The sequence below is a fragment of the Taurulus bubalis genome, assembly GCF_910589615.1.
Source record: "Taurulus bubalis genome assembly, chromosome: 6".
Classification (NCBI taxonomy): Eukaryota; Metazoa; Chordata; class Actinopteri; order Perciformes; family Cottidae; genus Taurulus; species Taurulus bubalis.
In genome coordinates this window covers 7874718-7984533 of record NC_136594.1, presented here as the reverse complement: position 1 = coordinate 7984533, position 109816 = coordinate 7874718, and the positions used below count along the sequence as shown (strand labels likewise).

At 43.4% G+C, this 109816-nt stretch overlaps 1 protein-coding gene across 1 annotated transcript; it reads left to right on the top strand.

Annotated features, from left to right (window-relative positions):
- The first annotated feature begins 31976 nt into the window (after window positions 1–31976).
- fat1a (FAT atypical cadherin 1a) lies at window positions 31977–103187 on the top strand. Its single transcript, XM_079219708.1, has 29 exons — window positions 31977–32003; window positions 33591–36880; window positions 48437–48751; window positions 60471–60532; window positions 65745–66074; window positions 67213–67429; window positions 68473–68541; window positions 69041–69180; window positions 75716–75991; window positions 76277–76487; window positions 77062–81129; window positions 81710–81906; window positions 81998–82151; window positions 83358–83591; window positions 87138–87524; window positions 88613–88827; window positions 90302–90439; window positions 90626–90769; window positions 91810–92007; window positions 92737–93333; window positions 93551–93773; window positions 93875–94006; window positions 94122–94279; window positions 95079–95547; window positions 96226–96379; window positions 96639–96749; window positions 96837–97477; window positions 98333–98470; window positions 101385–103187. The coding sequence occupies exons 2-29, from the start codon at window positions 33619–33621 to the stop codon at window positions 102044–102046; spliced, it is 13902 nt and encodes a 4633-aa protein (XP_079075834.1). The 5' UTR covers window positions 31977–32003; window positions 33591–33618; the 3' UTR covers window positions 102047–103187.
- The last annotated feature ends 6629 nt before the right edge of the window (window positions 103188–109816 follow it).

Here is a 109816-nt window from a genome sequence, read left to right as displayed (position 1 = left end):
AGATGCGGTTTCTGATTCTACCTTTTGCGGGTAATGATCATAATATAGATCAATATATAATATAGAAGCACGAGGCTTCCAATAATTGAAGAGTCCAGCATTAGCATTTCAGCAGCCCGATGTGTGCTTCACCGTCACCCTTAGAAAGTGCTGATTTTACATAGAACTGATTGGTTTCTCCCAATAAATTATGATTTTTAGACTATTTTGGTATAAATATCAACCGATAATACTATTTATACCAATACATTTGAAAACCACTCATGTGGTTTCAATCAATTTCCTGAACGTGCACGCATGAATCACCATGGAGGCTAAGTTGCACTCTCCAAACTTGCAGGACCATCTTGGTGATTAGCCTCAGAAAGGTCAAATAATAACAACAATAGGCTACTGTTTAAAAAATAAATCTCAAAATACCTTCATTAATCTCGGCACGCACATTAGAACATATCAGAGTGGTAAATATATTTTGAATTCATGAACGATTCTCTAAGATCAGCTGGGGGAAGCACACACAGAATCAGCTGTTTGTTGCTGATCTCTCTCGCTCTCGCTCTCTCTGACTGTTTGTTTGCTTCCCTGCTGTCTGTGGAATTCAACAATGAAGCAAAAATAGAAAGGGGACTGAAAGTTCTATTTACGAACACTAAAATCAAGTAGGCTGAAAGTTGTAGTACTATGACACCTACGCGCCCACACTACACACAACAAGCAGCGCTGGACATCATTTTTTAAGCAACAGCGAGGCAAAAGTCAAAATATATCTCGACCAACAATTGTTTAGTTTTTCTACAAATTTTCTGAAGATGCATAAAGTTTAAAAAGAGGGAGGGCCAATAACAAAACGATAGGCAAAACCTGACCAATCACATTTCATATGTAAAGTTGTAGTTTGGCGCACCCCTGCTTTTTGGGGGATTCTGTGATTAATTGATGTACAAATGTTGATTTTGTGGTTGAATCACTGTTTAAAAAGGGTTTCTGTTTGGGGAGTATTTTCTGTTTATCTGTGCGTCAAAAGGGACAAAGGTTGTTGTATGCTCGAAAGACTGTAAAGCCCCCTACGGCACATTTTTGATTCGTGATGGTGGTGCAACAAAAAAATAAAAAAGACTTGACTTCAGCAAGTGCCCCGAAGCAACATATGTTATGTTCAAGTAACAAAGCCATCTAGAGGTCGTGGTAATTATGACACAAGCAAAAGAGAAAGTCAGACTTTTTAATAGAGACAAAGTTTGTGTTGGCGGGAGGTCTGTGTGGATGGATGGATCTGCAAACATGTGGAGGCTGCTGTTTGTTCCTCATTTCCACTCACGAGTCAATGTTGTTTTTGTCTAGCATGACTGTGATCATCCATTGTCCTCTGCAAAAATCATTTATCCATCTGTAATGAGTCTTCAATGACTCAGGAGTAATGATCCCACTTTATCCCACTCGAGTCATTCTTTATCTGCTACAAGACTTGCAGCTCCTTCAGTTCAAATTAATTAGCAGCCCAGATTCTGCCCAGATGTTCTTTTACATTATTGAAGAAAACTGGGGGGAGGAATCACTGACTGAAGAACAACTAAGTGTAGGTCTCTAATGGTGCGTTCGCAGACCATATTCTGTTTGGCTACTCCGAATCAGACAGAAATTGATGCTGCTGTTTCTTTTTCTTCTTTTTAATGTGGTTCTGTTTCACAGAGCTCAAATTAAAGTGGACCAAATGGAAACACAATTGGTTGCGGAGGGGCGTGTCCAAAGAAGCAAGTAAGTAATTGTTGTTCTTCTGTGCAGGGAATTAGACTTTGAAATATTGCGGTTAACGTTTTTTTAACTTTGATTCGGCACTGGTCTAATGTGTGCACAAATCCCTTCTCCTTCCTTTATCTTCAATTACAATTTTTTTGTGGACTTTATTTCGCACATTCTGTATTTTCTCTTCAGCGACGTCAAGCAAACCTCAGACCTCTGCAGAAACAACTAGTTTACAAGCTGAGACCAGATATCTGTATGTCATAGATGTTCACAAGGTCTGTAGGGACCTTTTGAGATGACAACCACTCAGTCAAATATGTGCTCTGTATGTGAATACTGTTACACAGAATGTAACTGAATGTGAAACTTTCTAAATTTAGAAAAACATTTCATTCCATTAAAGTGAATATTTTAGATTTCACCAGAGCCATCGTTGCTTCACTGTCTTCAGGAATGTTTCAATTCAATCTGTCTGCCCGTCTGCTCCTCCCCAAATCATTTGCATGTGCTCACACCCACACACTTTTTTTTTTTTCCTCCATCGGCAACGAGAAAGAAAGATCACTTGTAAGAGGATCTCTGCGCCCCCTCATCCCTGATATCAGCCTGCTCTGTCTCCACTTGATTCGAGTAATCGGTGGCTGGCAGCGAGGATATTTTCTATGAGACTGGGCTGATGCCAGAGACGCTCTGCGATGGTTCAGATTTTTAAGTTTTACCACAGCAGCCCATTAGGTCATACATGTATTACTCCTGACAGGCCGGAGAGGAGAGGGAGGAAGAGAGCAGATACCCGAAAGTTAAAATAGAACATAAGAAAGGAAAAAGCAAGCGTGCTTTCTTTCTTGCCTGCATGATGTTTTCCATGTTTCCCTGCTGGTGCGGACCTGTGTGTGAGATTCATGATTAACACTCATCAGCCTCATATTCTCATGTCGAGCTGTTTTAACGAGACACAAAAAGGGTTGTGGTTCAGGTAAAGTAGAGCAACTAAAAGAGTTAATACGGTTAGGGAAAGATGGCAAAGTCATTGTTAACCTTACATTGATTAATGTGTTGACTACTTGGAGGCAGTGAGACATGTGAACTCTTGTATATGTTAAACGTGTTAGTAGCTAGTTTCTGTTTCAAAGTTTGTGTCTGTGTCTATTTTCTTTCCTTCTAGCTCTTCTTGGTTTTCACTTTTTGTATTTGTTTATTTGCACATAAATATAAAGAGTAAAACATTGTCCCCTGTTATATCATTAGGTACACTGCAACAGAAAAGGGATAATAGTATTTTTTTTATTGCATAGTTCAAAGTTTTGAAACTAAGCATTAATACAAAATGTATAATGTACAGTATACATAAAAATGTATGTAAGTTGAGATGCATTACAATGACATCCACCAAGTGTAATACATTGTTCCTAATTGTTTTTTGAATAACGATAATGTAGATGGTGTTGGAAGTGGGTTGCTCCAAAGAGATGGTCCTTGTATTTCAATAAATATTAAATAAAGGAAGTCTGACAACCTCCTTTTTGCAATATTTACCTTTTAAATATCTGTCCCATTAGCTGCTTAATGGTCCCATAGGTCCACTAGCTAGACGCTAACTTCGTCTTTGTGTCTTTTGATGCTGGACCGATTCGTTTAGCAGTTAGAATTTATAGCTTTTTAGCGAAACAAAAAAACAGCTACTTGCTGTTGAAGACGTCACTGAAGCGATGATTATGTTATTATAAAATATGTAGCTTGTTGCCTACATTTGCTGGTTTAACATTGCAAATGAGGACATGGATTAAACAAGACTGGTGAGTAAAATGATGATGTTATAGCACATATCTTTTGCACATTCGATTAGTTTGCATATAGTAAACCTCTTCCCAAACCGAACACTGTACATGAGTTGCAGGAGAGATTAAAGCACCACTCGGCAGACCCGATATGGAGGGATTCCCATAGGCTTTTTCCCCTTTCAGCAGCGATGTGCAGAGGCTCACAGGTCGACTGTGATAAATGTTCTGCATTAGAGATTATAGAGTAGTCAGTTTAATGATAAGTAGTGTTTTCACCCAAAATTACTTCGGCCTATTTCCTGAGGCTCGTCTTATTTATTACCAAGTACACGGGATGCATAAATCAGCCAGTTAATCGCTGGTTTCACATCAATCCCCTTTTTCATCGAGTGACCCGTATCAGACGCTGTTGGGCTCCCTTTTCTCAAGGTGGGTCATCCTCACCGGTTGCTGGACACGTGGCAACACTATTCCATTAATGGTCTACTCGTGTCTGCCGCGGGTCAAGGACTTTGTTGAAAAGGAAACTGCCACTATGGAGAATAGCCAATGGGAGTCTATGCAACACCGAGAGGATATAGTGTTTCATATTGATCTGCAAAGGACCATTAAAATGAGTCCACTTTTTTGGTAGGAAATTGAGGCTTGTGCAATTGACCCTTCGCTAAGTCCCGCTCCATGAACTTAAACTGGTCAATCATAGCATAGCGTCGGCCAGCTCCGACAACTACACGGCTCCGCTCTGTAAACTCTCATGCAATTGTTTCAGATGTTCTCCATTCTCAGTCTGGTTTTGAGGCTTTCGAGTTAGTCATGGTTAAACGCCGTGTGATAGTGATGTACTCATTACCCGGAGAGGTTGGAAGGACTTATAAGAAAACATTACGGTTCTAAAACCTTTGGAGCCAATATTGGCAGAGTGCTTTTGCAATAGCATTAGCATTTCATTGCTACGCTAGATACTGAAGGTATACTGAATGAATACACATGCTCCTTTTGATTTTGAATGATTACAATCGTGGATGAAGACCAACCCAGCTTTACAGCAACAGCATTGTTCCTTAATTAATTGTTTCGTGTCTCGATCGTCAGGTGATGTGGTGGTTCACTTATACACTAAGATCTGTAGGCTTTAGCTTCTGTCTTTATATTTTAGTCTTTTAGTTTTTCCAAAAAATGTAATCATATTTATGCAGGGAGTGCACTTAGTGACCGTGTGGGCTCCAAGTGTCTTTTTAAACAGCTAGTATGATGTCACACAGCAATATTTATATTCAGGATGAACCCAGTTTTGCATTTGTACGGTTTTGCCTCTGCCACTTTAAAAAAAAATAATAACGCTGAAGTATTTCCTTTTGTTTATGTGTTAGGACTTCAAATGACTTCCTGCAGTACCTTTGAGATCTGACATTCAGCAACACAACACATGGTGAATAATGGCATTTTGATGAGTGTTCTCCCTATTTGATTTTTTTTCTCCATCAGGACATGTGAAAATGCATTGTTGATGCTTGTTGTGCCAGTAAGGAGCCTGAATGTGATGGGAGGCAGTGGGAAAATGTAAAGGACTCATTAGGTTTAAATCCAGGGCGAGGAGCAAGGGAGGGAGGAAGGGGAGGGGAGGGGAGGGGTAGACTTTATAGGTTGCCTGTGACAGGAAAAAATATCCAAGAGAGAGCTAGAATAGAGGGAGACAGGCAAACGTCCTGGGGGGGAGAGAGAGAGAGAGATGATTATGGTAAATGATGGACAGCTGCAGGGGTTGGATGAGCTGAGATGATAAACGATACATAATCTGCGGCACATGGAAATCATGGGAAACCAATTGATTGACAGAGACTCCAATTGGTGGCAGACGAGTGGGAAAGGCAGGCTACAAGTCACGACTGAGTCAGAGTCCATCATTATAGTTCCCGATTTATTTGTCAGAGATAAATCTGTGTGCTCAGTATGACAGACGGAGCACTCAAAATGGATAGAGACGGACCGCACTAACTCTGTACTGTCCACACAGGAGTCTCGTTCAAAGGTCTGATGGATAAATTATAATGCTAAACATGAGTGTGTTTATTTATCCAGTGAAGGGAAACAATTATAATTATCTCACTCCACGCAAGTGCATTGGCCTTTAAGACACAACATACAGTTGTTTCAAATAAAACACTTGTTATTGCCATCTAGCGAATGTTATCCCAGCAACTGAATGACTCTAAACATTTCACAGCTGAGGGATTCATGGAAGCACTTTCGTGTTGATGTGCTGGATAAAGCCTTTATTAACAGAGTAGCTTTAAATGCTTTTCATATTAAACTGACCTACTTGACACTAAGTGTGTGACTGGAAGATGCACTTCACACGGGTGTCAGTTGTTTGAGCACTTCTTTTTAATATATTCACTGAATATTTGTACTTAAACACTTCATCCAATTTGTTCCGTGTACTTAATGAAGTAATCACACCGTACAGCAATAAGAGCTACACACGTAATATAAAGGGAAGGAACACAATGGCATAAGATACTGTGCCTAGTCGCATTATTGCAAGGCCATTATATATTTTTCCATTGTGACGATGGCCGGTTGCTTTTACTTTTCTGTAACTTCACAAAGTTGAATGTAAACAAAACTTTGTTTTTACAAGAAAACTCCATAGAGCACCTTTTAACTAACTGTATAGCACTGCTGGTCGAACTCATCAACTGATGGTGCGTAAAAAAGCTTGAATGTTCTATAAAATGCACAAAACTGTGCTTCCATAAACACACCAGAGGAGGGAAAATAAAAAAAATAGCATTTTTTTAAATAACCATAACCCTATAATATTCAACCACGAACTCTTGTGCTCACTTCAGACGAACAATTAATTACTATTTATGTGCCAAATCAACTATTTACCACTGCATTACTCACATGATGTTATAATTGCTCAATATTCAACACAAAATGAAACAAAAACAGTGACAACCCGTGAGACATTATCAGCGAGGTGCTAAACAAACACAAAACATGACATTTTTCCATTTGGAAGTCACTTTTACGGTGCATGCTGACCTTTTACTCAGAGTGTGAACTATACCATGACAATCAGTGGAGGTCAAGGTCATCTTGAGAGGTTTTTTTGAATAGTGCAACCTGGTGCATTCATGATTTATGACCCTGGCCAAGGCACCTATGTATGAATGAAAGGTATACAATGAAACATTTCACTTTGAAGAAGTGAAATGTTTTTCTTATTTTAACTATCCAAGAAATAATTCACTTCTGACAGTGACACTAATCTGGAGACAGAGCGCTTGCACCCGTAAAGCGCTTACTCTTGACAGTAAGAAAGTAAAGTGTATTAAATTATCGAGATGGAAGCGAGCTACCTACATCAGCGTTTCCACTGGCTTGCGCTATGCACTCGAGCACAGAAGGACACAAGCCACTGCAGCTCAGGCAGGCAGGCGAGACGTCCAACCAATGTCAAGGTTACGAAATGGTATGTTCTACTTTAGGGGTACATTAAATCATATTAAGTATATTAATACATATTAAGATGCTTTCAGGCATACATTTGGGAAATATATTTTAATATTTTATGATTAGAGGTTAGAGGGAAGTTGTGACCACGATGAAAATAAGTTTTCAATTTCTTTGGTGTTATCCCTGAACAATGTCTCATGTATCTCAAAGTCGCTTGGGTCTTTTTCTTTTTTTTTACAGCTGTATTTTAAATTGGGTCTAATAAAACTTAAGTCTTTTATGGGGGACCCTCAATTTTGGTTAGTTAGTTAGAAAGCTTTGTTAATCCTAATGGGGAAACTCATTTGCCACCAAACAGACAAACAATATACATAGTTTTCACAACACACAACGAACAGAAAACCCAGTACAACGACAAATGACACCATAAAAACACATGGGATCAAAAGTAACTTAGCCCTGAGAAAATACTGATGACATGAATGCACATGAATTTAAGCACTGGACCATACAACACTCGAAATGCACAACACCCAAAAACACATGGTCAAATGAGGTGAATCTAAATGGATTTGAATGGGCTTCTTGGGTGTCATGTGTTATGTATTTTTACATAAAATGTTGTAAATGTGTTGAGTGAAGCTTTAACCCGTCCCTTGGTGTGGAAGCAACCGCCGTACAAACAAAACACACAGCTCATTCCGAGTCATTAATCAAGTGACGCCTGCAGTAGCTGATTCATATGTCAGTCACCATAAACACACTTCCTGGGCAACTTTTAGAGGCCAGTGTTTAGAAACGTGTATGAACATCATCTGACATGCAAATTAAAAGGTATATGGTTCAATATATTTGTGCTGTCAGGACATTTAAGAGACATGTGGAATTCCTGGCAGAATAGATGTCCTGTGAGTAAGATATCAAACAGCAAAGGATTCCATTGTATGGCAGATAAAAGACTATTGGCTCAGTGAGTAATTGACTCACCTTCTCCAAACGTCCCTGCCCAAAAGGCTAGGCCCGATTCTTATCAGAGAAGAGAGGGAAGTCTGAAGCTTTTCTTTTGGGTGACTTGTACTGTTATTTGCTCCCTGTTAAAAGGAGTCAATGAGCTGTGAAGATGAGTCAAGAAAAGAGACGGATTGACACATTTCGGACCATGGAAATGTGTTTACACTAAACCCCCCTTACTTAAGTCAGCAGCTGGGTAGTCCACATAATATACACACACACACACACACACACACACACACACACACACACACACACACCTTTCAAGCAGATGGAGACTTCATTACTGGTGGAAGAAACGAGCCTTTGTTTAGAGCGCAAGCACGGCCAATGCATGCCATAGTGGAGGACTGCTAGTCTATTTCCTACAGTAAATGAAGTGTGTGAAGAGCGTTCACCATGAGACCTGTCTTTTGTGACTGTCTATTGTAGCATATGGATGTAAATATACTGAATCATTATTTCTTTTTTTTTTTGGAAGAAAACAAATATGTGGGCAACATTCTGTGCCCACAGTGATATTGTTTTTTTTGTGTTTTTTAAGCCCATATTCCTGTTTGAATATGAGTTTATGTGTTTTCCTGTTTCCCTGTCTCTCTGTGGTGTATGGCTGACAGTCCCTTAGCACGCGCGACAATATGCTGCTCTGGAATTCTGCTTAGATGTTTCTAACCACAAATCTGTCCCTACAAGCAAGAGACATGCAAGGAAATAGTTCTTCCTTCATCCTGCACACTGGTGGCTTCCAGCCTGCAACCGGAGAGGCCATATTTCATTTCAACATATAGACTTCTATTGCAAAACCTCGGTGGGGCCAAGAATAAATACAAATATATGGTGCAGTCCTTATGTACAGGAGATATACAGTATACCTTGAAAGAATTCTTAAAACCACATGAGCATTGCTTAGGTTTGCAATGTTTCAAGTGTAGGAGAGATCTTGTCAACTTCACTGTCAGGAATAAATTGGATAACATCTGAGAGGCTTGTAATCACACTATGCTACAAGGAAGCACTGGTGGGCTAGAACCTGTGATACATTAATAATATGTGTAAAATGTGATTATCCAAATAACAGATATGATCCGACAGAAAAAAAGATTCAAAATCTTCATATTTATCATGGATATCAATATTGTTTTACATATAAAGCACATTTCATAACTAGACCCTTTGAAAAGGAAATGAAGCATAAAAGGATATAACATTTCAAAAGACATTAAAAGATAAAAACAAATTAATCAAAGTTAGTTCGTGAGTATGGGGGGATGATGATACACTGTTAATTCACAGGCTGTGAAGACCATCAATATTTTTGAATTACTTTTATCAGATAGTAAAAGTTGGGGCTCATCCTTTACATCTTTTAAAAGTGTGTTCCAACTCCGTGGAACATCCCTCTCCATGTTAAGTTTGGACCCTGGAGACTGTTGTACTATTGGAGATACCAGGGCGTTGGAGATGTGTGCTAAACCATTGAGAGGTTTAGAGAGGGGAAGCCAATGCAGAGATATGAGAATAAGTGTGTTCAATTTTCTTAATCTTTGTTAGGAGACGAGCAGCAGCCTCCTAAAGTAACCTGTGAGTTTCTTTAGGGAGACATGAGAAAAGACTGTCACAGTAGTTCAGCTTGCTGGAAATAAAAACTTTCTCAAAGTCATTCCTGGATATCAGTCCTCTGAGTCTTAACATATATTGTATTTTATGGCGATAGAAATTAGGCTTGACTTTATTGTTGATTTGATAGGAGTATTTCTGACTTGTTATTTTGGTTTCAGAGAGGAATGAAAAAGAAGTGTTGGCAAATCCAACAAGGTATTTTTTCAGTTCACTCGTGGGAATCTATGGGGTTGTGATTGCATGGTGACAGAGATTTGCATAACATGGCACAATGGAAACATGTCAATGTTAAATAAAACCGCGCCACCTTGATTTACACCACAATAGAGCGTGTCATCTTATGTTGGTAAGAGGAAAGCTAGTTAGCTGTTAGCAGCCGGTGGGCAGCAGCCTACGGTGTGTTTGTCAAACATAGCTAACAGCTAACGGAGCTAAAAACACCATAGGACTGACAGTTTCATGAACTGCCGTTTAGCTGCACAGAGCCGGTACAGACAGCTGCATGGATACAAATGAAACCATATCTGCGTGAGACGTGCAAGCAAAAAAAACCTGTCTGATTGCGGTTAAATGGTGGGCAATAGAGTACGGATGAGTCCAAAAACCTGGAATTAGTTAGCATTGTTGCACTTCCAATTACCTCGCCTCTAATTAGTTTTTTGATGGGGTTTTGCTAAGATCTTTGAAATTAGGTCTGTGGTTGACACAAGCTAAAGAGGTTTTAATGTGTTGTTCTATCTACAGCATAAATTATGTCAATAAATACCCCTTTATGTGTCTTAAGAAAAGGCGGCTGCTAACAAGTGGCTAAATTAAACTACAAAATGGCAACACGTTGCCTTTAGCTTAATGGTTGAAACAAAGTCATGTAGTGTAGTTTGCTTATAGCCTAACTTTAGCTATTTACATCTGACAATTGTATTTCGGCTTCAAAAATCATGAAGGCGGAGTTAATTTAAGAAGATTATCTTGCTGAACAAAATGTGGAGGTATTATAAACGTTTGTTTGCCACGGAGATTATTTTCTGCAATGATCCAAAACAGGCAGAAACATCACAGAATCGGCGCAACGCTAACTTCCGGGTTGGCCGACAATCAAACATTATGGTTTGGTGGTCATTGCAGAAACCTGGTGGAGATCTGCACTCCACTGAGTGCACTTTCCTTGCTGAAACTAAATAATGTTGAAAACAACTACAATGAAGCGCCACTTGTGTGTATAGCTGCTGCCGCATAAGTACCATTGTATCCGAACAAACCTCCTTTCTCTTCTTCGGAGGAGGAAAGCAAATGATTATGCAGCTAACTCAGCTTACAGGCAAGATGAAGAAAAGTCTCTGAGGATATGTGTCTCACCACACAGCAAAGCTTTGTGGTGTCAACACAAACACCAAATAAATGTGAGAGGGCTTTCTGTATAATAAAAACAACCTACCGGCTCCGAGAAGACGGCCACACACATTTCTCTGATCTCATTATTTTTGAAAAGGTATGCAGGCACATTTCTGTACAATATTGAGAGGTTCCATGTCTGTAGTTATGATATCCACTCAAGCAAACGGTATTCATATTTTTAGTTAAGCATTTCATGGGTTGCTGGGTTCAAAAACCGACTGAGAAATCTCATGCAAATCTTTCCCGAATAGATTTATGCAGGATTTTGGAGTCAATGCTTTGAATTTCTTTTGGTAAAAGCAACTGTAAGTCTGTGTGTTTTGGTCTCATGCTTAATTATTGAAATTTGGATGCTGAGTGTTAAATGGTCCACTGGCAGTCCCGACGCAGAGAGGTCACCGGTGGTGCCCTGCGATTGTTTTTCGCAGTCTTTTGCTGCATACACATGCCGACAAGCCCTGCCAGCTGCTATCTGCCCGACAGCTCCTGTGTGTGTGCAGTGCATGCGTTATGAGATTGTATATTAAAAGGTAAACAACTATGTGGCAGATTCTTGCTCAATTTTATGAAATTTACATATATTACATATATTAAAGCATTTACATTCCAGAAAAGTGCTGTGTGTGTGTGTGTGTGTGTGTGTGTGTGTGTGTGTGTGTGTGTGTGTGTGTGTGTGTGTGTGTGACTGTGACTGACATTGTGGGGACTCGCTTTCCATTTAGTGGATTCAAGACCCCATAATGTACATAATTACAATTTGGGTGAAGACTTGGTTTAAGGTTCATGTTACGGTTAGGATTAGGGTCAAGATTTGGCAGGTTCAACAACTCTACTCCATGTAATTGTTTCAGATTTTTGTAAATTTTCAGTCTGGGTTGAACTAATGAAATGTTGTGTAACACTAACATTATCACTTCTACACTCGTTTTGAAGTTATATTGAATGTATACACATGCTACTTTTCAATGATGATGCAACAGTGAATAAAGACCTATCCGGCTTCTATAATTTTGTTTTCTTCTGTTGATCGCCAGGCAAAGTGGTTAATTTTTGCATTCAGATCTTTCGACTTCAGCTTCTTAAGGAAGTGGAAGTAACTCTGAGAGAGGCAGCTGACCAGTTGTGGGTCTGTATCAGACATCAAGCTACGCTTGTGTATCTCCAAACTGTCAACGTCAGCATGCATGTCAGGACTGTGCTTTGATGTTGTGCCTTACAGCTGTGACTCTATGATCTTCATGGCTCAACTAGCAGTGTGAGCCACTTGATGTTTATTAATTTCTCGTGAACCTCGCTGTTGGAATCACTAAAAATGATTTGTACCTTGGAAATCTTTAACTATTTAACATCTGTACCTCTGGACAAGATGAAGTGTTTCTGGGTTACTCTTTCCTAAATAAAACAACCCTGCTACATGTTTAGTGCTGCAAGCCCTCTCCAGCTTTTAAGACCAAGAATCATCTCATCTTTAAATCAAAGTCTGACAGTTACCTCAGTCAAGCGGCTCAAATGACTAGGCTGGCAATAATGTATATTTTTCCTATTTGCTATTAAAAGACCAGAGCCAACAATAAATTGATCCCGCCAACAAGTATTGTCTGTGTAGCCAAAGCTGTACACCTCAACAAAAAAACTTAAAAACACATCAGTAAACCGCAGCATTGACTGGGTGACAGGTTCCTAAATTACAATGAAAATAGGCACCGTGGTCAGTGGCATGATTTTGACTCTGCCTTAAAAGAACGTCTCGATGCCCTATATAATTACTGGATTGTATTCATCTTCAGCTGAAAATAGTCCCCAACAAACTTACTAGTTACTCCTTTTTGAGTAGAGTTTGCTAAATATGGTGCTCAACTGTTGAAGGAAATACAGAGCCTTTTTTACCAGTGAAAGTACATATTTGGAACAAGTTGTTTAAATTGTGCGTCTTCAATGTCAACCAAAAGGTTTGAGTCTGATTGCTATAGAAGATATGTGTGTATATATATATATATATATATATATATATATATATATATATATATATATATATATATATATATATGTCATTGTTGGTTTTGGTCTTTGAACAAGCATCCCATTTTGTCTATAACTATATTTAGTGTGCAAATCTAAACTAGATGCAGATTTATCTTATCACAATAATGAATTCAGGGGATGGTGCACCCTTGGCAGAGGTATGCAGTGTTTCCCGCTTCTGGTCTGTGTCCATGGTCACAATGGTGTTCATTTTAGCCCAAAAAATAAACAATGAAAAACTGGCAACGCTGAAGGTTGGTTGTGACTACTAATGCTCACAACATCCATTCGGCAGACAGTGAACACTGTGATTCTGACTGCAGATTCAGGAATTTGTTTTTCTCCCCATGATGCCCATCATCCTCTGCCGCCACCATTACAAACTTTTACTCCACAGCACTGGTATTCTGCCTTCTGGCACAAAGCACCATGGCTGATCTTCTGTGTCTGCACCCCCCTTTAAGTTCAAGCCTATCAGGCTACATTATAAAACATAATGGCCCAAAGCAAAGTCCAAGTCTGGCAGGAGGCAAGAAGTTCGAAAGTCTGTTGATGAGCGAATAACTGTGGGATATTCTGTGTAAGATTACAGTGATCACTTACACATGTAGGCGGCCATGAGCAGCACTTTTAAAGCTGTTATCAAGTGCAGTGGGGTGTAGCGTCACTGCCCTTACCAAACCATAGTGTAATGCAGTTATTTTTTATGTGGGAGTTACCAGCAGCCATTCATTTTCTTTCACAGAGCTTCCAGCAATTTGTGTCATATCACTGACCGGCCTATGACTTATCCACACACACAGACGCAACACACACACACACACACACACACACACACACACACATACAAATACAGACATCACACGTACATACAGAACAGCTGTCTTACAGTTTCACACTCCCTCCAGGCGTGCGGATGATGGATGTGAGCGGAATGTAACCTTATTTAGAAAGCAAATAACATTATCTTGATGGGAAAAGCTGACATTTCCACTATCTTAATTCAAATCGTTTAATGTCGTTGAATGTGATGTCGGCTTCGCTTTAAAACACACATTACAAACACTGTCAAAACAGAAATTTGAGTGTTTTTACATGCTTTGTGAGAAGCTCAACACTATCTTTCTGTTTGAGGAATGATCTAAAATTATTATGATATAAGATTATGGTCGTTTTCCATAACCAAGGAAAATCAAATGAAATCCTCCTACCACATAAAGAGGCGAACACATAATTCAGATATTTTCAGACTTGGGCACTATGGTGTTGACAGAGGAGAGCCCACATGTTTCTCCAAAAGATGAATAATGCTGGGATGTGTGTCTTTACACTTTAAAAAATATCAATTTTCTATAGATTACATACATAACTGACCCAAAAGCTGTTCATCATAAATCAGTCAGAAGGAAGACATCACGACAGCCGATATCTCCAAAAACTAGATCACTTGCACTAAAAACAATCTCAAGTGATAAATATCACTAAAAGGGTAAACTGTCCCCTTTTAAAGCAGAACAAAGTGTTAAATCCATTCCTTACTTCTGGGATTTTTAAGAACAAGATGACACCACCCTCTTAAATCTTCTTATACACAGTATTTTTCTTACTCCAGTTCCATGAACATGTGTAGAAATCTAAGCCTTTGACCAATCTACCATGCGTAGTTACGGTTGAAAAGCTATGATTGGACAATTGCTGTTCAGGGGAGGGGCATAGCAAGCTGTCAATTAATGACACATAAAACAACATCAGAGCCACATTGTATGCTTTTATTTTACTTTCTGTAATATTACATTCTGAAGCATATTATTATTTGCATCACAATTAATGAGATTCTATTAATATTATTATATATATAGCAATAGTAGTGGTGTTTGTAATCACAAGCAGTGCCTTTATAGATCTATGGCATATACTATTAGTATGTTGGCTTATGGTTCCGCTGTTAATGTAAACTAACAAGCCTATCCCATAGGATAGATTAAACCATCTGATCCGGGGATCCATAGAGCAGAGATCACTTTAGAATGAACTGTTAATGAATTAGGTCTATTGGTCATTGCCAGGATTGTGCCGTGGGACTGCACAGAATCTGTACTTGTTGATTGTGGTCTCTGCAGCTGTGGGGGTATCAGATTTCCCCGGAGTGTTCGTGAGGCTCAGGCGGGCTGAGAAAAGAGCGAGCGTCTGGTGGCTGAGGCTCAGACAGACACAGCCTGCTGACCTTTGAGCCAGTTGCTGATTCCGCTGGTGAAGGGTAAATAATGGTGACGTGCCTGTCACCTCGGGGTACAACTGCTCGGATGTTTTCGGGGGGGGAGCTGTCATAAATTCACCAAAGGGGGCAGATTGGGTGGTCTGCTGCCTCAACTGAAGGGCATTTCAATGTAGCTGTAGTGGATGCTTAATGAACTAAGAGCAATGACAGGGAGAGAGAGAAAAGAGCCATTGGAACACATCTTTCATCATTAAACATGCCGGCTGAGGCCTTAGCGGACAGTGTGGCGGCCACCAGGGATGCCAAATGACTCGAGCTGTTTTTATTTTGCTCAGGATTTAAAGCTCAATGAATCCATGTATTGGATATTAACATTGTCTCAAATGACTATTTGCAAAAATGAAAAGGGTCGCTCATAGTGATGAACCCACTGATATCAGCTGTGCAGCTTAATAATAGAGGTGTTTTTTTCAGCCACTTCAAGCTCATTGCTTTGTGTTTATTGTATGTTCGGTTCACGTTGTTCTCATCAAACCAATTTCCAGCAGCAGAAGACGGCTGTTTTTAACAAACACGCTGTGATAAACTGATTCCACTGTATCTGAACAAACTAAACCGACGAATAAAAAAGATATTTCCTCCATTTATAAGTGTTTCAAAACATACGTTGGCTAGTTTAAGACCACCACCGCTGATAAAGGTGACAACAAAGGAAGTCACTAAAAATTGCATCTATTACACTACGGCCTTGAAAGATAAATGCCTAAATCTAATTTACAAAATCAATTCCCTTCATTCGTCTCCTTCCGTTGTTAGAGTGGTCGCTGCACCAACATGCTGCTTCGCAACTTCAGTAATCAATAAAAAAATAAAAGCCTGACAAAGATTTATGGTGGAAGCACCAGCTTAAGAATAAATGAGTTGGCGAAGAAAAAAAAGGAACCGTGTTCCTTTTGTCCACAGAATGCGGTCAATACGTGGGAAATATATGAGTTGTTGGTGACAATATAATTGTGTGGTGGCAATTTTCTTCTGCAAGCAAACAGCCCCGTTTGTTCTTGTCCCAGTGTAAATAGAAAGTTGTAATTTGAGATTCTTATCGTTGATATGGTTGAATTGGAGACTAATTGTTTCATTTGTTTTTCACTCAGTAGATAAAGCTCCGACACCATTTGGCTGATAGACACTGACAGGGAAATCCACTTTTAAAGATAAATGTGTGGGGGAAAAAAAGTGTGTAACTGGTGTAAAGCACATCAAGATGTAGCATTGCTACTCGTTTAGTGGCCAATGGGCAACTGCAGTATATTACTGACTGAACCGCAGATGCACCCCCCTTTATGGCTTACTATTATTTCTAATAAGAAGGGCCATCTGACAGATAAATGGATCGAGGCCAATAGAAACGTGGTGTTAGGCCATGTTTTTGTACATTTGTTGCACATTAACACTAATAAAGGACTGGTTGCCTTTGGAATTTGTTGAATAAATAATCATCCTTAACATCCTCATTAAGTCAAACCATGGATTTAAATGCTATTCATGTCTGCATTTTTAGCCATTGAATGTATTTGCATTCTTCATTTTTTCTCTTTTTTTTCTCAGTGGTGGAGTCCGTCATTCCTGTGCTGGATTTGAATTACTTTTCTAATAAGAAGGGACTTACAGGAAACTGTGCACACTTGCAATCCAGCTGTTTGTCTACTGTATTCATCTCAATATAAGTGTTACTGTGTACTTTTTTATCACCGATGCAATATACTGCTAATGCAAACCAAACATTTCCCGCTGCTGCTAGTTCACATTAAAAGTATTGAATCATCAATAACCCGAGCACCGCTTTCACTGTATATACTTATAATTCACTGTATATACTTGCATTTTCTTTATTATTTAATTTTCGGCACAAACAGCTGATCCACTGCAGGCCCAGTTAGAAAATCCCCGGCCCGCCACTGGTACTACGTAATGTGCTTGCTGCTGCCACAAACAAATGTCTCCCTGGGGATGAATAAAGTATGCTATCTATCTATCTATCTATCTATCTATCTATCTATCAAAAGTGTTCAATTGGCAAAACAAGGGGTTGGTTAGTATGAAACGTATTCCAAAAAGGTGAAAGGTGGATTATTGACGGATATCTTAATTAATTAATTGAGTTACACAAGTTGCTCTTCTGTTTTGTATTGATGACAAAGTAGCTGCACAACAAGTGTTCGCTGTGGTATAACACCTCACTAACTGTCATCACCGGTAACCACGGGGATCACCAAACAACCAGGGCAACCTTAAAGGGGAACTCCACTGATTTTACACATCAAAGTCTTGAGGACTAGACCACACATATATAAAAGCCTTTTGAGGCTCCAGATGGAGTTTTGTGAAAATAAAATCTGGGGGTGTGGAGTTGGGAAAAAATAATTCTTACCAAACCTCTCTCTGTTCCTAATTTTAATAAATACACACTATTACAAAGCGTTAAAAATAGTCTCTAAAGCAGACTATGCCTTACATTTAAATGTGTTATTTCTGTAGATGGAACCTAAATAAAAGAATAACATATGGCCAAGCACAATGTCCAGATGTCACCGCGGAAGAGTTGCCGTCCTCTTAAGTTGTGGGTCGCAACATAAGCATCTGTGAAATGAATATGTTTAAAAATATATATGCAATTTGTTGTGTCCTACCATGAACTCGCAGCCGTGGTCATGTGTCCAGGATCCTTGAGTATAAGCCCGGGCCGGTCACACAAAGAAAAAAGACTAAGGGCATAAACATGCCAGCGATTTTAAAAGGCTGAAGATTGGACTGCATGTGTCACTAGCCAAGGGCAATTTCAGGGTGGAACTAAATGAAGGATGATGATAATAACATCCCGGGTCACCCCTGCAGTTCTGTGAAATACTTATCTGATGTATATTTGATTCTCCAGTATCAGATATTTCCAAAGGCACTGGCGCCCAGTTGGCCACGTGTTGTCAGCCTATGATGAAATGAAAGAATTAAATATGCACTTCAGTTTCTTTAACTTTGCAAAAGCACTGCAATTTTCATGATTCCTTTCCAGCATATGATAAAATAGTCATATTAGTCTTTATCAATATTTTAACTCCTATGCTGGTGATTTTCATGCATTTCACACACAAAAAAAGACACAGATTTGCATGCTGCACACATTATTGTAAGAGTCTTATTATTTTTTCGCTGAGCACATATTGTGGACTGATGACCATGTGGATGAAATGAAAGTAATTTGTTCATTGGGACACTTTGATAACTCATAACTGCAATAATTCAGTGCGGCGCTGCATTACATCGGCGCCGCACGACCTCGGTATAAAGACGACTTCTTGTCTCCCTCCTTAAGGTCCGGATCTCCTCAGTTTGTCTTCAATCCAAGGGGAGTTGGGAGATAATTCGGCCTGATCAAAGAATTCGAATCAGAGTCATTCTGTAGTCTGTGGGCCTTTAGCTCCACGGAGAGCCACAGCCTGATTGGATTTTCCACTTTCAGGAGCAATCCTCCGTAATGTCACTGACACCTCGCTAAAGCATCGCTGTCACAGCCTGTTATCCGGCTCAATATTCTTCTATTGGCATTTCCCTGTCGGTGTAGAGCCGGGTGCATGCCAGCAAAATGAGACAAGAGAGAGAATATTCCCCTTGTTATTTCCAGCCGGCAAGAAAGGGAGGAATAAAATTACATTGACAAAAATACGAAGCGGCCTTTTATCTGCAGGGAGTCGACTGTAACAGCATTTTGTTACAGGTAGCATTACAAAGAACCATATCAAACTGTTAGATCCACAAATACAACAGCCCTTCATCAATTATGCTCAGAGACTAACGCGCAGGCTTATTGACTCTCGTGGGAACACTCCGTCTGCTGAGTCAGCGTGTGTGTGTGTTTGTGTATTCCTATCAGCGCATAATGGAATACTGTGCATTTCAGATTTGTTTCAGCAAGAAACATAAATCACAAAATCTTTGACGAACCCAATCCATAAGGGAACTCTCTTCGGTGAAAAATGGACGGACTATGCTTTTCGTAACTCTAACCTGGCACACACAGGTACATAGAGGGAATAGAAATAGCCCAATTTCCCCCTCTTGCATTTATTCACCTGAAATATGCTGCAAGTTTAAAACATTCGATGAAAGCTTTCCTTTAGATTATTCACAGTCTGTCAATTGTACTTATTTTACCTTGTCATTTTCCATCTCAGTTGGTATTCTCCCTGATCATAATATATGGGTATCTGGATCCTTTGTGAAAATATAGAATTTTGCGATCTCGGAGGGCATTTTTCATTTATGTAGCTCCAAGACTTCTACTCTGATGAGGAAGTGCAAACGGTTTGACATGCCCCAAAGTTTTACCAGGAACCATAAAGCTCGTTTTCAATTTTCCACACATTAAAACCACTGCGAGTGTGTGGCTTGTGTCAAAGTAATGAAATGTAAAACTTTTAATAATGTATTGCATGCATGAAACTGCATGAAAGTGTCAAATTATAACTAAACCGGTGCACAATACATTTTCCGCGTGTGTAAGGAACTTAAGTCAAGTTGGTTTATTCTAACCTCACTTTATATATCGTAGAGAGACGGGAGAAGGAATTCATATAAAGTTTCTTAAATAGAAAAGTATATTTTTGTCTTTTGTATTACCTACAACCAATATCTGCAGCAGAAGAGAATGAACAAGGGAGCACAATTTCAGAAAAGTGATCTGAATGGATGCTGTGGAGATTTGTTCTCTCTCTTTTTGTTCCATAATGTATTCCATATTACAACATTCTCACTGCAAGATCACAGTGGGGCACCCTATGTAATAATATACAATATGTTGCCGGGCTCTTCAATTAAAAATGAGACAGCAGCCAGTCTGCACAATTCATCTCCTGCATGATGGATGTGATGCAGTTATTCAGATCAGGAAGGCGAGTGTATCTGATTTACCTCCCCTGCAGATCACTGCATCTATTCCACTGCTGGAATTGTTAAAGTAATGTGATTACTTATTTTTCAATAACAACTTTGCGGTTTGTGTCCTCTCAGCTGTAGCCCCTGGTGGCTCCGCCTACATTTGGCTGGTTACGGTTCCACGTCCACAAACTGCTGCGGATGTGGACAAGTTGTTATTTTAAAAGTTTGCCACAATACTTTTCTTTTCATTTCCTGAATCAAACCAATTTCAATTATCCAGATCCGCTTTGTTCAAAAACTAGTGCCAGTTGGAAAAGTGATGCCAAACATTTATTTTGAAGCGGTCAACAAAAAAATGCAGCGTAGAACATGCAGGTCGAAAACTGCAGACAGACACGCAAATACCATTACATTTGGTGATTGTGACTTGTTTAGGACTCGAGAGACCTGAGACTATAGCAAAATAATGACTTTGTCCCACCGGTAAATACCTCCTAACCTGGGGGTTTAAACTGGCACAACGTGTATTTCTACTTGTCACAGAAAGATAAAGATGTGACACGTGAGTGTGGAGGCTTTGCAGCTATTTAAAGTGTATGCAATGAGTACTGACACCTCCACGTTAAACGGTTCCAACAATAATGTGTACCTCGTGACATCACACAAAATGACCAGCCTGGTCTCTGGCAATTTCAGGAAATGAGCACAATATCGTAACCTCCCCTGAAAATAAAAAAAACAGAGAATTACAGTTTTCAATCCCAACGGGATTACAGGGCAGCTGTCCACCTAAAAAGAAAAACAAGGTAGCAGTTTGACACTGCAGCTTTACTTTCTACCGCTCTATTTCAGAGGTCTTTGTGTTCTTACCGCCAGTTCTCATTTGTACAGAAGCTTACCTTGACATACAGAGTGAGACAAATCTATGTCATGATTGGTCCATGGACGTTTTTTAAAGGGGTATCATCTTTACACATGTGCCCACAAGACTTGTTTTACATTTCAGGATTCGTGGTCATTTCTCTCACTCCTTTTTGTGTCTCTGTTGTTGCTCTTGGACTCTGGGAAACTGCCACTGCACAGAACAGCCTGTTCCCAGGTGCAGTCGTATCGAGGCTTGCACAGGACAGCGATGTTTGAACACCCTAATCCTCAGCCTTCGCTCTTCCCAAACTTCAATAGCCGCCGCTGTTGCCACTTCCCCCACAACTGCCTCTGTAATGTTTTGCACACAAACCCAAAGAGCTGCGAGAAACATTTGTTAGACCTTCAAAGGGGGAGCTGAACCTGCTTGATGATAAAACACTGTTTCGACCCATCGCTTTGAAGACCGTTACAATACATGAAGTGTACCAAAAGCCTGAGCACACGTACATACGCTGTTCAACACACACACACATTGGCATACAGTACATATGAAATGACACGGGGAAGAGATGGATCGCAGGAGCATGTACAGTCCATTTTGCAGCAACCTTCAGATCAATCCGAAAGCGAAAGGGCAGGGTTCTCGCCCCATCAGTATAAAAGAGTCTGTTGACCTTTTTAAATGAGTGAAAGATACGCTAAGGTAAAGTAAACAGTGGTTTGTTTGCAGCATCGTGGCAAGCTGTATTGATCCCTGTTCCCAGAAAAGGTCACGCACTTGAGAGGTGATTGTTATAAGATAAGCAAAAAACTGACCGTGAACTTTTCCGCTTTTTTCTCCCAGCGCAAAGGCAGACAATGACATTTAATATGATTAGCTCTGTATTACTTCACGCGGAGGTTTATTCTCATTTCATGGCACATTGTTGTGTTATGTACATTACTCTAGCCTGGCTTCGACCGGACATCTGTGCTGACTCAGCAGCAGAGTTGTGTGTGTGTGGCAGGTCATTTGCTAACAAGGCAGTGTAATGTCTGCTAAATAGCTAATAGCTTCAGTCTGAGGGAAGGCAGCCAGGAAGGGATGAGCGTACTCATCAGCAGTCCCCATTGCATTGCATGTCTATGATGCTGTCGTCTTTTTGGCAATCAAGTCATCTTTGGTTGGTATCGCATTCAGAAAGTTGATAACTCTGCAAAATGCATCATCTGTCTGTCTCCCTGTCTGCCTCTTAATTGATTTATATGCCTCCTTGCCAGCGGCAGCCCTGGCTGGAGGTAATATGTATTCGGATTGTTCATTCTTGTGATCGCGATACCTCAGGAACTCTCCGATTCTTCAGATTTGGCACAAACATCTACTTGGACTCAAGGATGAACTGATTAGAAGTTGGTGGTCATAGGTCACCGTCACCTCACGAAACACCTTTTTGACCTTAACTCAATACTTAAAATGCTAAATTTGACAAATTAAACAAATCTCTAATTGGATAAAATGATGGAGCAATGGGATTTTGTACAGACGTGGATGTACACTGCAGTATGATATGCATGAAGATGTTATGACTGGTTGGCGGAGGCATAGAACCGCGAGGCAGCAATTCTAGCTCGAATAGATCATCTCCCAACTGGTGCTTGTTGCTCGCTCACTGGTTTGTGAACTGCCATTTTGGCCGTCGCCATCTTGGTTATTGGCTGTTGCCATCTTGGATTTTTGGCAGTCGTCGCCTCGGCTTTTTGCAACCAGAAGAGACACAAGCGAGTGGAGATGAGTACAACAGAATGCTGAATAAGTAATTTTGAAGCAACCAAAATGTCCCAATAAACGTTCATGTACTGAACACATACTGGCCTGGTGAAAGCAACCTGTCTATCAGACTTAAAGCTAGCGATTGAGACCATAAACTCACGTTTACAATGTTTAGTAAATGGAATAAATCCCTCTCAGTCTCATGAACGAATACAATCATACTTTTTTTTTGCAACTACAGGAGTCGCCCCCTGCTGGCCATTAGAACTTCGTCACTGGCTTTATTTTTCATACACGGATGTGGCTGCCTGGTTGTTTGCTTGTACCTGTTTCCAAATTAAAATTTCCAGATGACAGCAAGCAAATCAAACTCAAAGTTTCAAAAGAAATCTTTTCAGAAAGTTGCACGTGTGAAAGTGCACAGATATAATATCCCTATTTTCCAAATATGTATGACATTTTTATGATGCCTCTAAACTGGATGTAAACATAAGCCAGCTACACGACTTAAGAGGCCCTCAGAAACCGTCATCTTTTATCTTAAGACTCCTGTTAAAAGGAACCTTTCAATATGATTATGCATAGCACCGATACGGTATTATTACATTTAGAAATCCATATACATTATGTAAAACATGGGCACCCCCTACAACCCTTTGCTGATGAAGTATGATAATTGCTTCACTGAATTGTCTGCTGTGTTCAACTGCCAGAACTTCGACATCCAAATAAGCTGAATATGACAGCAACTTTACCAGTTTCAAGATCTTTTTTTTCATACCCAAAAATCAAAAACTTTGGAATTGGATTAGTGCGTAAACCTGCTCCAAAGGCGACAAGGCTTCACTGTAACGAGTGTTAAAATGACAGCGAGTGTCGTGTGTGATGTCACCCTTTGAGAGGCAGAGGGTGGGTACTGATGTACTGAAAATAATCCTGAGCACTGCAAGCAGGCACAATTTGCCCAAATAAATAATAATTGAATGACAGACAGAGAAGAAAGGGCTGTCGCTCAGAGAGCGGCTGAAGAGCTCCCACGGAGACGAGGAAGTTGATGAAAATGGAAGGAGTGATTCTTTTCAAGGTCTTTTTTATTTTAGACAATATGTGACACGATAATGACCGCCTGCGCTGTGGCTTGGCTCTGTGCTTGCTTGCCTCTCGCTCGTCTCTTCGTGCCGTTCTGAGTTCACCAGGCTGCCACCGAGAAAGAAAGAAGCCCATCAAATATTGATGAATGCCACTCTCCACCTGCTGCTCTACTAATTTGAATCTCTGTCCTGGCACTGATTTCCAGCTCTGGGTCTCGCAGACGGGACTTCAACACGCAAATGCACGCCAATTAAAGTCGGTATCTTAGAGTCATTTATGTAAAGTGCTACATGTTTCAAAACACACAAATGACACACACACACACGCATAAACACACAGAAGAACATACTGCCTTATTACAATGACAACTCTGCAAGAGCCACCAGCACAGAGCCTCTGAACATGTCCTGAGGGGAGATTAGTTGCCATCGAAGCACTTTGCCATTTTCCTGCAGCGAGTCTTTGAAGAGAAGATACGAGGATGGCGTCCATCTCACAGTGTCAGTTTCATGCACATAATGCACCGTGATCATTATTATCTCTTATATTCCATGAATGTTAGCAACTTTGGGGAGCAAGAAGCAAACATGAAATTATATTTCTGGCTGGTAATCCGGCCAGTCGAACACATTTTTTCAAATCAATTCTGTGGGGTTTATATGCTATAAATGAAACGAAAAGAAGAAAAAAAATTAGGTATGTTTCTGCAAACCATGGGTACTTTGATTGTCAACGTTTCTAAACCCGAAATCCGTTTACTAAATACCTTTCATGTTGTGTTTGCTGTATATTACGCTTCGGAGATCCTTGTGTAATGTTACATCAGAAGCATAATGTTGCATACCAATGAATACATTTGGGTTTTTTAACGGGACACTAACAGTTTGTGTAACTTTCAATAACAATATGCTACGTTACTTGCTCCGTGCTAATTTAGAGCAGACAGAAACCGAGTGTTTAATACATTACGTTTTCAAAATGCAAAAAAAAATAAAAGCCGAGTTATGGTTGCTAAATTATGATTGGACAGCCGTTGTTTGGGCGATGGGACTAGCGAATGGTTAATTGAGTGTAAATGTGCTGATGTATAGTTTTGGGTTACCTGTGGTAAAGAACTGGTGATTCACAGACTTCAGCAACAAGACACCTACAACTCCACGTGTGTTGTCGTGTTTTATCATTTGTACCGTCTGAACATGGCGGCCCGTCTGTTTCTCTGCAGGCAAGGACCAAGCACCCACCCTCTGCTGTGATTGTGCCAAGGACGTACTCACATTCTTCTAGCACTTAGTCATACTAATGGTCTCTGTTTTGTACACAAACTGGAGAGAAAAAGAGAACGAGGCAAACAGTGGTCCTTTTTGGTCCAATTCTTTTCACTCAAGAGATATGACATCCCCCAAAATCTGGGGATTAGGAGGCAGAGTGAATACCTCAGGGCATTCCCTCAGATGTCTATATCTGAGACGAGATATGGCCCCTAGATAAACAAATGTGACTGTAAATACACACCACAAGATTGCCAGAGGACTATGATTTGCTTTTTTTTGTACAACAAATGCAATTGAAGAACGAGGCTCTGCCCGCATTAATTCACTATGAAGGTCTGAATGGTTTTCTTTTATTTGCAATTTTCTGTTTCCTGAGCGCTATTTTTTTCAAGGGGAAAATGTGGGCTGGGTGAGAGCGTTAGGCAACATCATCCTCAGGGGGTTCAAAGCACTCCCAATCCTCCGTATCACTGTCTTAAAGCCCTAAGCTGCAAATGAACATCCAGCATTTGGGTGTCTGCTGTTTTCTGTGGCTTGTGGACATGTGAAACCGTCCTTGCAAAGCGGGATGTTTCTTTCTTGGGCATCTGTTTCTCAGCTGATATGTACGAATTCACAACTTCCAGAGCAATGAGAAATTATCTGTGCTCCCAGGGTGGGAGATGAGTAGTGTTTGTTAACATGGAGTGGAGCGCAGCATCATTTTAATGTGCCACAACAAGAGGATGGAGGTTTCTCTACAAACACGAGCCTCCATTACAAGGCTTTACTAATCCATCCATGCAAATCCATATCCAAAATGCGCCTTTTGTGTATAATCCCGACACAATTTCAGTGGGATTAGGATTTAGTATGAAGACAAAAATGACTGGAGGAATACAATACATCAAAAATATCAGTCAGTGTTGTGTTCAATTTGTTGTTTCTCCCCCACCGCCTTTATATATTACATCACATCAAAGACCTGGCCTCTCTGGAGAGAGAGAAGGCTGAAGTAACCAGATTCTGTGTGTTGACATGTGCCGTGTGTGTGTGACAGGAAGAACATACACTGCAGAATCTGAGGGTTCGTCCGCACGCAAAAACAGATTACATTGCTTTATCCCATACCGTAGCAATTCCTTCTACTTCAGTCACACTTTTCAATTGCATTACGCTGCACAGACGGACAGCACTAAGCAGTCGTGATTAGCACACACTCCTCAGAGATATTATCTCCTCTTGAGCTAGCTACTCTACCCGAGAGTCAATCAGCACTCCAGAGTCCGCCGTCTCTGGAGGAGAGGAGGACAGGTGACTTTACAAGACGTGACAAAAAAATAAACATGTTTCAATGCATCTGAGCTACACAATTAAAAAAATCAAATGAATACTTCTCTGATAAACATTTGGGGATTTACGCTTATGTGCGTTGTGGTTGAGTAAGATGTGAATTTCAGTACCACTCTCATGTTTGTCTATTTGAATTTGAAGCTAGCAGCGGGTTAGCTTACCTTAGCATTAAGACTGGAAGGCTAAACAACGAGCCCGGCTTTACCCATAGGTAACAAAATATGACTACCAGCATCACTCAAATCCACCAATTAACCCAAATTAGCATTTTTACCTTTACGTTTTTATACAGATTAGACAAATAATATATGATGTCAGTTTGCTAAGCTTCACAGCTGCTCGTTTTTTAAAACCCTTGGAGGGAGACTAGCTGTTTGCCCCTGTTTCCAATCACTATGCTAATCTAAGCTAACCAGCTATGTATTTGTCGTACATTTGAGCAAGAGTTGTATCATTCTTTTCATCTAAACCAGAGCAAAAAGATACAATGTCATTAGTCATTAGTGATATTATTAGTTTTGAACAAAGCGACGAGCTGTTTCCCTGTCTCCAGTCTTTAAAGCTAAGCTAAGCTAACTGGCTATACACCCTTATCTGATAGTAGAGTAGCCTCAACCCTCTCATCTAAAGCTCAACAAAGGGAATAACCAAAATGTCAAAGTATTCCTTTTAATATTTTCATATTAATACAAATTTGCAAATGGTGATGTGACATAGTTTACAATTTAGTTGCATCAGCAGTTTTGTATTTTGATAGACAAAATAGTTTCACACTTCCGGGAAAAAAAAACTACAATACAGGAAGAAATTTCCAAAATGAAATCAACAGCAGTGCCCGTTCTCTTCTTGGGTGACAAGATGGACTTTGTTCTCAGGGTTTAATAAGGCAAACAGTCCGTTTACAGTACATTTGGAATGCACTACTGTGATCCATCTGGGGACATCTCCAGGGACGGCCATCTTATTTGGCTTATGAAACAGTGAATAACAAAGAGCCTCGATATGCAACCCAGTCTGAGTCGAATGCAGGGTTTATAAGGAGGAGGGGGTGAAAGGGGTTATTGATTTCCCAGAGGACACGGTACAGGTTTTCATGATAACCTGAGAAGCGCACTGATCTATTATACCCATTTTAATCTGCACGTGCATGTTCTCTTAAAGTAACACCACCGAATAAAACAATGCAGTCATGTTTTAACTCTCCAAACAGGTTGCCCCAGATATTGCACAATGTCTTCTTGTGTCTTTCTTTTTTTAGGTAATTACGGAAGCTTCTACAACCAAGGGGCTTTGCTAATATAATCTCCTGCTTTGCTTGAGGCAGCCTGGAGTCTGTATTTTCAGAGCACAGCAGTTTGTCTCCAGCTGCAGGGGCAATGTCAATTGTTTATTATTATTCCCCATAAATTTCTCATGTCATTTTCTCAAAAAACAACAACCTTCCCACACTTAAATAGTGTTTGGTACACTGTGCGATTTTGAGATAATATTCTCTTTCCGCATACAGAGGCTCGGTGGCACCCGCTCTGGGAGGGTCAGTGTCTTTACTCGAGGACACTACAGCGGGATGGATATTGAATTATTACAATCTCTCTTACAGTTAAGCTCAGCCTCAGGATTCAGATTCTACACAGATTGGAAGGTGGGAGAAACAGATATACCTGGGTGCTCCACTGCTGCGGGCGCACTACAAATCATCTGTATCTTTTACTGATCTCTCTCCAGTTTCAAGTTGCAGGGGAACCTACATTAGTCACGGTGGGTTGTGTGTGTGTGTGTGGGGGCGGGGGTGTAACTCACTCAGCACATCAGCCTGTTCCTTACATCTCTCAGGACAATCTGCAGCGTATTAGTATGAATTTAAGTGGAAATTGAGCCTGCCGTGTGTTACATGAGAGGGTGCAGCATGCTGCGGACTCTGTTACATTGAGGCTCTTTAGACTGAGGAGTGGAGCGCCTTTTGCACCACCAGCACAGCACAGAAGACATAACTGATGAGTCAGTCATCAAGCTGTCACACTATGCACAGTCGGAGTGATGTAAAAGAAAAAAATGATAAATCTCCAACAAATCTCCATAAAGTTGATTTAAGTAACCATTAAGAGGATTGCAGGTGTTCCCCCAAAGCAAACTGTTCCCATCCTCCCCATACACACAGGGCGTATAGGACCTGACCCCCAGCAGCCACAGGACTGCAAAACGCTCCATGAGATCAAAGCAGTGGAAGCAAGCAGCCCAGGGCATCACCTGACCTGAATTCAATTAAAGCTTTACAGGCAGATCAGAGGGAAGGCTAAGCGTAGAGAGGGAGAGAAAAGAAAATGAGGAAAAAAAGAAGCTGTTTTAGATACCTAACATTGTCTGGGACAAAAGTGTGAGAGAGATAGAGGGGAGACCACGAGATGAGAGAGAGAGATGAAACGGTACACACTTGCTCTCTGACACACAAGCTCAATCTTTCCTCTCTCCTTCCGTCTCTCTCACACTCCCACACACATGTACACACAAGCACACACACACATACATGCACACACACTAAACCCATAGGTCTCGTTCGTTTACTCAGCCTGTGGGCAAATGTGACTTTAATGAGCCGGTGCTGAATGGACATTAGGCAGAGATCCTCACGCCGGACCGCCGGCTCCAGCAGCCCCTCTCTGCTCTGGCATTCTTTGGCAGCCACTTCACAGCACGGTGTCGAGTTTAGTTGTTAACCACATGTTCGAGGAGCTCAATGGAGACATTTGCCCCACTGATGCTCAAGTGCGTCCGCTGATTAGTATTAAAACCACCCGGTGGTTTCTTAAAAGGGCACAAGAATACGACCCGTGAACGGAATGAATTGAGAAAGCCATAGCAAATTGGGGAAAAAATAAAGGGTTTCTTTGATTTTTGGACAGAAGACATACACAGGCAACCCACTGAGTTGTGCATGTGAGGAATGAGAGAGGCTTGTGACGTCAGAGCTGAAGGTGTAAGATCCTGTATGCCTTCAAGGAGATCTGATATGCTCACTTTCAAACTCTGTGGTTTTCTCAAATGACTTTGCTTCTGATAGAAGATCATTTAAAAAATAATCTACTTTTCTTTTTTTTTTTAAGAAGTGCCCCTGAAGCAAAATATGTTTTAATTGATTATGTTTTTTTGTTTTTTAAAAGGCATCAAATGATCCTGACGGATGAAATATGCATCAGGATTAGAATTTACGTTTATGTTATTTCTTCAGAATTCTTCTTCTTGTATTATTTTTCTGGTCAAAATGAATTAAGCTAATAATCAAAGTAATCACTTTCCCCATCAGCTGTTGATGTGACTTCATTTCTCCCCGCCCACCTCGTGCCTCTGTCACTTTTCCAAACGGGAGTACTGACAAGAAAATCACGTCTATGCCATTTCTTGAGGGGTTTTTTTAATCGTTGTTGTGTGTTTTAGTTGCTTTGTCTTCTTGCGCGCTCCTATTAGAGTTCCACTATTTCCGATACCACCTGAAGGCAGCAACAGCATGCAACTCCACCTGCTCCGTTTCTGGAGGAGAGGAGCAAGGACACCCGTAAGCCTCAGCTCTACTGTACCAAGACTCCGAAGTGTGATGACTGAGCGGATCGCAGCAGCATTGGCTCCGGAAACTGTGAAGAACTGAAGAAAGACGGGTTCTCTCCAACAGAAGCCAGCTCCCTCGTCTGAGCGATGCTCGTCAAAAAAAAAAAAGATTTGCACAAAAAAAACTGACAGGATTTATGTGAAGTGAAGTTTTGGAGAGCGGCATCCGGCGATCACCCAGGTGGTCTGGTGAGTATCGCTTTGAGTGAAATTTTATGACGTGGTTTTGTTTCCAAATGAGGTTCTTATGACTCTTTCAAACTTTGCGCTCGACTCGGAGCATATTGTAAAGGGCGTTGAAGAGGAGTGAGGGTTTTATGTCTGACTTGTGCCAAACGCACAAATACGCACGATTGGCGCACTCTAACGCACCTACACACACACACACACACACACGCACATATAGGCGCGCACACGCACTGGAGCAGCACAAGTTGACAAGTTGTCTATAGCTGCATGCAGCACAGGCTTTCTGCAGGCGCACCAGCTGGATCGCTGCAGTCCGGGCAAGAGCAGTGAGACAGCGCCATCAATCGCATAGCAGCCACACTCCTGAGCGCCTGTGGAGGGGGAGGGCAGTGCAGTTTTGGGGGTCTGGGAAGCGGTCCGGATGGTTGTGCGTGAGAGGAGGTGTGGGGGGGTTTGATGGGATCAGCGCGTCTTCTTGGCGCATGCACCTCCACCATCAGTCACCCTGGTCTACTGCCAACATGCAGACACTGGGACGCCACTGCTGGACTCTCCATCCTCAGCCTAACCCAGGCTATTAAAAGACAATAACATTAGTGAGAATAATGAGGAGATGATAATCCCCGGAATTGATGTTAAAGCACCTAAATTGCCGCCACACGCGCGAGGAACTTCGCATTTGCAAGTATTATTAGCATATTTGTCATCATCAGAAGTGCCCTGAACTGCGATTTCATTTGCAAATGAGAGTTTATCCACCTTTTTATGCTGACTGAAAATTATGATGTGAATTTACGGGTCATTTTTTCAGTAGCGAGCATACATTATTGTCTAATTGACACTATCTGTATAGTGTTTGTTTGCTCTCCACCAGCCTGGGGTCAAACCTTTTTTTTTTAATTTGATCACAAAACAGCCTCGTCACAGCACATACTTGGTTTGGGCTGCAGCTGAACAGGTGAATATCGGATTAACGTTAGTCCCATTTGGGCAGGACGAGGTTGTGCCCTTCCCGTGGACGTGTCACGTGCCGTGTCATAACGTGAAGAGGACTTTGTTATATGTTTATTTTATTTAGATCATTGTTATGATGAGTAAATATTGAGCTGGATAAAGTCACACCAGTCTCATATTCCTAGATTGCATCTCTCTATGGGCAGAATGAGCCATTTGAGCAAAAAGAATGACAGCAAATCGATTTAATTCATAATAGACATGCCCTCACAAGGGGATGTTTGTGGTTGAAGAACCTTATTTATTTATTTTTCCGTAAAAAAAGGATGCTCCAATAAAGGAAAGGCTCCCCTTTGGGGCCATATAGGTGAAGTGGTGACCGCCAGATTAAGATGAATCTGATTTAGTTGGATAGAGCCTCTTTGGCCTTTTCTTTTCATAATATAATTCTGTAGTGATATATAGGCTCACAATGCAGTGACAGTAAATCAAAGCGGGCTCCCCCTTGCCCCGGGTTCAGAGCGGAAAGGTTTCATCCCGCTGCCAGCCGCGGTAAGTAGATCCGGACGTGCGCAGCGCGGAGAGATACCGGGCAGATCCAGTGTGGGAGAGAGAGGGAAGCGGCGAGGGGAACGAGAGCGGCTGCCTAGTGGCGGTAGATGGAGCAGCGGAGAGGAGGCAAGTCCACGTATTACCATGCCGAGATTTGGACTACATAAACTACATGCAAAGCCTCCAAATATACGAGACTAATAATAGAAGAGGTACGTGAATCGTTTGTTTTTTGCACTCTGTGCTCTTTCGGCTTCTGTGGAACGAAGTATATATATAAAAAAAAAAGTTAGGTCGGCTATTGTGAGCCGCGGGTCCGTGAAAGAAACGAGCCGCCGCTGCTTTCTTTTACCCTCGAAAGGGGAAGTTTAGCCTCGGCGAAACTATCGGTTTAGTGCTTTTTTTCATAGTAGGGTTTTGATTAATGTTTATTATTCACACTGGAATAAGTTTATGCGTTGTTTTCCGCGGTGTTGGAAAAGTGTGGAGTGTTTTCTCGAGCAAATCTCTGTGCTCCGCGGCGCGGCGACCATCGCTCCGTGAGCTGAATGGCTCCAGTTGGGGGATGGGGGGGTTGGAAACGAAATAGTCTGCTGGCACCTAACTTACTTTCTTGAAATATTTTTTTTTATTTCGTCGTTTTTGAAAACAGATATAGAGGTTGCAGAGAAGCCACATTTAGCAGACGCTACACCTTTTATGTTGTCGTATGCGTAAAACAAAAATAAACCAGAAGTTTTAGTTTTTTTTTTTTTTTTTTTTTACAATGGTCGCCCACAAGCAGATGGTTCTTTTGTACCTGCAGGGGATAGTTTCATATGGAAGGTATTTCCTCGTTAGGCTCTGTCACTTATTAACCCCACACACACACGGAGCATTAATAACTAAACCTGGCTCGGGTCCTTCTGACACGCCAAAAGTAAATGATGTCGGTTTTTATACAGCGCTCTCCTGCGCGGACACGAGCACCGGCTCGCTTTTCATTTGTCTTTGTACGGACTCCCACGCAGCCAGAGACGTTGTAAAGCGGCTGTAAACGCATGAATGTGCAATTTTAAAGCCGTCTCACACTCATCTCCTCTGTCTGTGTGTGTGTTTTCTTGTTTTATTATTATCAGTGATTGGAGCTTGATGACAAAAGAAAGGAGCGCTCTTGCATTTGATTTATACAAATAAATAAATAGCTGTTCTTACCGGCAGAAAACGCCGGATTCAGGTTAAGTTATTGTATTACGACATAGTTACTGTTGCCTGTGTAATAACTCTGTTAAAAGTGAGTGACTGGATTTTTTTATTTTTTTTTATTGCATTTCCATACACGAGGTGGGGAAAAAACTCGGGGAGAATTAAATGTACATTGAAAATGTATTTTTTGTGAAATGTCATACAAGGAAAGTAGTCCTTTGATCTTATGTTGGGACACATTATGATCCTCTGTTATGAAGTGCACATATTTGGCATCTGGCATTGTGCAGACGTGGGAGCAGGTCAGTCTTAGATCTCACCCCCCTCCGACTGGATGCTTTGCTTTTATCTTATTTCCACATGGAACCTATTTAGCAATTTATCAGCCCGGCCGTCATTTGTCATGACATTTAAAGGAGTCTGGGAAAGCGCACAGTGAAGAAAGGAATATGGTTTTCCACGGGCGATGAGAGTAGAAAAGGGTCTGATTTCATGTGATTACCTGCTTTTTTTGTTTGTTTTTTTATATGTAATTACAGTTAGTTGTATGTACAAAAATGCACCTTTATGATGTTGTGTTACAATACTAACGATTATATCTTGATTGTTTCCAGGTGGTTCTGTGACGATCACGGTACGATAATGGGGAAGCGCTTGGTTTCACTGCTTGTGCTGCTCCTGCAGCTCCTCTGTGGCTGCGCAGGGAACCAAAGGATGACGAGGGCCGCCTCCATGCAGTTTGCCCACTCTGTTTACAACGCCACCATATATGAGAACTCTGCTGCTAAGAGCTACTTAGAGAGTCACACCAAGATGGGGATCTATATCGCAGATCCTACCTGGGAGATACGGTACAAAATCATCTCTGGGGACAATGAGAACTTATTCAAAGCAGAGGACTACCTGCTGGGAGATTTCAGTTTTTTGCGAATAAGGACCAAAGGAGGCAGCACCGCCATTCTGAACCGGGAGGTTAAAGACCACTACATGCTGACTGTTAAAGCTACGGAGAGGAGCACCAATTTTGAGTGTCGCACTAGAGTCAAGGTGCAGGTACAGGACACCAATGATCTGAGGCCTCTGTTCTCGCCAACGTCCTACAGCATCTCTCTGCCAGAGAACACGGCCATACGCACAAGCGTGGCCAAGGTCACGGCGACTGATGCGGACATCGGTACCAACGGAGAATACTACTATAGTTTCAGGGAGTGGACGGACATGTTCGCCGTTCACCCAACGAGTGGCGTAGTGACACTAACTGGCAAGCTGGACTACTCTGAGACGAAGCTGTACGAGTTGGAGATCCTGGCGGTGGACCGAGGAATGAAGCTGTACGGCAGCAGCGGCTTCAGTAGCATGGCCAAACTCGCGGTGAGGGTGGAGCAGGCCAACGAGCATGCACCTGTAATCACCGCCGTGACCCTGGCCCCCTCGGGTGCAGACCACGACCCCACCTATGCCATTGTGACAGTGGAGGACAGTGACCAGGGACCAAATGGGGAGATAGCGTCACTGAGTATTGTTGCCGGCGATCCCCTCCAGCAGTTCAAGGCCGTGAGAAGCAGCCCCGGCAGCAAAGAGTATAAAATAAAAGCCGTCAAGGATGTAGACTGGGACAGTCAGCCTTTTGGATACAACCTCACTTTACAGGCGAAGGACAAAGGCAGCCCCCCTCAATTTTCATCCGTTAAATTGGTACATGTCACGTCTGCCCAGTTCAAAGTGGGCCCTCCTGTATTTGAAAAGGCAGTTTACAGAGTCAATCTGAGTGAATTTGCCCCTCTTCTTACACCTGTCACTATGGTAACAGCCTTGCCAAAGTATCCACAGCTAAAGTATGCCTTTCGACACAAGTCTGACAAGAACAGATTCACTATCAATCCAGACACGGGCTTAATCAGCACTGCTGGACCAATAAATGCTGATTTTGCACCTCGGTTTGAGCTGGACGTGATCACGGCTGACAAAAAAGCGGCAACAAAAGTGATCGTTGACGTGATTGACGTGAATAACAATGCACCCGAGTTCCAGCAGACGTCTTACAAGGCCAGTGTTGATGAGAATGTACCCGCAGGGAGCAGCGTGGTGACGGTTAAAGCCACTGATCTGGACAAAGGCGAGAATGGCTACGTGACCTACAGCATCAGCAATATGACCCCTCAGCCATTTGTCATTGACTATTTCTCCGGTGTCATCAGCACCTCAGAGGTCCTCGATTATGAGCTCATGCCAAGGATTTATAATCTCAAAGTCAGGGCGTCCGATTGGGGGTCCCCTTACCGGAGAGAGGTGGAGGCATCCGTGACCATAACATTAAACAACCTGAATGACAATAAGCCCTTGTTTGAGAACATAGACTGTGAAGTGACCGTGCCAAGAGATCACGGAGAGGGAGAGCAGATAACCACCGTGTCCGCCATAGACGCCGATGAGCTGCAGCTGGTACGATACCACATTAAAGCCGGGAATGAGCTGGATCTGTTTGAAATGAACCCGAACTCCGGCGTGCTGTCACTGAAGCAGACGCTGAGCGAGGGAGAGGCAGCTAAAGTGTCCGTTCACAGTTTACAAGTCATTGCGACGGACGGGGAACACGAGACCCGGCCGATGTTCATGAACATAACCGTCATTACGGCGCGCAAGCCGGTCCAGTTAAAATGTGTCGAGACGGGTGTCGCCACCATGTTGGCTGAAAAGCTACTTCAGGGCAGCAGAATCCACATGCAAACCGAGCCGGACGACAACTTATTGGACTTTCACTCGGTCAACCGGTACACTCCTCAGTTTGCCGAGTCTTTCCCCAGCGTTGTCGAAGTGAAAGAGGACCTGCCCGTTGGGGCCCGGATTGTCCATTTAAGCGCCACGGACTCGGACAGCGCCTTCAATGGCAAACTAGTGTACGTTATTTCAGGAGGAGACACGGAAAGCCGCTTCATAATAGAAATGGAAACCGGTTGGCTGTTGGTGTATTCGCCTCTTGACAGGGAAACAACAGACCAGTACACCCTCAACATTACAGTGTATGATCTTGGCATACCACAGAAATCCTCATCACGCCTCTTGGGTGTTAAGATCCTAGACGCCAACGATAACAGCCCTCAATTTTTGCAAGACTCGTATTCAGTCGAAATAAGTGAGGCCACGCCGGTCGGGACGGAAATTATCCAGGTGGATTCAACAGACAGAGATCAAGGAGATAATGGAGTCGTCAAGTATTCAATTTTAGGCGGCACAGATCATTTCGCCATTCACAAGGAAACCGGCGTGGTGACTGTCACAAGGCCGCTGGACCGCGAGCTCCATCCCGTTTACGGCTTGAAGATCGCGGCGCGCGACCAGGCAGCGAACGAGCCTCAGTTAGTGTCCACAGTGCCGCTCAGAATCACCCTGGAAGATGTGAACGATAACCCACCGAAATTCATCCCCCCTAACTACCGCGTGAAGGCGAGGGAAGACCTTCCCATCGGTACTGTTATCATGTGGCTGGAGGCCCACGACCCCGACATCGGGCCTTCCAGTCAGGTGCGATACAGCCTTATCGACAACGGAGACGGGAATTTTGAAGTGGACAAACTCAGCGGTGCCGTGCGGATCGTGCAAAATCTAGATTACGAGACGAAGCAGGTGTACAACCTGACGGCCAAAGCGAAAGACAAAGGGAAGCCCATGTCCCTGTCGTCGACCTGTTTCATTGAGGTGGACGTGGTGGACGTGAACGAGAACCTCTACCGACCTTTGTTCAGATCGTTTGTGGAAAAGGGATTTATAAAAGAGGACGCACTTGTTGGGACTTCGGTGATGACCGTATCCGCTGAGGATGAAGACAAAGAACGCGATGGAGAGATTCGATACTCCATTCGAGAAGGATCCGGCCTGGGGATATTTACCATCGATGAGGAAACTGGTGAGTTAATTTTTTCTCAATGTTGCTACAAAGCTGTGTGAAGCTGATTGTTTATATCTGAAAAAAAAACAAAAAAGATACATCAGTTTGAAATCATCTGCATGAGGAAAGTTTTATGCAGCTGGAGTTTATTCAGTTCATGTCACCGAGTGGAACAATGAGGTAAGGGAGCCTTCCAGGAGACGGGTAACGTTCCTGATTCCATTCATTTTTCCTCTTTGGGATAATTGACGACAGGAACAGATGGACTAGCTGTCTCTCTGACCTGTGTGGACATTCCTGAGTAGGAACTGCAGTCTTAAGAGGATTCTAAGTGGTTTCACCTCCTCTTTCTGCAGCTCTCACTGTATTTACATAGTCAATTTGGAAATACTATCAATTTGCAAAATGGTCTGTTGGACGACATAAACGTTCTAATAGCAATGTTTTTTTAATTTTTTTATAACGGCACATTTACAACATTGTACTAAAGGCAGGATTTGCTTGCGGGTTCTTTATTATGTTGCAGAAGATAACTAACACTTGCTGAACTGCCCAGAACGATTTTAACAGCTGACTCAAATTAGCTCAAAATAAGCAGTCTGGAATTCCAGGAGTTCCTTCTCAGAAACATAACAATCACCTGATCTGGATGTTTTGGACTTGGCTTGCTGCCCTCCTTTTTGAAGCTTGGCAACCACATTCTTGGGTGGCTTAATGTGACTTTTTCTCCCCCCTTATTTTAAATTACATTTCTCTCTGCATTATACATATTTCATGTCTAAATGAGGCAGTGGAACTTAATGCATAATACATTGATTTATCTTGGCACATGTAACCTCAACGGTTATAAGGAAGCTGCAATTTGTTAGTGTGCAGCTGACTTTAACTGTTGAAAAAGTGAGTTTTTATTTTTAGTTCAATGTTTATTAACAATCAGATATGTGTGAATCATTCAATAAGTTGACAGGAAGTCTCCTCAGTGAACCTGCTGGGAAATACTTTCTTCTGCCTGGCAAATTTAGCAGGAGGAGTCGAGCCTTTATGAAGTATCTGTCCTCCAGGGCTGTGTGTCAGCGGTAGTGTGTTTGTGATTGTGTGGCGGAATTCTCATTTGTAATAAGATCTTGTTTTATGAACAGACATGCTGCGAGCTTGAACTAGTGACTGACTGTATAGGCTTTCTTGCAAGAATTACATGGGCTCTTTTATGTTGTTTAAGTTCAGTTCTTCCCATTAATGCACTAAATTGACTCTAATGGAAGTGTAATAGTACAGATGTGAGATGGACTGCAGTACTCCAGCGTTAGTCTTGAAAGGGCCACATGCAGCCCGGCGCCTCGTCCCATGTCCAACTTAAAATCCTGTGTGGGGTGCAGATTTCAGGGAGTCTGGTCTGATCTGCTACTTAATCCCGGAGGCCCATATTAAGTGATTATCAGGAGGTGCAATGATAGGATTGTCCTGGGTTGGGTCCTGTCATTATGGATTACATCTGAGGTCAGGAGACAACTAAATACAGCCACGGTGGTAATGCCCCTCCTATGATTTCACTAGACGAAGGCTGTGGTTTGTACGGCCGTATGCATTTAGAATGGTTTGCTTCCAAAAAGGAAAACAGGAGTGCGGGTGCACAGCCTGCTGTATATTCCGCGCTGCAGCTGCATGTTGTGAATCTTAACCAGAATGTTTTCAAAAAACGGTTCAAAATTAGAAAACAAATGAAAAAGCGGTGCGGGGAGAAATGCCAGGAGCCGCACACCTTCAGTCATGGAATGTTTTTCTTTTGTAGGGTGGGAAGCAGTGAGGGGTCTACTTGACGCTGGTAATTCTAAACAAATGCAGTTGTGTTTGCTCTTGAGTGCAGGAACAGTTTGTTGCATGAATTTTTTTATCTACGTTGTAGTGCTTTGTTTGTTCTTTCACCACAGCATACAACTCTATTCTCTCAGCTCTTCCTCTGCAGTCGCATCCACAATAACACAGTGGCAACAATACTACTTTGTGGCTTACAAAGTGTTGCTGTGAAAAACTTTGCATTTTGTGGCTGCCGACGCCAGAAGACAGCGAGTGATGCTCCGAGAGTAGGTGTATCTAACAAATCTGAAGAAAGCTTTGTATTTAAGAATAGCCTTGCTACCCACTTGACTGACATTCCCAAACCACACAGGGAGCAGGCAAGTTATTTTGTTTGTGAGATATTGCAATTAGATTTAAAAGTGGTGTCCATTATTGACGTTTATTGAATTTACGGTCTTTTCATTTGTAATTCCAAGTAAAAGAAACCCTTTCATGGAACGTTCTTCTCCGGATGTGGTTGCTTTTCTCTCTGACTGCTCGGGGAGCCCATGGCAACTGTTTGCCCAGACATTCTCTGTGTTATTAAAAGCTCTGTGGCCACTGGCTCGGTGCCATCTTAATTTAAACATACTCTTATCAAGACTCCTTTCTGGGCCCCTTCCCATGCTGTAGACCACAATTACCAGTCCTCGCTGTAATCTGAAAAATGTGCTCATCGTCAAGTGTTTTTGGACTGACGGGGACCTTAAAGTAGTCGGAGCAACCAAACTGAACTTTAATTTACTGAACACTGTCCAAGTGCTTTTTGTTTAAAGGAGCAACATCCAACATGCAGAGCATTACCATAGCAGCAAACCGCTATTTGCTGTGAAAAAATATCGTGGAGTAATGTCTACCTGAGCAGAGAAGGAAGTCACTCTTCCTCTGTGTGTCTTGTAATCCGAGCGTCTCCTTGCTTTGCTGGTGTAGCCGGGCCGGCTATGCCTGCTTTTAGTGCACGATAGTGCACGTGAGGGTGCCCCACTGGCTAGCTCACAGCCGGTTACAACTAGCGGCGCCATGGAATCGTAACACTCACAATCTGGTGAACACTGTTGGCTTTGCCAGCACGTTTGCTTTAGTTTGTACTTTAGCGCCAGCCATGTTGAGAGCCGTTGAGAGACAATCAAAATGCTTAAAATCTCTTATATTGCACCTTTTAACATATTGACCAGCTTGAGTGTGCAGAAAATATACAATGTCATTTCTCTATTAAATATTTCCATTGAAGTCCAGCATTAGCTTTTAGCCAGTGGTTTCGTCAACCAATTTTTCAGAAATCTCCATCTCAGAGTTTGAGACCCCTCTCCACGCCCACCAGTGTACTTTTTTTTTTCTCCACCATTTTGTGCTGGGGAGGCAGCATACACCTTACTTGTCGGGGCTTGTAAGCTAAGTGGCTGGCTACAGATTTACTTGTTTGGTCCCCAGAGGTCAGAAGATAAGGACTTTCAAGGCCTCGTGCCAATTCTGAAGAGGTTAGTGTTGCAAATGGCCGCTGTAATGTCCTCTTCAGAGAGGCTTTGCAGATATTTTAAAAGATGCGTGTACCCTCAGCCGACAGTATGGCTGCAGAGTAATCCAAAAGAGCACCGCATACTGTATGTGCATGTCAGGAGTGAGGGTTTCAGCTCCTTGTTCGAGGCCCAACTATGATGTCACTCTTACACATACATACTGTAAAAGTTAAGATCAGTATAAAAGGAAGAAACAAAGTATATAAACACTACCAACAGTTGCAGTTGTGTTGAGGTAAATTAATACTTCCAGCTTCCAGTGCTGGTTGTGACGCACTCGCACTAAAACAGTTCTTATCATGATGGACCTAGTCTCCACTCCTTTAAGTACATCTGACTCACGTTCCCCCTGACACACCTTCAGACATCAGGCAGACACAAGAGGTGTGTGTGTTTCATTTTTATTGCCAATAAGTAACTCTTTTCCATTTCATTACTCTGGGATGACTAAGGGAGACTGTGCGAGTCAAGACACTGAGCCCTAATTGATCAAAAGCTCAGGTTGACATTTCAGTCAAAGGTAGAAGGAAGGAGCCAACTTCACAGAAAGCCTTTTTAGTTTGGATAAACTATTGCACGGCTTCATCTCAGTCTGCGGTGTGGAGCTGATGTTGGTGAAAATGCCTTGAGGTTTTTGGTTTGAAGCTGGACAGTGATGTCCTTTGGCTCGAGGGAGCCACGCTACTCAATAATCTACAGTTCAGAATGTCTGGAGACAAACACTGTTCTTAAATTAGCCCCAGAACATTAATATGAAATGGGTTGCATAGTGGGAGGGGGAGGGAGGAATGATCACAAAGTATTATAGCTATATTTATTACCTTTTATTATTATACCGTACTATCTTCTGTAGATATTGCATTTTGTTAACGTACGTGAACATTAGGTATGTATGTAGATGTCAAGAGGGATCAATCTGTCTTAGATCTATTTTGATACAAGTACATACACATTTTATGCCATATCATCCAAATCCTTGAGTGAATATCAGTTAAAGAACGCTGCAGTACTTCACTTAAAAGGAAAGAGTAACTCAAGGCTATATTTCCGTAATGCTGATGGTACGGAGCTATTGTCGCGCCTCAGTTTGAAGTGAAATTATCCCACGTACAAGGTGACCAGAGCAGAGAGTGTTCGTGGAGATGAGATGCAGAATGCTGATTGTATAATGCATGCATTGCCCTTTCTTGTTGGATAATATATGCATTGCCCTTTCCCTCGAGGCTGTTTGCAGCCTGTGCTGTAAATGTGTTCTTTGTTAAAGCAAATGAAACTGTTTGATGCATAATGACATAGTCCCGTTAGTGCTTTTTCCATTTCCACCCCAAATAAAATTGCCAGCCCTTCACTTCTTTTCCCACCGTCATCCAGTTAAAGTCAACAGATTCTTGACGATAATGAAAAGACGCACGCTCGTGTTTGTTTATGGTCTGTCTTCTGGCATCACGTAGAGTTTTGGTTAAAAGTGAGGACTGTTGCCCTCGGTCCTTCGAGTTTCCCTTTTTGATGCCTCTACGTGAAGATAAAAGTGGGACTGCAAAGTGGCAAATGAGTCCGAATAGTCTTTGCTTGGGTGCCGTTACTGCGGAGACGGGACCAGGAATGTGTAGAGGGACAGAGTTGACTGTAGGTTACTAAATGAAAAACACGCTTAAAAGTATGTTGTTCTCTCAGTCCATTAAATCTTTTTAAAGAAACTTGTGGCGGCCGTCTGCCGAGGATGTGCTCCAGTGTGTGTTAATTCTTGTCATGCTAACTTTCTCATGAATTAGAGCTTACAGCCTCCTCTCCGCTCCTGCTGATGTACTGTGGATAGTGTTTTTCTCAGCGGGGCCCTTGAGGGACATTCAGAACTCCATAATGATGTTAAATGATAGTAAAATACAATGCAAAAAAAACACGTTTCATTAAACCGTTTCAGATTGTTGTTATTTAATAAGTCAAGCCACGGGTGCTAAAACAGAACCACTGCCATCGACGGCATTGTGTAGTACAAACAGTAGTGATGTGTTGAAAAGATTAGCATCGTCCTCAAAGACGCATCTGAGAGCATATATTCGCCGGGGGGCTTTCGCTGCTAAATTATGGCATGAGATGTACGAGATACTGACATGCTTTTATCCTCTTATTCAAATCTCAGCAACTGTTTTAAGTATTTAGAGCCAATTTCATGGTGTCTGGGCACTTGGCGAGTGACGGCCCTGACCACAAATACACTCGGGCGCAGTGGAGTGGGCGTCGTTAGACCGACACGAGGACAGGGACACGGCACATACCATGACCCTGTGTGTGTGTGTGTGTGTGTGTGTGTGTGTGTGTGTGTGTGTGTGTGTGTGTGTGTGTGTGTGTGTGTGTGTGTGTGTGTGTGTGTGTGTGTGTGTGTTGGGGGTGGGGCTCCTACCGGCACCTCAAAACCTCGTTGATTGTCACGTTATGTCCCTTTTTGTTTATAAAAACAAAGTGTAAAAATGTCCGGTTGCGGCTTTACGGGGGAGTTGTGTGCTGCGTTTTGGGATGCCTGTTGTAACCATGAGGTTGCCAGGCAACCAGGAGAGACTCTCTCTATATATATATATATATTTTTTTTTTTTTTTAGTTAATTAGTAAGCTTCACAGGTGATGGTAGATAGATTTTGTTCCCAAGGGTAGATGTTCCCACTGTGTCTGTTTTAAAGCTAATAATAATAGTGTTTTGTGGCGTTCAAGAGGTATTGATCTGTTCTGATTGGGCTCAGCTCCATGGACGGGACGTCCATTTCCAGGCCAGAGCTGTAGAACCTGGAGAGATGGCATGAATTACCTCCCATGTGAAGGGGAAATTGTTTGCTCTCAGCTCCAAGTCTACATCCTCCGTAGGCCAGCTGGGGTTACCATGTACAATGGGGAATATAGACAGAGATATAGTGTAGGAAAATAGCAAAATTTTCAGGGGGGTGAATGAAGATGGACCCTCATTGTTCCCAGAGGCACACACTGAGAGCTCCTCTGGGCTAAGAGGTATAGTAAAGACTCCTAAATAATACTGTGATATTGAATCAAGGAGTATTGCTATGAGACCTGTTCAAAGGCCTTTGAAAGAACGCCATTCCAAGCAACAATGGAGGCTTTGTATCGACAGCTAAGTCCCAAAAAGCTATCTCAACTGGAATTAATAGGCAATTTTTTTTTTTTTAAAGGGGAAAGAAAAACCCATTCAGACATGCATCACAGACATGTAACAAGTGTTTGAAAAGATTTATTTCAGTCTCTTTTCAGTGCTCACAGTTGGGGCACAAATAAATTATTCTCATGTTTTCTCTAGCCTCCCTTTTACATTCTGGCTTTCACATGACACAGAAGGGCGACTTGCCCGAAATGCCTGTGTGGCAATATTGAGAAGTCAAATTGGTGTGCCGTTCTCATCTTTCCTTTTACAGTATGGCTCATCAGTACTGGCTGTAAAAAAACATACAGAAAAACCTATAGCATTACAGAGCTATTAGAATTGTTGTGAAATCATCGAGCAATTCTTACTTAACGATTTAAGCGATACTCTTTTCCAATTAGTCGATTCATCTAATGACTAATCTAGTGATTATTTTAAATTACTAACAGACACGCGTTTCTCATGTTGATGAACACAACACGTGTATCAGGCTTTTAAGTGGACGCTCGCTCTCAGAGCACCACATTTGGATGGATTGCTGGTGAGGTTTTTATTTTTTTTAACTGTGGCTTGTTTGCGGGAATCTGCTTTGAACGCGGTGACGTTGTGTAATCCATGTCGTTGACGTCGGCAAATCGGCCCGGCCCTATTAAGCACCGTGTTACCTTTAGCCAGCTGTGGACAGCTATTCCTCTGCCAGCACCGCCAGTACACAGCGTGCACAATGGTGCGTGAAGTGGGAATGGCTCACGGGCTCAATAGTCCATGGAATTGAAGGAGATAAGCCGGTCTTTGTGACACTATCACCATTATGATTATCTCTGTCCTAATGGATCACGACCCCTGTGTCACCTTGAATCACACCAGAGGACACTTACTGCAAGCAAGTGTGTAAGCAAACTAAATTTAAATTAAACATTAGCTTGCTATTATGCAATGAACAAACAAAAATGCTACTAAATATTAACGTACGCTGGGAAGATTTAACATAAAAATATGCTTTACTCATACTTCACAAATGCAGTATACCTCAAAAAATAAAAGCTTGAATAATCGAGGATGTCGCGCTCATGCTAAACTGCATGAACACTACTAAACTTAAAAACAACAACTTATTTCTCAATCTTGAGTTTAAAACTTAGCGAGTAGTTAACTAAGAACTTTGGAAGGACACAAACTCCCCAAAATCTTTCCACACAAACTTAGTAATAGATACACAAATAGCCCGTGCAACCCAGTCCGCACACATTTCTTTTTTCTATTTACAGTGACAGTAGTTTTTTGCCTTTGACTAAGACTAACCCCTAAATATATTGCACTTATATTATGAAACCAATGCTTCAGGCGATGCTTTGAATACACAACAACAAAACATATTTTTGCCTCGGACCATACTTAGATCTTTTGAATTTGAAAAGGTTTCAGGCATAAATTCCAACAGGCTTGATGTCTTTGAAACACAGATCTTGGCTGCAGATGTCTGGAAACTTTGGGATGATGTGATATGTTTAGTTGCTGGGTAACAGAAAAGCTTAGCTTTGGACTCTTTTCTATTACACTAGGATCTACACTGTGATAGTGGAATTTGAAGCATTTCGCCGGGATTGTGGAAAGAGAGAGCGAGCGCAGAGAAAGTTTATGTAAGCATGTGAGCGAGAGGCCTGAGAAGGCCGAGGAATGTGGGGAAGGGGTGCGCGGGCTCACCGGAAGGCAGTTCAAAGTAAATCCCCCACCCTCGAAATGAACGAGGAAGACCTGGAGTACGTCGAGCCGCCAACACGTAATCACCACATTTTGAGTGAATGGTCAAATGAAGGCTTCCAGACTTCAGGCAGAATTTAGAAAATCAGCACCAGCGACAATCCGGATGTTGTGAGTCTTAATATTGTGTTGACAGCTTTTAGTTTGCTTCACGAGGGAGAACTTGTGACGTGCGCTGAACGGTTGCGGGCGACTTTTCAAAGGCGAATTTCACCCTCTTCCAACTGTGGCTTTGCTCCGACTGGAAGTCGTTACTGAATACACTCATTGTGCATCTGCACAGGACGTTTATTTAAGTACACTCATACGAATGATACCTGCTGGTCTTGATAATTTGAAATCCTTTGGGCTGTCTGAAGGCTCCACCGCACTTTGAAGAACAAAGCCAGAGGGAAAAGGAAAGAGCAAGGGGAAAGGGAAAAAAAAGAAGGGGAAAGGAAATCTGGCAGAGGCTGTTGCACAGTCTGTTTTTTTCTTTTTCTTGTGGCCTAAGGGCAGGTTTTGCTTCTGCCTCAGTGGGTAGGCTAGGTATATGGGATGGGTGGGGCAACTAAATTCTTCAGATTCATCTTTCATGTGCTTTTGTCTGTAGCCAGCCAGCCAACGGCCGTGGCAGATAGCTTTTAAAACTCTGTGCCGTTTCTACACAAGTTGTGTCGTTTTTGAGTCTCTTCAGATATATATATATATATATATATATATATATATATATATATATACACACAAAAAAATATAACTCTCGTGTGCAAATTGGCCTTGACATTTAGTTTGAAAAGGCCAGAATGCGGACAGTAGCGTTCCTCTTGCAGCTGCTGTTTGTATTCATGTGGCAATCTTTTTTTCTTATTTTTTTTCATGCAACAAGTTATCTTGCGTCTGCTGACAGAAACGACGGCGAAGAACTGCGAGCGAAAAGCATGACCCCCGCCGAAAGTGGATTTGTTCTGCTACGCTGGTGTCTGCCAGTCAAATACACAAGCATCCGAGCACGGGCACAAAGGAAGCGTCGTACCTTCCCGTTCGTCTCGTCTATACTTTGTCATATTAACGCGTGTGCATGAGCACACATGACCACCTCCACTCAACCAAACCCCCCCTCAACGGATTCGCTAAAACTCTCGTCCTCTTATCCCGTTGCAGTTCTGCTCAGGACGCCTCACATAAACGTCTGCGTTGCCTATTCATGTCGAACATCTTCCACTTTGCTGCACATGTTGCTCTTCCAGCCGGGGTCCACTCCAAATTGTCAGCTTCAATAAGATCACAAATTAGTCAATAATGTGTTATTTTATTTTGTATTGATTGCGAACAAATTTCCATGTTATCTCTGTTAATCTTGTTCTACGAGTTCGCCAAAACGTTTGCTCGTCGTGTTGCTGTCTGTCTATTGTGAGTTTCAAGCCATTAGTTTGATTATACGCAGCCATCTTATTAGCATTCTTTATATACTCTTGCGTCGATGTTGTTTTCACCACGGGGCTCTTGGCTTTAGGAAACATTGGGGAGCTACCTGTTTTCCCTTGCCTGGCTACCACTCGTATGCACGCCTCCAGCTCATTTGAGAGAGCTATAATGATGACTAGTGACAAAGAGAGGATCCCGGGCCGAAAAATGCAGGGATGGTTAAGTGAAGCGGGGAGGGGGGAGAATAAATGAGCTGTACAACCAAACTCCCCTCCCGTGTTACACTTTTTGAATTCTGCAAGAAGTAATTTGGAGTGTTTATGCTTTTTCTGAGAAATCTGCCTCCACCCGAGGAGGCAGGAGGTTTTGGCTGCTCTGTTTCACTCATCGCAGTTCCATCACGTAACAGTGAGCGAACGAAGGCGGCAGCAGGAAACCGGCGGCCCTTATCTGTGTTATAGATTAGACACCCACGCCCGGTAATCACACGGGTGTGCCTCCACCGTGATGCACCTTTTATTAGTTTCAGATATGATAAAATTAAATAAAGCGATAAATTAACATTGCACCTATAAAAGGTTATCGAGGTATTGCACACAACACAAGCGGTGGACATAGTTGTTATTTCAAAGGTTGTCAGGGTTTTCGTTGTCTAGAAGATATCTCTGTTGATGTTGCCCTTCACCGCCTTTTATGTTTTCTGCTTGTTGAAATAATGCGACCTCACACGCGCTCGTTATCCAAATAATAATATTGTGCCGTTTCATTATCAGCGTTTTTTTTTTTTTTTGTCAGTTTGTGCCCTTTTGAAGATTTTTGCTTTTTGTCCTCATTATTTTCCAACAAGCAAAAAGCGTATCCAAATCCCGTTTAGCAGTTTAGTAGTTTGGTTATCCACTGCAATCACTTGCAACTGCTCTGTGGCTCCATCACGCCACTCACCGTTCAATCATGTCCCCACTTTTAGTATTAATGTTTGACGGTCACGTTGCTTTGCATCTATTTCACATTGTGAAAGGATTGGTGCTGAATAAAAACGGGAGGCGTAGTCTGGTTAGAATTGAATTATTAGAGTTCACGTGAACACATGAAGTAACACTTTGTCACAAGCAAACTAACGCATAGGCATGTGCACACACCCTCTCCCTCTACCTGAACCCCCCTACACCTATTTCAACACACAGACACACACACACACACACACACACACAGACACACACACACACACACTCACACACACACAGTCACTTATCCCTTTCCCTACAGTTCAAATGTACCTACTGAGCACTTGAGTGCTTGTAAGTGGGTTCAGGTGGAGATGAAAAAGCACTAAAGCATATTCGCTCCTATGAACTTTTGTTTGTTAGCTTTTCCTCTGAACATTTCGCACAGCTCGCCATTCACAGAGCATTTTTGGGAGATTTAAATGATATTTGTTGATACATAACTTAGGCCTCTGGTCTTTTGCCTGCGTGCATCAGGACATGTTTACACATAATTTATCCTATTTTACCGTGACTGCATCCAGACTATTCTATGATATCACTTGTTGTTTCTGACGACCAGACCGGCCCCTCCTCCACTCCTCCACTTAACCGTTGTCAACTTATACAACTTACAGGCCTCTGAAAGCTCTGTTTGCTCAGCTGAAGGCTACAGCCCCCACATGGCAGTAAAAAAAAAAACCGTCCCTCCTGGTGAATGTAAACAGGAGAGCGCTGGCTGGCTGTTGTTAATATACCACCATGACATGTTCCAGTTGAGGCGCCTGTTCTGGTGCTTCTGGTCTCTTGATTGCTAGAAATCGATGTCAGAGATCATCAATAGTTCAGAAAGCGACTTGAAACTGTGCTGCACAGGAAAATAATCCCTGATTTTAAAGAGCTTGTTTTTGTCTCTCCAATCTCTCAGGCATCATCCGAACACAAGAGCTGCTGGACCACGAGACAACGTCTCACTACTGGCTCACCGTCTACGCGATGGACCGCGGCGTGGTGCCGCTCTCCGCCTTCGTCGAGGTCTACATCGAAGTGCAGGACGTCAACGACAATGCGCCGCAGACCTCAGAACCCGTCTACTACCCCTCCGTCGTGGAGAACTCCCCGAAAGACGTGTCAATCATCCAGATTAATGCGGTCGATCCAGACGCCAAGGCCAGTGATAAACTCACCTACAGGATCACCAGCGGCAATCCCCAGGGCTTCTTTGCCGTTAACGTCAGGACAGGTAAGATTGCGGTTACGCCGATGGATATTGATGACACCATAAATTGCTTCCTCAGAGCAGGAAGTCCCTTCTCTGACTCATGACCTTGCATTGGATTTCAGGGAAATGGAAACCTTTAATTTGGCTGCGAGCTTGAGAAACTTAAAACAACTGCAGAGAAATCCGCTCATAGAATAAAGCGTTTTCATATAAACAGGGATCAATTGGCATACCCTCACTGATAGATACATAAACACTAAGCATGAAATGCCAAATGTATTTGCCTCGACTCAAGCGATCGACTACTTAAAAGGTCACAAATGTGGCAAACAGACTGTGTAAAGATTTGTGCTGCATATTCAATTATCTTTTGAGACTCAGGGCTAGGTTTTGAGATGCACTGTAGTGCGCGGCAGACACACGCCGGCAAACGGCTGCTGTGAAGTTCCTGTTTCCGTTCTTGTGAAGAGGAAGAGCAGTGTGAACTCCATATTTTAACCCAGGACAGGAGTGGGTTGAGCCTACAGGGGGTTTTTCCACTCTAACACTCTAAAGTGGGTTCTCGTATGGTACTCTGCAAATGGTGTGATGATTAATATTTCATTGGGCTCCTTTAAAGTTGCAGGAGCTAGCTATGTTTAGTTGGAAAGCAGAGAGGAAACTTGTAATAGGTACAAAGTGAAGCAGCTGCATGTACATTCAGAGCCTCTCTGTAAATTAACAGAAACATTCCTGTTATGCCAAACTCAATATTTAAGTGTGATTCTTTTGAAGAATGTGTTTTTTAGATCCACTCGGAGCCAACAGGTTGATCTGTATAATTGCAAGACAATTAAATAAATCAAGGCGAGTTCGTCATCAATTTCTTCCATTTCCATAGATCAAAGTCGCAAAATGAGACGGTTTAAACCCTCTATGTCTCTGTGAAAGTGCCAATTACTGAATTATTCTCCCTCACAATCAGGTGTTTTATTGCCTTGAATGCAAGTGCTCATGAAACTGAAAGTAGGAACGGTCAGTGAAGCAGTTGCTCCGGCCTGTCCTCACTGCCGTGTGTGGTCCTCCTGTTTCCCAAGGTTGTCACATCAACAAACTGGAGTTATTTTGGTTGGAAGTGGCAATGTGAATGTTCTGACCAAATAAGGATTCATCTTGGAGCACGCCTCCCGAACAAGCCTCGCAGTAATAGCCGGGTCCTCCCCGCCGGACAGGAAAAGAAAGAGGAAAAAATAACTGATAACGTAAAAAAAAAAGGGGAAACCTTAGGTATGCGGACACGTACGGGTGGTGTTTTATCTGCTTGCTTGACAAGATTAGCTTACATACGCTGATGAGAACTGTGGGAGGCTGGAAAGGGAAAGCGCTGTGAAATTGAATATTTATCTTCTGACAAAGCAGTCATACATGACGCTGTTTAAACAACGTAGGCAGACCTTGAGCTGTGAAGAAAATATCTTTGCAATCATGTGTCTTCCTGATATATTCTGTTTTTTCTTCTTCTTTCTGCCCTTCTGCGGACCATAACTGGAAAGGAATGTTTACACTGAAGCAGCTGATCTTGATCTAAATGCCGTTGCTTTTTTGGTATTTCTTTTTTCGCCGAACGAGACTGCATTTTAATCTCTTTCACCACTGAAAAAGATGAATTCTTTGCAAAATATTCTTTGATTCTATTGTAAACTTTAGTGTTCTTCATCAAGGCCCATTGTGCTCTGTTTCAAGGTTTTGATAAACTTTAAGTGCGTTACTTATTCAGCAGTAGAAAGTCTTCTCAGCCCACATTTTTTTATACAGCTTATGGTCAAGTCCGCTGTGGCCAGGGCCCCTTTACAGTAGAATTGCATCTTTACATGTTTTTTAAATGTCAGATGAGCTCTCTGGAAAGAAAAAACTGGTTATGTGGATGACACTGAGGCATAAAGATATGACTCATGCATGCATATCAAAGCATGTTAAAACATTTATCAGTACACCAGAGCCCCCTGCGTCAGGTTCAACAAAGAGTGGTTTGGACAAAGACAACTTTAAATATTAAATCACTGCTCTGTTGCTGTGATTTCTTTCCTTCTTTGTTTTTAAGATTGCAGCAGAGAGTGGAGAATGGGGAATGAAAAAAAACAAGGAGCCATGTGTAGCCGCCTCCTTGAGAAGACAGTGATTTATGCACAGTGCCGGTTAAAACGACAGCAACATGTTTTTACTAGCCAATGTTTTTTTGTTCCAAATTGGATTGAGTGTCTCGGGGAGAGATTACAAACTATATCTTATTTTTTATTATCTGTGGCGTTAAATGAGATGAAAATAAGCCCGATATCTCTCCGCATTATCAACTCAGTATGGCGTTCTCGCCGCATATTACAGGTTTTTGAAAATGTTTAAATTTACAACATGCGAGTCTCTGTAATTACATGTTCTAAAATTGCATTGGAAGCATGGGCCCTTGGCGTCTCTACAAAGCTCTACCAAAGGGGTGGGGAAAGAGGAAAAGAAGGTCCAGGCCTGTGTTTTGTGTGTGGCTTTTTGGGAACGTGCATGTGTTCCGAGCTAACTTGCTAGCCTTCCATCGCGGGCCTCGGCCTCGCTCCGCTCTCCAAGCAGCCTGTCGAGCTTCAAACACATGTGAAGGCTTCGCTTTGACGCCTTGGGTGGCGTCGGTTGCCCTCTTTTTTTTCTCTTCGGCACAGACCCACACTGGCTCGGTAAAGCCCAGGATGAAAGGCTTAGGCCTACTTTATTTCTGCCAAGTAAACAAGTCCCGCTGCTTTGGCTGTTCTCTGACTTTAGTTTGTCATTAAAGTGCAAAGCCAGCTCTTCTCTTTTACTATTGCAATCTGTGACGAGAGTTTAGAACTTAACGGTTTGATATGGCCTCGCTTTTGAGGATCAGAACAGAGGGGGGAGACGCAAGGCAGAGGCGTGTGGGGCGGGAATTGTGACAGTCAGCTGGATGTGACTTTATGTGCTCCAAATCAGGACGAGATCAGGGAATTTGAATAATGATGTTTGGTTCTGAACTTTTCAAAAGACGAACAAGTGCTCAGTTGTCTGATGGCACAGATCTCATCCCGCCCACGGACATGACCACGGTTGTTCCACGCTCCTGAGCCTGGATTGGACGGCTGCTGAGAGCTGTATTCCCTTTGTAAGGACTAACAGGCTTGTTTCCAACGGACCTCAACGGGATACGAGGCCGACGTCGGGCAGATAGACCATCGCCTCAAATTAGAACGAGGACGGTTCGTCCACATGTGCAGAACTCGAGACAGCCAGCCAGTAGCTGTCTAGTTTTATTCCCCATATAAATGACTTGTCAGAGCTAGTTCATCTGAGGTTGTTGACACGAGTTGCCCACCTTTTCTGTGAGGGAGCGAGCGAGCAGCGTCCATTTACCTGGTGAATCACTCTCTCGCTTCTCTGAAATGCTGCTGCTGTGCTTGTGACTTCCTGGACTTTGGGCAGCGCTCTTATGCCAGAGCTCGCATGTGTCGGGAAAAGGGCAACCAAGCAACACACACACACACACACACAGACGGAGCACACACACAGGAAGTTTTTTTTTCCATATCTAAGCTAATGTGAGAGAGAGCCAGAGCAAAGATCACATGGATAACTATCTTATCTTGCTGAACGCTCATTACTCTAGATCCTGTTGTGCCGATTCTGCCTTTCTTCGTACCGTATTAGTACTTTGTAAGGCTTCTCTAATTATCCCAGTGGTGTCCATTGACTTTTCAGACCATGGCATCATTAGTTTGCGGTGACCTGACATTTATGCTCAGAGCACCTAAAGCCTGGTGAAAACTCCACCCTGTAACGATGACGCCTGTCTTGTGTTCGTCACCAGACAATGGTGTGGTTCTAGCGGACACCAGCATGCCTTTTAATAGGGGATGACTGTCTGTACCTGATTGTGCCTGCCCAGTAATGGCAGACTCCTCCATTCCAGTGGTTAAACTCAAATGAAGGAAGAAACATTTTTGACAGTTGCATTGAACAATTCTGGCCCATCCTTTTCGTTTTCCTTCGCCTGCAGCCACCGGCTCAATGTCATCAATTGAGAAGGAGTGTCCGTGGGTAAAAGCTTTGGCAAGCTTGGATACCTTTCGACAGGTTTTATGTGCATTTGTCATCCTGAGGGTTGAATGAAAAGGTAAGGGAAAACAGCCACTGGGACTAGAGCTGCGAATCATCCACTTTCTGTGGCGCTCATATCAACTTTTAGTAACGCCTCCTCTGTTTGAGGTAGAAAAACACACACACACACACACGCTGGTGTTATCAGTGGTCTACCGAAGCCCCAACAACTATCAGGGGAAGTGAGATAGGAAATGGATACTTCCAACAACTTCCTGGGGTTTCCGGTAATTGCGGGGCCCAAACGATTGTTACAGCTCTCAAGAGATTGTGAGAAGAAAAAAGTGGAAATGAAAAATTTCCGATTGTCCTCTTAAAACTTCAAAGAGCGGTCACGGTGGCTTAGCTGGCTAAGGTTCAGTTTAACCACAGTGTCTTTGAGACACATCCAATGATACGGCATGATATACAAAAAAAAAGAAAAGGACAAGAAATGGCATTTCGTCTCCTTTTTCAAAAACGAAAGCACGCTACATCTATTTTGTGGGCCAGTAATCAGTAAACATTTACTCACTTCCCCACTTTATAGAAGAGGAACTGTGATTCATTCAGAGCAAAGCGAAGCCAAACCATTATATGCAGTGTGACCAACCTCATGACCTAAAAGCAAGAAAAAAAAACAACACCACCTGACCCACTATGCAGAATATAGCCCAGCAACCATGGAAACCATTTGTGACATCAACTCGGATCAAGTCACACCTTTTTGATTTGTTGCTTCGCTGGCATTCTGAAACACAGTTTAATTTGACAGTGGCAAACCTGCGTGGGTTTACAGGGACTGCAATCAAGACGGTGTATTAAAAAAAACCGGTAAAGATCTTCACTTTGAATGTTTTCTCTCTCCAAAATGCTCCTTCTACCCGGGTCAAATCGATCGCTCTAAACTGATGATAATTACATCTGGTTTTGTTTAATTTTTCTTTGTTTGTCACACAGATTACCATCTCATTGACATTTGTATATTTATTACATGACGACAAAGCAATACAATGTGTAGTTTCGCTATTTACTGGCTCGCTGCTAATTATCTTTCCTTTTTCCCATATTCAAGAGGCTGCTTTTCTGTTGTTTTTTCCACCAGCTCTGTGTCACTTCGGGGCCATTGCGTGAAAAGGCATTAGCAAACCACGAGTGCTTCTGGTGCACATTCATTTTTTTATTGAGAGAAAATTACTTCCTTTTTTCCTGTCATGATTTCAATGTGCACGCCTCGGTAGCCTCAATAGCCTCAGGTAGCCAGCCGTAGAGCAGGCGGGCGCAAAGTATCATGGGAGTAAAGTAAAAAAGAAAACAAAAATGTAATTAACGTTGGCTTAGCGTAGTTTTAAAACACTGTAATCGGACTACTAAATAACTATAAGCGAAGTATTTAAACAGCATTTGTGTAGGAATGGTTCTGCCAAAGCCTTTTGATCCTTAAAAGTGGTTTCCACTGTATTTGTCTTCTGTATTCTTAGTAGGCTACTACTGTTGCCCTCAGGCTCCATTCATATGCGTATATGTGCTACCTCGTACGGACCTGATCACAGCTTAAGTTGGCACGGGGAATGTCATTTGTGCTTCCTCTTAAAATCCTCTTAAAAGGTTTGGTGAGCATTCAAAGGCTAGTCGATGAACTGCAGCCAGGAACATACTAGCGTTAGTCACAATAACTCTGCAAGCTTCTTTGTATTTTCCTCTAGAATGCAGTTTACTCCCCCGGGGGACTTTGCATCGTTTCATTCAACAAAGAGTGTTTTTGAAAAGGAGAGTTAAGCCGCCGAAGCTAACGGGTCAGCCTCGTCTCCGACGGGGACAATAAGTCCTCACAGTTAATTAACGAGACGTATTTGTACCATCGACTCTCTGTCTTCAAACCGTCCCTCTTTTGTGGAGCAGCTCGCACTCCAACAGAGGAGGTTAAATAAAAGTGGCTGGTGCAACACGGCCAATGAGCTCCAATAACATCCACCATGTTGGACTCGCCTGCTCTCCGTTCACCCGAAAGGTCAGCGCTGTCGAGACTCATCGCTGGTTTCTGCAGATTTCCGGGTCAAAGTCGACCAGAAGTTAAACTCGACGTGAAAGAAAAGAGCAGATTTACTTTGCTGTGGCCAAGTATTTAGTCACGTTTCATGTTTTTCCTTTAATCCATGTAAATATGCTTTTCAAGGAGAGCTGGGCGTTAATGTATGAGCGTAGATAGCCACAGACATTTGCTAACGGGACTTCATCGCCGAATGAAAATGGTGCATATGTGATCTTGCTCATTCTATTTTGTATTCATTATCTGCCCCTCTAAGAACTCACTAGTTCAACATTTGACAATGTTATGCCCATCAGCGAGCGTTTGACTGACAGATGTTCAATAGTCTAATTGGCCTTGCAGATTTATGCTCGAGACACAACCACAACTTTAACGCTCAAGTGGTTTTACATGTAAATTTGACAGATGAAAATTAAGAGGCCGACGTGAAATGCGTGAAGTCTACGAGGGAGCGAAGGGACAGTCATCTAACATAGATCAAAACCCAATTTTTCAGCACACAGTCCTCTTGCTGTCACCGGTCTCCGTGATGCCTTGTCTTAAACACCACAAAGAACTCCCAGCAAGCTCAGCGGTACCTCAGCTGCTCCACTGCGCCCATGCATCCCCTCCATTGACACAACATTCACTTTCACCAGCACCGAGGGAACCTGAATCCCCCATAGCCCCAAGTCTTCCATGACGTGCTTGTCTATTCAGATTACAAATAAGCCTCGCAGCTGTGAGGTGCTGAGATATCCCAATCCTAATGCAAACAACGCTCCCCCCACCCCCTCCGCCGCTGAATGCCTTTTACTCATTTTCTCGAAGACCATATGCATGTATTAATGTGTTTATATGAGCTGACATGGCCACTCTTTTTTGTTCGCATTTGTCAACTCAGTCGGACCACACTGCCTTTTTCAAACGGCGTGCCAAGTATCCCTCCACAGTACAAGTCAGCGGCTCTTGTTCGGCAGCGTTTCGGAGACTCTACAGTTACAAAGAAAGCGACAAACGGCGACAAACGGTTCAGACTTTAATGTGCCAGTCCCTTCTTAAACTCCCACGCCCCTTTTGGATGTCGGTCTCCCACAGTTTTCATCTGGGAGTTCAGATGGCATCGTGAGCAGTGGAAGCAGATCTTTTTTTTTCTCCCTGTGTTGTTTTAGTGGCAGACACTTAACTCAAAATACCGCTGCGAGTACAGATATAGCCGGCTGGGGTCGGACGCCGGGTTTTTCCGGATAAGAAACGCTGCAGCCCGCCGCCGCGTTCATTATTTTCCTCGCGCTGGAGAGAAATAGCAAGCATTTATATACTGAATATTCATAGCGTCATAGTGTCATTTCATCAACAACGACAGGGGGGGGGGTGGGGGGGCTCGGAAAAGCCCAGACGGCTGGAGTTAAAAGCGTGTCACATAGATATGTGTGTCACTCCGAAGAACTGCTAATCACAGCGGTAATTCCCGGGTATGAACCGGCCCAACAATGTCCTGGACTCCTTAACTCCCTGCAGGCCTTCATTTGGGCGCAGCGGTTTGCAGCGGTTTGCAGCGGTTTGCAGCGCTCAAGGACATGGTTGAGAGTGCCACCGCTGCTCGGCTGTTGTTTTTCTCCCCCTCTCAAAACAGCACGGCTGTAATTACTGTCGGCCCGACTCAGCCCACGCCTGAGGATGGCTTTTGTGTGTGTTTGTTGTGACAAAGGCAGCGGGCTTGGAAGCGGCAGACTTCTTTGGTGAGCTCGGGCTTACCAAGCAATTATTTCCCAGTTCCTCAAACGTCGAGGTGGAGAGGTGCATGCACCTTCTTGTTGGCCCGCATCGGCCGACGCAAATGGAGCATTTCTGGCGAGCGTGTCGCTTCACCGTGAGTGGACAATGATTGCAGGATGAGTTAATATAGAGTTCTGAAAGTGTTTTTTTTTTCTTCTGGAAACGAGTTGTTACCAAAAGTGAGATCCGTGCATGGATATTAGGAGTGGGCGACAAGTCCCGAGGTCAGAGAGCTGGCAGTGTGTTAGATGAAAGTGGAGCAGAAGCAAACAAAAGCACTATAAGCCACAACACAACAACACGACTTGCGTCAAAACAGCTTTTTGTTATTTTTTTATTTCAGATGTTTTATTCTACTATCTGACATCTTTATCCTCCACATCTTGGAAGTGTATGCTGATGTCATGCTCCATCAAAATTCAAAAAACTTTTAACTTAAAAAATATGAAAGAGCAGTAAAAATGTCGTTGAGGATCAAACAGGCCGTGCCTCAAAACCGCTAAGCTGACTCATGTAGGGCTGAAACAGTTAGTGAATTAATCAGGTTATCAACATGAAAGTAATCTGCAACTATTTTTGAAAATTGATTAATGGTTTTGATTAAAGTCATCTTTCATGCCAATACCCGGATTCAGTTTCTCCAGTTTGAACATGAGCTGCATTGGCTTTCAGGACATTTGTTTTGTAACTTTACAGACCAAACAATGAATCTGTTGATTAAGAAAATAATCATTAGTTGCAGCCCCAGACTGCTCAGTCCACCTGTGGAACACACCCAATGCGATTTGGAAAAGAGGAACCCGGCACCGTGCGACTAAATGCAGACGCTCACTACGGGGCGGATTGTCTGCTGCGAGTGAGACGTGCACAAAGAATACTCGGTCTGGCAGGAAAGGTCGCCACCCCACTGTGAGAAGTTCGGCACCCCGCCGTTGCTAAATGACACAAGTGCATCTGGAAGGAGTCCCATATATATATATATATGAAATGTGTTTTGATATTTATGTCGCCGTGCGAAATCTCTGGGAAATGGGATTTCAGCGGGTTTGTGGTCCATGAAATCTGAGCGTGTTCGTCACCTGATGTTTGCTTTTGTTTTGTTTTGTTTTCACTCCAGCAAGCGAATGAAGGATCAAATAACTTTCCCCTTTTTTTTTTTGTTTAGTTTCACCTTGTCTCGTTTGCCAGTGCGCTCTCCCAAAATTTCCCCGTCCCCATTTTCAGCTGGAGGTAGCGTCGCTAATTTTTGTCAGGTGAAGAGAAAAAAGAGACGAAAAGATTCAACCTGAACCAAAGCGCACACGGCTTCTCACTAAGCGCGCATATCCATAAACAAAAGGCATCCAGTGATGCGCCGCCTGTGCCATTAACTTATCTTTCCGGCGTCGTGGTTCGAATTATGTTTGTGAAGTGAGACCTCTGTGCTGTCTTTGGCAGAACTAAAAGCTACATTTCTATTCTTTGGGATTACTGTTAAACGGGGCATTTTTTTGTGATCGGTTGTGTTGCCGTACTCCGAGTAGGAAGTCTGTTATGATGCCTCGCCAACCTTTGACTTGGCAGCCTATTTGCAGAGGAATTATAAATCAGAGGCCTCGACTCGGTGTGGTTAATGCTGTCATCTGTATTCTGCTCTATAATACATGTACAAAGAGAGGAGTTACCTAACACGGCACACAGGGGAGCTTAAAAACATTATCATCCATCAGCGCCAGCCCTCTAAAGCACATGAATAATTAGTCAGCGTGGTCTGTTTTGATGTGGCACAGCAGAACTATTAGCTTTGATGGTAATAATCTGGTGCTCGCTAACTCGTGTAACCCGCGCCGCTCCTCTGCAAACTGCTGCAGACGGCGTGCAGCACTGCAAAGAGTAATTCCTGGAGGTGGTATGAATTCACTGAAGTTAATTGTGTTGTCAGTGTTGTCACACCTCTTTTTATTATATGTTGTTGTTATTATTATTATTATGCAGGGTTATTGCAGGGCTTTTATTGCCATGTTTGCCCTGTGAAATCATCCTCTGCAAATCAAAAGGAGCAGATTCAGAAAACTGTAAAAAGAAGTTGCATTAATTATATACATGCCTTTTCAAAAAAAAAAAATTATATGACGAACAGTGTGGTTTTCAACCTGTGGTTGAAAAAATATATGCCACTAAAATTGAAATTACATATATTAGACTGGAGAATTATTATTATGGGCTACCTGTCCATATTCCAGTCCTCTCTGGGCACATTTGACCCATCCGGTGCTCAAGCCCTTATGTGCATCAGGTGTGCTCAAAACATAACGCATCCACCCTGATTATCTTTTTTAAACTAATTCGAAATTAGCTTTTAAATTCGAGGGGCATCAGGTAAGCAGAGCAAAAATAAAAATGAATCGCACCGAGGGGAAGAGTAATTCCTTTTTGCCCAACCGAATATCAGTAGACCCAAATCTTTGCAGCTCACTGTGAAGATTAAATAAAGCCGAAGAAGGAGAGGATAAGAAAAAGAAGAAGGGGGGGGAGCAAAAGTGCCTCGCTCATGTGCCTCAATTGCAGTGCAGAGGGAGGGATATTTCAGGACCTGTAAGTTGTGGCCTGCTATTCTCGTTGCAGGCATGTGTGCCATTGATGGGTTTGGGTTTCGGAAATCCTTCGCTTTATGCTAATCAGACGCACTGTGGCAGGCAGACGGCCCTGGTGTGGTTGGAGTTGGCATGTGTACTCTGCACTCAGTCTCTGCAAAGTTACAATTAAAGTAGTAGTGAGAACAGCGCGCTGCTTTTAACGCAGCCATGTCGCGATCCCCCCCCCCCCCACCCACCCCTTTTCGTTCCTCCTTTTTTTCCTTCCCTTGTGTGTGTGAATTTGATTTAAAATTGGATTAGCCAGGAACTCAAGACTCTCAACTTGTTTTATTTTTTACTTTTGTTAAACCCTGGCTTAACAAAGTCCCTTCTGTGTGATTCACTTTGGAGCACCAATCCCCCCCACTTAAAACGAACGGTAGAACCCCAAAAGACCCTTGAAGCACTTCAACTAGCTGCAGGATCTTTTCTGAAGGTTCCTCTGCTCTGTTTCAAAGAGTGCTCGGGACCGGGGGGCCCATGTCTGCCCGGCTCTATTTATTCAGCTTGTGGAAGAATTGAAAGCAGGGTGTCGAGGCCATGCTGCTGTTTGGACACTATTGGCACACCGTTGTGATATTTCACATATGTGAGGCGGTGTGGCGGGACGTCTGGCAACGGGTTGGACCGACAACAGGGAGAGCCGTCCTCCACATGCAAACTCTTAACTTGTGGGTGACGGATGAGATAACCAGCAGGGTTCAGACTACGCCACCCAGCACTGAGTGGAAGAAGTGGAGTGTTATTAATCAAATACTGTTTGTATATTTATATTTGTGAAAGTGACTCTTTGGCACTCATCCTGATAACAGGAGCTACACAATGATTTAGTCCAGCATACAACCTACCGATAATCTATATTTAATGCCGATATCAATATGTTTAACGGTTTAAAAAATCCAATATATCAACAAACGATATAGATTTCATATTTCTCACAAGGATTGAAGAAATGTAGCTACTACTTGTTCTCAGTGGGAAATTTCCATTTCCGTGCTCACTGATGGTTTCTAACCTACCTCTAACACACCTTTTAGAGTTTCTTGTTTTATATTGTTTTATATTGGCGGGGCCCATTCATCTGTCTGCTCTGGTCCAGTATTTTCATATGAAACAACAGAAATTGGTGCACTTGGTTGTTGTTCTATGTAGTTAATGATATATCCGTCCGTATATTCACACTCTCATTGATTGTCTTCAACAGGTCTGGTTACAACCACCTCAAGAAAACTGGACAGGGAGCAACAAGATGAGCACATTCTTGAGGTAAGCTCAGTTTTTCTACAGCAAAAAAAGAGCGGTCCACGTCAGCCTCTCTTGTGTGGAAATGAAATGATAATCAGAGACCTTCAAAAAGAAGCAAGATTTGGCATTTCCAGCCTACTTTGGCTGAGTGCCACAGGTTACCGACAAAGACAAGTCTTCTAGTGTAGGCAGGAAAGGTCCTTTTGGAATAATTTCACCTTGCACTGATTTCCGGATGGGGTCGGAAGGAGAGGTGGGAGGCGTGCGGGAGATCCTGGTGACTGCTCCTTTGTTCTTTCCCACTGTTCCGTCTCGTGGAGGGAGCAAGCTGGGACAGGAAACTGTTGTCAGACCAACAGGCCAATGTCTAAACTTGTGGGTTTTAATTGAGCTGGGCTCCGTTTATCTCCCGATGCTTTGCTCCCTCTCTCTCACCACGGCGCCGAGGTTGATAATAGCCGTTTTAATTGTGTTTCCGGTGCTGACAGGGAGCAGATTGGACTCCTTTTAATTATTGTTGGAAGTTACACAATTCAGTGATCACTGGGTGACGGTTAATGCTGCTGTATCTGGTGCCAGAGCGGTGTTGTATTTCATACTCGGATTGTACATTGCGCATTGCACTAATTGCATGACGGGACTGAGAGTAAATGACAGGGAAGCAAGTGGGGAATGAGAGAAGACTGTGTCACTTTAAGTGACATGTTTTGCTAAGAAATTACAAATAGTAAGGTTGTTGGAAATACAAGAGTATCGGGTACTATTGGGTGTCAGAAAAAGGTCACCATAAAAACCCGAAGCTCTTCAATCTTGCGGTTTTGCCCTCGACTTCCAACATGTGGCCGAAAGCTGCTGAAGTACCAGCTTGGAATCGGTGTCCGATTCAAAGCCTTTGTGTCTGTCATAAATAAAGAAGCAAATTCCCACCTTAGTGAAGTTAAGCTAAACCGACTTCATGGCTTTTGTTCTTTTTGTCCCGTTTGACGGAATGCCTGCAGACGGATATTTTTTAACCACATTAAACACTCGGCTCAAACTCTGGTTCGACTTTAAAGTTTCGCCAAATTCAACACGTCTATTCTCTATATTTATTACTCAAACTATTTGCAGCACACAGAGAACCAACTATTAACTAAGCTTAGCTACCAAAAGGTCTCTTTCGCACATTCCTAATTAATGTGAATTGGAGGGATAATTTAAAGCTAGTAACTTATGACCTAAATACTTTTAGGAAGTGGCTGAGTGAACACAGCCTGGAAAGAGCTGTGTAACCATGGCGACTTAAGGAGTTTGTGCGTGTTGGTCAGTGGTTATTGGGGATCGGGCAGGAAGCTCTTTATTGGGCCAAACGTTCATGGAGCCGCTCAGACCCCTCAACCCTACAATTTTGCCCTCTCCCCACACACACACACACACACACACACACCTTATCCTCAGGGCAGCAAATCGAGGCATAATCGTGACTCAGAGGATCATAAATGTGTGCGCGCATGCCTTTGTGTGCGATCTGGGTGTCGGCAGGACCAATCAGATTTGAACTCCTAACCAGCGCAGGAGTTTTTTTTTGTACGAGCTTGTTGTAGGAGAAGAAACGAAACATGTGGAGCAATTAGGGTGGGGGCTGTGTCAGCATTGTTTGCACCAAATGCCAAGAGGAGGTGGAGGGAGCACAGGGGGCCTTCAGCTTTTATGATGAGAGGGATGGGGGTTGGTAGTCGTCGTGTGCCTGTGTGAAAGAGAGAGAGAGGGAGAGAGAGATAAAGGCAGTGGGGGAATTTGAGGAAAGGCAAAGCTGCTCTTGTTGGTCTGAGTGTGGGCTCTAGCGGCTAGATGATAGGCCTCCCTCCCAGGAAGGAGGGGGGGGTGTAAATAGCAAAAGTGGGACATGCCAGGACATGCTTAGGATTCAGGGCTGGGATTTGGGACTTAGAACATTAGAATGGAAAACAACGAGGTGAATGGGCTGTTCACATCTGTTGTCTGGAGCCTATCCCAGCATGCAGTTGGACGCAGGCGCAGTGTACCTGGCCAGGTTGCGAGTCTGGCCTGTTTGACAAGGATATTAGATCCTACTCGGGCTGTTTTTTTTTTATTATTAATCATTAAATCTATTAAACTCATAAAAAATACTGATAAAACGTGCATCATAACAACGTCTTTAGAGGGGTTGTGTTGTCCAACCAGCACTCCAAAAGCCAAACATACTTGTTAACAATACCAGAAATCCTCCAGGTGCTGTGAGAAGTTAACTGTAGTCGGAGCTCAAACTCCCCTGTGAGCATTTCTGTTTGGGTTTTCCACTGCATGGATTGGGTAAATTCAACACGCTTTTATTCCAACTCCTCGCCAACAAAAGTTCCTCTGAAGGTTGTCGGTCCTCACGGGAAAGGTCCTGCAGTGGAAACATCCCAGGAGTAGGAATGTTGTAACAAGGAGAAAAAGTTCCCTTCTCCAGGCCATTTGGCAGTTATCACAACAGACACTTAAAGAGCGACGGCAAACGAGTGAGCGGCTCTGTGGAAACGGGACGCCGTGCAAAGAACTGCCGTGGAACTTCAGTGAGTTCTCCTCGACGGCAGAGCCGAGCGCAATATACATTACTAGAGCAACTACAAAACCCAACACAGTTTGTCTTGATGGCTATTTTAATTCACTTTGAATGCACTAAAACGACATATGGTCAGTCAGGGGGAAAGAAAGAGTTGCAAGAGATGATCAGAACAAAGTGGATCGGCTCCTTTCACAGCCGTGCTGGACCGATGCAACGAGACACACTTCCTCTGGTGTAGCTTCCCTGTCTTTAGTGCGGTTTTGTGCCTAATTATCAAACAAAAGGCTTTTGATGAAAATGTTCTGAAGACAGACGCTTGTGTACGCAGTTAAACACACACACACACACACACAAGGGCGGCTTTATGATGTGTCGCTTGAGTATCGAACAGGCCTCCCTCCCTAAACAGAGTGCCCCTTTTTGATATAATCGGGTATTTTGGGCGCTGTACCGTCGCATAGAAAAGGCTCGCGTGATCGAAGCTGTTCATTACGCAGCACAGGATGGGCGCCATGTCCAACATAATATATCCTCCCTGAGAGAGACATTCACACTTAGGTTTCTCATCATCCCATTTAATCAATTCGGCTCATGTGGATAGCGCGGACAGCTGCAGACACTGCGAGAAAAACAAAAACACATTACTTTCGTAATTGAAACTCTCGCACCAAATGGTGCGCGCCCGGCTCCTGGACTCCTGGCGGTTTTTCACCGAAGCACTTAGCAGATGGTTTTAAATGACTGTGACATTTGTCCTGCTCCTTCAGCAGCTCCGAGCGAGAAACACTCACATTTCTTCCGGCGCGTAAACCCCGCAAGCCCATTTTCCCCCAGTCGAAGATGATAATCGTGTGTGTTTAGGTCGACCCACGGCCCTTTTTTTGGGGGGCTTTTGATTAAACTGCTCAATTGTCCGAAGACACGTCAAGAGCGTTAAATCGTGGCTTAAATTACCAAATGTAGCGCACGCCACTTCATGATATCATGACTCAAATTAAGGCCTCGTTAATGATTCAGCTGCGTGACACTGTCTTTTATTCTAAGTACTTCTGGGGTTTGGAAAAGGCCCCCGGCCCTCGTCGTGGAGTGCAGTAAGTCTTAATGTTTATTAGCAGTGCAAAATCTTTGTTTGCAAGCTTGACACACAGCAGTGGAGCCGGTGCAGCTGGTGCTGTCAGAGTGAAGAGGTGCAGCTAATTAAAAATATTTATCTCTGGTGGGTTGTTCGTGTAGCAGCCGAACAAGCGACTGCTATCGGGATCGCGGGCAAGTTTACGAACGGCTACTCTAGATTAGGATTTGGTTTTTTTAGTTCGTCATTACAGCCTCCAGATTGGACAAATCGTGTTTACCTGAATACGCCGACGCCAGCTATTGACTCACCAGGGGCCAGAGTGGATGCAGTTTAATTTGTAGAAAATGAGGAAAAAAATGTCTCGCCTGCTCATTTAAATGGACTCTTTTTCATGATTTAACTTCCAAAGTGATCCGCTAATTACGCCACCAATGTGTATTTCACCTGATAATGAATGGTATATTCCCTCAATTTGTTATCGTGCCCCGAATTACCTCTAAATTGATTGGTGCGTGTACCTTTATGCATGAAATTAGATTAAATCCGGCTAAAAATAGGGGCTCACGGCAGGGTTCGCCGTAAATGTTTTCTTTTACTTATCTGCTCAGTCAATTCGCCCAAAGTCAATTTGTACTTGTCCCGATACAAATCATTTTATTTATTAGCGGTTATCAAATAACAACAAAGACTGAAGTTAATTGCCATGTTTAATCTTTTTTTTGGTAAATGAATCAGAACAGGACCCAGTGAGTCGTAGATGCAAAGCAACAACTACATTTTACCGCTTGCCTCAGAGCCAATCGCTGGTTTTGGTTTCCCAACGTGGCATTTTATCCATCCTATTATCCATCCTATCATCCTTATCCTTATTGCTGAGCACTTCCAGGGTCTGAAAGCCCCAGTAGTATCACGCTGCTCCTTACTTTCAACCAGACAAAGTGGCTTGAACCAAATAACACCCGTACGACCAAGGGACCAAAATTGCTGCTATTTAAATCCTGATGCAGTGTTGAAAATAGAAGAAAAAAACATTAAAAATCCTCTTGTATTGCTGGAGAATTTTGTACAACATCAAGGCCTTTTGATCAGGGGAGAAGGATGCTCTATGAAGTGCTTTATCTGCCTTGTTTGACTGGATTCACTCATACTGTGAAGATTATGATATTAGGTACCCGCCTGTTACTGATGTATGTTTGTGTTTTTTAAGGAACTTGTAATAGAAATGACCCCCTGCCAACAAATCTCAGAAAGAGTTGCCTTTAAGTTTTTCTGCTCGCTAAGTTGCTGAGTAAGAAGTGGAATGAAAGCATGATGAAGGGAAGATTCATACTTCCGCCTATTTCATCTCGTCTTTGAGTTATTTTACTTAATTATGACTTTCAAATGCAGCTGTCTTCATCTTCGCTGGAATTATTAACCCTTTTCTATATTATTAACATTCTAACTATTGAAGGAATTCAGGTCTTTACTTCCTCAATGTAAAGAAAACAAAATTAGCATTATAGAAATTGAATGTGACTCAAAGTTCACCGCATCAGATAACATTTGCTTTCCTCTTTTACGTCTGTGAACTCCTTGTTCTGAATTTTTGTACTCTTTCCCCTCAGATCACGGTCACAGATCACGGCGTTCCGGCCAAATCCACCACGGTCCGCGTCATCGTGCGAGTCCTCGACGAGAACGACAACAGGCCGCTGTTCCTGGAGAAGATCTACAAGATCAAGCTCCCGGAGCGGGAGAGGCCGGAGAAAGAGAGAGCGGCGAAGAGAGACCCGGTGTACCGGGTCATCGCATCCGACCGGGACGAAGGACCCAACTCCGAGATCTCCTACAGCATCGAGGAGGGAGACGAAAACGGGAAGTTCTTTATCGAGCCGAAAACCGGGATGGTGTCCTCAAAGAAGTTCTCTTCCGCCGGAGAATACGACATCCTCACGGTGAGTTTGTAATCCCAGTGCTTCACCCTGTCCTCAGCCTGCCGCTCTCTTAGTGAGCAGTAAATGTTTACAACAGATGCTTCTTTGTTTCTCTGTTGTATTCTCCTCTTTCTCTCAAGTTATCTTACTTCCTTTGTTTCTCTACCCTCCTTATTTTCTGTTATTTAAATGCAGTTTTTGTGTTTAAAAAGGCAGTAAAAAAAAGTGTCCGTAAAGGAGATTAAAAGATAATTGGTCCACTCACATCATGTTGGTCCACAAGTGTGGGAGGCAATTATTTGCAAAAAGCATCTACTTTAAAGTTGAGGAAGCATGTTCCAAAACACCAGTCAACACTATCCAATTATCCTCATTGTTACAAGGGTGTAGAGGTTTTGCTGTATTACTATGGTCTTATTACTGTGGCGCCTTCGTCATTAGGAGACAAATGTGTCAATCATGGATGCGGTTACAGTTTGCTGCACTCGATACATTTCTTCTCATCACGGTAGCTGTTTTGAAAGTATCTTAGAATTACTGAGAAATAATTGTGTGATGTATGTAAAAAACTTTTCTTTTTGACTTTTTTTTTTTAACAATCTTTCACCTGGGAGACAAAAAGCAAGACTTTACCTCCAGTTTAGTCCTCGGAGTTGGCTGTGAGAACTACCGAGGTGATACTTGAGGCTCACCCAGATTTTATGTCCCCACACGTCCAACGTCGTCTCTCCAGCTGCAAGACGACACTGCCAACCACAGTTTGCAGTAATTGAAGTTAACACAAAAGGTCGAATCACAAAAGAAAACCACACAAAAAGGTGCATTGTTATTCGAAATGCAGCGCTTTCCTGCCATTTGGACAGCTCAGGAGACAGAAAAGCTTTAACGACTGAAAACAACCCGTTCGGTGGATTTGTCCCATAAATCTGGCGGTTCTACTCGCGCACCGTGTATAAAATGTAATATGGTTTATTCACATATTTTATCTGCAAGCCTTAACTCCCGACAAGCTTACGAGCTATAATACCAAACTTTTCTATGTATCTACTCCTGTCGAGTTTCAGGTCGAGGATCCACGAGAGAGTTGTACAGAAACTCATTTGCAACTTAATGTTGCGTAACATTGTGTAACACCTTTCATTCTCTGCCTCGCTCTCAGATTAAAGCCGTCGACAATGGACGTCCTCAGAAGTCCTCCACTTGTCGTCTGCATATCGAGTGGATTCCCAAACCAGTATTGCCGGCCGATGCGGCTCTCCTGCTTTTCGAGGAGTCCCCCTTCACCTTTTCTGTGATGGAAAGCGACCCTGTGGCGCACATGGTGGGGGTCATCGCCACAGAATCCTCTGATGTCCCTGTGTGGTTTGAAATCGCAGGTATTGCTTCTCCTTCATTTTGTGTGTGTGTGTGTGTGTGTGTATGTGCACTATGGAAAAGCTCGTATGTCGTAGCTAGAAAAAACTCTTTTTTTAGGACTAACATAGTGTTTGTGTGTGATATGTCGGGGAATAATATGGAAAATCAAAGTTGATGATGATGATGGGAGAAATTGGACTTAGCGGCCAAAATGCAGTCACTCCATATTTGGTCAAAATACGATTTTTGGCAGTTGTGCGAATGAGAAAGAATGATGCGAAATAAATCTGAGATTTTTTGAAAAAAATAGCATATAGAAATGTCTCAGAGCGCCAGACCATTTGAAAGCTAAAAGCAGGAGAGCAATTTAAAAAGCTAGCAGGGACGATAGCACCTGCTAGCCTAAGCTAAAGGTCAAACTAAATGACTCCAGTCATGATGCAGGAGAAAGCTAAACTAGCTTAGCATCAAATTTGTATTCTTCTTTTATTCTTGCAGCCCTTAAATCCCATATTTGAAAAGTGATATTAATAGTAGACTGATCATTTACAGAGTGTAGTACTCCCATGTTTAGTGCTTATGTAGGTTTAATGACAGTTACTGTTTGTAAGATCTCAATAAACATAAACAAGGCATCTTCAGAACTTCAAACCATGTTTCTCAATGCCACTGTTAGAATTGTATCATGAATGATTAACTCACAAACACTGAATATTTGTGCTTTTACTCGCTCCCCTGGGCGAGCCAACTGAAATGCAGAATATTTACTTTCAGTTTTATTTGGCAACTGTTGGCAAGTGTTAAAACTCAATTTGTCCTTTCTTGAATGTGTGTGTGTGTGTGTTTTGTTTTTTTAAACTTCTGATAGGCACTTTATGCATGAGAAGACTTAAATTGACTGCTTTCAAAAATGCTTGCCTCTTCTTCCTTTCCTCCCAGCCCTCCTCCCTCTAATCAATGTCTGACTGACACGTCTCTTTTCTTCTCTTCTCTTCTCTCTGCGCTCGGCTTTCCGCTTCCCTCTTTTTCTCTGGAATGTTCTGTGTGGTTGGATTTTTGCAAGACGGCATAGAGGATGCGGAGATGTTTTACATCCTTCAGATGGCTTGTGACCACAACTGTACAGCAGAAGGTAGCTGCTGGGACCTCCTTATAGGCTGTGGTTGAACCGTGTTGTTGCCGCTGGTTTGATGTTGTGCCACATTTCCCCCCATGAACCTGTGACCTGATTAAGATAGAACGCCCCCTCTCCTTACCGTGTGTGGTTTGTTTACATAATTGTGTGTTTGAGCATCATTTTATTCAGTATATAAAAGGATCTGCCGTGTTTTTACACTCATTACTTGTATGCATCATCCCGTGGGTGTTAGGGACGAATTGCATGAAATAGCTATCATGCTTTTGGATAAACAACAAATCTGCACTGATAGGTAGTTACATCGACATTAGTGCATCCATTCATTCTCATCTTCGACCTCAACACAGCAGAAAATTGATGTTTATATGCTCATCCCAGCACCTCCATTTCGTGTTTGTGTAACCTTGCTCCATGCGGACAACTAAAAGACGAGCTGCCACTAATCTTTTGTCCTTCATTGTTGTCTGTTCCAACAAAAAAAAAAAATCCACAGGTGGTAATTATGACAGCCGCTTTGACGTGGGCAAGGCCAGCGGAACCTTGATTGTTGCGCGGCCCCTGGATGCCGAGCAGAAATCAAATTACAACCTGACGGTGGAAGCCACAGATGGGACACGAACTGTCAGCACCCAGGTAATTGAAACACTAATGAAACGGTTGGAAGCTGATGAGGCAGTTGTCATGGTTCTGTTTTCCTCATGTGAGAAATAGGAGGAGGGGAAAGGGGACCGGTGGAAGCGTTGGCCAAAACGGTTCTGTTTTTGTTGTGAAATGTTTAATGTTGTGACGCTATCATCGCTCTCCACTGACACTTTACAGGTTTGGGTTTCATTACATGCCGACATGACCTGACTTCCAACTGCGTAATGGAGCCAGGGAAAAAATGGACAGAAAACACACAAAAAAGAAATACGGGTTATGATCCAGTACGGCTGTGCTGTTTTAAGAGCTTTTTTCTTCTATCGTCTGGAGCTGCCTGTGGGGTTTTGGTTCAATTGTGTTTCACTACTAGATTTACTGATATATTTTCATTATCAGCTCACTGGATATGGAGGAAGAAAAGTATGAAGACTCCTTTGTTGAGCAAGTTTTCAACACCACTATATTGGTGGATTGTGTTCCCCGCTCCGCTGTCCTTTACCATCTCAGTTGAGCGTTGAGCTCCAGGAATCTTCCATTGTCTCATTCATGACGCAGAGCTGCTGTGATGATGGTGCCAGAGTTCTTTTTTTTATTTTTGATATACATTCTTGAGCCCTCTCCCCTCCTCCGTCTGCTGCGTCTCTCTCTCTCTCTCTCTCTCTCTCTCTCTCTCTCTCTCTCTCTCTCTGAACCTGTAAACCTTTTCCCTTTGTCTATCACGGAGAGGAACAACAGATTGCCTTGGTCTTTTTCTGAACGGGCTCTAAATAACCAACCACATCACACTCAAACATATACACACAGGTACGCTCGTGCAACAGTGGGAAACTGCAAAATCGACTGAAAAGAGGCTTTCATGCAGACGAAGAAAAGCATTAGCCACTGAACCATAAGACCCAGTGTGAACCATTTTGATGAAAGATGAAACTAAAAAAGTAGCTTCCAAAAAAAACTTTCAAAGCAGTTGCATACTTGCATTTTCATACATTAATATGCTAATTTAATCCTTCTTGCGTATATCTTGCTCCCCAGCTGATAGCGTAGCTGAAGCGCCACCATAAAAGCTTCTAAGCACGCAAGTTGTCTTTGGTTTTTTGTTCAGATGGTCATGCCTTGTCCATGAGATTCTGAAGGTTTTTACGTGGTAGTTTGGGTCGTATGGGACGGTGGCATTCAAAATGTTTTGTCCTTTGTCCTCAAAGGGGGGCTTCAGAGAACTGTAGCTGGAAAAGAATCCATTTGTTGTCACTCCGTATGAATAAAGCCTTTCATCATCTGGCTGCTGTGCTCCACTGAGCCTTGGTTGAAGCGCCGCCTTTACTGGCATTTTGCAGCTCATCCGAGGAGGCTGCGCGTCCTTTAGTTGAGTTCAAAACCTTAAAAACAGCCGCAGAGTACCTATTTTGTCAGTCAGTTTTCTCTGCTCACAAAGCACTTTCTTAAAAGCCCTAAGAACGGACACTTATTTAAAAAGCCTCTTACCAACACCACGCACGCTGACATTCTAAGTCCATTAATCACATTCAAAAGTTAACCTATTCAAATGGTCTAATTCTCAATCGAGCCCGACCACTGCAGGACTTTTGAGGCCTATTCGGATATTAGGGAGTTGGAAATATTCCATATCGACATATCAGCCCACGTCATTAAAAAAGCAATGAGATGGTATCTAATTTACACCGTGACGCAGCACAACACAGGAAATGAAAGAATCACTTTTAATCCCGAAGATAAGGATCTATCTTCAAAACTATCATATGATGCTTAACGCAAATTGTTTTACCGGAAGCGCTGATTGATGATGAACAATTCCATCTCTTCGAGCCATCGCAGCTTCATTGAACCATCAGTTTTCAGGCAAGAAATGGGTCAAAGAATAATCACGGGTACAGTATATTAGATGAAGCGTATCAGATGAGGCTTCTCGTGCACCGTTTTGCACTGTCTGCACATTTCAAACATGCATATTTTTGAATGTATTAGCAGAGCTGTGTCTGAGAGGCGCTGTGCTCCGTTCACACTGCAGGCAAGAGTGGCCCCAATGTGATTTTTGTCATAAGAGTGTGAACAGTACGAGTCACATGAAATCGGACCTTTTCAATTCTCATTCGGGGTCCTAAGTCAGATGCAGGTCAGGTCAGGTTTTTTTTTTTTTTTTTTTTTGCAATGCCACCTCATTCTGAACAATCGTGTTGGAAGTTGTACAACTTTTAAGTCACTCTTGGGTGACCAAGGTTTCATTTTTGGAGGAAATCTGTTTCCCTGGAGCCACTCCGGGTGCGATGTGTCCACCCCTGGCTCCTCTTGTGCAGAAGGTAGCACTGCCCCTCAAAGAGCCGTGCTGCAAGGCCAGCAAGTGTAGCCCCAGTCCTGCACACCCGGCCGACCACTGTAGGTCAGCTGTTTTCCACAGAGGGAACGGATTTACTGAATTTGTATGCTCCATAAACCCCACTTGTGATGTGATTTAGGCCAGTTGCCTGGGATATGCTGAGAGCCAAATAGGTGGCTGCAGAAGGGCATGCAGTATTATCAGAGTTGCGAAACCCCCCAAACTCATGTTGGCCTTTTATGCCTTTTTGTTGTTTTGAAAATGAGGTGAGAAAGAACTCCGCGTCTTACGCCGGAGTATCTCTCCTTCATATTTGATGGATCGCATTCAGTGCCAGTCGGCCGACTCGCACATATTTGCTAGACAGCCTTGAATGTCCTGAGGATTCGGCGTGCTGAGTGCTTCATGTTTCAGGAAAAGCCATCTGAGTGTTTTGGCTACTAACTTGTTTATCCGATAACATTGTTCGGCATTGACGGTGTTTGCTCTGCCTGCAGGGGTTTAACAGAAACTCCTAAATGCACCTCTTGCTGGGACGCTCATGTTTATCGTAACAGTGTGTCAAGCCACACTGAAATGTGTTAATTATCTTTTTCAGATAGATTGCAGTCATTGCAGGCACACGGTGTTAACCCTTAAGCTCATCTACTCGATTGCATAGAATTTGGAGGAACTATAATATCTATCTTTTATCGCATAAAAAATAAAGATGTTACGGTGTTTTTCGTCACTGTGCTTGCAACATGAAATGAACCCATGAAATAAATCCTGAGCAAAAAGAGTTGAATGTGAGTTAGTTCGACAGCATGTTGTCTCTCAAACAAGTCAAACAGAGTTTCGCTGCAAATTAGATCTCCCCGATCACACACACGCAGTGCACCTCGTGGAAGCTCAAAGTTTAGACTTATCTATTCCTCAAATCAAAGTCATGTGGAAGCGGTGCAGCCAGACGGGCTGGCCTATTTTCTCTCTCCGTGGAATGTTTTTTTTCCAGCTTTTTTCTGTCTCTCTCTCTCTCTTTCTCTCTCTCCCACTTCGTCTTTCTTTCTGAATTTTTAATTTTCTTTTCTCCTCTCTCCGTTTTCTCAAAATGCTCCACATGTATTGGCCAGGCATGCGGGGTAATGATTACTCTGTTTGGGTAGAATAAAAGGCAAACAAGAGCACTGGACCCTGTGTGGGTAGTGGGCTGTGTTAATCCTGTTTTGGGAGCATGTTGGAGTGCTCGGTGCCAGTGCCCTGCCTTTGCCCAGAACCTGCCACCTGGCAGGGGGGCTTCCTCGCCTACGCATGGCACAGGAGGACAATGAGCGCAGTGAAAGCCCCCATGTGTCTTTTTTTGGTTACAGAAACACAAAAGGTGTTTCGTTATTCAGAAGGCTCCGTTTCCGTTGTGATCTCCAAAGCAGACTTTTGTATTTCAATGTCCTATTATTATAATTGTTTAGTTTTTTTGAAGAGCTGACGATTGAAAATGATGTTAAATCCGGCGTGCCTTGCACTCCAGTGGTGTTATCGGTATTACGCTCATGGTCTGTGGGAGGTCTGTGAGGAACAGTCGGCCTTTCTGTTGTGTGCTTTCCATTTGGCCATTGTGGCGCTATGAAGGCGTTTCTGACGGATCAGCTGATGCAGACGAGGGGTGCCGCATTCTAGCTCGGGCACCACAGGCAGGAGGCTCGGCATGCGGCCCGGCCTCCCTTCCCCCACCCCCAGCTATACGACATCCTCCCTTAGCCATGCAGAAGTACCTCAAGCTGTTCTGCTCGCAATCTGTTCCCGGCCTCCCGTTTCTCATGTTATCTCAGTCCGCATTACAAAGGCTCCCTTTATGTCTCACTGGAAGGTTCACCTTGTTAACTCATACTTATACGTTGTCTTGCCGTCAATAAGTATCAAAGCTGACTATTGTATTTTTTTTCTCTCCGTATTTTATTCTCAGCCACGTCTAATGCGCGTGTATTTATTTAATTCACACTCACAACCCGTGCTTTCTAAATTTGACCATTTCCCTCAGCTGTCTCGGTTTCTTTTCCCCGTCACTTCTCTTTCATACACTCATCTCACCCTCGCAGCACTTTTTCCTTCTGTAGTATCTCCGTCTGTCACGTCTGCGTCTCAGTCCTCAATCTTGTTCCTCTCCAGCATTCCCAGAGGAAGCCGTATACAAAGACTACAGAGTTTTCTTCTGCAGCAGCATTTCTGATGCAGTCGGGCTGTATCATGCTGCTTTGTGATGTTCGGGGGCAAAGTTCCTCTGAAGTGTTGTCGAGCCTCCTCGCAAAAAAAAAGGAAAGGCAAGTTTTTGTGTGCATACGGAGGCTGAATAGCCCTTTTGTGTACTCGCTAAACCATCTGAAATAGTACATTGTAGCGAGATGCGGATACCACTGACCAGGTTCCATTCTTTTCTGCTTCTTGACAGCATTATCAGCTCTTGCCACCTTCCGCACTATTCACAAGACGTGTTATCTGACGCCGGCCAGATTGAGACACATTGTACGGCTTCTTTGTGCGGATTCATGCGTGGACGTGCTGCATTTTATGAGCCCGCGTATGTGGGTGCATGCATGTGCATCTCTGTGTGTGTGTGTGTGCGTGTGTGTGTGTAAAAGATGGATTGTGCGACACGGTGGATCTGGTGCTATAGGATGTCTGGCTCGACATGCTTGGAATGAGAAAGCTCAGGGTGCAACATACACCAGAGGCCCACATTTCATATGCTTTCTTTACAGGGTTAATTCCTCATTAGGAAATTGAATTCATTTTACATTACACGTCCTGATTAGCAGTGTGACACGGGTTTCTCGTGACACATGACTTGTGGCAAACCGCCAGTTTGCGGCACTGGTAGACAGCATGCAGCCCAACGCTCCCCCTGCAAGATGGCATCTGTGAGTTTCGGCAGCGTTGCCAACATCACAGCACACAGCAGATTGTAAGTGTTATCAGGGCTGTCAGATTGAGTCTATATTTGTCTCTGATATAGGCTCACAGCGCTCAACAAACAGTATTATGACGGGAAACAAAAGTGGGCAGTTGCGTTGACCGGAGATCTGACAAAATCCTAGTCAGCTGGTGAGCTGCGGAGTGGTCCGAGCGCCACTGTTCCTGCACCAAACCGCTCGGCTTTGCCGGATTCCTTACGGGACATCACCCCCTGGTGTTTGGTATGCAGGTGTCTAATCTGGGCTGATCCCTTTGTTCCCCATGTTTGGCAACGGTAGAAGCCCCTCACTGGTCTGGGAAGCAGAGATGGCATTCCAGCAGCTCTCCATAATCCTCTGTCGGAAGTCCAGTAGACGAGTGGCTGGTGTTGATAAAACATGCTCCCAGTGGAATTTTACAGTTTGGGGATGCTGGATTCTTTGTTGTGTGAGTGTGCGAAAAGCACAGCGACTGCACTTTTATGTGGTCTGAAGCAAGAAGCGCACGCGTAGAGATTTGTTTCATGAGTGAGCAGTTTTTGTGATAACATTAGCAGGATATTGAATCTGCAGAACAGTTACACTACAAATGTTAAACCCTCCTAAAACGTCGATGACCTTTTAGATGTGTTATATATTGTTAATGTCCCCGGATTGGGCTTCTATCTTCCCACAGCTGACACCTCACCATCAAATTTTTCAGCAATGTCCGCTTAATTTAATCACCTGCTCCTGTGTGTAGCTCGAAGTTCATTTAGATGCATTGTGTTTTTTTCCCCATTGATTTCCTGTTTTCACTGTGAGGCGCATCAAGTGGCCATTCAGTTAAAATATTGCTTTTGCCATCATACGCATCGATCTGTTCTATTTCTACACAACGCTGCTTATTACTGAAGAGCCTGGGAGAATGAGTGTGTGTGTGTGTGTGTGTAGATGGAGGAAGGAGAGAATAAAAGTAATTACACAGCACTGAACACGTATTGTTTGTTTAAAACCATGAAGTAAATTTACACTAAAACTTTTATTCTGGTTGTTATTAGGTTATTGTCATTTCATGTGTTTGCACATGGAACCCATGTCAATTTCAATTTCGATTGATTCAACCATCCAGTCAATCTCATAAACATGACAGTCCTAAGCACACAGTGACAAAAGTACAACAGGCTCAGATAATAACCTCAGAATTATTTTTAGATGCATGATTTGGGAGATGATGGACGTCTGGTTTTAAAATACATATTCTCTCATTTATTTTTTCCTCCTATAGGTGCTCATCCGTGTCATCGACACCAACAACCACCGGCCACAGTTCTCTCAGCAGGTGTACAATGTGAACGTCCCGGAAGACAAGCCAGCGGGGACCGAGGTCCTGCAGATCAGCGCCACGGACAGAGACGAGAAAAACAAACTGACCTTTACACTCCTGAGCAGCACTGATCCCTTCAGCCTGAGGAAGTTCCGGCTCGACCCGGGAACGGGCACTCTGTACACCGCTGAGCGGCTGGATCACGAGACGATGCATCGTCACATCCTCACCGTCATGGTATGAGCCAACGAACACCGACAGCTTGATCAATTATGAGCTGTTCCTATATGTGGTTTATTTAAGTTACGTTTTTTAATTGTTTGCTTCATTAGAAAATGAAACACCCATGAAAGTAAGATAAGCTTGATTGTTGCTGTGCTTTTCAAACATGAATAGTTAGCTATTTTACTATGTTGCTACTCAGGAATGCATTATCGCTCAAGGGCTGCAAGACTTTTTTTCTTCCCTTTCGTCCTCCCTCCCTCCTGTCTGACCGTCTCCTTCTCAATGGCTCTTCTCCAGGTTCGAGACCAGGACATTCCAGTAAAGAGGAACCTTGTGCGTGTTATTGTCAACGTGGATGACACCAATGACAACGCACCCTGGTTCATAGGCTCTCCTTACTCTGGACGTGTGTTTGAGTCCGCAGCCGTAGGGGCCGCTGTGCTCCAGGTCACAGCTCTTGACAAAGACAAGGGCTCTAACGCAGAGATCGTCTACACCATTGAATCAGGTAAATGCACACAAAGTTGCTGTGCCACTCTGTTGATCCGCAGTTTCCATAGTTATTTTTTTTTCTTTCTTTCTCATAGCAGAAAGCTTTCATTGTAAATGAATGCAAATTAAATCGGCTCGTAAAAAAATGTGTGAGTCATCTTGAGCCGTGCTGCCCACTGGATCTTGATCATGAATGGAATACTTTACAAAGAGTAGGAGAATATTGAAGACTTTGTCTAGAGGATCTCCCAATACACGAGAAATGGGTAGATCCCGCCTCAGAATTTCCCACGATGGTTTTCTCCTACAATATGCTGTTGTAAGAGACATGCAAGAAACAGCTTTTTGTTTGAATGTATGCATATTTGACATAGCTGAGATGACTTGATGTAATTCAATTGTAGCTTGCTTTGTTCTGAGTGAAACTGATTAGGATGACTGGCTTGGAAAATACGCATTACAAATGCTTGTCAACCACATCTTCCTGATGCAACACGTAGAAAACTTAGATATTCCATTTATGTTTAGCATCACCAGGCACATATCACAGGTCATTAATATATTCTACTTTTGTTGTCTCTTCCTTACAGGAAATGTTGCAAACTCATTTGCCATCGACCCTGTTCTCGGGACGATCACCGTAGCCAAAGAGCTTGATCGCAGCAGCAAGAACATGTTTGAACTCACTGCGAAGGCTTCTGATAGTGGAGTACCTCCGCTGTCAACTACAGCCACTGTACACATTTTGGTTACAGTTTCTGACAATGCAGCCCCCAGATTCACCGAAAAAGAGTTCTCTGCAGAAGTCAGTGAATCAGTCCACCCAGGAAGCTTTGTGAGCTTGGTCACAGCCGACAGCAAGTCGTCTATTTTCTATCAAATAAAAGGTGGCAACATCAACAACGCATTTAACATCAACCCCAACTCAGGGGTGGTTGTCACCCAGAAAGCCTTAGATTATGAGGCCGCCTCTCAATACAAGCTCATCATACAGGGCACCAACATGGCGGGACTTGCCAGCAACGCAACTCTTCTGATTCACCTAAAGGATGAAAATGACAATGCTCCAATATTCCTCCAGAGAGAATTCAAAGGGGTAATCAGCGAATCTTCCCCCGTCAACAGTGTTGTTCTCACTCATGAAAACACCCCTTTCGTCATTCGTGCCTCTGATGCTGATTGCGACCAGAATGCCATGCTCATCTACCAAATTGTCGAACCTTTTGCTCATAACTATTTCGCCATTGACTCGAGCACTGGAGCCATCAGAATCACAACGCCCTTTGATTATGAACAGAGGAGTGTTTTCCGCTTCACAGTCCAGGTCCATGATCTAGGAATGCCACGCCTATTTGCAGAGACGCCAGCCAACGTGACCATTGAAGTAATTGATGTTAATGACTGTCCGCCCGTTTTTAGCCAAGAACTGTATGATACAACAGTCGTAGTGCCAACATACAAAGGGGTGGAAGTTGTTAAACTCAACGCCACAGACTCAGATTCTGGTCCTAACTCCAAACTACTCTTCTCCATCTCTGAGGGAAATATTGGCGATAAATTTAAAGTTGATCCAATCACGGGCATAATTTCCATTCAGAATGTCACACAGCTCAGGAGTAGATATGAAATAAAGGTTAGAGTTTCTGACGGTAGATTTGCCGCAGTTGCCACCGTGAAGATAAATGTGAAGGAAAACAAGGAGAGTAAACTAAAGTTCACCAGGGAGTCCTACAAAGCCTCGGTCCAAGAAAACCTTTCCGAGAAGAAAACACTCGCAGTCATTGCTGCTGTTGGGAACCAGGTGAACGAGCCCTTGTTTTACAAAATTTTGAACCCTGACAGAAGATTTGAAATCAGCCACACATCTGGAGTAATCTCAACGTCTGGGATTCCATTTGATCGAGAGGCACAGGACGCATTTAACATCGTCGTCGAGGTCACCCGAGAGGACAAGTCTGAAGATGGGGCTCACGTTCTCGTAACCGTGACGGTGGAAGATGAAAATGACAACAAACCTATGTTTGTGAACCTTCCCTATCACGCCCTGGTCCAGATGGATGCAGAGATAGGCCAGGTCATCCGACAAGTCACGGCAGTGGACAAAGACATTGGCCCGAATGCAGATATCCATTATGACCTAAAGGATCACCAGGAGCACTTTCAAATTACCCACTCTGGCGAAATCTCCCTCAAAAAGAAATTTGAGACGGATGAGCTCAACACCGACTTTGTCGTCGTTGTTGTGGCAAAGGATAATGGAGAGGCAGCACTCTCAGCAGAAGTAGAAGTTCCAATAACAGTTGTGAACAAAGCAATGCCTGTGTTTGAGAAGCCTTTTTACAGCATTGAAATCCCTGAAAACATCCAGTTACACACACCTGTTCTCCACGTACAGGCCAATGATTCTGAAGGCCCTCGTATCGTGTACACCATCTCCGAGGGAGATCCTTTCAAACAGTTCTCAATTGATTTCAACACCGGGGTAATTCATGTGATTCAGCCTCTGGACTTTGAGACACATCCTGCCTATAAGTTAAATGTAAGAGCCACAGACTCTCTGACTGGAGCACACTCTGAAGTGTTTGTTGATATAATTCTGGAGGATGTAAATGACAACGCCCCTGTGTTCCTGTCGAAGGCCTACTATGCCAATATTTCAGAGGCCTCTGTCATCGGTACCTCCATTTTGCAAGTTGATGCCAAAGATTCTGATACTGCTAATAACCAAGAAGTATTCTTTCAGCTGGTTGAAGAGAAGGGAAAGAGTGTTTTCACCATTGACCGTGACACAGGAATAATCTCGACAGCTCAAGTTCTTGATCATGAGGAGATCCAGCAGCACAAGTTGAGAGTCCGGGTTGTGGACGGAGGCGTTCCATCCCTGTCAGGTGATGTCACTGTGACGATAGACGTTACAGACCTGAACGACAACGCTCCATTATTTACAGAGCACACTTATAAGACTACTATTAGTGAACTGGCTCCACGTGGACACTTCATCACCCAAGTCCAGGCATCTGATGCTGACAGCTCAGACTCCAATAAGTTGGAGTTCTCCATAATATCCGGCAATGACGATCAGAACTTTTCCATCGATAAACACACTGGCGCCATTGCCATTTCCAACCACCGTAGACCACATATGCAGCCTCTTTACCACCTAAATGTATCCGTATCAGACGGTGTGTTCAGAAGCTCAGCCCTCGTCATGGTAACAGTCACTGGTGCCAACTTCCACAACCCCACCTTCTCTCAGGTGGATTACGTGGTAGAGCTTGTTGAAAACTCACCTATTGGTACCTTGGTAGCAGAAGCAAAGGCGACGGATGACGACGAAGGCATTTACGGGCAAATAACATACCTGATTGTCAATGACTTTGCAAAAGACAAGTTCTCTGTCAATGAAGACGGAGAGATTTTAACTCTTGAGAGCCTTGATCGAGAAAATACCATCGAAAAAGTTATTCCTATTTCTCTCATAGCTAGAGACGGAGGTGGAAAAGTAGGTTTTTCTGTAGTTAATGTCATTCTCACAGATGTCAATGACAATGCCCCACAATTCAGGGCAGCTGACTACAAAGCCACCATTGCATCAGACGTCCCAAGGGGAACCTCTGTGGTTAAAATCGCTGCTTCAGACATGGATGAGGGAAGCAATGCTGACATTGAGTACTCAATCGAAGCAGATGTTGAAAACGTGGAAGAGAACTTTGAAATCCACCCAACCTCTGGGGTTGTTACAACCAAAGAGAGTCTCATTGGACTTGAAAATGAGCTCTATGCATTCTTTGTGAGGGCGAAGGATACTGGGAATCCCCCTAAACATTCTGTCGTCCAAGTTTACATCAGGATTGTTGCACCAGAGACGCCCGTTCCTAAATTTTCTGAAACACATTACCGCTACACAATTGCTGAAGACCTTCCCATTGGCACAGAGATCGATGTTATTCAGGCCGAGAGTGAGCAACCAGTCGTTTACAGCCTCGTGAAGGGCAACACTCCCGAGAGCAATGAAGATGAGGTTTTTGTTGTCGACAGAGACAGTGGAGCCTTGAAGCTTCAGAAAAGCCTCGACCATGAGATGACCAAATGGTACCAACTCACTTTGCTTTCCCAAACGCAACAGGAGAACTATGAGATAGTAGCCTCTGTAAATGTTAACATCCAAGTGAAAGACCTGAACGATAACAAACCTGTCTTTGAGTCAGACCCTTACGAGGCCGTTGTTGTGGAAAACCTTCCGAGTGGGACGCAAGTGATCCAAGTCAAAGCCACCGACCAAGACTCTAGCACCAACGGCCATGTGGTTTACAGCCTGGACCCCAAGCAGAGCTCTAAGGAGATCTCCGAGCTGTTTGCCGTCAATAGTGAAACCGGATGGGTGACCACCTTAAAAGAGCTAGACCGCGAAAAGACGAACAAGTACACGATCGCCGTCCTAGCCACAGACCAAGGCGACAAAGTCCAACACATTAATGGCACCAGAGTGGAAGTAACCGTCGCTGATGTGAACGACAACCCGCCCCGCTTCACTGCAGAGATCTACAAAGGCACAGTTAGTGAAGATGACCCTCCACCCAGTGGGGTTATTGCCATCCTCAGCACCACAGATGATGACTCTGAGGACATCAATAAACATGTGAACTACTTCATCACAGGTTGGTGTTTATTATTTTGTGTAACACATAATCAGTATGCCCAGAGAGTTTACTCGATACTGTGAGGGGGTTATCCGTTTATGCCACTTAATATGATGATAATATCTCATCTTTGAAACATTATACAATTCTATTATCTGTTAGTAGTCTGAGTTATTGCCTAATCGGCCAAAGCTCAAGGCATATATTAAGGTCATCATAATACAGAAATGTATAATTATATGAATAATGCTTTGCAATAGACTCGGGGGAAATACTTCCTCTGGTGCTAATTAGCAAGTGTGAATAACTATGCCAAGTCTGGGAATATTTAGAGGAATCAGAATCCAGCATTAGTTCTTGTACATTTTCGTTTTTTGTGTAATAAACATATTTGAATTAGAAATAAGGATTTGCTTTGTGAAGCAGTGATGAATTCTTAAAAGATTTCAGTAATTATTGATATATTTTTTTGGGGAATGCATTTTAAAATTCAGGCCAGAGTCTCATCCTCGTGTCTTTTTAACGACTCTGTCTGCTTTCCTGCCTCTGAGTTGTTGATCATTCTGAAGTGGTACATTTATTTTTTAACACCAAACAGGAGGGGACCCACTTGGACAATTTGCCATCGAACACATTCAAAACGAATGGAAGGTCTCTGTCAGGAAGCCCCTGGACCGCGAAGAGAAGGACAATTACCTCCTTAACATTACAGCCAGTGACGGCATCTTTACTGCCAAAGCCGTGGTAGAGGTCAAGGTGCTGGATGCCAATGACAACAGCCCTGTATGCGAAAAGGTAAAGTCCAGTTTTTTTTTCTCGACTGTATTTGCGTTTGTTGTGCCATTTCCTTCCCGGTATTCACTTTCATTTCTCTCAATTCCCCCAGTCTGTGTACAGTGAGCGAGTCCCAGAGGACTCCCCCGCCGGCAGACTCGTCTTGCAGGTCTCTGCTACAGATGCTGACATCCGCTCAAACGCCCAAATCTCTTTCGAGCTCCAGGGAGTTGGATCTGAACTTTTCATCATTGACTCTGACACAGGTGTGTGTGTGTGTGTGTCTGTGTGTGAACAACAATGGATGCAAATGCTTACGTGTATGAAGAACAGTATCGATTGTGTGACTTTAATGTGAAACCCTTATGTTAAAGTCTATCATGAAACACTCTTGGTCCTCGGCTTGGAGCCACAGAATCAAAAAGGCAGCTCAACACGACAGCAGTCTTCCATTCTGCACTTTGATTTGAGACTTGTGACGCCTCTAGTTTCTTGTTTATTTGTGTTTCTGTATGTGCAGGAATCATTATTAGAAATAGAGGAGGCAAGGGGGTGTTTTCTTGTGCCCAGTTGTTATTTACTTATTCATTGTTAAAAGAGCCAAGAACATTTCCCCGCGGGGCAACTTAAAGACCCGTAGCGACACTAAAACACAGAGTCGCACACTAAAATTCAATTTATGGCCGCTATACTTCTTGCCTGCAAATAATTTCTTCTTGGAGACGCTCTAAATCAGAGCTTCCATCTGGCTGCTGGGATGAAAAATAAGAGCAGGGGGAAAAAAAGAAAGAAAAACAATGCCAGTTAATCACCGCCAACCTGGTTTTAAAATAAATGCCAAGTTAACGCATGAAAGGACAAAACAAACTAAGCCAGTAGATTTAAAACATGTCTGCTGCTGCTGCATAGAATCCACAAGTAATGGCAAAGTTCGGCTTTTAATAATCTGAGAGACTGACACCGAGGCAACAATACCACCCTGCTGTGTTTTGGCAACCCTCAATATTCAGTTTCCAGCAGCAGTGCTACTGTTATGGAGAGGGGATGTTATTATTTCATTCAGTGCAGACAAGTAGGATTATTGCAGATGAGGACCGCCAAGAGGCTCTGGAGTTTTCCAGAGAGGTTGTGGTAATTTTGGCTGCCTCACATCCCAGGATACTTCCAAGCGGCTCTTAGCTGCCAACTCTGATGGTTTCCTTCATCATTCCACTTTCTTTTCCATTTTCTTCTCCTGCTTTTACTCGTCAATTATTTATTTATTCCCCTCCTCTCACTCGTGAAAGCCGTCGGTTGTTTAGATGTTTTTTTACTTGGTTAGTAGGCGGGGGTCCAGTGCTTTAGTAGACATGGTTTGTCTTCTTGAGACGCCTGTCTGTAAGTTGATTGTGTTTTATGTTCTTTAAATAGCAAAATGAATCTGTCTCATGCGTTTGTATATTTAGCTCAACATCCTTCTGTCTCACCTGCAGGGGAGTTAAAGACATTACAGCCCCTGGACCGAGAGGAGCAGGACGAGCACAGGTTCAAAGTGCGGGCGGTGGACGGAGGAGGGCGCTACTGCGAGGCTGACGTCCACATCACCGTGGAAGACGTCAACGACAACCCGCCTCAGTTCTCATCTGATCCCTACACCATCACGGTCTTTGAGAACACAGAGATGGGCACATATGTGGCAAAACTGCTGGCCAACGACATTGATTCTGGTGAGTTGATCCTCAGTCACGTTTCCATGACTGTGTGCTGGAGAACCAATCAGTCCATGAACTTAAACGCATGTAATGTTCAGCAAGGAAAGTGAATCCATTGCTATAACATTGGCTAAGCCCTGCATCTTTATTAACTGTAGCTACGCATGTCGACTAAAGATATTGTGTCATTTTAAATTTCAGACAGCGGTTAAACTAACTAACTAACAAGCTTCTAATTTCTAATGACTGTAGTTAGCGAGCTAGTTAAGCTATCGTTAATTAGAATGTAATGTTAGCTTCATGAGCTGCTTGTTACTCGAGTAGTTAACTTGTTTTAAAATTATAACCCCATAAGAAATATGTAAAAATATGCCGTCCTCAAAAAGTCAGAAACCCCATCAATTCATGAGCTTTTGCAAATTAATTTTGTCCTTAAATGCAGAGTACAACAATTAGTGCAGCTCCATGCACACTGCTTCAACATGTGTGACAATCCAAAATGTGACATGCCCGCTGTGCTTAGTTACTGTTGCCATGCCATGATTGAACACTTTGTAATATTAAAACTACATTTTGGATAAACCTTTGAGAGCTCTCATGCGCTCCGCTTTAAATGCAAATCAAAGGTAAACAAAGGCATTACACAAGGTAAAAATAGAAAAAGCAAACTTTGATTCAAATATATACCTGTTAAATAGGGAGTTTATTATTATGGTATAACATGCATATGCATCTTGGCTGAATGCTGACTCACAATGCACGGGTTATTATCTTTCCTTTATGCGACTGCATTACGCTAAATGGCAAGAGGGAGGGATAACAAATGTGGAATTTCATGAATGATCAACCCCTCAAATTAAAAGCTCCATTACACTCTAATGAAATTCCTCTCTCTGAAGCTGGATTCTCAAAAGGGCTGATTGCAATTTTCCATTTGCTTGGTGCAAAGCCACAGGGCCACATATTTATCTGCAGCTTCTTCACCTTTCAGCGAGCATTGCTGACCACTGAGAGGCTCACATGTGGATAAGACTGAGAACTCACACCTCGCACTTAAACAGTCATTTCAAGCTCCTTCAGGAAACCATTGGACCTGCCGTTCCAGATTAAACCTTTAGTTTAGTGGAACACGAGCCATTCACCGGCTTCACTTTCCATTTCCCCTTCGCAGTCCCTCGTTTTGGGTGGACTGACAGCTCGACAGGACGAAGCAGAGCTAGAGTTGGATCGCTCTGAGAGAAACCTTAAATAGTGAATGGAAAGCGCTGGTATTAAGACATCTCTTCCCCGAGGCTTTACTGGCACAAAATTTGCTCACTTTTGGGATATCAAGGATAAGGGTATTTGAAGGCGAGGTAGAGAAAAAAGGTTCTTCCTCCAGTTTAGCCAGGGGCAATAATTATTAAGCGTTACACTGAGTGAGAGCTAGATTTGATTAGTATTTCTCTCACATGTGGGTATCACACACATTGAGATTTCTTTTTTTGTGTGTCTGTCTCGTATTTTTTTGATATAGGTTCAAACTTAAAGCGCAACTGGCAAGTCCCAAGCATTAAGTTGAGTGTACAAAAAGAATTAGATGTTGTAGCTTTGACCCAGTTCACTCAGGCTTCAGTCTTAGCAGGCAAACATCAAAGTGTGAAGCCTCTTTCGAAGAGGAAATAGATTTTTGACTGCATATCTCTGCGAGGATTCATTCTTGGCGTTGGCTGCTGTGTGCCACCGCCTCAATGATCCACCTGTCCATTTGGCTGCAAGACGTCGGATACTTACCCACATTGCTGCTCCTCAGTTCAGCCGACTGTTACAGTCGCTGAAAGGCAGCACTTATCGGGGCAGTGGTTATGAACCAGACTGACAAACACGTCCAGACTGCTGGCTATGATCTGATAAACTAAAGTTATGCGAGTACACATTCCTTCTCTGATTCTGCCTTATCCTTTATCACTCTGCCTGGATCAGAGTGTCTCTCTGCACTGCCTCGCTGTTGTTATTTTCTTCTTTTATTGCCTCATGTCCCACTATTCTGGAGGAATTTTGAAAATGTTGTGCTTCGCCACTGCGGTGCCGCACCAGATTCATGCTTGTTCGTCACAATCTTGCCTCCAATACTGTAAGGAAAGATGTCTTGACGTGCCAACTGTCCTCCAAATTAAATCTGTTGTTGTTGCTTTTTAGATTGGTGATGTTGCGGTGTACAACATTGTCTTTAAAGGGGAACTACATTTTCAAAAATTCATACATGTTATTCCTATGGTCTAAAACAGTCCAACAATATTAGTAGACATGAACAACTCTCCCAAATCCAAAAGCTAGAGTCATAAAGGTCATAAAGTGTAAAGTGTTGAACTGCTCCCTAGACAATGAATTGGGAAAATTGTGTAGTTAATTAATTATTGCAAAAATATCAATATACCTTACTATCGCAATAGTGTTTTTGATGATAGTGAAATTGATAGTAGACGTGGATGTATCGATACATTTATTATTATTTATTTATTATTATTATTATTATATACACGTTTTAAACAGATTTAAAATTAGATGACACAGAATGTCATCTATAACACGACAGTGTCAGTTGAGAATGTTCTGAATATTTGGGTACACAACACGGAGAACCCTGCGATGTGATTAAGCTCATTTGGGTATAAATATAAATACAAACATTCAATGGGTTCACACAATCGGTCTCCTATTCATTGTCTATGGAGCAGCTCCACACACAATAGGTGTGGTGTAAGAGATACGTTGGAGACTTCTCTGGTTGATTGAACTTTCCTCGCTATGGAAACAACACATCGGAATTCTTAATTGTGTTCCCCTTTAATATGAGGCTGCAACTAAGAATCATTTTCCTTTAATCTGCTGATTTATTTTCTCGTTTAATCACTTATTTGTTGTTCTACTTTGATAGAAACAAACACATACCTGCAGGAGTCAATATAGCCATTCGAGAGTCGGCACAATTCAGTAAACTACAATTAAGCGATTGTCTCAAGGATGATCAGACCAGATAAAAGTGATGGGTAACTATATAAGCATGGCTCCCCGTGGTGGTCTCTGCAGCATCATAATGAGATCCACGGAGGACGCGGGAACTTACCTGATAAATTGGAATATAATAGCGTATTCCAAATGGGGGACCACCTGCAGAAAGGCATGATGATTATTATCGTGATCCGTCTCTGTCTTGTTGCTGGGAGCGTCCTGCTAGTGGGAGGACATGAGTTATGAGGATGGCATGGATCAGACGTTTACAGCTCCTGTTTATCAGAGGCTGTATGGAAGATGGATGTGTCTGAGTGAGAGCAGAGGGTGACGCTTTTAATCATTCAAGAATCGATACATCAATATACAAATCAATATGCTTGTTACGCCCTGTGCTTAAAGGAGTCTTTCTGTTGATGTAGCTAGTTATCTTGTGGGTGAAGCTAGCATTTCACTTAAATTGCTGAGATGTGAGTACAGGGACAGGTTGTAACCTGAGAGGTATCACAGCCTTACTATTTAAGAACTAGAAAAATAAGATTCACGTTTTTGCCTTTTCTATCTTCCCAGGTCTTAACAGCGACATCCTCTACTCATTGGTCAATTCCGCCGATGGATTCTTCTCAATCGAGGAGCACAGTGGCGTGATTAGCCTGGAACGCGCCCTCGACCGCGAGGTGCAGTCGACGTACGAGCTGAAGGCCCGCGCCAGCGACCAGGGCTCGCCGCGGCTCACCTCGCTGTGCCAGGTGGTGATCTCCGTGCTGGACATCAACGACAACCCGCCGGTGTTCGAGCACCGCGAATACACGGCCACCGTGTCTGAGGACGTGGCGGCGGGCACGCAGCTGCTCCGGGTGCAGGCCGCCAGCCGGGACACGGAGGCGAACGGAGAGATCTCCTACAGCATCATCAGCGGGAATGAGCACGGCATGTTCAGCGTGGACCCACGCACGGGTACGTGGACGCATTTAGGAGACTGCTTTTCTTCTATACATTCATTTAGCTCGGCCTTTTCTGTGCTCCTAGATTTCTCTTTGTTTGTAGTAACAAATACTTGAGTATTTCTTCAAATCCAAATTAAATGGGATATTGAAGTCTGAATTTGATACAATTTGATCGTGTGTGTGTGTGTGTGTGTGTGTGTGTGTGTGTGTGTGCACGTGTGTGCACGCATTCCTGTCCAGGATTCACATTACTGCACAGATGGTGTCTTTAGCGTGCAAAGATCCATAATGCTGTGTTCACACCAAGTCGGCACACAGTGTCTGGTTTATTCAAGCGGTATGAACCCGAAATCAACAGATTTAGCTGCCATTTAATTTCAAAAAAGAAATAATAAAGATATCAAAATAACTATTTTTCCCCTACGTGTCTGAATCAACAACGCCGGGACGTCAGGAGGAGAACCTCGTCCGAATAACTCAAGTTTAAATATTTCAATACATGAATGACTCTACTCCGACGCAAATTCCCATAAATTCCCGTCTTGCTCTGGCCCAGAAATATGTGCCAGCTTTGGCAATGAAGAAGAAGGCGGCTAACAAGCAAACATTGATGTAAAAACTAAAAGGTTTTTAAATAAAACCATTTATAAGATTATTACAAGGAAGGACATATGTTTATCAGGTTTGTTTGGCTTCAAGGACACACACAATACTGATTATTCTGTTTAAAACAAAAAGTCCACAGGGCACAAAGAGTTTCAAGCACATCAAGAGCTTCATTGCCCTGGCCATGTAATTGTTGTGGAGTCTACACAGTCTGCATTCCTGCCTTAACATTATCATGGCATCAGGTTAAATTGCCTTGGGGAAGGAGTGAGTCACTAGTACTTATCCCTCTGCAAAGAATGCTTCAAATACAATACATAAGAATAAAGAAACATAACATTTTTCATCAAATTGACTCATGCTTCTGGTGTATTGGCTGTCGTAGGTGTTTTTTTGTTACCTTTTAGATAACCTCTTGGTCGTGTGAGTCCGTGACAAGACAGCAGCTCTCCGCACGTCTCTGACTCCCTGCCGCCTCTTTGCCGCCCTCAGGTGACATCTTTGTGATTGAGCCGTTGGACTTCGAGGTCTCCCACGAATACTACATCACCGTCGAGGCCACAGATGGTGGCTCGCCACCGCTCAGCGACATGGCCACTGTGAACGTCAACCTAACCGACGTCAACGACAACGGGCCCGTCTTCAGCCAGGACATCTACACGGCCGTCGTCAGCGAGGACACGGAGCTGGGAAAGACCGTGATGGCGGTAAGAGTAAACTACATTTACCATAGGTGCTTGTTGTGGGGCAGTAACCCTTAATTAATGCTGCAAGCAGGGTGAAAGCTCTCTCTCTCTCTCTCTCTCTCTTTCTTTCCTCGAGCAAGATCTGCCACACTGTTCACCTTCTCACTCAGTCGTTAATGTATTCTCTCGCAGCCTCTGTCCTCTCTGCCCATTACTCACTGCATACACTATCACATATCTGCAGATGTGGCAAATCACCATCTGGTGGCACAGCTAAATCAAGACCAATGTTCTTCATGCTCACTGCACCCCTGTTCCCACGCATTATCTGACACACATGCTCAAACAGTTTAATTGAAAGGCATTCGACTCATTAAGCCTCCGTCCGAGATAAGGCATCCTCTACCTTTTGCATGTTACATTTTCCCTCCAATCTATTTCTGTCTCCCCTCGCTGCTCACCTCTCCTCCTCTCATAAAGGACATCTGCTTATGGCCATTTATCTGTGTGTCTAATGCACCTGGATATAAATGATCTATCACAAAATTTGATTTTAATAACCGCCATTGTCTCATACTTCCTCACTGTCTGTTGATTTCCCCGGGGATCCCTATCAATCCACTGCAAAAAAGGAATTTCAAGAAAGTAAAAAAAAGCCTTGTATTAAGTCATATTTGCCCAAAAAAAGAATATTAATCTTGTCAAGCATGTTTTGATTAGAAAAAAATATCTAATTTTAGGAAAGTATGCCTTACTTTTTCTTGATTTTTGGCTTATTTTAAGAAATCTTGTCAAGCAAAAAAATCTGCCAATGGGGTAAGTTTTTCTTGCTTTGATATATGATGATTTGATTGAATATAAGAATGTTTTGCTTCTTTCTAGAAGGGCTGTCTTTGCAGTGTATGTGACCCCGGGTGGGTTTTAAGACTGTGTGTGTGCTTTGGATTAGGTTGCGCAGGTGATTGAAACGAGTGTATGCATCTGAATAATGTTGTGATAGTAAGGTTGCAGCTAATGATTATTTTCATCGTCGGTTAATCAGACGATTGATAACAGATGAGTCGTTTTGGCTATAAAATGCAAGAAAATAAGGGGGAAAAGTCCACTACAGTATCTAAGAGCCCAGATGTCTTCTTCTGTAAGCAAAAAAACCCAAAAAGTATTCAGTTTGCAATTGAAAATCTGAGATATTGGAGAATCTGGGACATGAAAATGATTTCCATTTTGCTTGACATCACGTTTTTTTTTACCGAGTCCCACCCCTTTGCAGTGAAGAGCACCGACAAACACAACTGCAGTAATGACTCCTGTGATATAAACAGATTTCTTCTCAATGTGGCAGGTAATCGTGTGTTCGTGCAGGAACCCATCGATCAGAGAAGGAGTTGTTTTTTAAAATGTTTACTTAACAAGCAAGGACGTTCAATCGTCGTGCAAATCCACATTCAAGGCTTGCTGATTGATCGTCGTTCTGATTGTTTGATTGATCCAATAGGTGGTGGCTGAGGATCTTGACGGGCCTTCCTTCGATCACGTGCGGTACTCCATCGTGGACGGTAACCAAGGCAGCCCCTTCACCATCGATCCGGTCAGAGGAGAGCTTAAAGTTGCTCGCCAGCTGGACAGAGAGAGAGTAAGGGAAACTGCAGATACAATGCTGACTGTACACATAGAGTTTAATCCACTAAGGGACTAATTGCACTCTATGCAGAATCCAATAAGAGTCATGTCAGGGCGAATGGAGAAGCTTGTTTACTGATCTCAGCTCCATTATTTCTTACAAATGCAGCATTGCTGACTGGTTCCTTCTCTTTCTCAGACTTCAGGGTACACTCTGATGGTGGTGGCCTCAGACAACGGGTCCCCTCCTCTTTCCAGCAGCTCCTTGATCAACATAGACATCTCGGACGTCAACGACAACCCGCCGCTTTTCTCCCAGGCCAACTACAGCCTCATCATCCAGGTGAGCGAGGGTTACAGGGGTCAGTGTGGACGGCTGATTAGAGATGGAGAGCATGAGAATGAGGTAGATGGGAAGGAAGAAAGGGAGGGGGAGGAGCAGAGGGGGATTGCAGTGGACACAGAGAGAGGGATTAACAGGCTGGAATAATGGGAGGCTGTGTGACTAGAATGTCAAGAGGCAAGTAGGAGGTTGACGCAACAGAGGTAAGGACAGGGAGGAGGGGGCTAAAAGACAGAGGCTGCATCTTAAGTATAAGGATTCAGATGAGGGATGAAAGGAAGGGCTGAAAGAGTGGACACTAAGCTGAGAGTGGAGTGGATGATTGACTGGTGTAAAGGCAAGATGTGTAAGAATGAGAAGAATCTGTATTCCATTTTAGTAGATAAAATTTAAAAAAAACTTATTCCAAATGTAGGATGTAAGATGATTCATTTCCAATTTTCATATCTGTTTAGAAAACTGAGGAAAAAAGAAGAAAAAAAGCAATTTCAAAAATACTTTCTGGAGGCGCGACACATATTGTACACAGCTCAAGCGCTTCAGAATGAAACATTGTTTTGTCTCTGTCTGGCTTTATTTGACTTACTATGGCCTCATGATCAAAGTGAAGCCCAAAATCACACTAAAGCAGAACAAGAAAGAGACACAGTTCACACACGATACACCAGAGTTGAGGACCTGGAACGCTTGAGAATAAAACGAACCGGGTCAGAAGCCTTGCCACAACATCGTGGACCAGCTGTTAGACCAGCACAACTGACAAGCACCAGCACTGAGTTAATAACGGTAGAAGAAGGCTTTAAAGTGGCTATTGTCACTATTTTTATATAAAGCAATGGATCAAATGAGGTGTTGTGTGGTGTTTTCTTTTTCTTCTTTAGTCACAGAAACAGTTTCTCTCACATCAGCAGTGTTTCGTGGGTGTTTATCTTAACTTCTGAAAAACATTCCATTGCCAAACATTATAGAGCTGAAGCGCGCCGGGTGCACCACCTCCTCTCATCGCCAACATTAAACATTCCCCTCTTGTATCCCACAAGGAGAATCGACCAAAAGGCACGAGTGTTCTTCAGCTCGCCGTGACCGATCGGGACGCTTCCCACAACGGCCCACCTTTCACCTTCGCCATCGTGGATGGGAACGAGGGCGACGCTTTCCACATCAATCAGCAGGGAGCTCTAGTGGCCGTGGGGGCGCTGAATAGGAAAAGTAAAGAACACTACCTACTTCAAGCACAGGTGAGTCACGGCACAGAGGAGAAACCACAGTTGAGAGGTTGTATTGATTTAACCGTCAAGCCACAGCCACCTGATCTATTTGTCTTCCCTAGCTTCCCTTTCTGTACCTTTTCCCTGTCAGACTAACTCATCGCTATCTCCTGCTTCCCCCCCTCCACCCCCCAATTTGCCAATGCTCATCTCCCCATCTTAAACCTTTTAAATATATTCTAAATAAAGCTTTTCACCACACAGTTTGTGAGATGCTGAATTGAAGTCGGCATGCAATAAAGCTGCTGCACCAGAGTGCATCTCACAGGAGAATCATAAATCAAAAGACATTTGAGTTGGCATGATCACGTGCGCTGCCGGGTGTTGATGTGTCACCTTAGAGGAAAGAACAGGGAGGAGAAGAAGAAGAAGAAAAAAAACGAGTGGGCAGATGGGATATGAAAAGTGTGATGTCTTGTTACATGAAATGCACACTCAGATTTGAGTAATGGTTTTCGTGCAGAGCTGATGACCATCCGCGTGCAAGTGTGAATGTTAAAAAATGCCCGTTCTTCAGATGTTTTGTTGACTTTAATATCCAGTGCACCTTCAGTGTGTAGATGTAATGGAAATCCCTTTCAACGTAGGGAAAGGGATTTCAGTGAAAGAGCTTGATTGCCCTCTGCTGTTGGAAAAATGCTGAATCTCACAGTGCACAATATCTCCTTATCCATGTGTCTCCTCCCTCCTCGCGCTCAGGTGTCGGACAGCGGCAAACCTCCGCTCTTTTCCGCCGCCTTCATCAGCGTGCGCATAATCGAGGAGAGCGTCTACCCTCCCGCCATACTTCCGCTTGACATCTTCGTGACCACCGCTGGCGACGAATACCCCGGAGGAGTCCTGGGCAAGATCCACGCCACCGACCAAGACATTTACGACACCCTCACATACAGCCTCGCCTCTCCTTCCGCCGCGTCCTCGGACGAGAGCGGCGCCCTGTTCTCCGTCTCCGCCTCCGACGGCAAAGTCATCGCCCTGCGGCCTCTCGACGTGGGTCACTACCCTCTCAACGTGACGGTGACCGACGAGCGCTTCACCACGGCGGCCGACGTCACCGTGCACGTGAGGCAGGCGACCCGCCAGGCTCTGGACAATTCCATCGCCGTGCGCTTTTCGAATATCGCCCCCGAGGAGTTTATCGGGGACTACTGGCGCAACTTCCAGCGGGCGCTGAGAAACATCGCCGGCGTCCGGAGGAGCGAAGTGCAACTCGTGAGCCTGCAGCCTACAGAGCAAGGAGACCTGGATGTGCTGCTGGCTCTGGAGAGGTCTGGGAGTCCATACCAATCTCAGGAGGTAACAATTTGTGTTTCTAGCTGATGGTACAAAACTGTTGTTTTGTCTTTAGGCTGCAACTAACTATCATTGATCTATTCATTATTTAGTCCATAAAGAAAGTTTAGAAAAGTGCCCGCGGCGATGTCTTCAAATACTTGTTTTGTCCGACCGACAGTCCAAAACCCCAAATATAAAGAAAGAGAAAAGCCGATGTTCAGGTTTCAATTGTCCCCAGGTCGTCTTCCACAAGTTGAACTCCTCTGCCGCTGTGATCGAGGAGATGACGGGGGTTCGCATCGTGCGGGTGGTGCAGAAGCTGTGTGCCGGTCTGGACTGCCCCTTGAGCTTCTGCGATGAGGTCGTCTCGCTGGACAAGACCGCCATGTCCACGTACAGCACGGCTCGCCTCAGCTTTGTGTCCCCGCGACACCTGAGGACTGCGACCTGCCAGTGCGAAGGTGGGCCGATTACACATCTCTCTCTCACACACACACACACACACACACAGATTCACATTAACTGTCTGTCAGAAACTAAAAGGAAGTATGTTGTCATTTAGGTGGTAGATGTCCCGTGCTGAACAACTTGTGTGAGAACCACCCCTGTCCTGAGGGTCTGGAGTGTGTGGCAGATCCCAAAGATGCCGTGTACAGTTGCGTGTGTCCGGAGGGCAAAAAGGGCAAATGCTCCGGTAAGACAAGCCGCCCGTCCCTTCACCCGTCTCCAGCTTCATCTACTTCATCTAAATGTGATGCTGTGTGTTTGCCCCGCCTCTCCTTGACTCGCTGTCTGTTACTCCCTGTCAGACGGCCACTCACTGACGTTCAGCGGCAGCGGCTATGTGAAATACCGTCTGATGGAGAACGAGAACAAGGAGTTGATGAAACTGTCTCTGCGGCTGAGGACCCTCTCCAGCCACGCCACCGTCATGTATGCCAAGGGAACCGACTACAGCATCCTCGAGGTGTGTTTGTGGGTTGCAAACGTATTTGCCCAGCCTCATTACTCTGCCATTTATTCCTTCGGCGTCCCTCAAACTGAAATGATAACCTCGCTTATCATAATTAAGTCTAGACGGACTGTCCGTCTGCATTTCTGAGCTTTTCTCTGTATTAAAGTCCGGCATTTCCATATCAGAAGGGCTTAATAAACACAAAATTGACCCGCACTCCCACGAGACCATCCAGCCATGTGTGCCAATCAACTGCGCTGAAGGGTTCAAAAAGGCATTTTAAAACCCCCTTTCACACAAGGGACGGTGGGAATGTTGTGGTGGGTTGAAAAAAAATCAAAATATCTCACACACAAGAGCTATTTCAGTACTGAGAGGGAAACAGAAAGCAGTTCTCAACACATTCCTTTCAGGGTCTGTCTGGTATAGCAGTATGCATGCCAGCCTGTAGACTAAAACCTGGCTGGCTAAGAGGGAGTTATTGTTTAAAGGCTTTTAGCATCTCTAAACTGTTGCTTGTGGTATTTAGAGGCATGAACAGAAGTTAGACTGTTAAGCGAGTAGAGTTAGGAGACATTTGTTTGCTACCATTAAGATAAGATGGAATCATGGTGGTACATTGACGCACATTGTACTTTCTGATAGGGGGTGATTAATGACGGTGTCACACAACGATTTCTCCGCCCAAGTTTTAATCTTGTGGAGCTCGTAATCGAAAAGAGGAAACCAAGATTAAATGAGTGACCTCCCCAAGTCCGGTGCACACAGATGCATGTTCATGTTCTAACTCTGTATTTTACGCCTCCGATAGATCGTGAACGGCCGGCTGCAGTACAAGTTCGACTGCGGCAGCGGCCCCGGCCTCGTGTCGGTCCACAGCGCTCAGGTGAACGACGGGGAGTGGCACACGCTCACGCTGGAGGTGGACGGCAACTACGCCAAGCTCGTGCTGGACCGGGTGCACGCCGCCTCGGGCACGGCACCGGGCACCCTGCGAACCCTCAACCTGGACAACAGCATTTACTTCGGCGGCCACGTGCGGCAGCTGGCCGCGGCCCGCCACGGGCGCAGCCTGCCCGTCACCAACGGGCTCCGCGGCTGCCTGGAGGCCCTCAGCCTGAACGGCCAGGAGCTGCCTCTCAACACCAAAGCTCTCCGGGCCCACGCTGTGCTGGAGGACATCGTGGACGTGACGCCAGGCTGCGCACTCGCACCCGTTGAGAGTTGCTCCAGCAACCCCTGCACCAACGGAGGGAGCTGCACCTCGCTGCCCAATGGAGGTGTGTAATGTACATGTTCTTAGGTGTGGAGGAGCTTATGAGAAGTTTGAATTGTGCCCTTATTCCTAAGCTGATGATGTGTTTCTGCCTCAAATAAAAAGGGCTCCATAGGTGTAGCGACTGAAGCGGTGAACCTGCTCTTTTATTCAAGAGAGGCTATTAGAGTTATTAGGCTATTATCATAGTTTCAAGAGACCTCTCCCTGTTTTCTGATGTGTTCCTGTCGTCGTGTTAATTTGCAGCCAGTGCCGTTTGCTAATAATGCAAACTTGACACTTCTGCATCTGTTTCACATTAAAAAAACCTGCCAGCGGTTCAGAGGGTATAATCCCTCAGCGTCCCCGGAAGGCTTTTTTTGTGAAACATCTGCAAGACGTGTCGAATTTCAGTAACATCAGCTCAAATTAAAGGAAGAACTCCAGACAGTGTGGTCAGCGTACCATTGTACTTGTGTAAATTCTGCGGAATTTAACAAGTGAACCGTTAAAGTAAAGTGCCAGTTCGTTTTGTACTTTTTTTTTTCTCCCCCTCGGCCTTTATGCATATCTGACCTTTACCTGTTTTATGAGACAACTCACCCCGAGTGATTCTTTTCAAACTGGCTTGGATTTGAGAATCAACAGCAGTTTAAAAATGTCATTGGCTTCATGATTTCTTTTCTTTTCATGAATTCCGCAGGCTACTTCTGTAAGTGTCCAGCCTCTTTCATGGGCACCCACTGTGAGATTGGCATCAGCCCTTGTGCCTCCAACCCCTGCCTGTACGGGGGCACCTGTGTTCCTCGCACAGACGACTTCTACTGCCAGTGCAGAGGGCAGTACTCAGGACAACGGTACGACAACCTCTTTCTGTTTGCTCTTTATTTTAGCCTGAATCCTTTATACCATATGGGAAGAAATATTTTGCATGTGATGATGATTAGGTAACGAAGCTAGATAAAGGCAAACCATTTCATACCCCTCATTGTACCACTAATATTGAAATTCATACTTATTACATGTATTGTTGAGTAGTTTGAGTGTGAACTTGCATTTTCAAGTCTCGGGGAATTCGCAGACTGACAATCTGTTGTCAACTTGTTTTGAATTCAGGTGCCAGTTGGGGCCGTACTGCAGAGACAACCCCTGTCAAAACAGCGGGAAGTGCATCGATAGTCTGGATGGTCCAGTGTGTGAGTGTGAATTGGGCTTCCAGGGAGACAGGTATGTGCATGTTGTCTTCAAATATCTCCAACTAGAGTCTGACATGTTTGCACGGGCAGTTTATAACACATCTCTAAATTCGACCAGGTGCCTGAGCGATGTTGACGAGTGCATCAAGAACCCCTGTGCCAACGGGGGCCAGTGCCAGAACACGTACGGCTCCTACAAGTGCAACTGCTCGCTGGGTTTCAACGGGCAGATGTGCGAACTCCGCGCCGAGGTCCGCAACGAGTTCGTCTCCACCTCCTGGAACATCGGCCTGGAGGAGGTGATCGGCATTGTGGTATTTGTGTCCAGCATCTTCATCCTGGTCCTCCTCTTCATCATCATCCGCAAGAAGGCCTGTCGCAGAAAGTCCAAGACCGACAACGACGACAAACATCTGGGCGGTTCGGGCGTGCCTCACTCCTTTCTGCAGAGGCCTTACTTCGACGCCAAACTCAACAAGAACATCTACTCCGACATCCCGCCTCAGGTCCCCGTACGGCCCATCTCATACACTCCCAGCATTCCGAGCGACTCGAGGAACAACCTGGACCGGAACTCGTTCGAGGGCTCGGCGATACCCGAGCACCCGGAGTTCAGCACCTTCAACCCGGACTTGCACGGACACCGGAAGACCGTGGCCGTGTGCAGTGTAGCACCCAATCTCCCTCCTCCCCCTGCCTCCAACTCCGTCTCAGACAGCGACTCCATCCAGAAGCCAAACTGGGACTACGATTATGACAGTAAGTCCCTGCGTTGCTTTGAGGGTCCATATTAGCACTATTATGACATTTATTGCATTTAAGGCGGTCAACGATGATCATGATTACGCTTTATTACATACACCAATGCTGGCTAATGCACATTTATGGGTCCATAATGACCTAATAGTGTTCTTAGAAGTTTCCTGGAAAGGATGACGTTATTTGTTAGTAATAATAGTAAAAGAATAGAGGCAATGCGTAATCGGTGCACTTCTGGTTAAATGATTTCAGTTAATTACTAGTTTAATTTTGTCTTTGTCTTGAAGTTTGTCTCCATTTTCTCCATAATGTGTACCAAATTATGCAGTTCTTGGCAGGAAACTTGCGACCAAATACTGGAGTCCAAGTTAATTCCAATGCAAATAAAACTAAATAATTGTGGTTTTATATATGAGCGTAACAGTGGAGCAAAGTTCATGGAACAGAAATTCCATGACGACCTCCACCCAAGGACGTTATGTCTTCGGTTCTGTTTGTGTTTTGTCTCCAGGATTACGGGCAAAAAATACTATCAGACTTAATAAATCACGGGGCGGATACAAGCACTTTGTTTCACTCACGGAAAACGGCCAGAGCGCTCTCCAAGTGCCCTTCTAGTGTTTTATAGGATTTTGCATATATTTGACATATTTGGTCGTGGTTTTCATCAATTTATATGTAGAAGAACACTATCAAATCAAAAGCAGAAATGTCCAACAAAAAGGCAACGTTGTATTTGGTTGCGTATCCTCAGATTAATGGATTCCAACCACATTGCCACACGGGTTGTTTTTTAATTTCTCATCCATGTGTCGAAGTTTTTCCCCTTTTATCAAATTGTGCTCTCTCTTCCAGCTAAAGTGGTGGACTTGGATCCGTGCCTGACCAAGAAGCCCGTGGAGGACAGCGCCTGCCACCCCTACAACACCAGGGGCAGCATGTCTGAGGTCCAGTCCCTCAGCTCCTTCCAGTCAGAGTCCTGCGATGACAACGGTACGCCGCCCCGTTCAGCATGTTTGTCCACTGAGGAAAAACTAACGAGACAGAATCATTTGAAAAATGCCACCTTTTATAAAGCGTAACATGTATGAGATGCCATTTCTGCACTTTTGTGATGAGTGTTTCTTTTGTCTGAGCCTGCAGGGTGTTGCAACGGTTACATTTGCCTCGTAGAGCCTCGTTGATGTCGACGCTAACTCTGTTTCTTTGCATGCTCAGAATGGATGGCCCAAATGGTGGCTGTGGGGTCACATGTTCTCTTCTCTTTCTCTTTGCTGCGGGGCTTCAGCTCCCATATGGATCAAATCAGTCCACAGATCCAGAACAAGGTTTTAATTAGGGAGGTCCAGCCTGTAAGTCCTCAATCACTACCGGTACAGACGGAAGCAATCACAAGAACTTGTACTGTGTATTTCTCCAGGGATTATATATATATATATATATATATATATATATATATATATATATATATATATATATATATATATATAGATAAAAACATTCTGACCCTGTATTCTAATCAGTTGTACTGTGTTCAAAAGGAGTTTGATGACTTTATCAGCGAGCACTTATGTTCCATTTTGAAAATCCCTCACTAGGTCATTGACTTTGACAGACGTCTGCATTTTCTTTTCTTTTTTCCCTTTTTGATTTACACGCATGCCTTTTCTTCTCTTTTTGTTTGTCTCTTCTTTTTTTCAACATGTAGCTACAAACAGATGTTTAAAGCGAACATCCAGGAACATGTCACAAGGGTATACACATGTAATGTTCTCCTTTTTATTTCCTTTTCATATCTCATTTTTTACCCTTCAAGTCATCACTGGCCTATCATGATGGGGATTGTGCTGCTCATAAGTCATCAAAACCTTCATCTCGACTTAAATTGATTATTTCCTTAACAAGCTCCTGCCGTTTCCTCAGTTCCTGCGTTGGTTTTCTAAACACGCGGAGGCTTTCCTCCGTGTTAGGGTTGGAAATGTGTTTTTATCCCTGGGGAATTTCACTGATTCTTCCATCTGTACCGTCAATGGCACCCCGTAGCATCTCAGTATGTTGTTGTTGTTGTTGTTGTTGTTGTGTGTTATCTTGCACAAACAAGACCCTCCCTCCCCTTCCCACTGTTTCGCCTTCCGCCACCGTCTTGTGCCCAGTCATAAAAACCCCTCCCCCGACATTAAGTGTTAAAAGAAAAAAAAAGTGTGTCCAGCAACAGCGACGTTTTTGGGAAGTGTCGCTTGTGTTGGCATTACTCCCACCACCATGCACTCCATATGTGTTTTTTTTATGTTGTATATATTATTCCAGCATTTGTAGTAATGCTGAATCTCCTCCACCCGCTCCTCCCTCTCCCGCCTCTCACAAGCCTCCATAGTGACTGTAATCCACCGTGTCAACTCTGCTGTAGACACGGTGGAAGGAGAAGGCGCTCTTTGATTGCCTCCATCTGCCAGTAGCTTTGTCCTTGTTGTTGGGATGTGAAGTGCAGGTTATAAGCGCTGCCATTATCTTACACCGACGAGCCTCATCCAACCTTGACGCGCTCTCTGTTTTTAAGATTCGGCTGCTAATTAAAAAGCGATGCAAATACTAAATTAAAAAAGCGCAGACGCGTTGCCTTCCAGTCACAGTATTGATCTTTGCCAACTTTTTGATTACACACCTCAAGAAGTCTGTTAAAGAGAATGGCAGACCTGTTGACCATTAATTAACCTGTCACTCCCTTTTATCATTATCATGTCTCTCAGTGTTTCATTGCCCTCATTTCATCACTGTTCTCAGCCGGTTGTTCCTTCTTCTCAGGTTTTAATGTGACTTGTTCTTTCTCTCCTTCTCCTCCTTTCTCGACCTCATGTAAAGAGTCTTTTTTGGCTCATGATCTCAACAACCCAAGAGGTGACTTTTTACATCTTTGTTTGCCTGATGTCCATTGGTGTTCCCCACCCCGATCCCGCCCTCTTAACCGTTAACCGCCACTAACCCTGCAGCTTAATGAGGAGCTCAGTTAGGCCCAGCTGCTGAGTGCTTTCTGCATCGGTGGCCTCTTAAGGTGTTTTGTCTGCCATTATTATTCCCCCTAAAAACATTCCCATGCATGGTTTTGATGCTGTGACAACATTAAAGCAAACGTTAACCCGAGCATTATATGGTCAAAGGTTTTGCTCAGTAACTAACGGGGGAATTTAACGGACTGGTTGTAAGTCGTTTGTGTGTCTGCTCGTGCTGTGGAGAGTTCGTCACTCAGCATTTGCAGCAGTCACTATTTTCAACACCTGAACTTGACTGTATGTTTAATTGGTTTAGCCATCTTGAGTTACATCACACAAAAACATTTTGTAAATGTAATTTGTCTCTTTACAGAGTAGGTATGATATCATCTTCAATAATTTGACATATTTTCATATGAGGTATAATAACTAGAGAGATTTAAATCATATCCTATGTATTTGATTGGATAATGCAGATTTGGGCGTGGCTAAATGGAGCTGTGGAGAGATACTGAGGACAAGGATACACGTTTAATATATATTTAAGGTGTACGTCAATGAAAGATGATTCATTAAAAATAGTTAAACATATTATAGGATAGAAAATGAGAGATTTTGCTCTTTTTTGCACATGGTATGGCATATAACAAGATACCAGTACAAATAATACAGGTATATCACTGTCCTTAAATATGTGAATGTGTCTGCAGTGTGTTTAAAAGGTTGCTCTCACAACGTGGTGTGAAGTGTTTTATTAATGAACAAGTCCTTGTGTTGGTGTGATGTATTGTGTTATTGTTGCATGGTGTGGGTTTTTAACATTAACATGTTATCATATGGTGAATGCTATCAACTGTGCTGCATGTGATCTTTGGTGCATCTTATAATTGAGTGTGTTTGGGCTTTCCCTTATCAAACAGGATATCACTGGGACACATCTGATTGGATGCCAAGTGTTCAACTTCCTGGAATCCAGGAGTTTCCACAGTATGAGGTTGTGGAGTCGCCCGCCCCTCTGTACAGTGACCCGAGTGCCATCGACACCGACTACTATCCCGGCGGCTTCGACATCGAGAGCGACTTCCCTCCGCCGCCGGAGGACTTCCACGCAAACGACGACCTGCCGCCCCCACCTCTGCCGGAGTACGACACGCTGCGGTCCACGAGCCGAGATTATGACCCGTCTGCGCCCGGTCCGGGCAGCCCGGCCGGGGTCCGCCAGCGCCCGGCCCTGCCGCAGCTCTACAGCCTTAACCAGTACCTGCCACAGCACTCCTACCCGGGCGACGGGGCCGACGCCGAGGGCCAAACTTCCACCTCAGGCGCCACCAGCCCGTCTTCCACCATGGGCACCGGTGGCTTCAGAGGGGGCTATCCTTTAGGTTGTAGTCGGGACTTTGACTCCTCAGCTCTGGACAACATGTCCATGTCTCTGTACACGTCCACAGCCTCCTGCTCGGACATGTCCGCGTGCTGCGAGGAGTCCGAGGTGATGATAAGCGACTACGAGAGCGGCGACGAGGGCCACTTCGAGCGGCTGGTCATCCCGGCGCTCGACTCCCAACAGCACACTGAAGTCTGACACTGGATCCAAACAAAAGTGCCTGAAACCCCACAGCCACACGTTATGTCCCCCTCTCACACCACCCTCACTAAACACACACACACACGCATACATTGACACACACGATTAATTGAATCCAAACACAGGGGTTGTTGAGACTGGTTGTGAAGGCCAATCGGCTGAGAAGATCTCATGAAGCTATGGGAGAGACTCTGTAGCATCTTAACATCGGCTCGGTCCAACTCCTGCCCCTTTGAGTCGCTTTCAGTGACTGTCATCACACAGGAAGTGGACTGTCTGAAGGGTCAACATTTCAATGTACAACATGAAAAGCATCATGAGAAGAAGAAGAAGAAAAAAAGAAAATATTTCACAACAATATCTCTGTTTCTATAAAAAATACATCCAAGCAAAATGTTTTTATACAAGTCCTCATTTTCAATGTAAATTTAAATGTACAGTTTTGATTTCAAAGTTTACTAGGTTTTGTAGATATTCTATGCTTTTATTTTCAACAAAAAAAGAGTTAAATGGTGTGACATTATCAGCCTTACTGTGCTTACATTCACGAAAAAAGAGGAAAGGTTAAAAAAAGAGAGAGAAGAAAAGAGCGTGGCTTTCCAAACACAGTGTACTCGTAAAGTTAATTGTCTCCTGCTCCATTTAAAAAAAAGGGTCTTCAATGAACGACTGCATATTCTTGTTGTTTTTTTATTTGTTTGTCTGTAAATTTTGACTTTGGAACCTCTTTATTTTTCCACCAAGAAAATGGGACCCAATATATTTATAGTGCAGAGTTATCCATGGACACGTGACTTTTTCAGGTGTCTGTGTGTGTGTGAGCAATGCTATGGTCTTGTTAAGGTTTTTATTGAATACTGCCACGAGCTCACGCTTTCCTACTGGCAATAAATTATTCCTAAAAAATATCCCCGCTGTCTGTGTGCAATTATTTCTAAACTGAATTTACGAATTAAGCCAAGTTGTAGAACCATCGCTGTAGCTGGAATTGTTTGGGGGAAAAAAGTCAACTGTTTGACAGGTTTTGTATTTTATTTGTTGTAAATTACATGTTCTATTTGAGAAGATTGTTGGCAGACCAAAGTATGCTATATGAATCAATAATCAGTGAGGGAAAATAACATGCAGTTGCAGCCCAGCAATGTAATGCAACATATGTGATAAATTACATTTTTAAAAGTCGTATATACAGTAACAATAAACATTTTCAGAGCAACAAAGCAGTGTTTATCTTCTTAAGCAGCGGCCAATGGGTCAGTCATTACAAAGCCATGCAGCCAACACTAGCAATACTCCAAACTATATTTATTCATTCTTGTTTTCACATATACCAAATATGTCGGGTTGTGTTTAAAATAGGACAGAGAAGATTTGATGGAATGCTGTTTTCAATGAAGCTTCGGAACAAGCTGATCCACAGTATACAGAAGTATTCAAAAAAGTGTTTCCCCATTTTGTTGCAGGGATATGCTAAAATAGTTTTCATTATTTCAGTCTACTCTTAATGCCCAGTCATGATAAATCAAAAGAAAGGATTTTAGACATTTTTGCAAAGGTATCAAAAAGAGAAGAAAAAAACACAGCAGTATTTCATCGGCATAGTATTTGACCCTTAGCCTCTCATTTCTCTTGATCGCCTTTGAGATGCTTCCACCCCTTGATTGCAGCCCACCTCGGGTCAATTCAGAAAAGCACAGACTTGACTTTTCGAGCTCTCAAGCTGGCAAAGCGACAAGATTCTCTGGTTTGATGAAACCGAGAGCGAATGGTGAACCCTCCAGGCCACCGTACAGTCTGACGGCTCCGTGTCACCTCCCTCCTCCGACTCCCGGCGGCCGCTTGTATCAATAAACCCCGGTTGTCTCGCACAAGGATGGTAAACTAACATGACCCCGGTACCTCCGGGCCGGCTGCAGTCTCAGCGCCGTGTTTCTTTCTCTCGCTCGCTGGACTCGGGAACGACTGTTCTTCCTCCTGGTGACCTTTTGACCTTCAGACCACGGCCGCAGAGTCACTCCAATATCTGCTGGCCGACTCTGCAGACATAACTCTCCTCAGCCTCCCTTTAATGAACACTGAATACAATCAGTAGCGCTTGATAAATGAGACATACTTACCTAACTTCTGGTGTTATTGAGACTTAATTTATCAACGCTTTAAATGAGGCATTTTTTAGAAGAACTTTTGGGGTGCATGTGTGTGTGGATCTATATTTTGTGATAGTGTCACTTGGGGACATCAGAGTTGGACAGTTTGAAATTGCACACATCCATTTGGGGCTTTAGCAGCAGACTTGATGGATTACTGGATTGCTCACTTTATAATAAACCTTTTAATCTGCAGCTATAAATCTTAGTAAGACATTAATAAAGTGTCATAGATTTATCAATCTCTAATAATCTGGCAAGCCTGCAGAGCCTAATATTTAAAGGAACAGCTCACATTTTTGGGAAATACATGTTGGAGGCTTTCGGATCAGGGACCAGATCCGAGGACGAAGTTTCCACAATCCCCTCATGCGCATCGTCCAGAAGTCTTTATTTTAAACACACCCAAATCAAATGTTAAGTTTTATAAGCAGAACATTTAATTGTGAAAAGATTAGACCCTGGCCCTATTGCTGCGTTTTCCACCCCAAGAAGAGGCTGTTACTAAAAGATGTTCAGTGAGTACAATTCCCACTCAACATGTTCAGAAACAGCGCCATAGGATTGCACATGTGAACAGACATCCTAAAACTCCAGCAGTGGTTGGCATTCGAATCACTTTGCAAGCATTCATGTGCTGCTTAATCTCATGCTTGGTGGATCCAATTAACTCTGGAAATGGCACCAGATGTTCTTCCATTAAATAAATTAAGATTTTCACACCCATTAATGCATTATTCATACTATGGAATCACGAACGCAGCACTGTGGGAAAAGAGGCGTTCCGCTTCAGGGGTCGTGGGTTATTAGCTCTCGTCCGGGAGGCTGCGGGTCTGCAATGCTGTCTGAGGGCCACAAGATGGCAGCACACGACAGCTCATGGGAGCAGGATGGAGGGCCGGGCGCTTCAAGAGAACCAGGAGCAGCGGAGATGCTTTGAGTCTCATCAAATACTTTCACTCCGTGGGTCCTTCTGGCTGGATGAAGGAACACAAATCAGCCAAATAAGCTGATTCACGGATCAGTGATTACATGATGTAAACTTCCCCCACACTCCTCTGTCTACCAGTGAGAATACCGACACTTTTTCTTTTAGCGAACAAAATAGGTCCATATATATTTTTCTTATATATATATATATATATATATATATATATATATATATATATATATGTATGTCATTCGTGTACTTTTGCAAAACTTGTTCCTGCAGAAAGTTAGAGCAGTTTTTCCACACTTCAAACTGTGATTTGCAGTTTGCACAGAATGTGTGCACAAAGACTCTTTAGAGACGCAAGTTGAGGATCCTCAGACACAATGCAAATATGAAATGCGTCAAATATCAAGTCAAATCAAACAGAAGTGTCTGGAGGGAGACGGCGAGGGCGATTAGCAAGAAGCCATCGTGATGTTTAAACATGTCTGCAGTGAAATCCGCCCAGTCATTCATGAGAATTATACCCCCCCCCCCAAAGTCTGATCCATACTAAAGGGCCTTGGAGCAGATATTAGCATCGACCCAACACAGCTGTCTGGCCCAGCATTGTTCTCCGAGGACAATGCAGTCAGGGAGAAACACTGGGCCGCTGGGGGGGGGAAACAAAGACTATTGTTGAGGCGGCGATGCTCACAACAGAAGCAGCAAATGACAGAGAAAAAAAAAAAAAAAAGGCGAATTCTCCTGTCGCGTGAATTTGAGCTGCATCAAACGTCTCGATGACACGTTTTCATCGTGATGGGATCATCTGTCTGACAGTGATGACTGTATCGCAGCTCAAATGTAACACTGATGGTTCCATCAGGAGGAAATGTGGGCCTTTTTTTAAAAAAAAATGGAAAAGTGGAGTTTATTAATGGGTCACTTTTTTGTTTGTTTGAAAGGAGGATCAGTTCACTCATCACGCAGAGTTCTCCTACGGGGGTGAATACAGTTGTCTTCTGTGCCTTTTTGGGGGGGGGTTCTGCTTGGGAACTGACCAACTTTGACATTTCAGATTTGCCAACTCCTGGAGCAACGTTTTTCTTTTTAGTTCCAGTACCAGCTGTTCATATTTGCTCAGGGAATGGAAAAGTACAGAGCTGGAGAGCCAGAGAGCAGCAGCAGCCTGACAATGAGAGCTGTGAATGTGGCAACCATGCTCCCAATGAACCAACACCAATGTCTTGCTCATTTCACTTGGCTTCCTTTTTTCCACTTGATTTACTTATTTGCATTTAGAGTTCATATCCTGGCCTACATGAAATGACTAATAGCCAATGATTACGCTAGTTGAGCTTTGTTTGATATAATTATGTGAAAATGTTTTCCAACTTTTGCTGTCCAATCAAATTGGATTTTATATAAATGTTTAGATAAAATTCTGAAGGAGTGAAGGATGTGTTGTATCTCTACGTTCACTTCTTAATTTTTTATTGCATTTTCTGTGATGTTTTTTTGTTTTGTTTTATAATTCGCTATATTTTGACATTTTTTTAATGGTGTATTTTTGAAAGAAGTGAGCATTTATTAGACAGGGTGGGTCTGACTATAAAATATAATTGGGAAATGTAGGATTCATGTTTTTTCAAGCTGTATTTTGCAACTCCCTCAACTTTTATGGAAGTTCAATAGTAAATCCATGGAGTCGCCCTTTAAAGGAGCTGAGAAACCTGATCATTGGTTTTAAATAATACAAATACATCGATACGAACCCATGAATGTCAATCAGTGGAAAAGGTTCCGTTTAAATTCATTGAATTAGCAACAACAACAACAACAACAACAACAAAACAGGAATTGTCCAGCTCCATCCATGTTAAAGTAATCAACCAGTTACTGTGTTAGCCGGCGTGCTTGTGCATAATCATGTGCCCCAAGAAAACATGTGTGCATGTGCGTGAGAGAGAGAGAGAAAGAGAGAGACACGCGCACACACTCGGAGAACGCTGACCCCAATAATCCTCTTTCTACCAGCATACACATCTCTTTCCTGGGTGGAGCTCCGCTGTTGTCATGGCAACCGGCCATGTGGTGGAAGAGGAGGAGGCGGAGGAGGAGGAGGAGGAGGAGGAGGAAGAGGAGGAGGAGGAGGAGGAGGGAGCAAACGGCAGATAAAAGCCAACACTCTTGTTTCTCTGTGGGATGTAGTGATGACCAGTGAAGCAGCAGAGACATGCCGGGGCCGCACTCATTACCTTACTTCTGTCTCCTCATGTTCAAACGAGTGTGTGTGTGTGTGTGTGTGTGTAGCGGGGGGTTCCTCTCGGCACCCTCCTGTCCTCATCACGGGTGCGTCTGCCCTTTCCCTCCCCCACAAACGGCACTTCTCTCCCACTTTCCCCCTCCTCCTTTTCTCCTCCTCCTTCCTAACCAGACTCCTAACGGCTCTCGAACCCATGTTTGGTAGTGATGGAACTCTCTCTCTCTCTCTCTCTCTCTCTCTCTCTAGGTACTCTCTCTCTCCCCCCCTTTCTCTCTCTCTAGGTACTCCCTGTCTCTCTCTCTCTCTCTAGGTACTCTCTCTCTATCCCCCTTTCTCTCTCTCTCTAGGTACTCCCTGTCTCTCTCTCTCTCTCTCTCTGTCTCTCTTTCTCTCTCTAGGTACTCTCTGTCTCTGTCTCTCTCTCTAGGTACTCTCTGTCTCTCTCTCACTCTCTAGGTACTCTCTGTCTCTCTCTCACTCTCTAGGTACTCTCTGTCGCTCTCTCTGTCTCTCTCTCTCTCTCTAGGTACTCTCTGTATCTGTCTCTCTCTCTCTAGGTACTCTCTGTCTCTGTCTCTCTCTCTCTCTAGGTACTCTCTGTCGCTCTCTCTGTCTCTCTCTCTCTTTCTCTCTCTCTCTCTCTGTACTCTCTCTCTCTCTATTAAGGTACTCTCTCTATCTCTCTCTCTCTCTGTACTCTCTCTCTTTAGGTACTCTCTCTCTATCTCTCTCTCTCTGTACTCTTTCTCTCTCTTTAGGTACTCTCTCTTTCTCGCTCTTTTAATTGTCCTTTTAATTTAGCTCACAAAGTGAAAAGTTCTCCTTTTTTTCTACTTTGTCAGTTCAATTCACTTTAAATTCAAAGGAGCTCAATCGGCATAAAATACACAAATAAAAAGTCCTTCTGTTCCATGTAGTGCTGAAGCAGTGACTGATAATGTGGCCTTAATTAGAGAAGCAGGCGCTCCTGATCCTGTTCATGCTGTTGGTAAAGAACCCCCTGCAGCCGGCTGTCCTCAAAGGGTCAGAAGGAAAACAAAGTGTCCCCTGCAGGAATGTCCCCCGCCCAGATGCCTGTTCATTACCTGTCTCTCAATGGGCTTCATGTTCTTGGCTCCTCTGCAACAGAAATGACCGATTTCTAAACCGCTTCCATTACCCGTCAGCTATAGGAGTCTCATCGCTCTGGACTCGAGACAGGAACTCTCCTGTGGATTTACAGGAAGAAATATGTAGGCGTGCAACTATTTTTGCTATGAAATCATATATATATATATATATATATATATATATATATATATATATATATATATATATATATATATATATATCCCCTCAACTCAAGATACAGACAACCAATCAGCCATTACTGCTTTTAATAGCCCGAGCCCACTTTAATAGACGTGTGTTGTTCTTGTTTTGTTTATTTCTGTGTGCACGCAGACTGGGGAAACAAATCCCCTCGAGAGGACAATAAAGAAGGAATCTGAATATATTTGGGTTTTTTTGGTTCTGCTTGTCCCTTTTTTTTTATTTGTCATAATGTAGAACCAATTACTAAGAGGAAGACATGTACGTGTTATACATCTGTGTATCCTGGGTCACAGGATTCCTGAGAGATTTCATTTGTGTCTGGGACAAACTGGAACTCATAATAACAATACATCAGTTTGATATTGAAATATGCAGTTCTGCTGTGCATAAACACGGAGACAGCACAGGACAGGAGTCATTATTTATTTATGTATTATAAGGGACCCTCTTCTGTGGGCTCCTGCGATGCATAACCTGTATTTAAGTTCCTTAAAAAAAAACCTGATGCTTGTAACTGACGTTAGTTAGTGAAGCACTTAATAGTAATAAAGAGGGGAACAGTGGGAATGAAAGCTACAGCTGCGGGGCCGCTGACGGCAGCACACGGTGGGTTGACGAGCGTGTTTCTATAGCAATAGTGGCCCCAAAATATCAGTCAACTGCTACCATGGGAACCGCCCACCCACCTGGCGGGAGCTCAGATGCTGTTTCCAAATGTGCCAACAAGGTTTTATCCCCTTTAAAAAAAAAAAAAAAAAAAAAGTAAAATAAATAAATAAGCTCGCGAAGCAGTACATGTTTGTTTGACAACGTGTTAATTAGAAAAGCCGAGAGTCTCGACAGTATTCATGACTCACAGGGTGGGTGAAGACTCCCACAATCCCCGACTTGCAACGGGTGAGAAGAGGGGTTGAATTGCAGCAATTAACAATTCTGTGTTCATTATCTTTGACATCATAATCAGTCAATTTCCAGCGTGGAAAAAAATAGACAAATTATGTTTGCAGCTCTGAAGAAGGAGCTGGAAATGTTGCACTCGTTCTGCTGATGCTGCGAAAAGCTTCTTTTATCATCAGGTGGACTGGATAATGACTAAAGATCAGCAAATGACCGTCATTCCTTTT

Bases quoted from the DNA above. Each gene is read 5' to 3' on its own strand.
- fat1a (XM_079219708.1), top strand. From the start codon at position 33,619: ATGGGGAAGCGCTTGGTTTCACTGCTTGTGCTGCTCCTGCAGCTCCTC. The intron at 48,752-60,470 runs GTAAGATTGCGG...TGTCTTCAACAG, and splicing joins TGCCGTTAACGTCAGGACAG to GTCTGGTTACAACCACCTCA. The intron at 92,008-92,736 runs GTGAGTCACGGC...CCTCGCGCTCAG, and splicing joins ACTACCTACTTCAAGCACAG to GTGTCGGACAGCGGCAAACC.